Below are 144,179 nucleotides of genomic sequence, written 5' to 3'. Positions count from 1 at the left end.
TCAAACATTCCAGGGATATGAGTATTTCCAGCACTTTCTGTTTGTTATCAGCATCCGCAGCATTTTGCTTTTATTCCCCGCAGATTAATAAAGTACAAGCTGACAGGCACAGAAATCTGGATGACATTCTTGGCCTCCCTTAAGGGATCAGGTGAGATATAAAAATTGAAAAGAAACTCAATCCAAAGCTCATTCAGCCTCTAAACTGCACAGGTTTGGTATTAGCTTATCTATTACAATGTAAAATTACTGCATGGTTAAAATTATGCAAGGATTTATCCCCATGCCAACATTTGGCTTAATTGCTGTTGTTGAGTTATTTGCCTGGTAAATCCTTGCTATAAAACATGAACTGATATTATTACCACCCAACAGCAAATCACATGTCATCCACATGGAATTTAGGCCAAATGAAAATAATTTCCTGGTGAATTATCAACCTTTTCTTTTCAAACCCTGCAACCTGTTATTCTGAAGTGACCTTGTGTCCTCCATTTTGTAATTCCTGCAGTATTCTGCAAATGCGTTTCAACTGTAGCTCTTAAATCCCGAGTTCCATAATGTAGGTTATCTGGAAAGTGACCTGTTTTGTGCGTGCTACTCCATCAAAATAGTTGGAGAAGTGGATTGATTATTTATGCCATCTTTGTGCTATTCTCCTTAATACTGAATTCTCCAGCCATTGACGCCGGCAAGATTCTCCAGTCCCGCCAGCAATGGGAATTCCCATTGACAGCAGCGGGACCAGAGAATCTCACCGCTAGCAAGAAACATGCACCTCCCACCAGCGGGAATCACATGGCTGGGAGGCTGGAGAGTTTAGCCCGTGGTGTACAGTTCCAGCTGATCTTCAGTAGTTTTGCTCATTGAAGCTGAGGAATATGCAGTATTATCAGGGTGACTAAGTTACAGTGATTAAGTCAATTGCAATCTCATTGCTAAACATTGCATATATATGCAAATCGTGATATATTTGGGTTTAAATTTTATAATGATGTGCTTTTTTCTCCCATGGAAACCGTGCATTAGCGGACTTGGTTAATGTTTTAAGAAAACATTTTTTATTCTTTCATGGGATGTGGGCATCGCTGGCTAGGCCAACATTTAATGTCCATCCCTAATTGCCATGCTGGGGTCATTTAAGCGTCAATCTCATTGCTGTGGATCTGGAGTCACATGGAGGCCAAACCAGGTAAGGATGGCAGATTTCCTTCCCTTGAGGACATTAGTGAACCATTTAGGTTTTTACTGGGAGAAGGTTATAAGACATGGGAATACTGTGAAGGGGTTGCAGGGTGTAGTGAAACATAATGGAGATCAAAGGGGTGATGCCAAGTGGAATAGGTGAAAAGGGATGAATGCTTGGTCAGAGGGCGGAAACGGAAACAGTGAGAAGTGATAGGGAGAAGAGGAGAAAGGTTTTGGAAGGTCATGGCAGTGTGTCTAGTTATGCTGAATGGCAGTGACAAGGGAGTGATAAATATCTCAAAAGCTTATTCCTTGATTACAATTTCCACCTTAAAGAAAAATGCAGCTTGTAGCCTTAGCGTAACGTCTATGTATCTGTAAGGGAGTAGCGGTTGTATTTGAGGCTTTAATTGCCTGTCCCAGCCAGTGCAGCTGATCCCAACCTACAACAGTGTCATGGTTGTAAAGTGACACCGCATGTCACATGATTTTACTGCTGATATTAGTAAGCTTCTTTCTTATTTGCAGCCAGGACAAGGGGCCCTGGTGACTATATTGACTTGGTTATCAATCTCTTTCTCAGTAGCTTGCACCTAAGCTTTTAATGAACAATAATCTTCAGCCCCAAATAGGGTCACTCTCCTACCTCAACAGGACCTCCCACTCTTCAACATGAAACAATGCATGTTTGCTCACAAACTTCTGCTGGACTATTGTGAACAATTAGTTGACTTATCATCCTTCAGCACGGATGCACCTTTAAGAATATCACTCTGTGGAGCCTTTCCTCCATTTGTTACAGGCCAAGAAGTGAGGACAAGTTTTTCATATGGCTATATAATCCTGTCCATCCAAATGTATTCACAAGCAGGACTTAGCAAATAGAAATCAGCACAGCTGCCTTTATACTCTCCTATAAACCATTACCCATCAGTACTGCTGTCCTGGCTGAGATCAGTGAATTCAACATAGATTAGGGACTGAATGTGTGACTTTATTGGTCTGCACACCTTGATAATATAATTTACTAATTGAAAGAAACCTCCATTTTACTCTCAATTTATCAAGCTTTCTGATGTGGAAGATGGGTTTTTATTGGGCGGCATGGTAGCACATAGGTTAGCACTGCTGCCTCACAGCACCAAGGACTTAGGTTCAATTCCGGCCTTGGGTGACTGTCTGTGTGGCGTTTGCACATTCTCCCAGTGTCTGTGTGGGTTTCCTCTGGGTGCTCCGGTTTCTTCCCACAGTCCAAAGATGTGTACGCCATGCTAAATTGCCTCCTAAGTGTCAGAGGAATTTGCAGGGTAAATACATGGGGTTACGGAGATAGGGCCTGAGTGGGACTGATGTCGGTGCTGGCTTGATGGGTCAAATGGCCTCCTTCTGTACTGTAGGGATTGTATGATTCTATTATCATACTTGACCTCCGAATGGTGCTAACATTTGCCATGATATGTTAAAGCTCTCTGGTGGCTGGGACTTCATTCCCATGTGGGAGTGGCCATTTTGTATTGTTTATTGCATTGTTTTGCAGTTGCATTAAAGCTTGACGTTTTCACCTAAGCACTGTTGCTATTGTAATTCCGCTTATGTGCCAACCTGGAACACAATCTACTGTCGTGGTGGCAGTATCAGAATGTTTTCATACTCTCATCAAAGGAAATTGTTGAGTTAATGCAGCACATATGCACAGGTATTAATCCCTCTTTAATCTACAGTGTAAAGTAACAGAGGAAATATGGTAGCCACATATCTGGACTGAAGCAGTGTTGTTTAGGGAAGAATGAGACAATCAATTCAGAATCAAAGCTACACTTTGACGCTTGATCTTAACTTTTCCCCATTTCTTGTTGATCATTGGCTTGGGAGATGAGAAGACTAACACTTAATGGATTCACTTGTTGGTTAATGCAAGAAGGGAATTTGATGTTGTCCGTTGTCTCTTGATTTGAAGATGATGTCTACTCAGGGTCGTAAGTTTCTGCCATGGGTTTTCATGTGACTGAACGGGCTGCTTCCCCACCCACAGGCCTTTGGGTACATGGAGCAGGGTGTCCCATCAGGTAGTGGGATTCAGAATGCAGGATTTGCTTCTCCTCCAGCTCTGCCTCATTTTTAAGGCCTTTTGGACTCAAAGCATGATGCAACTTGATGGACAAGTTGTGGCCATTTTGACCAGTTGGTAGCAAGCTGCTCCCAGTCATTAATGTCAATGCTGCTGCGCTTCAAGGAGCGCTTCAGAGAGTCTTTGAAGCATTTTCTTTGTCCTCTCCAGGAACGCTGATCATTCAAGAGTTGAGAGGACAAGACTTGGCGGAGAAATGCTTTTCTGCCAGCTGGACACAGTGTCCAGTCCACTGTAGTAATTTGTTTCAGGAGTTTTGCCTGAATGCTTGTGGAACTGGCTTCAAGAAGGACACAAGTGTTTGCTTGTTCTCCCATTGAGTTCAGAGCATGATGCAGAGGCACTGCTGATGGAATTTCACTGGCATTCTTATCTGTCGCCGCTACATAATCCAGGTCTCATAGCAGTACAGGAGTGTGGTTTTAAGTTTTAATTATTAGTGTCACAAGTAGGCTTACATTAACACTGTAATGAAGTTGCTGTGAAAATCCTCTAGTTGCCATTCTCCGGCGCCTGTTCGGGTACATTGAGGGAGAATTTAGCATGGCCAATCCACCGAACAACTGATGATGACAACTGTTCTGTACACTCGGAATTTATTGATTTGCAGAAATCTTTGTTGTCAAACACTCGCTGCTGTAGTTTTTAAAAGGCTGAGCTGGCACAGCTGATCCAGTGTTGGAGCTCCCCTGTCAATAGCGGCCTTTTTGAAAGAAGTGGCTGCCAAGGAATGAGAAGTGCTCAATAGAATCAACAATTATGGGAGGTGGAATATTTGGCTGACCAGGTGTGTAGATAAGTTTTGTTTAGACAACTTTCAAGGACAGACTGAGGGGGGATGGTCGACAGTTGCTCGATGGGCAGGGCGAGCTGGTAAGATCACGAGAGAGGCAGAAAATCGGGTTTGCGCCCAATGTCTCTCTTCTCACGATCTTACCGGCACCAGATATCCAGTGAGATCAGCCTCCCCGAAAAGGGTGCAAGGCTGATCTCAATATGGGGGGCAGCACAGTGATTAGCAGTGCTGCCTCACAGAGCCAGGAACCCAGGTTTGATTCCTGGCTTGGGTCACTGTTTGTATGGAGTTTGCACATTCTCCCCGTGTCTGCGTGTGTTTCCTCCGAGTGCACCGGTCTCCTCCCACAGTCCAAAGATGTGCAGGTTAGGTGTATTGGCCGTGCTAAATTCTCCCTCAGTGTACCCAAACAGACGCCGGAGTGTGGCGACTATGGGATTTTCACAGTAACTTCACTGCAGTGTTAATGTAAGCCTACTTGTGACTAATAAATAAACTTTTTAAATTCTATGTGTGCAGTATGCCAATTACTGCCAATGCAGTAATCATCACAGTCTATATGTGCATTGGTGCTCTTCTGCATGTCGCCTCATTGCAGTCCCCTGCAAAAGAAACTGTCTGCAACCTCATACTCCAATGAACTGGCACATGCACTATCCTTCTCCCTGGTCTGGTTATAGCTCTCTTATGCCTACTGACTCACCATGTGCTGGTCTCAACTCTATATTACCCTCTAAAGTCTGTTCAGTGCCAATATCTGAGCTCGTGGCTGCAAGTGTTCAGATCAAGGTGCCTTATCATGACACTATTCTCACCCGCCCTCCCAGTGCTGCCACTCTGACGCCTGTCTTTGCTGTTGCCAGCCAGTCCAGTACGCTGCCCCCCATGTTGAAGTGGGACAAGCCTCATGTTGCGCCTGCAAAACCCAGAGCTGCTCAAGGTCATCCTGCAAGACCATTTTCAGCCTCTATCAGCATAAACTAGCAGCTTTCCACCAGCCTTGCTGCAGCTATTTAGTCGCATTGTGAGGAGGGCAAGGATAGGAAAAGGAACCGATAAGACAGGCCCTAAGAGAATGTGCAAGGATGATCAGTTTTGTATGTATTACTGGATACATTGCTCGATAAACATGTTATGGAATGGTTTTTTGATGGTGATTTTTGGATAACTCTGTAGTAATCTATAGCAGATGGATTGTAAAATGAGAATTGTAAAGCAAAGCTGATATGGGGTTAATATCACAAGAGAAGCACAGTCCAAGTATCTGTTCACAGAGAGCTCAACTGGAGCAAAGGCGGTTCCAGATGCCTCCTCCTCTTCCTCAGCTGGTCTACAAATGATTGGTGGCAGGGGCAGCTCCTTCATAATAATCACTTTGTCGAGGATGCAGCATTCCACCATGAATTTCACGACACAATGCAGTGAGTACGGTCGTGCTCCCCGTAAGCTGTCCAGGCAGCTGGAATATTGTGTGAAAATGTCAGTGGTCTGCTCCAAAACAGTCTTGGCTGCTGCACTGTTCTCATTGTAAGTGCACTGTCCTTGCTTGCTTGGCAGAGGGGAATCATTAGCAAGGTGTAAAACAGGCACCCTTTGTCCCCCAGCTGTCAGCCTCTGGTTGTTCATGATTTGCCAAAGACTTTGATTTCATAGAAATCATAGAAATCATAGATTTGATTTATTATTGTCACATGTATTGATATACAATGAAAAATATCATAGATCACTGGAATCAAATCATAGATTTGATTTATTATTGTCACATGTATTGATATACAATGAAAAATATTGTTTCTTGTGCGCTATATAGACAAAGCACAACATTCAGAAAGTACATAGCGTATCTTTTTCTCGATCGAAGAAGGTGGAAGAGAGTATGTCCAGGGTGTATGGGGTCCTTGATAATGCTGGCTGCTTTTCCAAGGCAGCGGGAAATATAGACAGAGTCAACGGATGGGAGGCTGGTTTGCGTGATGGAATGGGCTACGTTCACAACCCTGTGTAGTTTCATGTGGTCTTGGTCAGAGCAGGAACCATACTAAGCTGTGACACATCCAGAAAGGATGCTTTCTATGGTGCATCTGGTGAGAGTCATAGCGGACATGTCGAATTTCCTTCGTTTTCTGAGAAAGTAAAGGCATTGGTGGGCTTTCTTAACTATAGGTTCAGCGTGGAGGGACCAGGACAGGTTGTTGGTGAGCTGGACACTTAGAAACCTGAAGTTCTCAACCATTTCTACTTCATCTCCGTTGATGTAGACAGGGGCTTGTCCTCCACTATGCCTCCTGAAGTCGATAACAATCTCTTTCATTTCACTGACATTGAGGGAGAGATTATTGTCATTGCACCAGTTCACCAGATTCTCTATCTCATTCCTGTACTCCATCTCGTCATGGTTTGAGATCTGACCCACTACAGTAGTGTCATCAGCAAACTTGAAAATCAAGTTGGAGGGGAATTTGGCCACACAATCATGGATGTATAAGGAGTATAGTATGGGGCTGAGGACACAGCATTGTGGGACACCGGTGTTGAGGATAATTGTGGAGGAGGTGGTGTTGTCGGTCCTTAGTGGTTGCAGTCTGTGGGTTATGAAGTCTAGGATCCAGTCGCAGAGGGAGGAGCTGAGCCCTAGGCCACGGAATTTGGAGATGAGTTTTGTAGAAATCATGGTGTTGAAGGCTGAGCTGTAATCAATAAATAGGAGTCTGACAAAAATGTCTTTGCTATCTAGGTGTTCCAGGGCTGAGACGGTGGGTAAAGCTGACTGCTATGGGCTGCTGCCAAGATAGTGGGCAGTCACCGAGAGGACCCTCTGTGAATGGTTCCACACCAACTGGATGTAAATGGAGTGGATGTCTTTGCAGTTCTAGTGCGTCTCCCCAGTAACAGATGAGTTTCTTAGAGTCATGTGCATGAAATCAATGGGACATTGCACTATTGGGAATCTTGCTAGCCTGGCAAAGCTCCATGCTCTCTCCTCCTGCCTCTCTCTGGTCAAAGCTTTTGAGATGGTAGTGTGGATAACCACAGTATTAGTGTTACAGCTTTGCATTTTATTTAACATTATATTTTTCTATTTATTGAAGCAAAGTCTACTAAGCCATATCCATGGTCTTTTCTACATCCACATCAATCTTGCAAAGCCGCTGATTGGACTCTTCACTATGGTACCTACTCATAGACCCCTACAGTATAGAAGGAGGTCATTAGGACCATCGTGCCTGCACCTTAATGCGTGCTTTAATGATACTAGTCCGGTGTCTTTGACATCCATCATTATGAAGTGCTTCGAAAGGATATTCATGGCACAAATCAATTCCGGCCTCCCAGATTGCCTGGATGCACTACAGTTCGCCTACCGCCACAACAAGTCCACAGCAGGAGCCATCTCCCTGGCCCTACACTCAACTCTGGAACACCTGGATAACAAAGACACCTATGTCAGACTCCTATTTATTGACTACAGCTCAGCCTTAAACACCATTATTCCTACAAAACTCATCTCCAAACTCCATGGCCTGGGGCTCGGCTCCTCCCGCGCGACTGGATCCTAGACTTCCTAACCCACAGACCACAATCAGTAAGGATAGGCAATAACACACCACCTCCACAAGGCTGTGTCCTCAGCCCCTTACTATACTTCTTATACACCTATGACTGTGTGGTGTTGCGAAGTTGGTGTTTGTAAAATTGTCTGTTAAAAAGGTAGTGTTTTTTCTGTACTTAGAGTTTAAAAAAATACCAGTACACAGAGAGTCCAAAGTGAAACATTGTATCAAAGGCCATTCAGTAGTGTTGCCAAGACAACAGGGTGTTTTTGAATTTTGCTAATCAATTTAAATTAGGCACTTAGCTAACAGCAGCCTATTAGATTTAAATTTGATGTTTTGGTAACCTGGGAATCAATCCTATTTTGGGGATGTTGGTGTGTCATCAGGGGTATGAAAGACAGTTGTCAGCTCCAGAGACACACAGCAACTGCTCTGTGCTACAGCTAATAGCTTTTAGCTCAAAGCCTCATCTGAATAGCAAAGGTATTAAAAGAAGACAGATTCCAGACAAAAGAAAGAAGACAAAGTTCCGGAAGATAAAACCTGGTTGTAATTTAGAGAGCGACTAAAAAAATTATATTTTTTTGTTAATAAGTGGGAATTGTATTTATCTAAACAGCGTTCCATTAGAATAATGTTTTATTTGGTTTGTTAATAGTTTAGTTAACCTGTTCATTGTTAGTTAAATAAATAAAGTGTTACTTGTTGATTTTAAAAAGAAAATCTCAGGTAGTTATTTTGATTTAACCACTAAAAGTTGTTGAAGAGCAGAACGTACTATTTCTCACACACTTTTAACAGATTATGAGGTGAAGTACTCCTCTTTGAGTGGTTAGGTGTTAGTTCGAAGAGAGGAGATCAACCTTCCCTTTATAACAGTGGCCAAATTCCCCTCCAACTCAATTTTCAAGTTTGTTGATGACACCATCGTAGTGGGTCAGATCTCAAACAATGACGCAACAGAGTACAGGAAAAAGATAAGAATCTGGTGAACTGGTGCGATAATAATCTCTCCCTCAATGTCAACTAAATGAATGAGATAGTCACCGACTTCAGGAAGCATAGTGGAGGACATGCCCCTGTCTACATCAATGGAGACAAAATAGAAATGGTTAAGAGCTTTAAGTTTCTCGGTGTCCAGATCACCAACAACGTGACCTGGTCCCTTCATGCCAATGCTGTAGTTAAGAAAGCCCACCAATGCCTTTACTTTCTCAGAAGGAAATTTGGCATGTCAGCTCTGACTCTCACCAACTTTTACAGATGCACCACAGAAAGCATTCTTCCTGGTTGTATCACAGCTTGGTATTGCTCCTGCTCTGCCCAAGACCGCAAGAAACTACAAATGGTCATGAATGAAGCCCAGTCCATCACGTAAACCAGCCTCCCATCCATTGATCTGTCTAGACTTCCTGCTGCCTTGGAGAAGCAGCCAGCATAATCAAGGACCCCACACACCCTGGACATACTCTCTTCCTCCTTTTCCCGTTGGGAAAAAGATATAAAAGCCTGAGGGCACATACCAACTGACTCAAGAACAGCTTCTTCCCTGCTGCCATCAGACTTTTGAATGGCTTGTCCCCTTTCTCTGGACAGTGTTAGACCATGCAGAAGGATGATGTCTAGTGTGTCTGCAAAAGGGCAGTTGTATCAATCAAATGATGCAGGAAACGTTCTGTGGCATCAATATGGCAGGGTTAATTAGTTTGGTCATTGGGGTTGTATATGGTAGAAAAAAATCAATTCTCAATGTATCGACTGGCATTAACTTAAATCATGAACTGAGTACACCAACCAAAATCCAAACAAATCTACTTTGTTACAATGTGAAAATTACTACATGGTTAAAATTACACAAGGATTTATCTCCATGCCAACCACTGGCTTAATTGCTGTCCCTTGAGTTATTTGTCTGGTAAACTCTTGCTATAAAAGAAGAACTTGCATTTTTACCACCTGACAGCAAATCACATGTCATCCACATGGAATTGGGGGCCAATTAAAATTATTTCCAGGTAAATCATCAACCTTCTATTTTCAAATTGTGTAACCTATATTTCAGAAGTCACCTTGTATCCCCTATTTACAACTCTTGCAGTATTCTGTAGGATTTCTGTAGTTTCAATCATGGCGCTTAAATTCTGAGTTACAATACGTGAAATGAACTGTTTTGTGCCAACTAATACTTGAAGAAGTGGATTGTCCAGTAGGACATGCTTGCAACATCCTCCTGTATTCTACAACAGCAGCAGATGAATATATTGTATCGGATGCAAGTTGATCTTCAGTGTACTATATAGCACTTAGGCCGGGATTCTCCCAAAAATATTCTAAGTCCCCAATTCACGTGAGAATGGGAGTAACTTACACTAATTTTTTTAGCGTGATTTTCAAACTGAATCTCCGACACTCTGTGCATTGCAGAGTGCCCTAGTGTGATTCTGTGGGCGGGGCCTATTCCTGCCTGAGAAGCCAGCAGCATAACACTGAGTGGGCCTCTGCACATGTGCCAATCTGCCAAAGCGGAGATCGGCACATGCGCAGTGGCCTTTCCGCCCCCAACGATCGCCCCACAATAGGCCCCATTCTGGCTCTGCCCTCTTGGTATTACCCAATGCCTGGTGGACAGTGCCAAAGTGCCCTTGGGCATTGTTAGAGAGGCCAGGTTGGTACTGCCCAGCTGGCAATGCCCAAGGGGCACCCCCTTTTACTCCCGATCTCCTGGGGGGGCGGGGGGGGGTCCTTAATGGCCTCTCTTCCCTGCAGAGGGTTGGCCACCTGTTCTCCACTAGTAGGGAGCACTTGTAAATCCCGTTGGAGTGAAGCACCCCTTGCGGGGGGTGAAGATGCTAGCAGACCTGGAGACTTCAGTCCTGGGCCCGCTAATGACATTTAAATCCGGATTAGCATATTGAAATCAGCTCCGCACTGATTTCTGGTGCAGAGCTGATTACTCTGAAAATCTTCGGGTGGGAGACATGCGGGAAGCCCACGAAATGGCCTCCACTAATGTCTCCTGGCCCACTGCAGTGCTCGAGCAGCACAGCGGACTGGGAGAATTTCCCCCTTTGTATTCTCAGAGTCTCTGATTTGCAGTGATTCATTCAAATGCATTTTTGTATTAAGGATATTTTTCAGTTCAAATTCTATAATTCTGTGCATTTTTCCATGGAAATCCTACATTTGTGGGCTTGATTACTATTAAATTTCATCTAATAAATCTGACCTTTTTTAAAGCTGAGGATACAAATGAAAATAGTAAAGAAGACATCCATGTTTAAGGTTGTAGGGTATATGGGAATTCTGGAAGAGCCGTGGAGTGCATAGTGTTAGGGTTTTCTAAGAGGTGGGCGTATGGGTGGAAAAAGATGAATGTGGGATGGGAGCAGAGAAGGTGGTAGAAGGAAGTGAAAGTTTTGGGAGGCTATGATGGCAAGGGGTCTTAGAGGTGGGTGAAGGAGGGTAGGTAGGTGGGTAGGGTCAGGTGGGGGGAGACGGGAATTGGAGGAGCAGTCGGGTGGTAGTGGGCTAATGGGGTCTGGTTTGGGGCACAGTCAGAGGCTACAGAGTAGTTGAGTTGTAGTGGCTTGACCGTTCGGGTTAGGGGGGTCAGTGGAGAGAGTTGGAGGGTTGGGGGAGGAGCTGGGTGCATCTGTGGGGCGTTAGGAAATCACAGGGATTGGTCAGAGGATCGCGGGTAGTTGGGTGGTTTGGGGGTATTCGGGGGTTTGGGGGAAGTTGGTGGGGAGAATGGGAGTCAGTGTGGGTGACTGGGGGCAGGTCATTTCTGTGGTTGTCCTGGTGTTGGACTTGGTTTTAATCTGCCCAACACTTCCTGGGTAACTACAAAGTATGCACGTCGGAACTGTCCATGGTCTCCAACTCAAACTCAGAGTTGAAGACTTTTCAGAGGGTTCTGGGGAGCAGAGGAGTTGCCCATCGGAAGTTCAAACAATTCCTATGGACTGCGGCTATCTGGAGAATGGACGATGTGGGCCTTTATAGACTCGAATATCATGCTTTTTCTGTGCAGCTCCACCTTATACTGAACAGTAGTCTTCATAGGTGTAGAAGTGTGTCCCTTGAAGGAGGGGGCATGTACCAAGGGCCACGTGATTGTTGAGGACTTTATGGAATTCCCCAGTGGGAAACTGAGCAAGGAGGGCTCAGACCACAGGTTGAGGAGAGACTCGCAGTTGGAGCCAGGGAGTTCATAAGAGAAATTGCATTTGTAATTTAGTCCTTTAAAATTAAAGCAGAGAGTGGCCCTCAATCTATTACAATAGGGCCACCCTCTTTTAACCAACCTACTGCAAAAGGATTTCCAACATGAAAGTCATTCAATTTTATTTAATTTTTTACTGTTCTCTACCTTTTATTTCTCTATTGTCTTTCTTCATTTTTCTTTCCCCCCCCCACTCTTTCCCCCTATTTTATCCCGCTTCCCTTACCTTTTCTCCCCCTTTGCTTCCCCTTTTCTAAATTTTACCTCTGTCCCAGCTCCCCCCCGCCCCCCAACATCTTCATCTGTCACATCTCACAGCTTCTCTGCTGTTTTGCCATTTACACCCTTTATTCTCTCTGTGGACATCCATTAGCAGTCTTTTCCCCTGGTTCCTGTGGCTATGACTCATCTATCATTCCCTCACCCTGCAGTATAAATATCTCCCACTTTCTATGCCTTTTAGCTTTGACAAAGAGTTATCTGGACTCGAAACGTCAGCTCTTTTCTCTCCTTACAGATGCTGCCAGATCTGCTGAGATTTTCCAGCATTTTCTCTTTTGGCTTAAAGGTTCTGAGCTCCATTTGAAGTGTGTCCTATTGGCAATACATTTAAGCAATAAAGAAGCTGTGGGAAATAGCTGGGTTGGGTTGATTCAATGAGTTATCCAGATATTTTGGTCACTTTCATCACATGAAGAAGAAAAAAAATTGCAACCTTATGTATTACATTGTACATTTATTTTACTATTTCACTTGTACTGTTTGCAACTAATTGTACAAAGTGATATAAGATTATTTGGTTTATTTAACAGTGGAAAAATGATTTTACAGTCAGGCATTGAGTCAACAGGAAAATACTTGTTCCATGGTCAGAGCAGACTGGTGGCAATCTTGCAGCAGACAGAATAATCCCACCCTTATGCATCACTATGGAAAATTAAACTCTATATCGATATAGACTAATGCCTGCCCAAAAGGATTATTTCAGTCATTCAGCTGTGTTGTTTTAGTAGCTTTCTTTGATGTTAAAGCTGGTCAAAATCTTGTCATTATTTTTTGGTCTTGACTAAAATTACCACCAACATCAGTAAATGTGTTATTTCCATTGTCAGAGATATAAAAGAAAACGTCAATCCTCGCCCATTCCATGAAGAGATGGAAATAATATTTGCGGGGGGTTGGCATCTACCATGACTCCTGTCAAAAAAGTTCTCACCGCACTGCCTCACCTCACAACCCCATCACCGCACTTCCATCAACCCCTAAAATTCACTTTTAAGAAGTGCTCCCCACGACCTCAAAGAATGCTCAGTTCTCCTTTTACTGGACTACTGCCACCAACCCCCGATCACTACCCAGATCCTTTCTCCATATCCCATGACTGACACACTACCAACTCGGCTGTCCATTTGGCAAGCTGCTGCTTGGGAGCTACTGGAACAAGGCCCTGTCTTTATGATCGGCAGGGTCTCTGAGTCCCAAGCATGTCTGATTCCTTGGCCAATGAAGTGCTAGCCTGCATTCTCCCCGACTCCCCATGACATGTCAGGACCACATTTTCATGGTGGGGCGCCCTATCCCCAGAAACTGATGAAGAATCCTGATTGGAGCTGCTGTTCTCTGAGAATTAATCAATTCAATATGCATTAAATCCCCTATATTAGCAAGGGGTCTGACTGCTGTTGGTGACCATTTGAAAGCTGCCTCACCCAAATTTTCCCCAGACATTGGTACCTGTTTGGTCTGTAAAAAAGATCTCGTGAGGAACAATTTATCTCACATTAAGTCAACTCAAAGACACAGATGCAACAATTCACACCATGGGTGGGATTTTCCGGCCACGCTCGCCCCAAAACTGGAAAACCCGCCCGAGGTCAATGGACCTTTCCATGGTCCGCCGCTCACCCTTGGCTATCATTCCCGTGGTGGGTGCAATGGCAAAATTTGCTATCATGTCTCAGTTTTACATTATTTATATGCTAATATTTTAATTTAATCAAAATGAGAGATCAGCGCAGTTGGTAGCATCCCTGCTTCTGAACCAGACATTCTGGGTTCGAGTCCCACCCTAGGAATTGATGGCCATGGAAGATGCATTCATAACACAGCCAATAGATTGAGCGTCAACCTGCAAATCCTTCCAACACATCAACGGCTGATGACAAGAGCAGGAGAGACTCCTGGTCAGCCACGCTTGATGCGGAGTGGTACTCCTCAAACTTTAAGCCTCTGGCATCGGACTGGTGACCTGTTCTAGGAATAACTAGCTTTGGAAACAGGAAGTCTACCTTAATACACCACTACGTCCAAGAAGAGAATTTGAATTGAAACTGTGAGTAAGGCCAGTCCATCACGCAAACCAGCTTCCCATCCATTGACTCTGTCTACACTTCTCACTGCCTCGGCAAAGCAACCAGCATAATCAAGGATCCCATGCATCCCGGACATGTTCTCTTCCACCTTCTTCCTTCGGGAAAAAGATACAAATGTCTGAGGTCACGTACCAACCAACTCAAGAACAGCTTCTTCCCTGTTGCCATCAGACTTTTGAGTGGACCTACCTTGCACTAAGTTGATCTTTCTCTACACCCTAGCTATGACTGTAACACTACATTCTGCACTCTCTCCTTTCCTTCTCTATGAACAGTATACTTTGTCTGTTCAGAGTGCAAGAAACAATACTTTTCACTGTATACTAATACATGTGACAATAATAAATCAAATCAAAGATAATTTTTGCTCACAATTTGTTCAGGTGTTGAATCCTGTGTTCTCAGGAGAGGTGTTAAACAATGATGCTTGGCACCTTGCACAGACATAGAGATAAAGTGCAAGGTGGAATCACTGCAGCACTAGCTTCACTGAGATGGCAATTATCGTAGATCCATCCCATTAGATCCATTGAGGAGATAGTGACATCATGGTCACGTCACTGGATTAGTAATCCAGAGGCCGAGGCTAATGCTCTTGGTGCTTGGGTTTAAATTCCACCATGGCAGCTGGTGGAATTTAAATTCAATGATTACATTAGTAAATGGTGACCAAGACCGTTATCATCAATTGTTGTAAAAAACCATCTGGTTCACTAATGCCCTTTAGGACCCACCTCAATCCACTGGGGGAGGTATGGTCCAAGGTGGCGCCTATCCCAATTGGCCTGAAGGAAGCATTTCTCCGGCACGTCCACTCCTTTTGGCGCCAGGCTTTTGTCAAAAAGAAAAAAAGAAACGCCCTTTCGGGTAAGAGATCTGCCATCCTTATCTGGTCTTTTGTCATTTATTTTGACTGCATATCGTGTTTCTTATTAAACATAAATATTAAATAATTAATTAACCCAGGGAAGAAAAATGTCATCAGAAAATGATGGAAAATCTCAGCAGGTCTGACAGAATCTGTGGAGAGAGAATAAAGCTAATGTTTCAAATCTGGATGACCCTTCATCAGAGGTGAGCTAGCTTTTCAAGCGAAGTGTCATCCACACTTGAAAGGTTAGCTCTATTCTCTCCACAGATGCTGTCAGATCATGTGACTTCAGACCCAAAGCAATGTGGTTGACTCTTAACTGCCATCTAAAATGGCCGAACAAGCCACTCCGTTCAAGGGCAATTAGGGATGGGCAACAAATGCTGGCTTTGCCAGTGACACCCACATCATATTAAAGAATGAAAAAAAATAGCAATTACAATTTTTCTGAATTCAGGCTGGTTTTTATGTCTGAACATTTCCACTTAAAAATAATGGGTTAAGTGGCCAAGCTGCGGTGGAATTTGTATCATCTGGGATTGAAATGGAGAGCCAAAATCAAACAGATCTGAATTAAAAAAATAATTGGAACTGTCAGCTAAGATGCAGCTGTGGCAATTATCATCAAAGCACAATCCCAGGTCTGATGATTCTTGCATATCGTGTTTCTTGGCAAACAAATGATGCCTTTATTAGGATGATCCATATGTTGATCCATAATGGATAATGTAGTTCCGTAGTCACACCTATCTAGTACTTAAATTCATCCATAGTCATACAATCATATTCTGAATGCGTTACTCATGCACATACAGCCTTTCTTGAAATGTTCACACTAATTTTGCCAATTGTGCTTAAATTGCAGGACATTTATCTTAAATAAAAGAAAAATACTGCGGATGCTGGAATTTGACACAAGAATAGAAAATATTGGAAAATCTCAACAAACCTGACAGTATCTGTGGAGAGAATGGAGTCAACGTTTCGAGTCTGGATGACCCTTCGCTTGAAAAGCTAGCTCAGCTCTGATGAAGTGTCATCCAGATTTGAAACATTAGCTTTATTCCCTCTCCACAGATTCTGTCAGACCTGCTGAGATTTTCCAGCATTTTCTGATGACATTTATCTTCACTGGTTGATTAATTATTTAATATCATGTTTAATAAGAAACACGATATGCAGTCAAAATAAATTAATAGTTGCTCGCAGAGGGTGAAAAATAAGAAATTTATATTTTGAATGGGAGAATCTAATTGTCAGCGTCAATTGGTCAAGTATTTTGGTCAATAACTAACCTCCATCAGCAATGTGCATGTGCTGCGATTATGTTATGTAAAGGAACTAATTTGCCCAGAATTGTGTTTGCCTCCCAATTAGCAGCAGCGGATGAGAGAAGGTGGCTGGGTTTAGGCAGTGGCAGGCCTAAAGGACGAGCAGCAGACATTGCGGAGGTTGCCACCTGCACGGTGACACAGTGGTTAGTGTTGTTGCCTCACAGCGCGAGGGACCCGTGTTCAATTCTGGTCTTGCGTGGCTGTGTGGAGTTTGCACATTCTCCCCATGTCTGAGTGGGTTTTCTCAGGTTGCTCTGGTTTCCTCCCACAGTCCAAATGTTGTTAGGTGGATTGACCTTGCTAAATTTCCCCTTACTGTCAGGGGGATTAGCAGGATAAATACGTGGGTTTACGGGGATAGGGCCTGGGTGGGCTGTTGTCAGTGCAGGAACGATAGACTGAATGATCTCCTGCATTGTAGGGATTCTATGATTTGCCCAAAGAGATGGAGGAAGATGCAGCGCAAATGGCAGTAAAAAATAGGTCCCTCCCCTCATTTATTGGATTCCTCACGGAAGGTGCTGATTGGAGGCAGTGACGAAGAGAAGAATCACCCTCTTCCCTGCCAGCTGAAAGCCTGCAAGGCTCATCAAAGGGCATATGTGGAGGGACACACAAGGTCAGCAGCACAGAAACAGGAAGGAGAAACTGGGTGCAGTTCAGGAATTGCTTCAATTTCCTATTGAGGTCTAGAAAGGTGAGCCCACAGAAATGGCCTCCTGGTCACCAGTTACCAGAGTGCAAATGAGAGGGCCACCTTGAGGGCACGTAGAGTTCTCCTGACCATGGAAGCAATTTGTGCTCGGCAACATTGAGGTCTCCCTCAACAAACCTCAGCTGCTAGGCAGAAGGCTGGAGAGCAGACTGCAGCAGTTTAACACCAGAGAGAATGAGAGGGCATGCTAGGACAATAGGCTGCCGCAGTCAGTGTTGCTGATGCTCTTTGAGAAGCTGGCATTGACCTGACTGGACTGTCAAGCCATAGGGACATCGAATACAGAGAAATGCAAGTCTGCCTCAGACAGCATAAATCATCTCAACATCGCCATGTTCAGGGGATGCACAGCACTGTGCGGCACGGTGGCGCAGTGGTTAGCACTGCTGCTTCACAGCTCCAGGGTCCCGGGTTCGATGCTCGGGTCACTGTCTGCGTGGAGTTTGCACATTCTCCTCGTGTCTGCGTGGGTTTCCTCCGGGTGCTCCGGTTTCCTCCCACAGTCCAAAGATGTGTGGGCTAGGTTGATTGGCCAGGTTAAAAATTACCCCTTAGAGTCCCAAGATGCGTAGGTTAGAGGGATTAGCGGGTAAAATATGTGGGGGTAGGGCCTGGGTGGGATTGTGGTCGGTGCAGACTCGATGGGCCGAATGGCCTCCTTCTACACTGTAGGGATTCTATGGTTCACTGCTCTCTGCACAATCAGCTATCAATTCATAAATGGCCATCTCATTACTTTTAGCAGCTTGCGCCATCCTTTGCCTTTTCCGATCTCTCATCACTTTCTTCATTCTCTTTCATCTCTCAGAGGACCAGCAGCAGAGGGGAAGAAGCCCACATTACACCAATAAGTTCCTGAAGTGTCAAAGGAGGAAGACACCTGGGAGTCTGCACTATCAGATCATCCTTGCACACCCTCCTACAGCACAGATACTCACACCTCACAGGGTCCTCATACATTATTCGAGAGAATGGTTGTAAAGATGCACTTTACAGACTTCATTTGAAACACAATAGGTATGTATTAATAAGAAAACAACAGCCTGGTGGATGTGACTAGCTCCCAAAATGACTTTTTGCCTAAGAGAACTCCACCCACTTGGGTGATTCCACACTTTGAGACCTGATTTGTCACGCAGGCCATGTGACATCTACTGAGCTGTGTTGCCATCAAAGAGACAATCACCACAATGGTACAGGGTGAAGTACACATCACCATAGAGCAGGAGGATACAGAATCAGATGTGGTCAATGACTTTCAGAGGATGGAGGACAGGTACAATCCTGCTGAGCAGGGAGGAGGTGCAGTGCCTCAGAAGTTACAAAACAGCTGGCCAGAGGTCAGAGTCAGCTAAATGCTACGGAGTATTGGGATTAGAACAAAGGAGTCCATTTATCTCACGTGCTCCTCAGTGACCCAATAGTACTTCACTTACACAAGCTTCTCCATTTAGAGAGTGATCAGCCTCACAGACAACCATGTGCAGCATGACTCATACTGGATATAGGAACAGTGCACGGATACCATGATTTGGAGCGTGGACTCATCAGTGGCCCAAATAGCATAATGAAGCAAGGAGTGGGTGGCAGACTGCATCCCAGCTGTTGGTTCCCTCCATGTCACAAGTTTATGAGAGGATAGTGACTGTTATATGCTGCTTTGAACAGAGGACAGAGGAATTTCAGAGATGCTGCCAATCAAACATAGGCTGGAATTCTCTGGCCATTCACGCCAGTGGGATTCTCTGGTCCTGCCGGTGGTTCACTCCCTACCGTGGGTTTCCCGGCAGCGTGGGGTGGCCTCAATGGGAATGCCCATTGACAGTGGCGGGACCAGAGGATCTCACCACCAGCGAACGGCACACCACCCACACTGCCCCCCACCAGCGTAGTGGGGCAGGAAAATCGTGCCCTTTGAGGTGTTGGAACATATTTGATTTAATACAACATTAATTTTCATATATATAAGCATTTTTAACATGGCAACACGAACCAAGGCATTTCAGAGAGGAAAAAAACAACAAATTCCAAACCATTGCGGAGAACTTCGGAGAGATAACCCGGAGGCTCACAAATGCTGTTTAACCTCTGTGGTAATGAGACAGTAAGTTCACACTGCTAGTTCCAGGCAAAGTGAAGACTAAGACCAACAGCTATCAAACTCTGAATAAACAGACTCAGAACGTGCACCTTGAGCTCAACAGCATTTGATTCTTGTGGCAAGTAATAACTTGCTAAATACCTGCATGCATAGATTTCCCTACTTGGAACTAAAACTGCCAATTTTGGACCCATTAGAAAGTTCTTGGAAAGAGAATTGATTGGAGGCTGACTGCCATTTAACAGATTAATTTAAGAGCATCCGTGATTCTGCAGTGCCTTTGTTCTGTAAAGTAAATATGCCATTGTTACTTACTGAGGTGAGGCTTGATCTGAAGCCTTGACCCCAGTGCCAAATCTTCAAAGCTAAGTTAAAGAGGTGCAACAAAGTGCATATTACTGCAAACACAATAATGCAACACCCATGACATTTGAAAAGTGTGAGTAATTTGACTGAACAGGGTTTACACATGCTTCAGTGCAACATACATGTGGGATCATCGGTAATACAAGGCCTCTTGTCAATATTGTAAAACAGTTTGTGTGTTGTACCATCTTTGATGTAATACATTTGACACTGAAACATCTCTAACACTGCCTGTGTGGAGTATGCACATTCTCCCCGTGTCTGTGTGGGTTTCCTCCGGATGCTCCGGTTTCCTCCCACAATCCAAAGATGTGCCGGTTAGGTGGATTGGCCATGCTAAATTGCCCCATAGTGTCAGGGGGACTAGTTAGGGTAAATGCATGGGTTATGGGGATAGGGCCTGGGTGGGATTGTGGGGAGTGCAGAATCAATGGGCAAATGTTCATAATTCATAATTGAAATGTCCTGATTATTTTGATGTGCGGTGTGAGAATTTGTTGACAGATGTAATACTGTACAGAAAGAAAGGACTGGATAATGCAGCCCCCAATGCTATATTTGAAGGTGGGGGGGTGGGGAGCTGGGGCTCCCAAGAAACAATGTGTGGTCTTCCCATTGCCTTCCCACCTACCTCTGGCCCGTCTCCCATTTTATGGTACGTAGGGGAGGCGTCAGGCAGCTCACCCATCCTTCGGCATAATGAGGCCTGTAAGTGGCCAAAAAATGGCCACTTAAAGGCATCATTTCACTTATGCCACCATTTAACCCACAGCAGGGGAGGACCAGGCCATCTGGGTAGCCTGGCAGCTTTTACTGTGGGGCCAAATAGAAGTGGGTGGGACCTCCTTTTTTGGGGTTCCCTATTCTCTGAGCCCATCAGGAGGGCTCCCCCACCACCCTACCCAACCAAAGGACATACCCCCATTAATCCTCCAACATTGGCCTCTCAAACTCACCCCGCCACCCCCCTTACCTTCGCTGGGACCTGCCACCTCGGTCTTGCTGGTACTTCAGACTGAGTGACGTAAACTCTTCTTCTTCAGGACTGACTGTAGTCCTGGTGGTGGCCACCACTTGAAACTTGCAGTGCGGCACATTCAGATCAACTGGCAGCTCTCTAAGGTGGGGCTTCTTTCCCAGATAGAGTGGAAATCTTGACCTTTAACAATTAACGCTCTGGCATAAAATGGTTACAGGTGCTCTTGAACAGGACATGGCTCTGTTTAATGTCATGATTTTGTTTCGAAATGAGTCTAAGCAGGCTTGTCCACCTCACATAAATCCTGTTTCACTGGCTCATTGTTAATGTTAATCGATTAATATTTGTAGAGGTGGAACTAGGTAGTCAGAAGCAATAGGACAAAGATAAACCTGTTGAAATGACAGCCTCGGAAGTAGCAGACTTCTATTCTTCCTGCCAATGTGGACATTCAGAATTCCCACAGGATACTCCACGAAATGCAATAGTGACCACACGATTTTCCACCAGCCATACGGACCTCACCTACTGGATGAAATTTGCAGGTGTAATTGGCAGCACAAACAATGTTTCAGTCAAAAGGCAATAAATAAATGGATCTGTTGGGTAGAGTGTTATACTTTTGACTGTATCAGTGCCCTTGTTGACACCCAATGCATTTTGGCACACGACAGCACTAAATAAGACACTTTAGTCCAAGCAAGGCTGTTATGACAATGTTTTATTTTTGTTGGCACTATTCAAGCTGTTTAATGCCTGAAATGTTATTTATTAGTTGTCAACAAGTGGAATTATATTCTCTATGGGGAAAATCCAAGTCATATGGTACCACATATTCAAGAATTATGTTTATAAAAAAAACCTCTGCAAACAGTGACATAGGACTTAGAAGAAGGAGTAGGCCATTCAGCCCCTCAAGCTTGCTTCATCATTTGATAAGATCATGGCTGATAGTGGCTTCAACTCTACTTTCTTGTCCATCCCCTATAACCCTTGACTCTCTTGTTAGTCAAGGTTCTATCTAACTCAGCCTTAAAACTATTTCAATGACACAGTCTCCACTGCTTTCTGAGGAAAATAATCTCACAACTAATGATTCTTTGAGAGAAAAAAATCTCCTCATCTCCATCTTAAGCTGTGTCCTCGAGTTCCAATCTCTCCCCCAAAGAGGAGACATCTTTCTGGTATCCACCCTATCAAGTCCCTTCAGTATCTTATATATTTCAATAAGATCACCTTCCATTCCTCTAAACTCCAATGGACACAGGCCCAACCTGTTCAACCATTTTTCAAAAGATAGGCCCTCCATCCCTGGAATGAGTCAAGTGAACCTTCTCTGTTTCTAACACAATTGTATCCTTTTCAAATAAGGAGCCCTTGTGGAGTATCATGTGGGAAATGTGGAACTTGTCCACTTTGAGAGAAAGAATAGAAAATCAGCATATTATTGAAATAAAGAAAGAAGTTGCAAAACTCTGAGGTACAGAGGGATCTGGATGTCTTGGTACATGAATCAAAAAGTTAGTATGCAGAAACAGCAAGTGATTAAAAAAGCATATGGAATTTTGTCACTTATTGAAAGAGTTGTTTATCCCAATTTTAAGAATCTCCCTGATACTTGATCCTTAGATGCCTTTTAATGTATAGGGTGAAATGTGTTCTGCATTTACAGTGACTATTTGACTATTTCAAGTTGGCTATTTCAAATGCTTCAGGAAAGTGTAATCCTTAAGATGACATATGCAAGCTTCCTGTAAGCTGATGTGAATAATCTCTCTGATAGGCATTGCAGAATCCAGGGCAGATTGAAAATCTGGAGTCATGTTCCACCAGCGCTGGTACATCATGCGGGGGGGAAAGGGGGGTGGGGGGGGTGGAAGGAAGATTGAGCCAGGATTTACTCCAGTTTTTACACAAATTCAACACCTAGAATTTTTTGGGGGACAATCGCTCCCCAAGCTTTTCATTTGGCTTCTTAAAATCACTGAAGTTCTTTTGCAGCTTCGACATAGATGCAGAGATCATGAGAGAAGAATCAGGCTACATATAAAATGTACAATTAATATTATGTCCAAACCCTCCCCTCTCCCCACCTCCCTTCCCTCCCCCCTCCCTCCTCCCCTCTCCCTCCCCCTTCCTTTCCCCTCTTTCCCTCCCCTCCTTTCCCCTCCCCTCCAATGCCCTCCAGTTCCTTTACCTCCCCTCAACTCCTTATATACCTCCTTCCCACCCTTAACTCCTTGATTACTGAAAGACAACAGAACCGTTGCGTTAAACTGAAAACAAACATTTTATCGCAAAAAACTTGCAAAAGATTAAGTAATTAAACAAAATGTCGTACTGTGGCTGCTGAAGTAAAATGTTTAGTTAAGTATTAACATGGAATGAAATTTTTGAATTTATAACCTTATTTTTGTTAATAAATGTTTTCCATTAAACTTTACAAAATTCTACAAATGCTTCATTGAAACACCAAAACACAACATTTAAATATGAGAAAATTATAAATGAATAACATAATTGAAATAAACAAAGCAAAAGAATGCTAATGATAAACACATGATGCTTTAGATTTTCCACGGCCCCAAAATGTGACCTCCCCTTTGCTCAACCTCATGCAATAAGATATCCAAATCATCGTCTGAGAAATTCTGACCTCTCTTCTTCCCAACTTCATTTTCAGTTTCCATATTCTAAATTAAAACAAACACAATTAAGCATGCCACATGTAATGTTATATAATGATATAATGCAGATTAAACTAGTAGTTTCACAGACTTAAAACAAATAACAAAACCTATGTTCACTTATACATGTTAAATAATATTCAGCTTCAATCACAAAATGAAATTTAAAATTATACTTTAAATGAGCCAATAACTGCTTAAAAGATATAGCAAAAAGAACTTCAACATAGCTTTATAACAGCAGGGGATCCTTTTGATCTCTCTGCCTTCACTTTAAAACTGCAGCTCCAAAGCATGACCTCATTGCACATTGCCAATCTGGCCCCGTCATAAGGGACTGTGTCCAGAGTCCTCCTGCGCCACGCTGGGGCCTGAGGAGATTGTCCCGACACAGGCTGAAGGTTGCTGCTTCCATCAGGAATTAGATCGGGATTTTTGAATGCAGGTAGCTTCGCAAGGAGTTCTCCTATTTCTGACGGCCCATGGCTTTCAGTCACTAGGAGGAAGTTAGGGGCTAGTACATTTTCAGCTCCTCACTGAGCATTGTTTTCATAGAATCATAGAAACCCTACAGTGCAGAAGGAGGCCATTTGGCCCATCGAGTCTGCACCGACCACAATCCCACCCTGGCCCTACCCCCATATCCCTACATATTTACCCGCTAATCCCTCTAACCTACGCATCTCAGGACTCTAAGGGGCAATTTTTAGCATGGCCAATCAACCTAACCTAACCCGCACATCTTTGGATTGTGGGAGGAAACCGGAGCACCCGGAGGAAACCCACACAGACACGAGGAAAATGTGCGAGCTCCACAGAGACAGTGACCCAAGCCGGGAATCGAACCCAGGTCCCTGGAGCTGTGAAGCAGCAGTGGTAACCACTGTGCTACTGTGCCGCCCTTGTCATCGGAGAAAGTGTCTCGTGCATCCAAATTGGTCCTCTTGTATCTATCAACCAAACACACTTCTTACTCTTGGAAGTGAAAAGTAAATGTTGCTGTGATGTAACTTGATTTGAATCTATTCTCTCTTGGTGGGTAGTAGAAAAAAATTAGCCAGAATCTTGAATCAATTGCAACTGTCGCAAATTGTTGTTTTACAAAACTCCAGCTATGTTTATCTATTTAATGTTCATGTTCTTTTTTGTAATCACTGAATAATAAAGTGTGTTCATAAAAAAGTTTTGACAAATGTTGTTTGTTTGCAGACATGATAGGATGGCATCAGGAGGATAATCCTCCTTGACCATCCTGTCCAAAATCAAATCGGGGCCTTGTTAAGGATTTTGAAAAATCGAGAGTCCTCAGGCCTATTGCCACCTCACCAACTGGTCAGCATTTCTTCAACTATCTCCACTGCTAGTGCTGCTCGGAAGTGGAAGCAGGGTTGGTGGTGATGGTGGTGGGAAGGTTGTTGGGGGAAGAGGCTGCAATCTCTATGGATTTTCCTGCTTTCTGAGTGAGTTACAATCATGTGAATGTGCCAGTTAGCCCTGGCAAGCAATTATAAACGCACAAATGGAGTGACATTGTCAGCATTGGCAGGCACTGGTAGGTTCTTTCTTGATGGGAGGAATCCTGTCAAGAGAATACCATTCCTCGCAATGTGCATTCACCAGGAAAACGGGGAACTGGGGAGACACAGAAATTGGATGGAAATACTGCACTGCTTTAACTTAACCCCAATGAGGGAAATCCTGACCTATGTATCTTAAAGGAGTTCTAGCTGGTTTCCACCTCCTCAAGAACAAAGGGTCTTCTAATTACCTTTTTAAATAAAGACAATGCCCCTTTAAGCATAAAAATATGTTCATTTTAATTTTGTCCTGCTAGTGTCCTATGTCGTAGACCAGTCACACTTAGAATTTCTGATAACCTTTTGTTTGGTTCTGTTTAAATCAAATACCTGAACTATTGGAGAATTGAAAGTCTTTTCCCACTCCGCCTCCTCTCCACGACCCCTCCACCCCTGGCGAGCTGGAAGAGGGACAGAAAGGGGTAAATCAACATGCTTTGAAATTTAACATTGGGCTCCCCAAACCCTACAGCTAAATGGAGATGGGAGTAGACCATTCCATCCAGGAAGTGCTTTTAATAGCGCTCCCTCCCAGTTGCAGGTTTAACTTCCACCCAACACGATCTTTCCTGATTACAATCAGTCAGTCTGGCCGGCTGGCTGTCACGAGAGGAAACAAAGCGAAAGATAAAGAGGCTCTGCTGTTAAATTTGGAAGCAATTCCACATCCCTGGTGTTTCAGGGTGTTCCCATTGCTCCCTGCGCAAACACCCGCCCCTGCTCCCTCCTCCCCTCCCCTCAGGACCACAGTACCAAAACAGTAACTCATACACTGTGACACATTCCTCCCCTTGCAGACATTTTATGTCCCTTCTCTGAACCTTAGGAAATGTATGATCGCTGTGACACTTCGACGCTGTGTAAATGTAAACAGTTAATCAGTGATAAGCGAGGATCATGTACTTAGAATGAATTACTGTGTGTTTAATCCCAAATAGCATGATAGAAAGTTTGGCAGGTAGTTGACGACAGAAATTCAATCAAGAAGCTTAGTCATAAGCCACAAGGCTAAAGCTTGAGAGTTTTATCAAGCTCAGCAGAATTCAGGATTGAATTATTGCTTTAAACTCTCTCCTACTGTTTGTTACTTTTTATAATATATAAAGTTTACAAAATACTTTATAATGTAGCACGCCAGGTGTGTTGAATGCAGTTGAGGCAGGATCTCAGTTTTTATATCACATTAGTATTACTTCTTTTGTTTTGGCAGCAGATTAGCAAGAAATCTGCTAAACAGTGAGGCATATATTCAGAATTAAGTGTTTAAAGGCACATTTTGATAGTACTGAATGACAGCCATGTTCAATTAGTACCAAACACAAATGCAGCATTCGGATCCACAAACTTTTACCTTTCACTGAATCGAAGTTAAGCCTTCCGATATGAAGCCACCTCAGCCTTTCTCCCTTGGTCCATCGCTAAGGACTTTGAACATGTAAGGAGTGATTTAAAATTGCTGGCTGTGCATTCATTGTACACCTGAAAAATAGCATCCAGCCATTGAAAATCAGAGAAGAGGGTGCCCTTTGCTGTGACGTTCAAGGTCTGCTTGTAAGTTTCAGAGAGGCCTGCAAATGGATGTGAAGCATGTCATGCAGGAGGCTGCTGAAATAGACATCATGCCACACTCAGCCCATTTGTACCAGTTTGTGCATGGCCATACCAACATTCCTTGAAGCGATCGCTGATGGCCCCATAAGAGAAAAGACCCAGAAATTTTAAGAGAAAACTTTTGTAGAGCCAGGAGGAGTATCCGCAATGAGCATTACTGCTCGCCCATGCTCAATCTCCTCCAGGAATCATCATCTCCCCAAAGCTTGAACCGCTGGCCACTTCAGAATAGAAGCCAAACCAATGACTCACCCTCCTACAGCCAGGAACCTGCAATGTGGTGCCCAGAATAGAGGCTAAGTCACGGTGCTGGACTTTGAGGCAGGCCTCATTCTTGCTGGTTGGGAATGTACTTACTGGCCTATGGATCTCCAAGCTGTAACTCAGGAGACTCCCAGCTTATAGATGTCCCTTATTTGTGTCCCAGCCCCTCTAATATGGGTGACTTTAGTTACAGATAGAAGTTTCAGTCAAATAAGATCCTGTGGTAACTGGTGGAGAAGACCAGGGTCAGGTGTACTCAGCGATGTTGGTTTCCCTTCATTATCAACGATGCTCGTTCCTTGCATGTGTAGAGTGTTTTAACGTGGCTGTGGAGGCTGACTGCAGCCTTGCAGGTCGTTCCACAGTACAGGTGAATAGGAATTGTCTGATTTTGGTGGAACTGTCCGGTCTTTCTAGTTTGCCTTTTGTCCTTTGCTGCCTGTATTCTTTGCTGTTTGAAGGAAACAACGCCACTCCTTAAGATCGTTCCCCAGGTAAGTCGGGCAGCATGGTCGGTGCAGGCTTGGAGGGCTGAAGGGCCTGTTCCTGTGCTGTAATATTCTTTGTTCTTTGTAGTTCTTTCTTGTGTATTTTGCTCCCACTCAGTGGTGGACATGCCACATTTCCTGAAGTTTGCCTTCAAAGAGTCCCTTAACCTTATCATCAGCCTGCCTCGCAAGCGGTGTCTAAGTTTAATTTGTGAATACATAGGGATTTTATCATCAGTCATGTCCAGTCTATCTGACCTAGGCTCTGATGATCAGTGGTTTAATTCCTGACTCTTGTCAAACTTACAGTCAGAACAGGCAGGAAAACATTGGTTTTTCAGCCCCACAATTATATCAATTCAAGGTGGATGGGTGTCTATTGTAACTGTGTGACTAGATTTTATTCACTATTGATTTTTTTTAAATTCATTTTTAGAATGTGGCTGCCTGGGTCATCATTTGTTGTCCATCCCTAATTGAACTGAGTAACTTGCGAGGCCATTTCAGAGGGCATTTGAGAGTCAATCACATTGCTCTGAGTCACATGTAGGCCAGACCAGGTGAGGATACAGATTTCCTTTCCTGAGGGACATGAGCAAACCAGGTGAGTTTTTCAACAATCAACAATTATTTCATTGTCATCATGAGACTTCTAGATTTCAAATTTCACCATCTGCCATGATCCCCAAAGCATTACCCTGGGTCTCTCGATTACTCGACCAGTGATAATACCACTACACTACCACGAAAATGTGTTTGATGCTTTAGACTTAAAATGAGGTCTGGAATTATGCTTTATTACTTTTGAAGAGGAAATTGGGATTTGTTGGAGGTGGAGGTATGAACAATTACCTAGTAATTACCAGGTAAAAACCAGGTAACATTCTTTCTGGTTGTATCACAGGTTGGCATGACTCCTGCTCTGCCCAAGACTGCAAGAAACTACAAAAGGTCGTGAATGTAGCCCAATCCACCACGCAAACCAGCCTCCCATCCATTGACTCTGTCTATTCTTCCCACTGTCTTGGAAAAGAGGCCAGCATAATTAAGGATTCCACGCACCCCAGACATACTCTCTTCCACCTTCATTTGCCAGGAAAAAGATACAAAAATCTGAGGTCACGTACCAACCGACTCAAGAACAGCTTCTTCCCTGCTGCCATCAGATTTTTGAATAGATCTACCTCGCATTAAGTTGATCTTCCTCTACACCCTAGCTATGACTGTAATGCTACATTCTGCACTCTCTTGTTTCCTTCTCTATGAACGGTATGCTTTGTATAGCACGCAAGAAACAAAACTTTTCACTGTATATTAATACATGTGACAATAATAAATCAAATCAAATCAAAGATAGGCAAAAGCAAAATACCATGGATGCTAGAAATCTGAAATAACAACAGAAAATGCTGTCAGTACTCGGCAGGCCAGGCAGTATTTGTGGAGAAAGAAATAACTTGTTGACACTGGTAGAGGTTGTTATTAATTTCCTGCACACATTAATGAAAGATCTCTGGAGGCAATGAGATAGGTGCAGGGCTGGTGAACTCAGAGTGGACATCATGGAGAAAGCAATGAGGCTAGCACACCCAGTATCAATATTGACAAAATAACTTGCAATAAAACAACACATTTTAACAAGCACATAGAATTCCACATTAACGAGGGTCACACAGAAGACATTAAATTTGTGAAGAGCTTGTATAAGCCACTTGTGACTCCCTGTTTTATGGGTTTGCCCATTCCTAGATTATCCTTTATGTAATATCTAGGGCCTAGATTCAGAGAGTTGCCACAATTATTATCACTCCACATTGTAAGGTATAGGTTTAGTCACCAGCTTAATCTGTTCAATAACAAAATATGAGTTTGCTTTTCAATATTTTCACCAAGCATCTTTCAGCTTTGCTCTAAATGGACAAACTAAGTGGATTGCTCTGTGAAAGAGCAGCCCCCAGACTTGATAGGTCAAATAGCTTCCTTTTTGTGCTGTGCAGTTCTGGGATTCTACTTAACCAATTTTTGAAGACAATTCCAGTTCAGGCATATTATTTTCAGCAGCAGTAAATGTGAAGGGTGATGTTAATGTCAGAGAATTGTCTACGGTCAGCATTGTTTATATATTTAAAACAAGCCTCTGGGAGTGTAGCCTGCATTTAGGAGTTCATCACCGTGGGGACAGGAAATGGATGAGCTTCAAGATTCCCTTAACTGAAGCTGCTTAACAGGCCAGACTGCATTCTTAAGGTTTCTCATTGAATGCCTCTACTGGAAAAGGAAGTATTACTAATAAAGAATATTAGACAGGGTGTGCCTCTAGTCATTCGAGTTCTTGGTGTGACCTACAAACCTTTCTTCTCATTTCCAGTCAATTAGATGGCAATGTGTCAGTTAAATGTTGGCATTGAGTCATGCCATGTTTCTCAAACTTTTAAAAACATTTGTGCACTGAAAGGGATCTAGGTATGGATTATTTTTAAATGTGCTTTTAAATTAAAGTTTGCTTTAAATCAGTTTGATCTACAGGACAACAAGGATGAGAACGATGTGAATGATTGCTCTGACATGACATGATTGGATTGCACTGTGGCAAAGTCACTCTTCTCCCTGTACTATGCACAGGATGATGTCATTTGGCACCGAATATATTGTCACATGTTTGCCCAAAATCAAGACGAGTTTGTCAGCTGCATGGCTGATGCTAACAGAGACACTATCACCTCCGCTTAACTCGAGATGTCTGCTGTAAGTGTTATTGTGTAGCAGTTAACTCGTCAGCTTTCTCATCAATATGCCCGGGAATAAATATCTTGCTCTCAGTTTGCTCAGGACGTGGAACAAGACTAAAGAGGCAATCACCAAGATGAACAAGGCTTGTGCATGACCACATATTCATTTTAAGATTACATATGAAACTGCACCATTGTCTTTTTGTTGCATTTTGAATTGTTCAGAACAACCACTAAGAACACTGTGCACAAAGGAATTTTTTCACGTACAGCTCCCAGTTTTTGTTTTGTGTTGAGGTCCCTCTGCACATCATAACCTTCTAAAAATCATTTAAGCAGTAAAATCAATTTCAGTTGTTGCGGTCCTAACTGACAAAGGTTAGCGGAAGGAGCTTCCCCCCTCTTTACCACCGATACGCCATCCATTCCAGGTGTTAGCAGGCATCATTACGTTCAAGCCAGCCCTATTTTAATCTAAAATGTATGTACATTAAAAGATATACAAATTCAAATACACAGACACACAATCAGCAGCTATCGGTGGGAAGTGAGTGAGGACAGGAACTCTTGCTGACTTTTCCTCTAGACAAAGGGCATTAAGGCCAGCTAGGGCACCCTTATTGTTATCCTTAGCAACATATATTAACATACTACTAATCATGGACCGAACTGTGTGAAAGTATATTACCTAGTTATCTTGTTAAGTCACTCGTGATTTCCTGTTTTATGGGTTTAACATTCTTAGATTATCCTTTATGTAATATCTAGGCCTTAGATTCAGAGTGTTAGGACCAATGCAGGCTGCTCCTTCACTATTCTATTTTCAGATGACCTTTGCTGGCTTCAGGGCCTTTTAAGTCTTCCTTTGGTATATTTTTTTGTTGCAGTGGTAATCCTGCTCTGGTATTGCCCATGTCTTCCTTTGGGACCACTGGTAGGCACCTGTTTGCTGATGCGTGTTCCACTGAGAGTCAGGCATAAGAGATAATGAATACTCCTTGGCTGCAACCAAGGAAACTGGCTAGGGTCATGATGGGGTGGTGTCGATGGGTGGAAGAATCAGTCAAACCCTACCAAGGCAGGAACAGGAATATGCAGACCTCATTGTCTTAACTTACACATGATCCAGGCTACCTGAATCAAGTACCAGAAGGTGCTGGTGCCTGCAAAATTGCACCTTAGCTGTGAAACACCAACTTCAGGACAGAAAAACAAGGAAAATATTGGAGGAATTATTGAAGGAAATGAAAAAAAAGATTTTAATGCATATACTTACAGTACAGGTTGTACAGAAACAAAATTTTGGACCTTAAAGATGACCTCTTGGCAAGTTCCCATTTTCCAGGAGGAAAGATTAGGAATAAGGAATAGAGACCCATGATGCCAGGTCTCCATCTTCTTTATGTTAGCCGAGGATTTCTGGGGGTTTTTAGGGAGCACAAGATCATTTCGCCGGGCAGGTATTTCAATTTCTTTTCTATTAGTTGCCTAATTAGAGGGACAACTGAGCAAACCAGGTATTGGAGCTAGTTTTGGACCTATGTGGAGGTGGCTGAAGATATCTGTCGTTAAGTATTATAAATTAATTTGACATCAGATTTGACAGAAGCTTTTTCCCAGGGTGGAAGAGTCAATTACTAGGGGGCACAGGGTTAATGTGCGAGGGGCAAGGTTTAAAGGAGATGTACGAGGCAGATTTTTTACACAGAGAGTAGTGGATGCCTGGAACTCGTTGCCGGGGGAGGTAGTGGAAGCGGATACGGTAGTGGCTTTTAAGGGGCATCTTGACAAATACATGAATAGGATGGGAATAGAGGGATATGGTCCCCAGAAGGGTAAGGGGTTTTAGTTCAGTCGGGCAGCATGGTCGGTGCAGGCTTGGAGGGCCGAAGGGCCTGTTCCTGTGCTGTAATTTTCTTTGTTATTTGCTCTTTATCACCTCCAGAATAAACTGAGATGCAGGAGGCCTCAAAGCCATCAGAAGCATGTAGTTGCTCTCACACGTCTTCCCCTTTTGCTGGCACTAGGCCTGTTATGATTAGCTTATCCACATCACATCTCCACATCTCCACATCATGATTAGCTTATGCCAGAAATGTTTTAATGACAGGAAATTTAGGCACACCTACGCCAATGCAGAAGACAGCAGGAAGACTAGCTGGCATTTAATTTTTATTCTACTTAATCATATCTGTGAAATATAACCTAGTCATGTAGGTTTGAAAATAAAAATGAAATAATACAGTAGTGTAATGATTATACAATGATAGCGGTTTCTCTGCATTTGTATGAACTGTTAAAGATTATTATGGATTTCTTTATTAAAATTAGCTAAATTATTTTGGAAAAGAAATGAATGACGCAATTGAATTTCTGTAGGAGTCCTGCCAATTGTTCACCTCAACTTTGGTGGAAGATTCACAGAATCTCAAGGCTTTCTGCAAAACCTCCATTGACGTTATAGTGGATGTTCGAGAGGAAATTCAACATGAGATTCTCTCATATTTCAGTAACACTAATCTTAGGCCAACCAGGTTATCTCATACATATTACTCAGTCTAATCGTAATATAACATATGTGAGGCAAGAGCAATGGTGGAAGGGATGGAAATTAAGCATGGAAAGATGGTTTAGCTTGCAATGTGAGATGCCTTCATTTGTGAATATGTTGCGAGTAGTTATGCTCAGCTTCATGTTGAGACAGTGGCCGGAATTCTCCAGCCGTTCACGCCAGCAGGATTCTCTGGTCCCACCGGCAGTGCATCCTTGCCTTCAATGGGAAATCCCATTAACAGCAGTGGGACCAGAGAATCCCGCCGCTGGCAAACAACACGTCAACTTCCACCGTTGAGAAACATGTGGCTCAGAAACCAGAGAATCTCACCCACTATTTATCATGTTATTGCTATCAAAAACACATTTTGATTATTCCATTTTAAATTACTTCTAAATTCTTTAAAATTTAAATATTTCATATTCTATTAATATTAATGAGAAATATTAAGAATTTGGGAACCACTCGATCCTTGCCTTTTTGTTACATCTTTCATCTTCATCCTAAAGATTCTCCTGATCAAGTCTTCAGACCAAACTCAACATTAAAATCCATTGCTGCAAAGCTGATTTAAATGTAATCCATTAAATTATGAAAAGCTGAGACAAAGAGAATTTTTTTTTTGGTAAAACTGATGCAGCTTGTGTGAAATGTTGGGAACAGCAAAGGGTCAGTAGGCCTAATACAATTGTCCCATTCAGTTCAGGTAGTTTTTTGCTTGTGAGTCTATGTGGCAACTGTTCAACATATGGCGCTGCATGGACTGGTAGGGGTTTTATCAGCAAGATTATAATCACACAAGCTTCAGTTTTACAGAATATTTTTAGAGCACCGGCTGCCATAAATCAGGCACGTTTAAAGATCCAGCCAGGGAGAAGGAACGTTTGTCAGTTAAGTGTTTAGTTTGGGGGGGTAGGGGGTGGTGTCAGGCGTTTGAGGGGTTGTGGAGAGTGGGGAAGGACAGCCGGGGATAGGAGTCAGGAGTGGACAGCTGGGGAGGGGGTCAGATGGTTTGAGGGAGTGGGGAGGGGAGGGGAGGGGTGTGTCTGACTGTCTGGGAGGGCGGGAGTAGGGAAGAGGTCAGACACTTGGTGGGGGGGGAATGGAAGGTAGGACAGTTGGGGGCTGGGGGGGTGCCTGCTAGAGGAGGAGGGCAGATGTTTGGCAGTGGGGGGGGTGCGGGCAAACAGTTTGGGTAGAACAGATGGTTGTGGCAGGCTCACATCAGGGAGAGGGGGGCAGACGGTCAGGTGGTGCAAGGGGGGGTTGTTGGGGGGGGGGGGTAGTTGAGATGGAAGGGGGCGTTGGGGGTAGGTCTGTACAATAGTTACCCAGATGCTCAAAGTAGTTTTAATTCTTCTAACATTTTCTGGGTAAATATTGCTGTAAGACATTCGGAGCCATCCAAAGTTTGTGATTTAAAATTTTGGATGGTTCCCAGTGCAGGATAATTGCCTGGGAAGTGCAGACTTCCAGTGGGCAATTGGGGAGGCAATGGCCTAGTGGCAATATGGCTAGACTATTAATCCAGAAACTGAGCTAATATTCTGGGGACCCATGTTCGAATCCCGCCACGGCAGATGGTGGAATTTGAATTCAATAAAAAATACCTGGAATTAAGGATCGACTGATAACCATGAAACAATTGTCGATTGTTGGAAAACCCATCTGGTTCACTAATGTTCTTTAGGGGAGGAAATCTGCCGTCCTTACCCGGTCTGGCCTACATGCCACTCTAGAGCCACAGCAACGTAGTTGACTCTCAACTGCCCTCCAAGGGCAACTAAGGATGGGCAATAAATGCTGGCCAGCCAGCAACACCCATGTCCCACAGAAGACTAATAAACAAAAATGTCCAATCCTTACCTGGGAAACTTGGGGAGGGAGTTGGGAGTTCCCCAGTGAATCATTAGGGTATTCCGGTTACACTGCCCTCGAGCTCAAATGTGAGATCCCATCTCACCTGTTATGCGTTTCCTACATTTTCTGTTTTTATTCCAGATTTCCAGTGTTAATAACCTTTTTTGTTAAGGAGGTAGCAGGTGGAGAGAGCATCCCAAGAACCCAGGACATTTCCAGAATTTCTGAAATATCTCCACCCAAGTTATGGTGGACAAAAGGGAGAAACCTCTCGTGGAAATTCAGTCCCAAAAAGCCAAACCCATGGAATCGGCGCAGGCGGGGTGGAAAAGTTGACAGACTATTTAAAGGTCCATTGACCTCAGTAGGTCTCAGTGGGAGACCTCCTCCTGTCTCGGGGAGGGTGCGACCGTAAGATCCCACCCCATATTACCCAACCAATTAACCAACCACTGTTTCCTGAGTTTCCTCATCAGTTAGATGTTAATCCTAGCACAGGAGTAGATACACTTGTCTCTGAGTCAGAGAATTGTGAGTTCAAACCCTGTTCTATGACTAGAGCACACAACCTTGGTTGACACTTCAGCGCAGTAATGAGGGATTGCTGTCCTGTTGGAATTTCTATCCTTTGGATGAACTATTAGTCTCATCTGCCCTTATATGTAAAATAATCACATGGTACTCTGTGTAGAAGAGGAGGGAAGTTTTCCCAGAGGCCTGGCAATTAATCCTCAGACAACAGTACGTTTTATCATCTATTTTGTGGGACCTTGCTGTGTGCAAATCAGCTGCAACCATTCTCTGCATTACAAGAGTAACCGCATTTCAAAAAGTACTTCATTGATTATGAAGTATTTTGATAGGTTTTGAGATTGTGAAAGCTGCTTTATAAATGCGATTTCTTTTTTTCTTTTCTGTACTCAATAGCGTTGATGATTATTGCACACTGTACTTCTGGCCCCACAGCCAAGTTTCTCAATTTAAACAAAAACGCTTTTGAATCATTTATTTACGCTCCATATTTTCATAACCATGGTGTCAAAACCATTGAGTATCACAACATATTATAAGATATCAAATTAATAAATGCTATTACAAAACTGGAAAAATTATCTTTCCGCTAAGCGGCGCTGAGGCAACAACTTGCATTTCTATAGAGATTTTAATACAGTAATGGGTTCCAAGATGTTTCACAAAAACTTTATCAAGAAAGACCTGACACCAAACCACATTAAGGAGATGTTAGTAACTAAGAGCTTTGTCAAAGGTCTGAAGGAGCATCTTAAAGAACACAAGTATTGAGGCAGAGAGGATTAAGGGCCATCAGTCTGCTACAGGGAATGTGTTTGAAACTAACAGATGCAGTCCAGTTACACAGAAACACACCATCAACACATGCTCAACCAATGCAGCTGCCATTGCACTCAGGATTATTTTACTGTAGCTATGTTTGAACTGCTGGGCATATAATGAAGCAAAGCAGGTTGGATAAGGAGACACAGAGGTGTAATGGTTCTGCTGGTTAACTTCTGCAGGGGTAAAATAACTCGGAAGACTAGACTTTAATATATTCAACAGAATCAGGGACAAAAATGGCCAGTATGCAGTAATTTTATACAGGATGCAATATACTACACTTAACCTCTTTTGCTGCATGTTATTTTATTTTTGTAATTGCGCTGGGTGAATTTAGATTTATTCAGACTCTACAATAGACGCCCATATTTTTAATCGTAATTTAAATCCAAAGGTAAAATGTACATAAATAATACTTTTTTTATAATAAAGCTATGCAGATACATGGGGAAATGCAGACAATAACAGGCTAATATTGTTGCTACAGATAAATTGTAACTCTAAAATTGAACATGCATGACTGTCATGCTGAAATTCTGTTGGACCAGAGCTGTTTCTGATGGGAGCATATATTTTCTGATTAATGTTGGATGATTAATGTTGGATGCCTTCATAAGTTTGAATTAGAAATCTGTATTAAAAAAGCAAGAGCACCTTGAATTTAGATAGCAACATTCACATCAGGATGTCCCAAAGCGTTTTTTCAGCCATTGAAATGCTTTTGAAGTGTAGTCATTGTTGTAATGTTGGAAAATTGATTTAATTCCTATTATTCACATTTTCCAAAGCACCCGTCACATCTGCTGTCCCAGATATCTTGTCTCAGTGGGCATGACAAAAGCAATTCAATTGCTCAGTTGATCTTCCAATGTACCGCTGTGGCATGCTTATGAATTAGTGTCCTTAACTTCTTTAAGATAGGATTAGCCTTGATCATTTTTGCCATTATGAGACCTATCTGAGGTCACGTTATCCACTGGAAAGGTCTGTACTCTTAAACTTTGATCACTTTCTGCTGTGCAGGTGTTATTGTTGAGTGGTGCTGGTAAATTAGGCCGCAGCAGCCCATGCGCTGAGGCTCCACCAGCTGGTTGAGCGAACTGTTGTGCTTCAAGTCCACTCAGCCGCGCTTCTTTCTCTTTCAAAGTCTTTTCCAGAAGGAATATTTTTTCTTGTTGTTGTGACAATTGACTTGACAGTTCAAGGACAAGACGTACTCGACTTTCATCTCCAACGCTAAGCTCATGATGTTCAATGTCATCGCTGCTGCCATCTTCTTTGAAATGCTTATTGTTCAATCCTTGTTCTGCACAATGAAAGATAACAAAGATAACAATCCGATTGTTCACATTTTCGATATGCTAAATGTTTTATGATTCTATATTGTTAGTTAGGACCCTTGCCCGCTAGCAGCATGGGCTTGTAAATGATCCATTACACACTCCCAGTCACTTTTATACTGTTAGGCTTCAAGCCCTGGAAATCTGCACGGGTATGATCTACACAGTTATGGCAGGATTGCACATACTGAGAAGTTATACTGCTGACTCCACTGGATGTTGTAGAGTTGAGGGACTGGCCTCCTTCTGTGAGTCTTTGTTGCTGTGGGGCCAAATATGTGGAACCCCCCGTTAAAGACCTTTGAAACACAGGCGGTTGACCTTGGAAGGGAAGGGGCTCGGCAAATTTTGTCAATGATGCTGCTTCAAAAATATTTAACTAAAAATGACAGACCTTGGCAGCCCAGATCCCAACCAATAACTGAACTGACAAGTTGCCACCAATTGTGGTAAGATGTACCTAAGTGGTACCAAATGTACCTGTGAGGATGCTGCTGCTGATTTATATTACAGGGCAAAGACCAGGGAACCCAGACATAAGGAGCCCCAGATTCTGCCCCCAAGAGGTGATTCAAAAAGATGCAAGTTAAGATTGAAAGCCAGTCTGCTTTGTTCTTCATGATTTCTACCAAACCTATGACAGGAATCCACCAAAATGGCTAGGTATTTATATTTGATTTGATTTATTTTTGTCACATGTATTAGTATACAGTGAAAAGTATTGTTTCTTGCACGCTACACAGACAAAGCATACCGTACATAGAGAAGGAAAGGAGAGGGTGCAGAATGTAGTGTTACAGTCATATGTAGGGTATAGAGCAAGATCAACTTAATATGAGGTAGGTCCATTCAAAAGTCTGATGGCCAGAGGGACGAAAAGGAAGTAGAGTTTAAAAGCATAGAACGAGAGTAAAAGGTAGAATTACAGGGTATGCTGGACACAGCTTGCAAGAAGTCGCCATGCTCCAGCTCCACCTTGGGACATCTGGATATACATCTGCTTCTCTCCTTCTCCTCTTTTGATCACTCCAACCCTGAAAGCTATTTATACTGGGGTACAAGTGCCATGGTTTCTGACAATATTCCAGTAGCAGTCTCAGGTGGTCAATCTTTCTGTTTGGGTCAACATAGCAAACATTGCGAAGTTATTTCATCTTGGGAGGCAACACAGCTGATGCTGATCCAATATTCACAACATCTATACTTAACAACTGGTACTACTGGATAGCAAGCAGCAGAAGGAAGCCTAACTGATATTGTGTTCTCTGCCTGGCTAGGGCATTGAAGCCCATTGTAATATGCTGCTTGCGATTAGCTTTCTCAGAAACTGTCAACAGGGCTCATCAGATAGTGCAATAACCCACCAAGCCATTGAGAGGGCTTGTAGTTCAGGCATTAAATTTAAGATGCTCCATGGGTATTATTATCCACACACCCTGCCTCACGGTTTGCTGATGCAATGTTCCAGCTCCCTGTCCCTGGAACCACATTACGTCATGTGTCCACAAATCAAAGACAAACTACAAATTAAATGTGTGATTGCATATGGAGGAAAACAAAATAACTAAATGCAATAGGCGTGACAGGGTCGAGCAGTTAATTAGAATGAGGTAAAGCCAATTCTTGGCAATGATACAAGGCTTTAATTGTAAGGGAGTGTTATAGATAATCAAAACAATTCTGAGTAAAAGTTCCGTGGGACATTCTTATTCAAGCCATGTCCTAAATATAGCTAGCTTTCAGGTTATTTTTCCCCAAAAGTTATACAGCTGTTCAGTTGAGTTTCTGGTTGATGTGATTGTATTTGAAGATGATGTTGTACTTATATTATCTGTTGGACATTTATCTTTTTGTGTTTTAAGTGTGTTTTGTAGAAGTTTTAAACAGAAATAACCTTGCCCACTGAAGTGCCTTTCACAACTTCACAAAAGTGTTTTTTAGCTACTAAAGTACATTTTTGGTCAATGCTGTTATGTAGGAATTTTGAAACCCAAATTGTACTTAACAAGATTCACAAACAGAAAGAATCAGAAGCTGGAGGTGAAATTGGGTTTTTGGGTGCTACGAATCTCCTTAAAGTTCCAAAATGGCATTTGCAGCACATGCACACACTTCTGAGGCAAAGTATGCCAGACACCATATTGGTAAAGGGGTTAGTGACACTTACCTGTTGTTCCCGGATCTATGTACAGTAGGCACATCATGTGTTCAACTGCAAAAAGGACATCCCACCTTGCCCCCGCCTCCAGCACTATTTAAAGGTATCAACAACGACTTACAGGTTAGTTACTGTGTTATTTTTTTCTGGCTGTTGCTGCAATTCAACTGGTTTTAGTTGCTTTCAGGCATGTTTCTAAATGTTTATTTGCTGACTTGAAAGCTTCTGCATAGGAGAGTTGTTCCTGCACTAGACTAGGAACCTTTTCTTATGGTACTGAGCATGAATGGGTGAATGAATAGAACAGATCAAGCTGCTAGAATAGAACAACTTGACCAGATTGGAGGTGGGGAGATGGGGAAACAAGACTCTTAGAAGGAAGCCTTATCTGCAGAGGATCTTAAAGAAGCAGATCTGTTAGACAACCACATGCAGATCCTACCCCTGTCCTTTCCTGGAGATCAGTGGTGGGCAACCTGCAGCCTAGGGGCCACATGCGGCCCATCTCGGTTCTGAAAGTGGCCCATGAGACATTGATGGGTGGGGCGAACAAGTAAAATTCTGCCCATTGTGTGTCACCTTCTCCTGAAAATAGGGAGTTTGCTTGAGTGCTGTGCAATCTGTGTTGGTGATGTGGCCGTCATGTTTGAGCAGCTGGTAGTGTGTGCAAGCTGTGAGACAAGGGAATGATGCTTGCAATGGTGCTAAAGTTTTGAGGGTGAGATGAAGCATACAAATTAGTTTGTTATGAATCTTGACTGCTAGATAATTGGTAAGGGAGTGACAGAGGTGTGGGGAATTGAGTAGTGACTGAGGCCAGTGATGCAGTAGGCTGGATGTCACATTTAAAGATGCAATTGCTGACCTTGAGCATTTGTGTGCTATCATTAAACTTCTTCCTGCACTGCATCCATGTTCTTGGAGTTAATGTCATGGTATTGACCTCCTTCACCATCTTTCCAAGTATGTGTCTGGATACAGGACATCTCTCTTCCATTTGACCTCCTTCACCAAGACTTCCAGTGCACCATCTGAAAGCTTTGGTGCCAGCCTCTGCCATGGTCAGCCATTGTCGATTGTTGCACAGCAGACAATTCCCAATGATCTTTCGTAACATGAATGTGGGAGGTATGATCAGTAAGTCCGCAGATGACACAAAAATTGGTGGTGTGGTAAGTAGCAAGGAGGAAAGCCTTAGGTTACAGTGTGATATAGACAGGGTGCTCAGATGGGCAGAACAGTGGAAAGAGGAATTTAACCCTGAAAAGTGTGACGTGATGTATTTTGGAAGGACTAACAAGGCAAGGTAATACACAATGAATGGTAGGATGCTAGGAAATAGAGAGGACCAGAGAGACCTTGGGGTGCATGTCCATAGGTCCCTGAAGGCAGCAGAACAGGTAGAGAAGGTGGTAAAGCAGGCATATGAGTATATTTGCCTTTTTTAGCTGAGGCATAGGATATAAGAGCTGGGATGTTATGATGAAACTATATAAATGCTTGTTAGGCCACAGCTAGAGTAATGCGTGCGGTTCTGGTCGCCACACTATAGGAAGGATGTGATTGTGCACTAGAAAGGGCGTAGAGGAGTTTCACCAGGATGTTGCCTGGGCTGGAGTATTTCAGCTATGAAAAGAGGCTGGTTAGGCTGGGGTTGTTTTCCTTGGAGCAGAGGAGACTGAGGGGGGATCTGATTGAGGTGTACAAAAGGGCGGCACGGTAGCACAGTGGTTAGCACTGCTGCTTCACAGCTCCAGGGACCTGGGTTCGATTCCCGGCTTGGGTCACTGTCTGTGTGGAGTTTGCACATTCTCCTCATGTCTGCGTGGGTTTCCTCCGGGTGCTCCGGTTTCCTCCCACAGTCCAAAGATGTGCGGGTTAGGTTGATTGGCCATGCTAAAATTGCCCCTTAGTGTCCTGGGATGCATAGATTAGAGGGATTAGTGGGTAAAATATGTAGGAATATGGGGGTAGGGCCTGGGTGGGATTGTGGTCGGTGCAGACTCGATGGGCCGAATGGCCTCTTTCTGTACTGTAGGGTTTCTATGATTCTATGAAAATTATGAAGGACATAGATAGAGTAGATAGAAAGAAACTTTTCCCCTGAGTAGATTTAAGGTAAGGGGCATGAGATTTAGAGGAGATTTGAGGAAAAACTTGTTCACCCAGAGAGTGGTGGGAATTTGGAACTCACTGTCTGAAAGGGTGGTAGAGGCAAGAACCCTCACGACATTCAAGAGGCATTTAGATCAGCACTTGAAACACCACAAGGCTATGGAACAAGTGCTGGAAAATGGGATTAGAATGGATAGGCACTTGATGGCCAGCACAGACATAATGGGCCAAAAGGCTAGCTTTAAGTAGCACTAGGAAGTAATGATATCAGAGCCCCTGCTGATGGATGAAGCAAATGAACAGCGCAGACAGCACTGACTGCATACAGAAATGGTTAGAATGTCCAGCTGCCTCAAAGTTGGCACGCTGCCTATGTTCCACTGAACGAGCGTAAGTTAGTTGTACATCATGGTCCCCTCACCTGCTTTCCTGGATTAACCCATCTATCTCCCAATCTACTTCTGTACCATTACTTGAAAGGTAAATGTTGGCCAAGACAACAGAAACCCCTTGCCTTTCTTTTAATGGTGCCATGAGATACTTTACATTCAACTAAAACATTGAATGTGGCCTCACTTTTAACAATGCATCCAAAACTACTGCTCTGATGTGGTTGGCTCAGAACCTCGAAACTGTGACCATCCGGTTCAGATGAGGAATGCTGCCATTGCTCCAAAGGATGGCAACTTTACATTATTTATTTGGCGATAAGTTTAAAGAACTTTAAATTGCATATTTTTAATGCTTGGCATTTACTTTTCATGAGTAGTGCATTTTGAAGTTTTATTAATTAATAGCTGTTTTCCAATTTAAAATCAGAATTAATTGAGACCAAGATGCCTTGTAACTAATCTCTCACCAACCTCCTCTCCCCTATCCAAACTTGCTCCACTGAAATCATTGAGAGGTGAGATCTAGGGGTACATGTTCATAGCTCCTTGAAAGTGGAGTCACAGGTGGACAAAGTGGTGAAGAAGGCATTCGGCATGCTTGGTTTCATCGGTCAGAACATTGAATACAGGAGTTGGAATGTCTTGTTGAAGTTGTACGAGACATTGGTAAGGCCACACTTGGAATACTGTGTGCAATTCTGGTCACCCTATTATAGAAAGGATATTATTAAACTAGAAAGAGTGCAGAAAAGATTTACTAGGATGCTACCGGGACTTGATGGATTGAGTTATAAGGAGAGGTTGGATAGACTGGGACATTTTTCTCTGGGGCATAGAAGGCTGAGAGGTGATCTTATAGAGGTCTATAAAATAATGAGGGGCACAGATCAGCTAGTCAATATCTTTTCCCAAAGGTAGGGAGTCTAAAACTAGAGGGCATAGGTTTAAGGTGAGAGGGGTAAGATACAAAAGTGTCCAGAGGGGCAATTTTTTCACACAGAGGGTGGTGAGTATCTGGAACAAGCTGCCAGAGGTAGTAGTAGAGGCGGGTACAATTTTGTCTTTTAAATAGCATTTAGATAGTTACATGGGTACGATGGGTATAGAGGGATGTGGGCAATTGGGATTAGCTTAGGGTTTTTTTTTTAAAAAGGGCGGCATCGACAAGTTGGGCCGAAGGGCCTGTTTCCATGCTGTAAACCTCTATGACTCTATGTTGAGAGAAATGTTAATGTGCAATAACATTCAGTTCAAAGATCACACTATGACACAGGTTTTTAGAACCAAGTCAAAAAGAGCTATGTTGGAGCTGAGGAGATTCTATGAAGAGTTCAAAATGACGGGCTGGACCCATATCCTGTTCCCATTCTCAGCATTTCTGATAGTGGCAGCTATGTGAATAGGGATGGGGCATAAATTGTACATAGAGTATTTAGCAATCAGCCTGGCTATTTAAAGAGACAGGAGAAAACAGGAAGTGGTGATTTTCACTGTGAGAAAGTTGAATAATTGCTGTGTGTTCCAGGATTTGGTACTGGAAACACAAACAGCTTTAAAGACCTGAGGTAAAGAATTCTCAGCCTTTTAATGAGCTGTGTGAGGTTTCAGATTTATGCTGAATTTGCCTCTGAGTTGGAGACTGCTGAAGGTCCTCAGGGAAGAGAGGGGTGAACTGGCTGGAAAAAAATCAAGGGCCCATCCCCATGCCATCTCTTCATTATTCCCACTCACCTGATGAAGGAGAAGCGCTCTGAAAGCTCGTGATTCCCAATAACATGTTGGACTTCAACCTGGTGTTGTGAGACTTCTTACTGTACCCACCCCAGTTCAAACTGGCATCTCCATACCTTCATTATTCCTTGCTTCGTAGGCTAAGAGGGCAATATTTCAGACTGCCAGTCTCGCTGGGTGTGCAGAGTGTTGTCCATGAAGGTTGAAGAAATAGGTGCAGGACCCTCACACGAGGCATGTAGAGAAAGGTGGTGACAGAAGTGTGCAGCTTAAACCATGGTAATAGGGCATGAGATGGTTGAACGTTCCATCAGAACAGCAAGAAGGTGAGTTATTACCCTGAGCAAAGAGTATACTGGAATAGGTATGGCTTTTCTGAAATAACTGAAAGGCAGTGCAACACTTAGAATATCTTGGGAAATGGTCAGAGAAATCTGCACCATGTTAGAGGCAGACCTCATATCTCGAACAGTCGGTGCCTGAGCTCTGCCAATTGCAGTGAAAGTAACCATGGCCCTCAACTTTTATGCAGTTGGATCCCTCCAGGGTTCTGCTGCAGACCTCTGTGGCATCTCACCATCAATCAGGTGCCTAACACCAGTGAACAATGCCTTTTTTGATAGAGTGGGGGAGATGTTACTTTTCCAACAGATGAGTCTCAGACTCCTTATAGCAACAGGGTTTGTGTCAATAGCTGCCTTTCTCAAGTGCAAGATGTGATAGATAGCACACACATCTCCATCAAAACACCATCATAGGAGTTGTAAAGATATAAGAATAGAAATTCCTTTCATTCCATCAACATGCTGTTTGTGTGTGACTACAATAAGTGTTTCCTCCAGGTCTGCACACAATTTCCTGGAAGCTGCTATGACTCTTTCATCCTGAGGGAACTAAATCTGCCACACCTTTTTTGCCAGACCCAATGTCTGTGGCTGGCTACTGGATGTCAAAGGTTACCCTTTGAGGACTAAAATAGGAAAAAGAAAATACTGGGCTTGCTGACAATTTGAAATAAAAACAGAAAGTGCTGGGAAAACTCAGCAGATTTGGTAGCATGGAAAGAAAAACAGGATTAATGTTACGAGTTCAATATAACTCTTCTTCAACATCATAATAACAGTCACCGTCAGACCAGAGCACTCATCGGGCTTTTTAAAAATGCATTTCCAATGCTCAGAACACTCAGGAGGCGCACTGCAATACTTTCCTGTGAGGGTTTCATGGATAATGGTGACCTACTGCTTTGCTGCATAATATGGAGTATAACAGCTTTGAGATCCAGAACCCAGTGAAGTAGAGCGCTTATCAGAGGAAGAGGTAAAGGAGGAGGTGGAGCCATCCGCCTCAGGTAAGATGTAACCAAGAACGGAGAGCAGGTGGATGAGAGGGACGAAGGGGAAAATGATGCCAGGCATCCCCAGGTACCTAGAGACTGCTCAGCACATTCTGCTGAGTCATAGTCAACAGGGGGACCTAATTCAGAGGTGCTTCTCCGAAACAACATTGAGAATATCGATACACCCTTGGAAGCAAATGGCTGTTCAGCCATTAGTAGATTTGATAACCCTGCCACCTCACAACTTACAGGAGAAGCCCATTCCACCAGGAGAGAGAAAATATAAAAGCATTGTTGAAACCCTCTGGCAACACAATGGGTGAAATCTTCACCTTCATGAGGCAGCATTCAACTATCTTGAGGGACAGACCATGAGATGCTCTCTGACAGAAAAACCCTGTGACAGAGGGACACTGTGACAGAAGGACCCTGTGACAGTGGGATCCACAGAAAGAGGGAGTTGCATTGAGCACTCCTTTCATAGCTGTAACCATCTTTATACCAGCTGATGGGGTGGTTACATGCGGCAGAAGGATTTTACTGGCTCCCATTACCCAAATGTTGAGGGAAGTTACACACACCCATTAGGTAATGGTATCCTGTTGGACATCAACACAAAATCCAGAGCCAGTCAGCAATCATGGAGTCAGTGCCAGATTTAGACTTATATAGCCCTAAGCTATATAAAGCTTGGAGGCCCCTTGTTAAAAAGTTACACCAAAAGGTCTCACAAAGGTGCGTCCCAAAACAGGACCTTGGGTCGCCACAAAAAAATTGAAAACATAATTATGCCTTTTAATTATTAATAGCAAGGTATTTAAAGTGAAAAATACAAATTATTTTCAAATGAATGCATTTACTGATTACATATTTATCATTTGGCTGGCTTGATCTCTCTCATAGATTTTGGTAATTTTGGTAATTTTTTGAGTTGCTCTTCAAGCTGGTGCTTTCTTTTTCTTTTCTGGTATCCGCTCTTAAATGTTCTCTTCATTGTAAACCTTCTGAAATTTTGTGAGGCCCCTGTGGATTGTGAGGCCCTAAGCTGTAGCTTGTTTAGCTTATGCCTAAATCCGGCACTGCATGGAGTCCATCTGGAATGGGATTTGAAACCCGCACCATTTGATTCAGTGGCAAGTCAGGTAAGTAGGTAAGTCAAAGGTATACTCCTTTCTGTGTGATATTGTGTAAATGTTATGTATGAATGTAAAGCTGTTTGAATGTGCCAGCTACACAACATGCAAATGTATATTTGCTAGAAATTCAACGTAAATGAAAAAAAGTGCAATTTAAGGAACAACATTGAAACTCGGAGGTTGGGAGAGGGGACAGGGGAAGTTGACATTAAGAATTACTCATTAAAGTCTTAACTTGATAGAGTATTGTTTTGACATTCTGTGAATTGTCTCAGGGACTTGCTTGCATTGAAGGCAGTTCAGAGAAGATTCACTGGGCTGATTTCTGTGATGAAGGGGTTGTCTTATGAGAAAAGGTTAAGCAGGGTGGGCCCATACTCATTGGAATTTAGAAGAATGAGAGGTGATTTTATTAAAACATACAAGATTCTTAGGCGGCTTGATAGTGTAGATGCTGAGAAGATGTTTCCCCTCCTGGGAGAATCAGAAGGCACAGTTTCAAAATAAACGGTTACGTATTTACCGAGGAGAACAGGAACTTTGTCTCTCAAAGGGTCATCAGTGTTTGGAAGTCTCTCTCCCAGCGAGCAGTGGAGTCACTGAATATATTCAAGGCAGTGTTAGAAAAGGGAGTCAAGAGTTATGGGGGCAGGCAGAAAAGTGGAGTTAAGACCACATCAGATCAGGCATGGTCATACTGACCAGTAAGAAGTTTAACAACACCAGGTTAAAGTCCAACAGGTTTATTTGGTAGCAAAAGCCACACAAGCTTTTGCTACCAAATAAACCTGTTGGACTTTAACCTGGTGTTGTTAAACTTCTTACTGTGTTTACCCCAGTCCAACGCCGGCATCTCCACATCATGACTACCATACTGACCAGTGCAGGAGGCTTAGGGGCTGAATGGCACCACTCCTGATCATTGTTCTTATGTTTACCATCCTTCGTTATCTTGAATTTAAAATATAATCGTCTCTCCCTTCATTCATACGGCTGTTGTTGAAAAACATTGTGACCAATAATGCCCCGTAATCAAATCAGAGTTCACAACCTGGCAGAAAGCCATTTATAGTAGTGGTTTCCATGACCGAAGCCAGTGTTGGTTTTAAATTAGAAACAAAGGAAAGAATCAACAGACCACAAAACATCATATACAGAGACAGTTAATCACGGGATGCATTTACCAGCGCAGTCATGCATAAAGCTGTGGAACTGGCTCAGACACTCGGCAAGGCATTGCATCCCCACTTTTAAATCATGTTGACTGCACTTAGTCCTTGTATGAATAAGCCCTCCTGTGGACAGGTGCAGACCAAACAGAAGCACTATGGATACAAACTCCCTCCAGAAGGCATCTTGTTACTGCTCGTTTGGAAATTCCTAATCACAATGGGTACTCTGTGAAATACACTGTCATTTCTGGAAGGTTCAATCAAATATAGCTTAAATGAACACTGCTTTTGATATTCAAAGAGGATGTGAACACAACCTGCTGCTTTAATGTGTTAATGAGTATTTTCGCTGTGTGAGTGGTTGTGCAGAGGTCTGGCTGCAGTTTAGTTGGTGATTTTTTTTTCAGAATTAATTTCATGCTTTTTCCACAGTTTGTAATTGTTTACATTTTTTATTTGTTTCATTTACTCGTGAAGTTTTGATTTTTAAAAAAAATTAGGCTTTCAATCTTTGGTTAGACTGAGAAATTTACCAATCCCATATTCCCATTGGAAATCCAGGTCAAAGGGGACCATCAGTGGTGGACTACAAGTTGGAAAATCAACATGGCAGTGTTGTGGCTTTTTCTCCAAACCATAGAAACCCTACAAAAGTGCAAAAGGAGGCCATTCGGCCCATCGAGTCTGCACCGACAACAATCCCACACAGGCCCTATCCTATCCCTGTAACCCTACATATTTACCCTGCTAATCCCTGTAACCTACGCATCCCAGGACACTAAGCGGCAATTTAGCATGGCTAATGCACCTAACCTGCCCATCTTTGGACTGTGGGAGAAAACCCGAGCACCCAGAGGAAACCCAGGCAGACATGGGGAGAACGTGCAAACTCCGCACAGACAACAAGACCCAAACTCCTCACAGACCCAAGCCAGGAATCAAACCTAGGTCCCTGGAGCTGTGAGGCAGCAGTGCTAAACACTGTGCCATCGTGCCACCCCACCATGTTCCCTTTAAGTCCAGTTCTCCACTGAGAATATAGAATCAATGAATTTAGTCTTTACATTCTTTTCCCCTAAATTTAAGTTTAAATAAAACACATGAAATTTATTGCACACAATCCGTGCATTTTTGCGTCCAAATAAAACGAAAATTTGCAATCAAATTTTGGATTCAATGAAGAAAAGCAATTTTAAAAGGAATTAATTCAAATCCTTAGTAAATGTTAACAACTATCTGTTGAGAATATAATGCTAGAAAGAATTCACATAGAACGTTGCGTCCTCAATATCTACATCCTGTGGAATTTCATTCAGCTATCAACGCAATACAGGTGGATGAAGTTGAACTTTAAATGCATCTTCACTTACCGAATAGTATCGAGAAAACATGAGTTCCCTGTGCCAAACGGGGAAAGCAGCTGTGTGTGTGCTGCACCTGAACTGCCATAATGCTCATGTTGATGTTTCCGTGTTTTATCAGGCTCAAAGCTAATTTTGGAATTTGTTTTTTATTTCTGGGAATGATTGCAAAATGTAATCGTAAAAAGCAGAATGCTTAACTGACTGTATCCTATTCAAATTTGGGGAGCTGATTTCCATCTAAATTGGCAGTGAGGTGAAAATCCGGGAAATAAATGCTGACTTACTGTTGGAAGCCTGCCCCAATTTTTGGGCAGATCTGGATTTAGGCAACCGGCACTGCCGTCAGTAACAGGCAGAGTCTGAATTAAAACTGGATTCAACCAACGTTGTCCAAAACCTCCACTGTCAGTAAGTATTGCCACTATTACTTGCTCACTCTTCTCACAAATCATGGTGGTATAGGCCATCAAGCAACCATTATATTCATCTGCACTAATTTTAAAAGTTGCAATTATCTTGGAGGTGCTTTGCTGACAATGTTTGGTTTCCTGAATGAGTTTAAAGTGTTTGTTGCACCTGTACAACTTCCTGAAATCTTAAGGGACTTCTGGCAGCATGAGGATCCTTCTGACATTTCCCCTCTGGCCAGAGGAATAGAAACAGAAGCTATATCTGGAGCTGGAGCAGGAGCTGGCAACTGCAGGGAGGCCGGGTGAATGAGGTATGCTTTCAAAAATTATTACCATTCTAACAGAGCGTGTAGGCTCAGGACAACTTACTTTCACTTACTGAGACTGATTGAAGAAGGCTGACTGGGATTTTCTAGTCAGTCCGGACCCCAGTGGTGGCAGAGGACAAATTCAATGCCAGGAGGCTTAGAGGCACTCCTTTGCCTGTATGGCGGCATGGTGGCACAGTGGTTAGCACTGCTGCCTCACAGTGCCAGGGACCCAGGTTCAATTCCGGCCTTGGGTGACTGTCTGTGTGGAGTTTGCACGTTCTCCCCGTGTCTGCGTGGGTTTCTTCCACGTGCTCCGGTTTCCTCCCACAGTTCAAAGATGTGCAGGTTAGGTGGATTAGCCATGGTAAATACACAGTTATGGGGATAGGGTGGAGGGGAGGGCCTGGATGAGATGTGCTTTCTGGGAGTCAGTGGGTCAATTAGCCTCCTTCTGACTGTCGGAATTCTATGGTTCTACGGTATGAGTTCAACAACAGCCGCAGATCCTGTGAAATGGTGCCCACCCCTCCCCCAACATTGCTTGACTGGCTGCAAAGGCCGTTTTATACTTCACATTTTGAAAGGTTGGAGAGGGCACCTCCATTTTAGGGTGCTCTCTCTCATTTACCTGCCATGGTATCCAACTATTGCTTTCAAGAGGCCTTCTATTGGCATCTCACCTGCCATCTTTAACTGGACAGCGATTCCACCTTTTGCCTACTAATTGGCCAATTTGTGTAAAATCACAGTGAGTGACTGTTTTCCATTTGGGCCTGGCAGCAGGGCTCAGAGGCCTGCAGGGCAATTCTGCCCATAGTTGTGTTATTGTTCACATGGGGCCGGTAGCTCTGCCACAGACATCATTACATTGACTGTTCCAGTAAAAGTGACTGCAGCTCTGAACTTTGTCTTCAGCTCCTTCTTGGGAAATAATTACATCCATCAGATCGGATTAAAGCAGGTGACAGATGCTGAAGCAAACACATTCATCTCTTTCCCTGAGGAGAACTGAAAATAGCAGGAGAGGGCTCTGGGGTTTGCATAGACTGTAGGCATTCCTCTACTGTAGGGTATTACTTTGAGATCCTTCACTTGTTTCCATTCTATTAATGTGAAGCTGGTATATGATGACCCACAGCACATAAAGCAAGTCAATGTCCACTTTCCATATAGCTACCATGATGTTTTTATCTTGCATCTGTCTTTGATCCACCCATTCTTTACCTCGACACAAAGAGTGAAAGCCTGGCTGGTCAGGACACCCATTCTCCTTTATCAGCACTACCTGAGGTCTTGGGACTGTAAGAAGTCTCACAACACCAGGTTAAAGTCCAACAGGTTTATTTGGGAGCAAAAGCCACTAGCTTTCAGAGCGTTGCCCCTTCGTCAGGTGAGTGGGAGTTCTGTTCACAAACAGGGCATATAAAGACACAAACTCAATTTACAAAATAATGGTTGGAATGCGAGTCTTTACAGGTAATCAAGTCTTAAAGATACAGACAATGTGAGTGGAGAGAGCGTTAAGCACAGGTTAAAGAGATGTGTATTGTCTCCAGCCAGGACAGTTAGTGAGATTTTGCAAGCCCAGGCAAGTCGTGGGAATTACAGATAGTGTGACATGAACCCAAGATCCCGGGTTCATGTCACACTATCTGTAATTCCCACGACTTGCCTGGGCTTGCAAAATCTCACTAACTGTCCTGTCTGAAGACAATACACATCTCTTTAACCTGTGCTTAACGCTCTCTCCACTCACATTGTCTGTATCTTTAAGACTTGATTACCTGTAAAGACTCGCATTCCAACCATTATTTTGTAAATTGAGTTTGTGTCTTTATATGCCCTGTTTGTGAATAGAACTCCCACTCACCTGACGAAGGGGCAGCGCTCTGAAAGCTAGTGGCTTTTGCTACCAAATAAACCTGTTGGATTTTAACCTGGTGTGGTGAGACTTCTTACTGTGTTTACCCCAGTCCAACACCGGCATCTCCACATCTTGGGACTACAGCAGGACTGCCACTAACAGTTTTTTGTTCCCTCACATCCACAGCTGTCTCCTGGCAGTTGGAATCCCGCTGGGAGTCTGCTTTGTGCGTAAGAAAACCCTCATCCAAGAAATGGCAACAGAATTCTGTTCACGTTGGAGAAGTGAGCAGAAGTCCCATCCCCCCTAAGTAGTACATCGAGAAGGAAAGTAGCGGTCATAAACTCTACGTCCAGAATTATTATGGAAATAACATATATAAATAAGCAATTCTGCAATTTCACAATGGGGCCACTAATAATATCTCTTTCTATATTATCTTTTCCCCTCAAATTGCTCAGAAGGCATTCTGAAAAAATCTCCATTGCTGACATTCCTCATGTCCAAAAGAAGAAGGTAAGATAGGTAGAGCAAATGAAACAAAATCACAGATCACAGCTCTATCAATAGTGTGCTGCGTGGTAGTAGCAGATATCCTTGTAGCATCTCTGTATCCACCTCTTCATTAACTTGGGGCCTATGAAGACAGTTCCTTGGGTAAGCTCATCAATGCCTGCAGATATGGTTGTTATCACCTTGGCAAATGCAGCCAAGCACAAGAGACTTGCTCTCAAATCATACCGATCCACTTTTTTTCATGCAGTGTCGCTGAAAACACAGCATGGTGTGATTTGTGTGCTTCCAAGCTGTTAGGCATTTTCATATCTATGCAATCAGGTTTATTTTCACCCATCTTGGGAATAGAAACCTTTGCCTGCTTTAGTCCTTTTCAAAGGTATGAGCATCTTTATCAGGAGTCCGGAAACCAACAAGTGGATCCAGAACACCTCTGGTGTGGCATAACTTGTTCAGCATTTCTCTCTTGGGCCTCTGTTCTTCCCTTCATAAAATTTGGAGAAATTTGTGGTAGCACTAATCGTGGTTATTGGGTAACAAAGGAGCCTCAAAGTAAGGTTTATGAGAACCTCACAGCAGCAGAGAAAACAAAGGAAATGCAGAGAAACAGAAATGGTTTTGAGATTATCCTCTGAATCATTTTATTAGGCCTCCCCTTCTCTATACAGCTCATTGCCTCTTGGCCCTGTGTCCTGTTTAAGGCATGAAAACTCTTTGAACATAATATTGGTAAATTAGTCACTTGAACGCTATAGATCCGAGTTCGGGACACATGAACCACAAACTCAGCAGTGGCCTGGTGAACTTATTTCTGTCAAAGGTCCACCCATTTGTGCCCCACTAGCTTCAATGTCTGGAAACTAAAATCAGCTTTGCTTTTTCTCTGTAGTCTTAATTATAAAGAGATACATATCCTTGCTAATGATCATGGAAAAATCAATGTTAGTATAAAGCAGGAGTAACCCACTACTGGGGTGGCATGGTAGCACAGTGGTTAGCACTGCTGCCTCAATTCCCGGTTTGGGTCACTGTCTGTGTGGAGTTTGCACATTCTCCCCGTGTCTGTGTGGGTTTTCTCCGGGTGCTCTGGTTTCCTCCCACATTCTGAAAGATGTGCTGGTTATGTGCATTGACCCGAACAGGCGCCGGACTGTGGTGACGAGGGGAGTTTCACAGTAACTTCATTGCAGTGTTAATGTAAGCCTTACTTGGGACTAATAAATAAACTTTAACTTTACTTTTTGTGAGCACTAATAGAGGAAAATAAACGTCAAGATTTCGGAACTGAAAGATCGAGTGAGGATGCAGTGCCACTCAGTACAGTGCTGCCATCTCCTGGCTATACCCAAAGACACACAAAACGCCTGCAGAATTGCCACGTGGGGCCAGATATCTGCAGTTCTTCCGACACACTCTTGTCATATGTTCAGACAACAGCGTGGAACATTACTGTTACCAATGGATGTTAAATAATACAGTTACTATCAAGCTGAATTACAGGACTCCACACTGGGCAGGGAGCTCTGTGCTTATGCATTTCAGTGAACAGTGTAATAGCCATATATGCTTCAGCATCAATGTGATACCTACCCCTGACAAATTGAATTTCTTTTTCCAATGTCTGAATTCTCTCTCTTTCTTCCATTGTGCTGATTGCAGCATCTTGCTTGATCTGAGCTAACTGAATCTGTAGCTTCTTCACGACTCTTTTGTGCTTCTGTTTCTTGATTAAAATTAAAATTCAATGTCAAATAAAAGGGTAAATAAATGCTGTAGCACTGACTGTCCAATCCACAATTCCTATCATTATTACTCTGAAGTGACAGATGTTATGTGGGCGAACACATCGGTTGCTTTGTGCACAGTAAGGTCCCACAAATAACAATGAGAATGATCTAATCCGGTTTGGTGGTTGGGGGGGGGGGGTTGTTAGTATTCAATAAGATGCTGGAGAAACATTCTGTTCTTCTTTAAAGAGTGTCATAAGGCATTCAATGTCCAACCGAACAAGCATACAAGGTTAGCATTTTAGCTGAAGGATGGCATTCCAACATATAGTACTCTCCTGGTACTACTTTATGTATTCAAATCTCAGGGGGTAATTTTAACCTAAGCCACTGCTAGGAATCTGATCAGATTGGCATTAATTTTATTCAGCATCCAATCATATTTTCTGCTGAAGCCAATGTACAGTAAGATTTAGGTGGTGTATACAATGGGTAGCATTTGAACATGTCAGTGGTTTAGGTTAAGCCCTACTGCAGCGGGTCCTGAATCCACACTTCAGCATCGTGACTGCCACCAGCCCGGCTGGGAAGCTTGTCAGTACACTTGTCCGCAAAGTTTTCAACATACTTGCAAATATTGGAAAGAATGTTAAGCCATTCAAATCTGCTAGAAGGCACAAAGGGAAATCATTGTTCAAAGCTTAACACCGTCATGCCAAAGGAAAAAGAGAATCATTGTGAAATAATTTCCCAATGTGTGAAACACACAGGGCACCTAAATTGGTTGGTGCCAAAACCAGCTGCAATTCCGGCAGCATGTAACAATGGTGCACTGAATCAGTGACGCCCAAACTAAATTGCTATTGTCCACCAGTTCAGTGCCATCCTAGTTCCTGCATGGTTAAATGCAGCAGATGAGAAGGTGGCAGGAGTTTATCGAGTCCACAGTACAGAAACAAGCCATATGGTCCATATGGTATAGGCCATCATTTATGCTCCACATGAGCCTCCCCCCATCCTTCCTTATTTCATCCTATTAGTATATTCTCTGATTCCTGTTTCTTTCTCAAACACTTCTCCTTAAATTACATTGATGCTATTTACCTCAACTACTCCCAGTGGCAATGAGTTCCACATTCTTGGGCAAATTCCCTATTGGATTAGTGAGTATCTTATTTTTATCATAGAATCATAGAATCCCTACAGTGCAGAAGTAGGCCATTCGGCCCATTGAGTCTGCACTGACAACAATCCCACCCAGGCCCTACCCCCGCAACCCCACACATTCACCCCGCCAATCCCTCTAACCTATGCATCCTAAGGGTCACTAAGGGGCAATTTAGCATGGCCAATGCACCTAACCTGCACATCTTTGGACTTTATGACTTATAGTTTTGGATTCTCCTCCACAAGTTGAAGCATTTTTTATCTCTACTTCATCAAACCTTTTGTTATTTTAATAAACACCAGCCTTTTTTGTTCTGGAGGAAGGAGCCCCAACCTGTTTAGACTTTCCTGATAGCTATAACCGCTCAGTGTTGTTATCAGCCCTGCAAATCTATTTTTGCGACTTCTCCGATACCTCAATGTTCTTTTTATAGTCTGGAAACCAGAAATGTGCAAAATACTCCAAGTGTGGTCTAACTCAGTTCCATTTTCAGATCACAACTCACCAAGAATTGGTACGTATTTTAGGAATAAAAGAAAAACATTTGGTCTGACAATCCTGTCTTTCTTGACTGACCTGAAAAAAAAATACTTTCGCTGAATTATCCCTAAGATTTCAGAATTAATCCTGTTGTAAGTGAGCCACTAATGTGACAGCCACAGACACATGACCAACATTTCAGCAGGAGGCAAAAAGGGAAGAAATAACCCACAAGAGCACAGCATGATTTCAGCGACAAAGTATTGCTGTCTGGCGGCATTCAAGCCAATGTACAGTAACAATGGGTGGCATCTGAACATGTCAGTGGGTTAGGCTAAACTTCAAACTTCCTGATTTCTTCAGTAATCTAAAATCAGTGGCAGACAACAAATTCTGCAAGATTCACTGGGATTAATAATTTTCAAAAACATGATTTGAGTTGCAATTCATTGTGATGACTAAGGAAACATATTAATTTATATCAACACACATTTATTTGATTTGTAAACCTGCTGACTGAAGTTAAATATATTGGTAAATTAGAATGATAATAATTTAACCATACTTACTAATTGTACCAATTGTCCTTGAACACATTCATTTTCTGCTTCTAATCTCTGGATGTACTATAAAAGAGGAAAGCAAAGCAGTCTTATAGAAGATAGCCCCTTGTTAGAGAAATACAGCCTGGAAATTACAACACGCAACACCACTTGTTTGTATCAAATTACTCTGTCCAGTTCTTTAATGAAGTCAGTAACCAGTCTATTTTAGGCAGTTTAACACCTCTCTTAAAACATCATCTGAAGGAATTTGATATGAATGAATTATTTGTTTGCCAACATCATGTAGCATATTTTCCAAATTTACATGTATTTTTAATACTGTATTAGCTTGATTACATACTTTATATTTTTAACAGTGGATGATAACTTTTCAATATATATAGATTATTTTTGTGCATGTGTTTCCAGAAGCTGAAATAATGTAAATGTTATGTTAGTAGGGTCTAATGATAGCACTACATAAGATCATATGAGAAATGGGAGATGCAGGCCATGAAATTGAATAAGACCCATAAGGAGTCACAGGTTCGGATTGCATGATTAACCCGAGCCCATTGCTTCTGATGCAGGTAGTCTGCAAACTTTATACTTCTTGTTTACTTAAATGACTGTAGATTGTAGGCAGCACTAAGCATGATGTTGAGTGGCTGGGTGCCTGAACCAGACGCACAAAACTGAATGGCTAGCACCAATTAAAGCTCACCTGCATTTCTTAAAGGGGAAGCACATTCTGGCTGGAACAGGTATTAGAGCTGATTGTGAGAGAGAGTGTGAGCAAGAGGAACACTGAATTAATACAACACAGGAGAGAGTGGGCCTCAAGATTGTCTGATGCTGTACTGGAAATGCAGGGCAGGAAAGTTGTCCAAGGTCCCTCTAGGCAAACTGTTGGAAGAATTGTGAGCAGTTCTGGGCACAGCACCTTAAGAAGGATATATTGGACTTGAGCAAGTGTGCTGTAGATGAATTCGGATGATACCAGGGCTCCAAGTATAAAATTATACAAAAATAGGTGGGAAAGAGGAGATAGAAAATTTGCAAATGGATTTGACAGGCTACGGGAGTGGGCCAGAATTTTGCAGATGGAGTTTAATGTGGATAAATGCGAGGTTATCCATTTTGGCTGGATAAATAAAAGGGAAAATATATAAATGGGAAACAGATTCAAAAGGCGTCTGTGCGGAGGGATCTGGGTGTTCTCGTGCATGAGTCTCAGAAAGTGGGAATGCAGGTGCAGAATGTTATAAGGAAAGCAAATGGAATCTTGGCATTTATTGCAAAGGGTCCAGAGTATAAGATTGGCCAATTGTTACAATTGTATAAGGCATTGGTGAGACCACACTTGGAGTATTGTGTTCAGTTTTGGTCACCTTCTTTGAGGAAGGATGTGGTGGCACTGGAGGCGGTTCAGAAGAGGTTCACTGGATTGATTCCAGGTTTGAAACGGCTGTCGTATGAGGAGCAGTTCAGTAGCTTGGAGTACAGAAGAATGAGGGGGATTTGATTGAGGTATATAAAATCCTGATGAAATAGATGATAACCAAATGTTCCCATTTCTAGAACAGTCTAGGACAAGAGGTCATACTTGTGGAATAAGTGGGGAGAGATTCAAGACAGAGATAAGGAGAAGCTACTTCTCACCGAGGGTTGTGAATCTATGGAATTCACTGCCCCAGAGTGCAGTGGATGCAGAATCAATCAGTGGATTCAAGAAAGAAATAGATAAATATTTGATCAAAAGCGGGATAAAGAGTTATGGGAAAAGGTAGGGAAGTGGAGTTCGGATGAGATGGAGATCAGCGATTATATAGAATGGCAGAGTGGGCTCGAAGGGCTGAATTTCCTACTCTCGCTCCTAATTCTATGTTCCTATGTTCCTAAAATGTGAGTAGATAGATATGGCAGTCAAGGCTAGATTCTATTTCCAAGAACCTGGCTTAGTGCCACAAGATATTCAATGACTACACCTGAGTGGTTAAGTTCAATGCACCTTCAAGCGCTATATCCTCCCAACTGCCCCACTAATATCACAAAAAGCTCGATACACCATATCACAAACCTACCAACTATCTCTATGAACCATGACTCATTCCTAATATTCATATTTTTCGCATCACCCTCACACCATTAGCTGCAATCCTCACCCCTACATCTCAAAGCTCACACATACTGCAAGCTGTTCAACCAACAGTCACATCACCCAAATGCATTGTACCAGACTCAGTGAGACATTTTCCTCTCTCTTGGAGGGCAAAGTAGTGCACAACCAGAATCAGTAGGAACCAACTTGTTGGAAACAGTCACCCTGCATTTCTTGATCCCATGGTTGCCAATACTGGAGTGACCAAAACTGAAACCATTGAAGATGACAGTGTGTTCATACCTAAATCTCATCTTCTTACAACCAGTTTCCTTCTCATCCTACACTTGCTCCTGATTTACAAGTTGTAGTTGGTGTAACCATGCTCTTCTTGCACTCCACTCCCTCAACACACCCCTAGCCTTCTGAATTTCTCCTTCTAAGATACCCAAGAACTGAAAACTGGCCAGGAGAAGGTGGAAGAAACAAAGAGCAGAAAGAGAATGAAGAAGAAGAAATACAGGGCTGGATTTAGACTGGTATCTCGCCCAGCGCTAAGAGAACTGATGGGGAACCCCTATCGGCTCCATAGAGGAGGCCTGGCTCTATCAGGCCTCCCAGGGGATTCAGGATGCCAACAGTGAAACTCCCATCTGCCAGTCATTCTGAGACTGGCAGCTCCTCATTGCTGTTAGCATCAGCGAGAGCGGTGGTGGCTGTCAGTATTGCATCCACCAGAGGCCCAGGATCCAATCAGTGGCCCCAGGCCAATGGTAAGTGAGGGACTATGAGGATCACAAGGTGAGGACTGGAGGAGGGAGGATGAGGGTCAGAGGCTTACAGCAGCCCCCTCCATTCGCCAACAGGGTTTTCCAGGTGATTGTCAGGAGGCATGGGAAAGCCATGTGACTCCCATTTAATTCCAGTTCCAGCACTAATTTGTGGTAGCCTCAGAGATAATAAGTGTCAATTGGTTCATGAATGAACCTAGCTGGCATCCTGGGAGTCCCATGTCAGCTCCTTCTGCGCTCCAACTTAATTGGGGGAGATTTTGCCATCACCGGGAAACTGACACAGAGCTTCTCCTGTGATTAAGTGGGGCTGTCCATCATAGTTCCTACCACAATGTGTCTGCATTAAATTCAGGTTGCTGCCACTCAATCTCATTTTCGTAGTCATCAGCTTAGTGGCTGATGCTACTTTAGAGGGGGCATAGAGGCAGGATCTGTATGTAATGAGACAGTAGGCATGTGTGACCTCCTGGTGTCAAGTCTCTGAATGTCACAGATGAGCTCTGCTATAGAGGACTAGGAAGAGAACTTGATGAAGCAGTGTACTGGAAAAGGCTTAGTGTATTGGCAGGCCTGCCAGAAAGACTGTGGTCACTGTACAAGAGCAGGGAGAAGTGATTTGCACAGAGCTTGGAACCCAGCACGGAAGTGGACTCGTGATGCAATGCCTGATGGCTGTTGTCTCAACCGCCATTGCAGTACAAGCAGAAGCCACCCAACATCTCAGTGTTACGGTGGTGTGATAACCCGCATGACTTGCATGGGGAATCACTGATTGATTTTCTTGTAGGATTTATTGAATACGAGCTCCCTGGAGATTGGTAATTAACTAAACAGGTGGACCTTGTTGGTCCATTATTCCATTGTCCCAGTTGGGACCTGTTGTATTCACCACAGGCTTGTGGTTTTGCTTTAATTTGTGCAATAAAGCACTGTTCCTCTACAGCCAACTCCTACAGTTATTATAGGTGGAAGCTCAGATTCAAACCATACAAGCTCAGCGAGCAACTCTGTGTTCAGTGAGAACGAATTACAAATCATTCTCTCTTGCCAGAAAGAAGCAGTTGGAGTGAGCGTGTAGCTTCACGTACATTGCAGGCTTCCTCACGGTGCAGGTGCTAATGACTGCTTGCACATCGCCTTTTGGGTATTGTCAATTGCATATTAATTGTATTCAAGTGTGGTCATTTATTGACGATTCACTATTGTTCCTTTATACGAATAGAAGCAGACTGTTGGGTTTGGAGGTGCATGTTTGCAATATGTGTCTCTGTAAATAACAGCTTACAAGTTGTAAATGTAAGGCTCCAATCCTACAGATCACCACCTGACTATTAGAGATAGAAAAGGTGCAGCATGTCAATTCTGCCCTCCATCAGAACCAAAACAGATGCCACTTCCTCAACATCCAGCTAGTGTATGAGCTTAGGCAGCAAATCATGCAGCTCTGAGCTTGATATCCTCTAAGCAGTCATGATACCTTCATTTTATGGCATGTCTGCTGTGTTAGGTGCATTTGAGCCACCACTGCAGAACAAAAGGTGGCTGCTGGACGACAAGGCCTATCTGCTAATAACGTGACAGATGTCTCCAGTACACAATCCATGCACATGAGTGCAGCATGCAATGTGAGGAATTGAAACTGGCCCACAGGTGTAGAGTGGGAGGCGGGGGGACACACAATTGAGAGGGAAGGTGGAGGTGGGGTGCCCAATGCTTTCCTGATTTCCTGCAATTTGGTTTGGAAGAGGCAAGTTGAGGATAGCACACTCGCCCAGAGGCCAATTGGAGTCATTAAGTCACCAATTGGGAAACCTCCCATAAAGCCTGCTTTCCCCATCAAGGACGGCACATTAGGGCAGCACGGTAGCACAGTGGTTAGCACTGCTGCTTCACAGCTCCAGGGACCTGGGTTCGATTCCCGGCTTGGGTCTGTGTGGAGTTTGCACATTCTCCTCGTGTCTGCGTGGGTTTCCTCCGGGTGCTCGGGTTTCCTCCCACAGTCCAAAGATGTGCGGGTTAGGTTGATTGGTCATGCTAAAAAATTGCCCTTAGTGTCCTGAGATGCGTAGGTTAGAGGGATTAGTGGGTAGAGATGTGGGGATAGGGCCTGGGTGGGATTGTAGTCGGTGCAGACTCAATGGGCCGAATGGCCTCTTTCTGTACTGTAGGGTTTCTATGAAGTCTATGAAGGAACATGGCAGAGTTCAGCACTGACTTAGAATAGGGATTTGTGCAGAGTTCAGAGAACATTTTTCAAACATGCAAATAGTGGCCAACTTTATCAGTATACTGGACCAATGTTCCCTCTAATTTGTGTTTGCTGTGCACGATGATTTGTCACATTGGGTGGTTCATTTAAGACTGGTGTGTGACTGTGCATGGGTGCATCTTAAACATTGGAACATTGCCTGTGCACAACTGATTTGTTCTCGGTGTAGCATATGAATATAAACTATGCTGATTGATAGGTAGTCTCAATGATGGTGATGTGGTGAATTGAGCAATGTTTAATGTTGTGATGCAGTTGTCAGGATAGCATTGATTTTGACCACTCGTGTTAGGTCATTGAACTTCTCACTGCACTGCATCCAGGTTTTCGGGGCTTGACTCCTGGCATTGACTCTGTGACTATTTGCCTTTTGAGCATGTATGTAGAGTGTCTCCTGGTTCCCAATGGATGCAGAGCATCTCTCCTCCCTTCCATCGTCTCCACCAAGGACCCAAGTACAATGTCTAAAACCTTGGAGCCTGGACTCCTCTTTGCTGTGCAATGAATCAATGTTTCATAGGTCATGACTGTCAGAGTTATGCTCCAAACATAATGCACCTGCTCTTTAAGATAGGTGTTCCCAAATTGTTGAAATGTGGGGTCTGAAAGAGCACTCCCACTCTTTCTGCTTCTACATGCAGGTAAATATGTTTTAAAAACGTTAGATCGTTTGTCGCATGCTAACAGGTGGTCCCTTTAATTTTGACATTTATATAGATGTAGATTTATATTTTTGCAATACATTGCTCTATCAGCCTAAATCCTAAATGTTTCAATGTTTGAGACTTAACACTTTTTAAATTGATAATGCTAGTTTAATTTGTAATAAGCACACATTTAGTGGGGCGAGCTACTCATGATAATGGACCCCTGCTGAAGCATCCACCCAGTGAACAGTGGGTTAACTCTGGCTGGACACTGAATCATTTAAAAAGGCAGGCAGTGTGAAGTTGACACGTTACCTGAATTATGAGCCGGCAAGGCTATTGAATTTAGTCCCTGGAATCTGTTGTTTATTTGCCCCTTCCTTTTATTATAGAAAAATCATAGATTCCCTCTAGTGTAGAAGGAGGCCATTTAACGCATCAATCCTGCATCAACAACAATCCCAACCAGGCCCTATCCCCGTAACCCCACTTACTTACCCTGCTAGTCTCCCTGACATTGAGGGCCAATTTACCATGGCCAATCAGCCTAACCTGCACATCTCTGCAGTGTGGGAGGAAAACGGAGCACCTGGAGGAAACCCACACAGACCAATGGGGAGAACGTGCAAACTCCACACAGTCACCTGAGGCCAGAATTGCGTCCCTGGCGCTTTGAGGCAGCAGTGCTGAGGTAGCAGTGCTAACCACTGTGCTAGTGTGCCACCGTGCTGCCCTATAGCTCTCTGGGCTTTGGAATTGTTGCCTTGAACTGAATAGAGCTGATATTTCAAAAGGATATTTAATTAAGAACTGGGAAAGTACAGGCCTAGTTACTTAACTTCAATTCTAGACAAGCTAGTGGAAGGGCTCATTACAAGTACAGGACGCAATGTTAGTGCCCCCACCTGGTGAATTAGGTATCTGGCAATGGCCTGCATTCTTTGAATGTGGTAAGTGGAAATGTACTCCCACTCCTTCTGTTTCTATATACAGGTAAATATACTTTTAAAATTTAATTGTTTGCCGCATGCTAACTGATAGACCCTTTAGTATTGATATTTATACAGATGTACATTTATATTTTTCCAATACATTGCAGTGACAGCTTAAATCCTAAACATTTCAATATTTGGGGCTTAACACATTGAATTGCTAATTTAATTTGTAATTTGCTAGTTTAATTTGTAATAAGTCTATGCATTTAAGAAGTGTGATTCTTCAATGAAGTTGAACTAAAATCTTCCAAGAACTAGATTTCAGACAGAAACATATATTTCTAGACAATTTGGAAGAATTTAAAAACCACAATTGAAAATGTTGAACTGGACCTATTAACCCAGGGCATATTTGACATTTGTTAAGTTCACATGAGTTCAGTATTTGTTCAGTGGACATATTCTTGCTGTAATTTTCAAGAATCAATGTTCAACAGAGTGCTTTTATCTAGCAAACAAATACACATCATCAGATGTAAACAGGCTATAAATCATCTCAATCAACCATTTTTCTCTCATAAAAATAATTCTCTGGGAAATTAAGTATATAAACAGATATGGATTCCATCTGGAACATTTCCCACTGAGAATGGAAAATTCACCGCTTAGATGGGTGGCACAGTGGTTAGCACTGCTGCCTCACAGCACCAGAAACCCGGGTTCGATTCCGGTCTTGTTTCAATGTCTGTATGGAGTTTGCACGTTCTCCCCGTGTCTGCATGGGTTTCGTCCGGGTGCTTTGATTTCCTCCAACGATGTGTGGGTTAGGTTAATTGGCCATGCTAAATTGCCCCCTCGTGTCAGGGGGATTAGCAGGGTAAATACTAGGATTACAGGGATAGGGCCTGGGTAGGATTGTTGTCGGTGCAGGCTCGATGGGCCAAATGGCCTCCTTCTATGCTGTAGGGATTCTATGATTCTAGCTCTTAATAAAGTATATAATAGTGATCAATACATTGGGAGCTGTATTTAAGTAAAATGTTGACTACATAAAAGAGCTGAGAATGTGTTGAGTGTTGCAAAAAATACTTCTCAGCTAAAGCCTTACAGTACAAAAGAGCCCCTCTTAAAAAGGAAGAGATCAAAATAGATTAATAGATGGATTTTCCAAACATTATTTTTCCATCAGTGGCAGGGCCAGGTGACCAGTTGCCTAACAGTCTGTCTCGTAGTTGCTAGAAACTGAACGTCACTGAATTGTGCTGATTTTCCTCTCCATTTTTCCTCTTTACCTTTTGCGAATTCCTTATTTCTATAGATCTAGATTGTCTTCAATAATTTTATCATGCAAAGAATTGGAGATTCTTTGTCATTAACATTAAATACCCCAATAAACTCCATGATGCTAGAAAAGGTGCTCCAAGTGTCATGTCTAATGGAATCATAAACAGGATTACAATATCTACAGTGTACAGACAGTAATCATCACTCAATTTTATTTTATACTCTATCTGTTCTTATCCAATCATTTATATTTATGCATTGCAATAAAAGTTTCCTTTTGCAGTAGAGTTTATACTTTCAATTGGAAATTAAAAATGCAGACTTTTTAATAATACACGAACCTCAAAGCAAGGTATGGGCCAGAATTTTCCGGCCGTTCACACCTTGCTACCACTGCAAGCAAGGACAGAGAATTTGGCACTAAGCCAAATCTCCGTTCACTGCAGTGAGACCAGAAAATCCCGCCAACGTGAACGGCCGAAAAATTGCGTTCATGAAGAGAGAAAGAAGTGTCAGCACTTTGTGATGCCGTGTTCTAATGTGCCAAAACCATGGAATGATAGTGTGTTTTTGTCCATTGTGATTCTCCGCATTGCAAGTTCCCATTCTCAGTTCGATGACAGATGGATTTATTGGACTAAACTTTTGGGTTAAGTGTGGGAAATGCAAGCTTGGACAATTGCCAAGTCGCGAGCTTGCCTCCAGTAGGAAATGGAAATGATGCATAATATTCACCTCTTATGTGATGTGGAGACATGTTTGGCATCCAATTAGCAGCCACTGGGGCAAGAACAAAGGCAGGACTTTTTACGCCGCCCGATTTATACAGGCCTTGGCATTCATTACTGTGGTTGCTGTTTAATTCAATCTACGGTCATCTCCAAGATGTCCCAAGAGAGTCGGTGACCAAGAACCCTGTGCAGGGCTGGCCCCCTGTACTCTGATGCCAAGTAAGAAGTCTCACAACACCAGGTTAAAGTCCAACAGATTTATTTGGTAGCAAATACCATAAGCTTTCGGAGCACTGCTCCTTCGTCAGATGGAGTGGAAATGTGCTCTCAAACAGTGCACAGACACAGAAATCAAGTTACAGAATACTAATTAGAATGCAAATCTCTACAGCCAGCCAGGTCTTAAAGGTACAGACAATGTGGGTGGAGGGAGCATTCAACACAGGTTAAAGAGATGTGTATTGTCTCCAGACAGAACAGCTAGTGAGATTCTGCAAGACCAGGGGCAAGCTGTGGGGGTTACTGATAATGTGACATAAATCCAACATCCCGGTTTAGGCCATCCTCATGTGTGCGGAACTTGGCTATCAGTTTCTGCTCAGCGACTCTGCGCTGTCGTGTGTCATGAAGGCCGCCTTGGAGAACGCCTACCTGAAGATCCAAGGCTGAATGCCCGTGACTGCTGAAGTGCTCCCCCACAGGAAGAGCACAGTCTTGCCTGGTGATTGTCGAGCGGTGTTCATGCCAATGCAGACCTTGAGGCTAAGTTAGAGGCTGTGAGGAAGAAGAGGGAGTTCCTATTCCCAGGGTGTGACAGGAGAAGACCACCCTCACAGACTAACAGCCAGGCAGCAGATTGCTATGATTGTGAATGACAGAAGTGTCACCAGGGATCTTGGACTCTGTGCTAGAAATGGTTCAATGATCTCATATGCCCTCAAAAGATCAGTGCCATCCCTTACCCTCAGGATAAGTCCTTGGGTACTTAGCCTCCAGTAGTCATACCAGCTGAGGACTTCCAGGGTCCTGCTGCTCCTAAAGATGGGAGGAATGTGTTTTCAGATCTATCAGAAAGACTCTGAGCCAATGGACATCTCTTACTGTGCGACAGTGTGCATTTATCAATTGACCATCAGCTCATTTTGTACACATTAAGGACTCAATGACCTGTGTGGTCTACTCTTGCTCCTATTTCTTAAGTTTTTATAGTCTTATAGTGCTGATGAGGACCTGCCACCACTGTTAGGGACCAGATTAGTAACTCATAGCCTAGACCCCAGCTGCTTTTGATTTTGGCATTAGTGTGAGCATAAAGTGTTTTGCTCCGTGTAATTCTGTTGACCCACTAGAAGCTTTTATTAAAACAAACTTAACATGCCGAACATGTTACAAACGTAGCAATACAATTTAATGATAACAAAAAGAATTGGCATAACTTTTACCAATTGAAAAACTTAATAAGGTATAATTCTTAACTGCTAGCTATCTTTATTAGTTCCAATTTAAGCAATATTCCTCATAGACATAACTTCCTCTTCAGAATCAGTGAGCAAACACAGATCCTTATCTCAGTTGTTAGTCCTCAAGCCTTTTAACACCTTTGGGGGTTCTCCATCAGTTCTCTTAGCGGTAGTGAGATGCCAGTCTAAATCCTGCCCTGGTGGTAATGGTAGAGTGGAGGATATGCTGGGCCATGAGTTGACAGATTGTGATCCTGCTGCTGCTGATGGCCCACAGCACCTCATGGTTGCCCAGTGCTCAGTTGCTACATCTGTTCAAAATCTATCCCATTTAGCATGGTGGTTGCTTCACAAATTTTGTTTTGCTTCCCAAAACGATGGAGGGTATCCTCAACGTGATGACAGGACATTGTTTCCACAAGGACTGTACAGTGGTCAATCCAACTGATGCTATCATGGACAGATGCATCTGCAACAAGCACATTGATGAGAATGAGGTCAAGTATATATTTCCCTCTTGCTGGTTCCCTCACTATCTGCTGCAGACCTAGTCTAGCAGCTATGTTCTTTATGATTCAGCCAGTTTGCTCACTGGTGTTATGGATCGTTCTTGGTGATTGACATTGAAGTCCTCAAAAAGAGTACATTCTGTGCCCTTGCCACCTTCTGTGCTTCCTCCAAGTGATGTTCAACATGGATGAGCACTGATTCTACAGCTGAGGGAGGGAATAGAGTGGGTACTTGGTCATCAGCAAGAGGTTTCCTTGCCCATGTTTGACCTGATGCCATTAGATTTAATGGGATCCGGAGTCAATTTTGAGAGCACCCAAGGCACCCCTGACTCTATACCACTGTGCCACCATCTCAGTGATCGGGTTGGTGGTGTCTGGGCCATTGTCTGTAAGGCATGATTCCGTGGGAATGACTATGTCAGGTTATTGTTTGCCTAGTCTGTGAGACAACTGTCTGAATTTTGGCACAAGCCCCAAGATGTTAGTAAGGAGGACTCTGCAAGGTTGACAGGCTGAGCTTGCTTGATGTTTCCAGTGCCTAGGTTGATGCTGGGTGGTCCATCCAATTTCATTCCCTTTAGGCTGTTTAAGTGGTTTGGTAGAACTAAGTGGCTAATTAAGATAGCACTTAAGAGTCAACCACATCATTGTGGACCTGGAGTCACTTGTAGACCAAACCAGGTAAAGATGGCATATTTCCTTCCCAAAAGGGGCATGAGTGAACCAGATGGGTTTTTACAACAATCAATAATTTATGGTTATCCTTAGACTTTTAATTCCAGATTTTTATTGAATTTAAATTCCACCTTCTGCTGTGGTGGGATTGGGTCTCCAGAGCATTACGCTGGGTCTTTAGATTACAGGTCCTGTGGCAATACCATTACTCCACCCTGAAGAATAGAACTCTTATTTCTACTTTTCTGAGCTTGCGGGAAAAAAATGGCTTGAATTCAGGTCACACTTTTTTCAGACTTTTTTGCATAATACAGTAATTTAGCCCCTAGTCGTCTTTTTTGCAGTATTCTGTTTTTCAAACTGTACACCTGACCTTTACTGCAAAATGCATATTTAAAAATTTGTCAAATTCATAATGAGGAATGCTTAATATACCTTGTCTTTGGCACATAGTGTTTCCTCATATAATCCTGCAGATTTTAACTTGTTTCTCATGACCTCCAGCTGCTCCTCAAGCCACATGACCTGGTCACTTAGATATATTTTACATCCTTCCATTTCTGCCAGCTGTAATACAAATAAAAAACAGTTTTTATAATATTTATTTCAGGAAGAACAGCTTGGTTTTTCAGAATTATCTGTTTTTTATTTGCATAAACAAACAGCACAGTAAGGTTGCAATAGCCTATCATTTTCCCATCTGAATCATAAGTCTCCATGCTAAATGCAGAGGTTATTTTAGTGAATTAACAATATTTTGTGAAATCACACTGTAATATATGGTGTGCAAGTCAATACTGAAGGCAAATTTTAACAACTGTAATATATATAGTGTAATGACCCAGATTTTGTGGCCAGGAATGACAGCATCTACACTTTTGTACTGAATCCTGAGGCAATTGGAAATCCACTTCAGCCTAACACCCACTGCAGGGGATTCAGAGCCTGAGAAGGTGGAAACTCCTTAAGCAATCTGATTGAAAATTCCTTACTGAAGCACACAAAGTCTGAACCAAGAAGTATACATTTGAACAGTTAATTCAATTGTGTACAGAAAGCTAGAAGAAAAAGGCGGAAAGAAAGATGGGATTAAAAGAGATAAAAGATTCCTAAAGGAAAAGTTTATTTTTGTTTAACTTAAAACAGTAATTAAAATCTAAATGAGACTCTGAACTTGGAACCAGATTTTATTTAATGAAATGACCTTGTTGGAGCTGATCTGCATATTTGAAGATGGATCTTACATGCTTCCAGAGGATGTCCTGCTTGGCAACTCAAAAGAACAAAATTAAGATGAGGACACAGCAGGAAGGCAGTGGGAACAGAGGAGGTAAGTCGCTGGTCTCATTCTAACTGTCATACCACCCTGTTTCCACATGGAGAGGGCAGTTAAAATTGGGTGGCAACCAACTGGCCCCTTTATCTTTATTAAATACTCAATCCCATCCACCCCTCCCCCCCCCTCCCCGCCACCCCCCCGGCCACCCCCACCGCCCCCCACCAACACTGCAGCTTCTGCTCTGATCCCTAGCTTCCTCTGGATACTGTAATAATTCTAATCCCTCCAAATCTTCAAATCAGGATTTAGCTTTAATCATTTGAGAGCTGGATTTGACTTAAAGGTAATATTTTCAATATAAATTGTACCAAAATGCTTTTTATGGTAGCATTGTCAAAAGACTTCCCAAATATGACACAGGGATACTGCATGTGTGTGACAACATAATTTGAAAACTTGTTAATGGTGTCAGTTGTGGCTCAATGACTAATACTCTGACCTGAGTCAGAAGGCCATGGTTCAAGACCTACTCCAGGGATTTCTAGATTGATAGTCCAATGGAGGGGGTGCTACACTGTTGGAGTTACCATCTTGTAGATGAGATGTGAAACTGAGGACCCACTTGCCCTCCCAGCTGAACATAAAATACACTATTCAAAGATCAGGGGAGCTCTTCCTCATGTCTGGACCAATATTTATTCTTCAACCAACAATGCTAAAAAAAATTGATCTGGTAATTATACAGCTGTTTGCTCTGTACACAGTAGCTGCTGAATTTCCTATAATAAGCAGTGACTACATTTGTTAGCTGCAAAACACTTGAGTGTTTTGAACCCATGGAAGATGCAACGTAAATGCAAGCTTTTCTTTATACTAAAGCTTCAATTTTTCAGTTAAATTTGGTAGCCTTCCAAAGAAACGTTAGATAGGGATACAGAAAAATGATCATAAATTTCAGACTACAAAATGAAAACTGTAATTATTATTTGTATTTACAAATGATTTCTTTATAAAATGATAAACTTCCCAAATCTCATCTGGCGATTTTAAAAAGATAGTACAATAGCAACAAAGTCTTATTTGTATATGCAACATTTTAACTTTACATTCCTGCAGATGTAATGGGCTGGTTACCCAGGTAATGTGGTTTCTGGTGGTGGTGGGTGGGGGGAGAAAGGGAGAAGGAGGGGGGTTAGTTAATTATCATAGACAACATGGCCTCCTCTGACACATCCAAACCCCCATTGCATTTTTACCAGTGGCACAGAAACATTGGGCAGCATACATACCCAAGGGCCAATTCAGTTCTTGATGGGCCAATTAACGGCCACTTAAGGACCTCATCCCACTGCCACTGGGATTTAACCAGAGGCTAAGAGACCTGTGCTAAGTGTCCAGTGTAGCAGCTTTCACTGGGTGGACTCATGGGGGTGTCTCTTTAACAGGCCTCTAGATCATCAATGTTTCAAAGTGGCAAAATACTTGGAAAAAGAAAGCCAAATATTTCATGCTGTCTCAAAACTGGGAATTTACATCTACTTAACTTCCCTTAATTAACCTGTAACTGACCTCAGAATACCACTAATCCCATCAGACTTTGGCATCTTAATTGACAGTTCAATGAAACAAAGATACACCTTAATGCAGGAATAATACATTGGGTGCTGTATGATAAAATAATCTATTTGTTAAATAGCTGTATATCACTTCTTGACTTGCCATGAATTTCACAGCAGAAAATCTGGTTGTTTACATGAAAATAAACAGTTCAGTCAATGCTTACTGGAGCTATTCAAACACGTGCTGAATTCTTATTTGAGAATTTTAACTTAAATGTTAGTTAAAAGTCAGAAGTAGGCTTTCATTAACACTGCAATGAAGTTACTGTGAAAATACCCTAGTTGCCACACTCAGGTACCTGTTCAGGTACACAGAGGAAAAATTTAGCATGGCCAATGCACCTAACCAGCACGTCTTTCGAACTGTGGGAGGAAACCGGAGCACCTGGAGGAAATCCACGCAGACACGAGGAGAATGTGCAGACTCCACACAGACAATACCCAAGCTGGGAATTGAACCCAGGTCCCTGGTGCTGTGAGGCAGCAGTGCTAACCACTGTGCCACCTTTAGCCACTAATCATGAGTTGAAGTTGCAGTCGGAGGGGGTGGAGATATCTTCTGTGTAATGTTTGTAGTGAAATTTCCACATCTTCGTTATTTGTAACAAATAGCCAACCTAGAAATGTCCTCTCTATATTTATAAAGGTGCATGTCAAATGTTGCACTTTTTCACCCATGGAGATGTCCACATATTTCCAATTTATTTTAGTTTGATTTCAAATACTGGTGGAGATAATTTATCTGGCAGTCAAAATTATGTGGAGATGCCGGCGTTGGACTGGGGTAAACACAGTAAGAAGTTTAACAACACCAGGTTAAAGTCCAACAGGTTTATTTGGTAGCAAAAGCCACACAAGCTTTCGAGGCTCTGAGCCCCTTCTTCAGGTGAGTGGGAATTCTGTTCACAAACAGAACTTATAAAGACACAGACTCAATTTACATGAATAATGGTTGGAATGCGAATACTTACAACTAATCCAGTCTTTAAGAAACAAAACAATGGGAGTGGAGAGAGCATCAAGACAGGCTAAAAAGATGTGTATTGTCTCCAGACAAGACAGCCAGTGAAACTCTGCAGGTCCACGCAACTGTGGGAGTTACAAATAGTGTGACATAAACCCAATATCCCGGTTGAGGCCGTCCTTGTGTGTGCGGAACTTGGCTATCAGTTTCTGCTCAGCGACTCTGCGCTGTCGTGTGTCGCGAAGGCCGCCTTGGAGAACGCTTACCCGAATATCAGAGGCCGAATGCCCGTGACCGCTGAAGTGCTCCCCAACAGGAAGAGAACAGTCTTGCCTGGTGATTGTCGAGCGGTGTTCATTCATCCGTTGTCGCAGCGTCTGCATAGTTTCCCCAATGTACCATGCCTCGGGACATCCTTTCTTGCAGCGTATCAGGTAGACAACGTTGGCCGAGTTGCAAGAGTATGTACCGTGTACCTGGTGGATGGTGTTCTCACGTGAGATGATGGCATCTGTGTCGATGATCCGGCACGTCTTGCAGAGGTTGCTGTGGCAGGGTTGTGTGGTGTCTTGGTCACTGTTCTCCTGAAGGCTGGGTAGTTTGCTGCGGACAATGGTCTGTTTGAGGTTGTGCGGTTGTTTGAAGGCAAGAAGTGGGGGTGTGGGGATGGCCTTGGCGAGATGTTCGTCTTCATCAATGACATGTTGAAGGCTCCGGAGGAGATGCCGTAGCTTCTCCGCTCCGGGGAAGTACTGGACAACGAAGGGTACTCTGTCCACTGTGTCCCGTGTTTGTCTTCTGAGGAGGTCGGTGCGGTTTTTCGCTGTGGCGCGTTGGAACTGTTGATCAATGAGTCTAGCGCCATATCCTGTTCTTATGAGGGCATCTTTCAGCGTCTGGAGGTGTCTGTTGCGATCCTCCTCATCCGAGCAGATCCTGTGTATACGGAGGGCTTGTCCGTAGGGGATGGCTTCTTTAACGTGTTTAGGGTGGAAGCTGGAGAAGTGGAGCATCGTGAGGTTATCCGTGGGCTTGCGGTACAGTGAGGTGCTGAGGTGACCGTCCTTAATGGAGATGCGCGTGTCCAAGAATGCAACCGATTCCGGAGAGTAGTCTATGGTGAGCCTGATGGTGGGATGAAACTTGTTGATGTCATCATAGAGTTGTTTCAGTGATTGTTCACCATCCACCAGGTACACGGTACATACTCTTGCAACTCGGCCAACGTTGTCTACCTGATACGCTGCAAGAAAGGATGTCCCGAGGCATGGTACATTGGGGAAACTATGCAGACGCTGCGACAACGGATGAATGAACACCGCTCGACAATCACCAGGCAAGACTGTTCTCTTCCTGTTGGGGAGCACTTCAGCGGTCACGGGCATTCGGCCTCTGATATTCGGGTAAGCGTTCTCCAAGGCGGCCTTCGCGACACACGACAGCGCAGAGTCGCTGAGCAGAAACTGATAGCCAAGTTCCGCACACACAAGGACGGCCTCAACCGGGATATTGGGTTTATGTCACACTATTTGTAACTCCCACAGTTGCGTGGACCTGCAGAGTTTCACTGGCTGTCTTGTCTGGAGACAATACACATCTTTTTAGCCTGTCTTGATGCTCTCTCCACTCCCATTGTTTTGTTTCTTAAAGACTGGATTAGTTGTAAGTATTCGCATTCCAACCATTATTCATGTAAATTGAGTCTGTGTCTTTATAAGTTCTGTTTGTGAGCAGAATTCCCACTCACCTGAAGAAGGGGCTCAGAGCCTCGAAAGCTTGTGTGGCTTTTGCTACCAAATAAACCTGTTGGACTTTAACCTGGTGTTGTTAAACTTCTTACTGAGTCAAAATTATAGCATTTCAAGTGTTTTAGTTCCCTGATAAATTTGAAAGAAGATTTAAGAGAAAATGTTAATTTTCTTTTCACAATGCATTACATGTAGATAGAAATTACTGTGTAACTATTAATCATAGAGTCATGGAATGATATAGCAAAGAAATAGACCATTTGATCCATTGCACCTGTGCCGCCTCTTCAAAAGAGCTATTCAAAATGACTCACACGCACTTGATCTTTTCCCATAGCCCAGCAAATGTTTCATAATACAAAGTTAGATTGGTTTACTTTATATTTGCTTTCATATTAAGTCTGTAATGCGGAGAAAAGAGTAAATAAAAGGATATTTCCTATAAATTCTCAAATACAGATGCCAATTTTTCAAAATAATCTGTGGTAAATCACCATTTTGATCTTTAATCTTCACGTTTATTGTCATTAACATGTAGCATTGGACTTGCCACAAAATTACTGATCAACATTGAATTAATTGGCTTTGTGTGCACAGAGGTAAAGACAAAAACCCTGTTCAAAAAAGTGTAACTTTTGACATGTATTCATAGAGTCACAGAATCCCTACAATACCGAAAGTGGCCAGAGTCTAAGTGTTGCTAAACATAACACGGTAGAGAGTACTCTTCCCAGTTTGAGGATCTACAGGACATTGTTGGGCCAGTAGGTTGAGATCTTTAATATATATCCCATTTGTGGTGATTGTATAGTAGAACAAGGAACAAAGTAAATTACAGCACAGGAACAGGCCCTTCGGCCCTCCAAGCCTGCACCGACCATGTTGCCCGACTGAACTAAAACCGCCTACCCTTCCGGGGACCATATCCCTCTATTCCCATCCTATTCATGTATTTGTCAAGATGCCCCTTAAAAGTCACTACCATATCCGCTTCCACTACCTCCCCCGGCAACAAGTTCCAGGCACTCACACCCTCTGTGTAAAAAATCTGCCTCATACATCTACTTTAAACCTTGCCCCTCGCACCTTAAACCTGTGCCCCCTTGTAATTGACTCTTCTATCCTGGGAAAAAGCTTCTGACTATTCACTCTGTCCATGCCTCTCATAATCTTGTAGACTTCTATCAGGTCATCCCTCAACCTCCGTCGTTCCAGTGAGAACAAACCAAGTTTCTCCGACCTCTCCTCATAGCTAATGCCCTCCATACCAGGCAACATCCTGGTAAATCTTTTCTGTACCCTCTCCAAAGCCTCCAAATCCTTCTGGTAGTGTGGCAACCAGAATTAAACACTATATTCCAAGTGCAGCCTAACTAAGGTTCTATAAAGCTGCAATACGACTTGCCAATTTTTAAACTCATTGTCCCAGCTGATGAAGGCAAGCATGCCGTATGCCTTCTTGACTACCTTCTCCACCTACATTGCCACTTTCAGTGACCAGTGTACCTGTACACCCAGATCCCTCTGCCTATCAATACTCTTGAGGGTTCTGCCATTTACTGTATATTTCCAATCTGTATTAGATCTTCCAAAATGCATTACCTCACATTTGTCCGGATTAAACTCCATCTGCCATCTCTCCGCCCAAGTCTCCAACTGATCTGTATCCTGCTCTATTTCCTGATGGTCCTCATCGCTATCCATAAATCCACCAACCTTTCGTAAACTTACTAATCAAACCGGTTACATTATCCTCCAAATCATTTATATATATTACAAGCAGCAAAGGTCCCAGCACTGATCCCTGAGGAATGCCACGTGTCACAAACCTCCATTCAGAAACGCTTGAGTTAAATTGTAGACAAGTGGTCAGGATTAAAAGGTGATATAATTGAAACCCTATAAATAGACAGAGACTAAAATGCTAGTGGTTAGTTTAGATGTATGTTTGTAATATGCAACTCTGTAAATAAATACAAAAATGTGCAAAGACTAGTTCTAGTTCTCTCCTTCACTAACTGGCTTTCTAGAGTAAGAAAATCTGTGCCATACATGGATGTATGTCACGCTGCCCTTGGGCGCTTGAAATAAGTGTTCTGCTTTCCAGTGTTAACACCAATAATGAGCACAAGACAAATGCAATTTTGTTACAAAAATCTACTTTTCCTTCTTGACTTTCCCATATTCTACCTTTCTTTATTCTTTCATGGGGTGTGGACATCGGAGGCTAGGCCTTTTATTGCTCATCCCTAATTGCCTTGAAAAGGTGGTTTTCAATGACTGACCCAAGAATGTTGATAAAGGAGGCTTCAGCAATGGTAATGCCACTGTGTCAAGGGGAAATGGTTAGATTCTCTCTTATTAGAGATGGTCATTGACTTGTGTGGCACAAATGTCATTTGCCACTTATCAGGCCAAGCCTAAATGTTGTCCAGGTCTTGCTGCATTTGGACACAGACTATTTCCATATGTGAATGGTGCTGAATATTGTGCAACCATCAGCAAATATCCCCACTTACAACCTTATGATGGAAGGAAGGGCATTGATGAAGCAGTTAAAGCTAGCTGGGCCGAGGACACTACACTGAAGAACTCCTGCAGCGATTTCCAGGAACTGAGATGATTGACCTCCAACTGTGGTGTTTTATAATCTTAGCCTGTCGAGCAAACAAGATCAGATGATTCCCTCAATTGATTGGCTCAACTGTGGCCAGGACAGGTAATAGAATCCAGTGAATCCAATTTGTCCCCAGCCAAAGGAAAAAAATCACTCAAGAGTTTTACCCTCCTCCCGATAGTCTAAATTTAAATTATACTTTAGCTAGATTGTAATTTTCCCAAATATTTTAAGGATCAGTTTAAACTCCTCATTAAATTTTCCCCTCTATTAAGGGAAGAGGAGTTGCATTAACTGAGTGTTTGATGCAGAGGACTAGGTGAGACAATTTAAGTTTTAAGTATACACACAAATTCATTATAACAATAAAGCATGCGATTTGATGGTTGTATAATTCACAAAGCAGGTTATTGGTTAAGGGTGCAACTAGTTCTGCAGCACAAGTCTTTAGTACTGTTGCTGGAATGTTATCAGGCCCAGAGTCTTTGCAGTATTCAATGTCTTCAGCCATTTCTTGATCTCATGTGGAATCAATTGAATTGATAGAAGACTAACATCTGTGATGCTTGGAACCTCGGGAGGAAGCCTAGATCACCCTCTGGGCACCTCTGGCTGAAGATAGTAAGTTGCCAATGCTTCAGCTTTGCCTGCACTACTGATGTGCTGGCTCCATCATCATTGAGAATTGGGATATTTGTGGAGCATCCTACTCCAGTTAATTGCTTAATTGTCCACTGCCATTCAAGACTCGATGTGACAGGACTGCAGAGCTTATCTGATCTGTTGGATGTAGGATCACTTAGTTCTGTCTATAGCATGTTGCTTCCACTGTTTGGCATGAAAGTAGTCCTATGCTGCAGCTTCACCAGGTTGACATCTCATTTTTAGGTATGCCTGGTACATGCTCGTGGCGTGCAGGGGTATGTAGCTGTATTTGAATGGATTTTCACAGAATCACAGAATTGGTATGGTGCAGAAGGAGGCCATTTGGCCCATTATGGGTGGAATTTTCCTGTCCCATCCTCTATGGAAATCATAGCGGGTGGGACAGATGATGCAAAGGTCCGTTGACCTTGGGCAGGACTTCCCAGACTTTGGCGAGCGCTACTGGAAAATCCTGCCCTATGTCTGCACGGGCTCTCCAAACGAGCATTATGATTAAGTGCCATTCCCCTGCCTTTTCCCCATACCCCTGAACATTGTTTCTATTCAAGTAATCATACTTTTGAATGCCTCAATTGAACTTGCCTCCACCACAATTCCAAGCAGCACATTCTAAACCTGAACAACTCGTCATGTGAAAAAGTTTTTTCTCGCATCATATTTACTTCTTTTGTAATCACTTTAAAACTGTGCCCTCTCATTCTTGATCCCTTTGTGAGCAGGAACATCCTATTCCTATCTACTCCGTCCAGCCCCTTCATGATTTTGAACATCTCTATCAAATCTCCTCTTAGTCTTCTTCTCTTCAAAGAGAACAGTTCCAACCTCTCCAATCTATCCTCATAACTGAAGTTTCTCATCCCTGGAACCATTCTTGTAAACCTCTTCTGCACTCTCTCCAATGTATTCACAATCCTTCCTATAAAAGGCATCTCATGGGCTTGTCACCGCTATCTGTCAAATTATATAACCTACCAAAACATATTCTCATCTGAGAGAACATTAGTAGTATTAGCAGCAGAAGCTGCACACATAACAGGGTGGGAAGTCACTATTATTTTATATAACACTCCACCTGAACAACTCAAATAGCAGAAACCTTTGCATCAGCATCCCCATTGTCTGCCTTATAATCCAAGTGTCTCTTGGTAGCAGTTGTAATAGCCTGCGGGAAGAGATGTGACTGTGATATAGGCATAGGTATGTTCAGACAAGAATGCTGTCTCTGTAGCATATCGGAGTAGGAGAGCTGATACCTATAAATGTGGACAGCATTGGGATATTGAAGAGGCAAACACAGCCCAGCTCTCCTGGCGGTTGTGTTCTGGAGGTTCCTCAGAAGATGCACGAGGAAAACCCTGTCCCCATGCAATGACTTCATGGCTATCGCCCAGGCGGCTTAACCTTCCAATGGTAAATTTCCCTGCACTGGGAATCAGCTGAAATTCCAACTTAAATTGGAGACTTTGGATGGTTCCAACTCTCTTATCAGAATAGTTATCCAGGAAAGTTTGGAGGATTAAAAAGATTTCTATCTCCCGGTTAACTGTATTACTGCCCTCCTTTCTGAACAGCCACTGGACATCCCAACTATGCCCCTGACTGCCCCCAAACTCCAAGTAACCCACTGACCACCCTCCCAACTGCCAATTACTCTCCCAACATCCTACCTACCCTCAGCTACTTCTGTGAGCCCCCAACTCCAAGCTTTGAAGCCTGGATCCAATTTCTGGGAAGCCATGCAGCTGAAATGCTTGGACAGAATTCTGGGAAGCTGTGCTCCTCACCCCAAATCAGGAGGCAGTTCCCCAATTTAAATAAAAATTGACAAGCTTTGTACCAAATGCAGGTTCATCTCAGGTACCCGTGAGAAAAGAGGGGTGGTGAAAATTCTTCACAGGCTTGCTGCCCTGCTATCACTTGTGGCCCAGAAGAAGGTATGGTCCGGCAGCCACCTTCCTCCTTTATAAAGATGCTGTTTAAAAATAATGTGTTGGTTCAAAATCCTCAGAGGTATCGCCACGTTGTGTCCCTGTGTATTGTAAGCATGGAATTCTCTCCACCAAAATGATGTGGGTACAGGGACAATTGAATTTGCAAGACTGAGGCCAATATATTTTTATTGGGTACAGATGTCAAAGGATTTGGGCAAAAGCAAGTAAATGGAGTTGAGGTACAGATCATAGAATCCCTATAGTGCAGAAGAGGCCATTCAGCCCATTGAGTCTACACTGGTTCTCTGGCAGAATATCTTACCTAGGCAGTCTCCCCCACCCTATCCCTGTAACCCTAACATTTCCCATGGCTAATGGGACATTAAGGGGCAATTTAGCATAGCCAATCCACCTGACCTGCACATCTTTGGATTGTGGGAGGAAACCAGAGCACCCGGAGGAAACCCAGGCAGACATGGGGAGAACGTGCAAACTCCACACAGACAGTGACCCCAGGCCAGAATTGAACCCGGGCCCATGGAGCTGTGAGGCAGCAGTGCTAACCACTGTGCCACCCATGATCAGCAATGTTCCAACTGAATGGTGGAACAGGCTGGAGGGGATGAATGATCTACTCTTGTTCCTATGTAACAATGCACTTAAGAATTTCTCCACTGTTTGAATTTGGAGATTGGCATAGGCATGGAAACATGAAGAAGGAAGTCTACGGTTACTGTATTTCTGTAGGTACCCTTTATCTTAGCTTCAAAGACTGAATGTAATTAAATGGTGTTCAACCACTATTGTTTCGAATCTTTATAAATTATTTTAGAAGGCAGAATATTATCCCAAATATATTAAACAGCACCAAACTAGGTGTCATGGTCAAATGATCATGTGGAATAGAAAACAGATCTGGGTCAGTTGGATCAATGGACAGAAAGGTGGCAGATGAAATCAATACAGTTTAGGAATAATACTATTTGATTAGTTCCAAAAATAAGAATACAGATTATATATTAAATGGAAATGTACTTGAGGTAAACAAAGCAGGAAAATAGTGGGGGGTTTTGGTGTGTGGGTTATTAAAACCACCAGTTTTAGACATATTGGAAAACAGAATGGGATATGCAGCTCAGTGTGTGACTTCCAAATCTAAGAAGCATGAAAGTCTGTTGTCAATTACCATGGTACAAACCAATTTTCATTTCTGATGTCATTATCCTGTGCAATTTATTTCTGCAAGAATACTTACGATTTAGCTCAATCCAGTATTTAGCACTTTTTTAATTCATTCCTGGGATTTGGGCGTCGCTGGCTACCCCATCCCTAATTATCCTTGAGAAGGTGGTAGTAGCTGCCTGCTTGAGCCGCTGCAGTTCATGTAGTGTAGGATACACGCACAGTGCTGCTCGGGAGGAAGTTCCAGGATTTTGACCCAGTGACAGTGAAGGAATGGCGATATGTTTCTGAGTCAGGACAGTGTGTGGTTTGGAGGAGAACTTCCTGGTGGTGGTGTTCCTATGTGTCTGCCACTCTTGTCCTTCTAGATGGGTTTGGAAGGTGCTGTCTAAGGAGTATTGGTGAGTTCATGCAGTACATGTGTAGATGGTACACAGTAATGCCACGGTGTGTCAGGGGTAGAGGGAATGAATGTTTGTGGATCACACTGCTTTATCCTGGATGGTTGAGTGTCGTTGCAGCTGCACTCAACCAGGCAAGTGGCCAGCATTCCATCACACTCCTGACTTGTGCCTTGTAGATAGTAGACATACTTTGGGGAGACGGGGTGGGGGGGGGGATAGTTTTCCAGCCTAGCCGTGCCTGGCACAGATCTCGCTGATCCCGGAAAATTGCATGCGGATCTAAAAACTGGTTTGGCGTCCAGTGCCAAACAGTTTGCATTCGTCCGAGTCCCGTTCTACTGGCGCAAAATGGATCGTGCCCAGGAAGGGTCTGAGGCCAATTAGCATATTTAAAGTAGCATTTAAATATACTTAGCCCATTTAACATTGGATTCTCCCAATTCCTGGGATCTTCTGACCTTCAGACATGCTGCAAACTTAGAGAGAATCACTACTGGTCTCCACTAGCGGGGACAAGGCATGATGGCAAGGGGCCTTAGAGGCCATTGAAGCCCCCAGGTGGTTGGGGTATGGCTGGACAGTGCCCACCTAACATCCTGGCAATGCCAGCGGACTCTGCCAGTGTGCCAGGGAAGTGCCAAGGGGATGGGGCCTGTGTGAGGTTGGGGCCTGAGCAGGGGCTATGGCGAGGGGGCTATGACAGAGGGGGGAGAGCTATCACAGGGGTCATATAGGGGGGCATGTCAGGGGTGATGAATGGCGGGGACATGTCAGGAGTGGGGGGGGGGGTGCATTGGAAAAGCCTTCATGCCCCAATGCTGGCAATGAGGGCGGGTTGTCCCGATGTCCGTGGGTGAAAGGAGGGGGTCTCCCAATGCACTGTGAGATCGGGGCACTATTTCAAAATGGCGCCCGATGGCTTTGTAGCCATGTTTAGGCCCCGCCCCTCCCAGAACTGGAACACCACTCACCACTCTCTCAAAAAATGAATGAGTATGGGATGATTGCTCTGGTTTTCTTGCCATTATGACACAAATCGCGACTGGGAGGTGAGTTACCCACCACAGGATTCCTAGCCTCTGACCTGCTCTTGATTAGATTTGATTTGATTTATTATTGTCACATGTATTAACATACAGTGAAAAGTATTGTTTCTTGTGCACTATACAGACAAAACATACTGTTCATAGAGAAGGAAACGAGACAGTGCAGAATGTAGTGTTAGTCATAGCTAGGGTGTAGAGAAAGATCAACTTAATGCAAGGTAAGTCCATTCAAAAGTCTGACAGCAGCAGGGAAGAAGTTGTTCTTGAGTCGGTTGGTACGTGACCTCAGACTTTTGTATCTTTTTTCCCGAAGGAAGAAGGTGGAAGAGAGAATGTCCGGGGTGCGTGGGGTCCTTAATTATGCTGGCTACTTTGCTGAGGCAATGGGAAGTGTAGACAGAATCAATGAATGGGAGGCTGATTTGCGTGATGGATTGGGCTACATTCACGACCTCTTGTAGTTCCTTGCGGTCTTGGGCAGAGCAGGAGCCATACCAAGCTGTGATACAACCAGAAAGAATGCTTTCTATGGTGCATCTGTATAAGTTGGTGAGAGTCGTAGCTGACATGCCAAATTTCCTTTTAGCCACAGTAATAGTTGGAGAGTGTGAGGTTGGACTGACTACTGCAGAATGGGTCTTAAGTCTATTCTCACCTTTCCTATCACTTGTTTGAAAAAAATGATTGCTGAAGTAATGGCATTCAGCTGAATAGTCCATAACAACAGTCAATGTATGAAAAAATAACTTGTTGACACAATTAAACAACCAATTGATTTGCCTTCATTTACTGGCAGAGTTTGTAATATATATAAATACATTTTTTAGACAATTAGGGATTCTTCTCAAAGTTGTATAAAATCCACTCTGTGATTTGGAGGAAAATTGCAGAAAATATTAAATGATCCAGGCAGCTTTAAATTTCTCACGTTCATTTCAAGAGTGTGGTGACACTGAATTCCACATATTCTGTAGATCTGTGAAGTCCTAATCCAATAAGGTTCTCTTCTGATGCTGCGCTAATCAATATGTGAAACTGGGCTTTATTTATTCTCAGTTCAATCAAGGATGGATCCTGTTTCCACAGTGATGGTATACCTCCTTTCCTGCGATGTGATCCTATAGACGGGATGTCGCTTGAACTTTTTTCTGAGACACTATTTGTGACGGAAAGATAAAACTGTTAAAAATTGGACTTGGCTTGTTTTGATGCTTGCTGCATTTAAAATATTTTGGAAATATAAGTTCGAGGTCCCATGCAGCAGGGCGGGCCTCAGAAGCAGCGCAGCCAGAGCTTACAAAATCGGAAGTTCGATCTCACAAGCCCAATTCATTGCATGGTCAGTGTGACAGGGTGTAATTTGTAACCAAAAAGTAAGTCTGTACTCGTATGCACATGATGTAGAGATGCCAGCGTAGGACTGGGGTAAACACAGTAGGAAGTCTCACAACACCAGGTTAAAGTTCAACAGGTTTATTTGGTAGCAAAAGCCACTAGCTTTCGGAGCGCTGCCCCTTCATCAGGTAAGTGGGAGTTCTGTTCACAAACAGGGCATATAAAGACACAAACTCAATTTACAAAATAATGGTTGGAATGCGAGCCTTTACAGGTAATCAAGTCTTAAAGGTACAGACAATGTGAGTGGAGAGAGGCTTAAGAGATGTGTATTGTCTCCAGCCAGGACAGTTAGTGAGATTTTGCAAGCCCAGGCAAGTTGTGGGGCTACAGATAGTGTGACATGAACCCAAGATCCCGGTTGAGGATGTCCTCATGTGTGCGGAACTTGGCTATCAGTCTCTGCTCAGCGATTCTGCACTGTCGTGTATCATGAAGACCGCCTTCGAGAACGCTTACCCGAAGATCAGAGGCCGAATGCCCATGACCGCTGAAGTGTTCCCCAACAGGAAGAGAACATTCTTGCCTGGTGATTGTCGAGCGGTGTTCATTCATCCGTTGTCGTAGCGTCTGCATGGTCTCTTCAATGTACCATGCCTTGGGACATCCTTTCCTTCAGCGTATCAGGTAGACAACGTTGGCCGAGTTGCAAGAGTATGTACCGTGCACCTGGTGGATGGTGTTCTCACGTGAGATGATGGCATTCGTGTTGATGATCCGGCACGTCTTGCAGAGGTTGCTGTGGCAGGGTTGTGTGGTGTCGTGGTCACTGTTCTCCTGAAGGCTGGGTTTTTTGCTGCGGACAATGATCTGTTTGACGTTGTTTGTAGGCAAGAAATGGGAGTGTGGGGATGGCCATGGCGAGATGTTCGTCTTCATCAATGACATGTTGAAGGCTCCGGAGAAAATGTCGTAGGTTCTCCGCTCCGGCGAAGTACTGGACGACGAAGGGTATTCTGTCCGCCTTGTCCTGTGTTTGTCTTCTGAGGAGGTCGGTGCGGTTTTTCGCTGTGGCGCGTCGGAACTGTCGATCGATGGCGCTCAACTCATCGATCGACAGTTCCAATGCGCCACAGCGAAAAACCACACCGACCTCCTCAGAAGACAAACACGGGGCAAGGCAGACAGAATACCCTTCGCCATCCAGTACTTCGTCGGAGCGGAGAACCTACGACATCTTCTCCGGAGCCTTCAACATGTCATTGATGAAGACGAACATCTCGCCAAGGCCATCCCCACACCCTCACTTCTTGCCTTCAAACAACCGCACAACCTCAGACAGATCATTGTCTGCAGCAAACTACCCAGCCTTCAGGAGAACAGTGACGACGACACCACACAACCCTGCCACAGCAACCTCTGCAAGACGTGCCGGATCATCGACATGGATGCCATCATCTTACGTGAGAACACCATCCACCAGGTACACGGTATATACACTTGCAACTCGGCCAACGTTGTCTACCTGATACGCTGCAGGAAAGGATGTCCCGAGGCATGGTACATTGGGGAAACCATGCAGATGCTACGACAACGGATGAATGAACACCGCTCGACAGTCACCAGGCAAGAGTGTTCTCTTCCTGTTGGGGAACACTTCAGCGGTCACGGGCATTCGGCCTCTGATCTTTGGGTAAGGGTTCTCCAAGGCAGCCTTCACGACACATGACAGCGCAGAGTCGCTGAGCAGAGACTGATAGCCAAGTTTTGCACACATGAGGACGGCCTCAACCAGGATCTTGGGTTCATGTCATACTATCTGTAGCCCCACGACTTGCCTGGGCTTGCAAAATCTCACTAACTGTCCTGTCTGGAGACAATACACATCTCTTTAACCTGTGCTTAACCCTCTCTCACTCACATTGTCTGTACCTTTAAGACTTGATTACCTGTAAAGACTCGCAGTCCAACCATTATTTTGAAAATTGAGTTTGTGTCTTTATATGCCCTGTTTGTGAACAGAATTCCCACTCACCTGATGAAGGGGCAGCGCTCCGAAAGCTAATGGCTTGTGCTACCAAATAAACCTCTTGGACTTTAACCTGGTGTTGTGAGACTCGTCTGCACAGCCAGTTTTAAATATCAATGAAAAGGTTTGGTCTTCCAAATTTTGAGACTTTGCATGCCCACAGCATGGGTTTCACTTGTTAAGAAACAGTCAAACCTCTGGTCTTATGAACTCATCTGCTGAAACAGACGTCTTAAATTTTCTAACTGTTTCTTTCTGTGGTTTAGCATTCATTTTGTTGTATTTTTCTCCCTACGTCTACTAAGTCATCTCCATTTTTCATGTTTCGTGTCCCCTAGTCCTTATACAATCCGTACCATCAGGTAATGGGAACAATTTTTTATTGTCTACCTTATTTAAACCTGTCATAGCCTTGAAGACCTCTCTCAGATCTCTCCTCAATCTTCCTTGCTCCAAGGAGAACAAACCCAGCTTCTCCAACATAACCTCGTAGCAAAATTCTTCATCCTGGAACCATTCAAGTAAATCTCCTCTGTTCACTCTCAAAGACCCTTATATCCTTCCTAAAGTGTTGTGACCAGGACAGCGTGTAATCATTGCATTGTGGCATCAGCCGGAGAAAACAACTTATAGTAGGTGACTTCCACAAGACCATAAGATAAAGGAGCAAAATTAGACCATTCACTCCTTCGAGTCTGCTTCTCCATTCGGCCATGGCTGATATGCTTCTCAACCCCATTCTCCCACCTATTCCCTGTAACCTTTGATCCCTTTACCAATCAAGAACCTATCTAACTCTGTCTTAAATAGTTGATGAATAGGTCACACATGAGACCTATGTAGAGATCAAGGCTTGCCATAGCATTCCCATGACCTTCAAGAATTGGAATTATTCACAGCTAAGGTTCAGGTGAAGTCTTATCACAGAATTATTATGCATATGCCAAAAGACAACCAAGTATTTATTGTGCATCTTCCAGGTTTCTGACATTATTTGAAGAAGCAATGTTAAGTGGGTGATTTTTTGCTCACCAGAGCTTTCCTCTGCAACAATGACTGCTGATAAATCCCTTAACAGCAGAGTATTGGCTGTCCATATGCTTCAAATATTACCTTCCAGAGAATTGGTTAGTTCCCAAGCTAGGTTTATGTGACAGTGGTGGGTTCCATTGGAAATATGTACAAGAAAAGTGAGCAGTACATTTGTTTTTGCTTTGCTATTGATACTAACACATTTCTTTCTCAATTTGCAGCCAGGTTCAAGAGAACAAGGTGTTGATCTCTTCAGTGCAGGGAGTACATCTGCTCTTAGCTCAGACTTAAAAGAACCACTTTACTTTGACGCACCTCTCAGCAGCAGCACTTCACATCTACAGCATCTCCCCCACCCCCCGCTAGGAGTGGTTCACTTCAGCGGGGTTTAGCAACACTCCTTGTGGGGAGCTGGCGGCCAGACCCGCTGGAGTGAAGGGGAGGGCAGTCAAGGCCCCCCAGAGGGTTGGGTGCTGGCAGGATGTCCCTTGGGTATTGGCAGCTTGGCAGTGCCAGCCTGGGTCCCTGGCATTGCCCAATGGCAAAGTGCCAATGCCCAGGGTGCATCCTCTGCATTTGGGCTGACTGACAGGGAGGGAGGCCAGTGATCGGGGCTCGACATCAGGGTGGGGGGAGGGGGTTCAGCCTATTGTGGGGGTTGGGGCTGCCGATGGGGGTGGATCGGGAGATCGGAGCTGCAGTAGGGGGGTGGAGATGGGTGGGAGGAGATCGAGGCAGGCCGGGGGTGGGGGGGGTGGGGGCGGTGGTGCCAGGCTGGCCCAGCACATCGGGGAGGTCAGCGATTGGGCTGTGGGAGGGTCACATGGCTGGCGATGCGGGGTGGGGGGGTCACAGAGTTGGCCAGTGATTGAGCTAGCCTATGATCGGGAGGCCGGCAGTGCGGGCTACTGCGCATGCGCCGATCTCCACGCTGAGAGTTCGGTGCACGTGCAGTAGCCTGCTCAGCGATATGCTGCCGGCCTCTCCAGCAGGAATAGGCCCCGCCTACTGAATTTCAACGGGATTCATGCTAGTGCACTCTGCAGGGTGGTTTACTCCAGTTTCTACACAAATTTGACACTTAGAAATGTTTTGGCAGAATCGCCCCCAATGTTTTTATTTCAGATTTCCAGCATCTGCAGTATTTTGCGTTTATGTAAGGGATTTTTTTTCTCCAATTGTACAATTGGTGAGACCACATCTAGAATACAGTGTTTAGTTTTGGTCTCCTTATTTAAGAAAGGACATTAATGCATTAATTTGACTGATATCTGGGATGAGGGGTTATCTTAGGAGGAAATGTTGGACAGGCTGGACCTGCATCCAGTGGAGTTTTAAAGAATGAGAGGTGATCTTACTGAAACATATACGATCCTGAGGGGACTTGAAAGGGTGAATGCTGAAAAGATTTTTCGCCTTGTGGGGAAGACTAAAACTAGGGCATAATTTAAAAATAAGGAGTCTCCCATTTAAAACAGATGGGGAGAATTCTTTTCTCTCAGAGAGTCAACAGTCTTTGAAACTCTCTTACCCAGAGAGGGATAAAGGCAGGGTCATTGAATATTTTTAAGACAGAGGTAGATGGATTCTTGACTAATAATGGAGTCAAAGGTTATTGGGGTAGGTGGGAATGTGGACTTGAGGCCACAGCCATGGTCTTATTGAATGATGGAGCTGGCTTCAGGAGCCAAATGGCCTATTCCTGCACTCAATTCAAATGTTTGTATTTTCGTATGAACTAGTCAAGAAACCTAAAGGGAAAGGAAAATAAAGGGAGCCTTCCACCCTGCCACTGCAATTATCTACATATTGATGCAAAAAGGAATAATAATATTCTTTCAGCTATGCTATTCCAGGGGGAAACTGTTATTTTAGTTTTAATTTTAATTTGTGGCAGAGCAACTCATTAGTGGGATAAGAAATACTCAAGTAAATACTGAGGCTGGGGTCGAACTGGGGGCCAGGGCAAGGCTAGCTAAGAAGAGGAGCACTCTGGAGGAGGAGGACCTGACTGGGCCTGGAGGTCTGGAGTGCATCTGCTTCAATGCGAGGAGTGTAACGGGTAAGACAGACGAACTTAGGGCCTTAATGCTTATGCGGAATTTGGATGTGGTTGCGGTGACGGAAACTTGGTTAAAAGAAGGACAGGACTGGCAGCTGAATATTCCGGGGTATAAGTGTTTTAGGCGAGACAGAGGAGGGGCTAAAAAAGGTGGGGGAGTAGCGATATTAGTTAAGGAGCATATTACCGCGGTGCAGAGGGTAGACAACTTAGAGGGGTCATGTACTGAGTCGCTGTGGGTGGAACTCAGAAACAGGAAGGGTGCAGTCACTATGCTGGGGGTGTACTACAGGCCACCCAACAGCCCACGGGAAGTGGAGGAAAGGATATGTCAGGAGATTCTGGATAGGTGCAGAAAACATAGGGTTGTTGTAGTGGGGGACTTTAATTTCCCTGGCACAGACTGGAAAGTGCTTAGAGCTGGGGGACCGGACGGGGAGGAATTTGTAAAATGCGTACTGGAAGGTTCTTTGGAACAGTATGTAGATAGCCCGACTAGAGAGGGGGCTATACTGGACCTAGTTCTGGGAAATGAGCCCGGTCAGGTCGTCAAAGTTTCGGTAGGGGAACATGTGGCAAATAGTGACCACAACTCTGTTAACTTTAGGATAGTAATGGACAAGGATGAGTGCTGTCCTACGGGCAGGGTGCGAAATTGGGGGAAGGCTGACTATAGCCGGATTAGGCAGGAATTGGTGGATGTTGATTGGGAGAGGATGTTCGAGGGTAACTCCGCGTCTGGCATGTGGGAGTCTTTTAAGGAACTATTGATAAGGCTGCAGGATAGGCATGTGCCTGTAAAAAGGAAAGATAGGAAAGGTAGGATTCGAGAGCCGTGGATAACCAGGGAAATTGAGGATCTGATTAAAATGAAAAGGGAGGCGTACGTTAAGTCTAGGCAACTGAAAACAGATGGAGCTCTGGAGGAATGCAGAGAGAGTAGGAAAGATCTCAAACGGGGAGTTAGAAGGGCAAAAAGAGGTCACGAGATGTTCTTGGCAGGCAGGATTAAGGAGAATCCTAAGGCATTCTATTCATACGTTAGGAACAAAAGAGTTGTCAGGGAGAAAATCGGACCTCTCAGGGACAAAGGAGGGGAATTATGCTTAGAACCCAAGGGAATAGGGGAGATCCTAAATGAATACTTTGCATCGGTATTCACGAAGGAGAGGGGCATGTTAACCGGGAATGTCTCGGAGGGAGGTGTTGACCCGTTAGAGAAAATCTCCATTACAAGAGAGGAAGTGTTAGGTTTTTTAGGGAACATTAAAACTGACAAAGCCCCAGGGCCTGATGGCATCTATCCTCGACTGCTCAGGGAGACGAGAGGTGAAATTGCTGGGCCTCTGACGGAAATCTTTGTCGCTTCTTTGGACACGGGTGAGGTCCCTGAGGATTGGAGGATAGCGAATGTGGTCCCGTTGTTTAAGAAGGGTAGCAGGGATAACCCAGGAAATTATAGGCCGGTGAGCTTGACGTCCGTGGTAGGGAAGTTGTTGGAGAGGATTCTTAGAGACAGGATGTATGTGCATTTAGAACGGAACAATCTCATTAGTGACAGACAGCATGGTTTTGTAAGAGGGAGGTCGTGCCTTACAAATTTGGTGGAGTTTTTTGAGGAAGTGACAAAAACGGTTGATGAAGGAAGGGCCATGGATGTCGTCTATATGGATTTCAGTAAGGCATTTGACAAAGTCCCACATGGCAGGTTGGTTAAGAAGGTTAAGGCTCATGGGATACAAGGAGAAGTGGCTAGATGGGTGGAGAACTGGCTTGGCCATAGGAGACAGAGGGTAGTGGTCGAAGGGTCTTTTTCCGGCTGGAGGTCTGTGACCAGTGGTGTTCCGCAGGGCTCTGTACTAGGACCTCTGCTATTTGTGATATATATAAATGATTTGGAAGAAGGTGTAACTGGTGTAATCAGCAAGTTTGCGGATGACACGAAGATGGCTGGAATTGCGGATAGCGAAGAGCATTGTCGGGCAATACAGCAGGATATAGATAGGCTGGAAAATTGGGCGGAGAGGTGGCAGATGGAATTTAATCCGGATAAATGCGAAGTGATGCATTTTGGAAGAAATAATGTAGGGAGGAGTTATACAATAAATGGCAGAGTCATCAGGAGTATAGAAACACAGAGGGACCTAGGTGTGCAAGTCCACAAATCCTTGAAGGTGGCAACACGGGTGGAGAAGGTGGTGAAGAAGGCATATGGTATGCTTGCCTTTATAGGACGGGGTATAGAGTATAAAAGCTGGAGTCTGATGATGCAGCTGTATAGAACGCTGGTTAGGCCACATTTAGAGTACTGCGTCCAGTTCTGGTCGCCGCACTACCAGAAGGACGTGGAGGCATTGGAGAGAGTGCAGAGAAGGTTTACCAGGATGTTGCCTGGTATGGAGGGTCTTAGCTATGAGGAGAGATTGGGTAGACTGGGGTTGTTCTCCTTGCAAAGACGGAGAATGAGGGGAGATCTAATAGAGGTATACAAGATTATGAAGGGTATAGATAGGGTGAACAGTGGGAAGCTTTTTCCCAGGTCGGAGGTGACGATCACGAGGGGTCACGGGCTCAAGCTGAGAGGTGCGAAGTATAACTCAGACATCAGAGGGACGTTTTTTACACAGAGGGTGGTGGGGGCCTGGAATGCGCTGCCAAGTAGGGTGGTGGAGGCAGGCACGCTGACATCGTTTAAGACTTACCTGGATAGTCACATGAGCAGCCTGGGAATGGAGGGATACAAACGATTGGTCTAGTTGGACCAAGGAGCGGCACAGGCTTGGAGGGCCGAAGGGCCTGTTTCCTGTGCTGTACTGTTCTTTGTTCTTTGTAAGAGAAATTACATAAAATGTGAATTCACCAAAAATAAAACTGCTGAAGAGATATAAGGTGAGATATCTACCAAGTGAGTGTGATAGCAGGAAAAACATCTATCTGCAGATGCTGGGTAACAAGGGTTAAATTAAATGATTCCAACAATAAAGACCGTTCAGAAATTTGCAATGACAGAAACGAGTGTGAAGTGATTCATTTGGATAGACAGAAAGAGGAATGACAACATAGGCTAAAGGGTACGATTCTAAAGAGGGTGAAGGAGCAGAGGAACCTGGGGAGCACAAATCATTGAAGATGGCAGGACTGCTTGAAAAAAATTACTAACAAAGAACAAGAGATCCTGAGCTTTAAAAATAAGGGCATTGGGTACAAAGCAACAAAATTATAATAAACTTCTCTGAAACCTGGTTCCGCCTCAACTGGAGTACTGTGTCCCATTTCCGACACCACACTTCAGGAAAGATGCAAAGGCATTAGGGAAGTTGCAGAACATTGAAAGGTTCCAGGCATGAGAAACTTCAGTTATGTGGATAGATTGGAGAAGCTGGGGCTGCTTTCCTCGGAGAAGGGAAGACTAAGGGGATTTTGATAGGGGTGTTTAAAATAATGAGGTATCTGGATAGAATAGATAGGGAGATTACTGCTCCCATTGGCAGAATGATTGAGAACCAGAGACCATCAACTTAAGGTAATTGGCAATGAAACAAAGATGACATGAGGAAAATGTTTTTATGCACTGAGTGAATAGAATCTGGAATGTTCTGTCTGAGATTGTGCTGGAAGTCAATTCAAACAAGGCCTTCAAAAGAGAATTGGTTATTAGCTTAAGCAAAAGAATTTGCATGGCTACAGGGAAAAAGCTGAGGAGTGATACGGTGGTTGGCACTGCTGCCTCACAGCGCCAGGGACCTGGGTTCAATTCCGGCCTCAAGTCACTGTCTGTGTGGAGTCTGCACGTTCTCCCTGTGTCTGTGTGGATTTCCTCCCACAGTCCAAAGATGTGCGGGTTCGGTTGACTGGCCATGCTAAATTGACCCTAGTGTCAGGGGATTAGCAGGGTAAATATGTGGGGTTACGGGAAAGGGCCTGGGTGGGATTGGGGTCGCTGCAGACTTGATGGGCTGAATGGCCTCCTTCTGCACTGTAGGGATTCTATAATTCTATGAGCGCAATGGAGTGAATTGTTCTTTTAGAACATAGAACATAGAAAAGCTACAGCACAAACAGGCCCTTCGGCCCACAAGGTGTGCCGAACATGTGCCTACCTGCTAGGCTTACCTATAACCCTCTATCTTACTAACTTCCATGAACCTATCCAAAAGTCTCTTAAAAGACCCTATCGAATCCGCCTCCACCACCACTACCGGCAGCCGATTCCACGCACCCACCACCCTGTGAGTGAAAAACTTACCCCTAACATCTCCTCTGTACCTACTCCCCAGCACCCTAAACCTGTGACCTCTTGTGGCAACCATTTCAGCCCTAGGTAAAAGCCTCTGAGAATCCACTCTATCAATACCTCTCAACATCTTATACACCTCTATCAGGTCACTTCTCATCCTTCGCTTCTCCAAGGAGAAAAGACCTAGCTCTCTCAACCTAGGGAGCTGTTACGGACTCATTCAGTGCTATAACCATTCTATGATTCCATGGTACTATCATACGTGGAATGTTACATTTTGTCAACAAATTTAAAAGGGAGCTGTTTGAATATGAAAAGCAATTGGGGGGAGTGGTGTGTGATATTTTCCAGACTTTGGATGTATAATCGGCTTTCTGATCCTGAAAGTTTCATTTTCCTCCATTGCAAAACTTCTCAAAATGTATTTTTAATGGCTGGTGGGGCTGGAAGCTTCAGGAGCGTCCAAGGTTTATTGCTATGGAGGCCAGGATATAAATAAAGATTGGGTGTTTATCTAAAGTTTCTTCATTTCATACAAAGTAAAAGATTCCAAGGACTTCAAAGGAATCAGTAGGTCACTGTAATAACTATTCAAATGTAATGCATATATTTCTCTCGAGAACTGTTAGAAAGAAGTAAACTATTTCATCAGAATTTTGAGAAAAACTCACACAAGATTCTCAGAACAATTGAAAATGTTACATTCATGGGGTAAAACCTTTCTTTTATGAGAGATAATTATATTCCAAACAAATTGTCCCAGAAGCCTATTGGCTGTGCCAATGGCAACAATTCAAGAAAATGAAGGACAAACGACAATTAACATTTTTTTGAGACACAAGAAAGGAACATCAGAAAGGAAAACATAAAGCAGGTGGAAGACATCAGAAACCTCAGGGGAAACATAAAAGCTTTAATGTACAAGGATCAAAGCAAAGCAGAAGGGATCAGGGGGATAAGTCAAATATATATCATTGTGCACATGGCTGCCAACCTCAGTCAATGATTGAAAAGGTGAAAGCAACTTACTGTCATCTGCAAGCCTAACAAAAGTACTGGCGTTAGGTTTGATGTGGCAAAAGGAACAGCCAAAGATGGTGATATTTGGTTACGTATAGTACAAGGCCAGAATTTTACACTCCATCAACCTCCCCCTCCACCCCTGGGTTTCAAGGTGGGGAGAGAGCGTAAAATAGCATGGAGAGGATTCTCTCTGGGATCCCACCTGCACTGACCCTGACACTATTTTACTGCATAGCGGACAGGTAGCCTGCCCATGCCCCAGTTAAGGTCCTTATGTGGCCACTTAATGATCACATAAGGAGGTTTTCCCAGCCACCTTCAAATTTGGGGCTGGTGGGCATCTGATGACTGGGGGTGGGAAACAGAAATCCCAGGCAGGAAGTGGTGTGGGCACCTCAATCGGAACCCTGGGGACAGAAGACCTCCAGTCCTTCCTCCCCATGCAGCTTCTCCCCATGCAGCTTCTCCCCATGCAGCTCCCCGCCCCCCCCCCCCCCCCACACCCCTCCCAACCACCTTGCATCTCTAACCCTCCCCTCCTTGGGACCCTGGTACTTACCAGAACTGTAACTATGGTCCCGGAACTTCCAGCCACCGGTGTTGTGCCTGGATGGCTTGGAGAGCTGCTGGCCAATCTGATTTGTGTCATGGGGATTCCTTTCTTTGAAAAGGTTACCAGTCTCTACTGGGATTGTACCACATGTTATATACCAGAAAGCAAGGTGGTGAAGGATGGGACAAGTACAAATCTTTACCGAATGCATTTGTAGATGGAAAACATTATAGATACCACTTGCTGGTTGTGGAAGAATGAATGTTTAACTGGTGAAAGGGTTGCCAGTCAAGCTGGCAATTTTGTTCTCGATAGTTCTGAGAGTTTTGAGTATCATTGGTGCTGCACTCATCCAGGCAACTGGAGAGTTTTCCATTACACACTTGATTTGTGACTTGAAGGTGGTGGAAAGACTTTGGGAGGTCAAGAGGTGAATTAGTCACCACAGAACATCCAGATCTGACTTGATCTTGTTGCCACAGTATTTATGTAACTGGTCCAGTTAAATTTCTCTTCAACAGTGACGCTCAAGGATGTTGATGGTGGGGAATTCAGTGATGTTAATGCCATTGAATGTTAAGGAAAGGTGGTTAGTTTCTATCTTGTTAGAGATGGTCATTGCCTGGCACTTGAATGGCACCACGTTACTTACCATTTATCAACCCAAGCCTGAATGTTGCCCAGGTCTTGTTACATACAAGCAGGGGCTGCTTCATTATCGAAGGAGTTCCAAGTGCACCTGAATACTGTGTAAACCATCAGTGCATATCCCCACTCCTGACTTCCTGACAGAGGGATGGACATTGATCAAGTGGCTGAAGGTGGTTGGGCCTAGAACACTACCCTGAGGAACTCCTGCTGTGAATTCCTGAGGCTGAGACGAGTGGCCTCCAACTGCAACCATCTTCCTCTGTGGTAGGTATGACTTCAGCTAAACTTGATTCCCATTGACTTCAATTTTACCCAGGGTTTTTAATGCCATACTTGGTCAAACGCTGCCTTAATGTAAAGGACAGGCACTTTCACCTCATCTCTCAAATTAAGATCTCTTGCCATTGCTGTGGCCAAATGAGAAGGTGTGAACTGGATCACCTCTATTCAATCTACTCAGTTGGTCACAACAAAGGTTTAAGTTTCGTTTTCATGAGGACATACCTTTTCCAAATTACAATGTATTTAACTATTTATGTAGTGAGCTATAAGGAGCCAATCAAACAAGGTTTTCTTGTGTTAAAGAGCACATTTATTTACCACTAAACTCAAGAAAGATAAATTTAAAAATACATCCTACACATACAGGTATCAGAAATAAGGGAAGTTAGAGTCCAATAAAAGAAAAGAATATGTGATTAGGTACTCTTTGCTTGCCCTTGAGGGATAGATTATTAAATGTTGTGGCCAATTTAGGTTAGCCGGTTTCTTGGATGTGGTCAGATGTAGAAGTTGTTGCACTTATTACGAGATTTCGACTCACTGATAGTTGACTTCTCAAACTGGGTGACACACACTTTTCCAAAAGAGGTAGAGGGAGAGAGCACAACGTTTTAGTCTGTTTCCTATGCTTAAAAACTTTCTTGGCAGTGCCTGTGTCACTTTCAATCTTTCCTCATTGCCTGCAGCCTGGCCTGTTATACTTCACCCATTGTGTATTTCCAAGGAGATTTTGATGATTCTGCCTGTGGCAGCCATTGTTTCAATACCCAGCACTTAGACAGCGGTGAGTTTCAACAAGAGAAAACACTGGAAAATCTCAGCAGGTCTGACATCAACTGTGAAGAGAGGACAGAGCTAATGTTTCGAGTCTGGATGACTCTTCATCAGTGATGAGTTTCATTAGATCTTTGAATTATAGGAGGAGTCCCTCCAGTTACACTCCCCTGAGGGTGTTTTGTTTGCTTTTTCACCTTCACCTTGGAAGGTGGCCTTGCATTTTTAAGTAGTTTGTTCTGCCTCATTTCAAACTGCAAAATTTCCAGTCAGCTGGAAGTTGGAAAATATTTTTTTCCACATTGAAGGGCTAATGTGACACCATGATTGGATCAAGATTGCAATGAGTACAGATGCTGAGTGATCCTGGTGGAACGCAAACTGAAAATCAGTGAGCAGGCTAGTGGTGAGTTTGTGATGCTTGATAATATTGTTGGCAACATCTTCCATCACTTTACTGATGACTGACAATAGACTGACAATAGACTGATGGGGTGATAAATTGGATTTCTTCTGTTTTTGTGAACAGGACACACCTCGGCAACTTTTCACTTTGTTGGGTAGATATCAATGTTACAACTGTGCTGAAACATCTTGGTTCAAACACGCAGCCTATTTTGGAGCACAAGTTTTTGGCACTACAGCTGTGCTGTTGTCAAGGCCATAGGCTTTGACGTATCCAGTAAGCTCAGCCATTTCTTAACACTACAAGCAGAAAATTGAATTGGCTGAAAACTGGCATCTCTGATGCTGGGGATCTTGGGAGGAGGCCAAGACCGATCACCCAGTCAGCACATCTGGGTGAAGATGGTTTCAAATGCTTTAGCCTTTTCTTTCGCATTGACGTGTTGGACTCCTCCATCATTGAGGATGGGGATATTCAAAGAGCCTCCACCTCATGTTAGATGTTTAATTGTCCACCACCATTCACAATTGGGTGTGGCAGAACTGCAAGGCTTTGATCCAATCTGTTGGTTGTGCAATCACTTACCTACATCAGAGGTTCCAAACCTTTTCAGTAACGCGGCATACTTCAATGAGACAAACAATTCCATGGCATGTCCACTTTTTTCAGCTGAATTGATTGTTCGTAAACACCACATTTAATTACATTTACTATGGTTACGGCCTTATTGGAGGGGTTTGCAACATGGTGCATACAACGAGATAAATAAGGATCAAGTCCACCACAGAATACACCAGCATGATTCTTGTACAGTTTAGCAAGCAGGGAGTCCAGTATTAGAACATAGAACATTATAGCGCAGTACAGGCCCTTCGGCCCTCAATGTTGCGCCGACCTGTGAAACCAATCTAAAGCCCATCTAACCTACACTATTCCAATATCATCCATATGTTTATCCAATGACCATTTAAATGCCCTGAATGTTGGCGAGTCCACTACTGCTGTAGGCAGGGCATTCCACGCCCTTACTACTCTCTGAGTAAAGAACCTACCTCTGACATCTGTCCTATATCTATCACCCCTCAATTTAAAACTATGTCCCCTCATGCTAGCCATCACCATCCGAGGAAAAAGGCTCTCACTGTCCACCCTATCTAATCCTCTGATCATCTTGTCTGCCTCTATTAAGTCACCTCTTAACCTTCTTCTCTCTAACGAAAACAGCCTCAAGTCCCTCAGCCTTTCCTTATAAGACCTTCCCACCATACCAGGCAGCATCCTGGTAAATCTCCTCTGCACCCTTTCCAATGCTTCCACATCCTTCCTATAATGCGGCAACCAGAACTGTACGCAATACTCCAAGTGCGGCCGCACCAAAGTTTTGTACAGCTTATCTATGTCCCTCTGTAACCTGCAACATCCTTCCGCACTGTCCACAACTCCACCGACTTTAGTGTCATCCGCAAATTTACTAACCCACCCTTCTGCGCCCTCATCCAGGTCATTTATAAAAATGACAAACAGCAGTGGCCCCAAAACAGATCCTTGCGGTACTCCACTAGTAACTGAACTCCAGGATGAACATTTCCCATCAACCACCACCCTCTGTCTTCTTACAGCTAGCCAATTTCTGATCCAAACCACTAAATCACCCTCAACCCCATGCCTCTGTATTTTTTGCAATAGCCTACCGTGGGTAACCTTATCAAACGCTTTACTGAAATCCATATACACCACATCAACTGCTTTACCCTCATCCACCTCTTTGGTCACCTTCTCAAAGAACTCAATAAGGTTTGTGAGGCACGACCTACCCTTTACAAAACCGTATTGACTATCCCTAATCAAATTATTCCTTTCTAGATGATTATGAATCCTATCTCTTATAATCCTTTCCAAAACTTTGCCCACAACAGAAGTAAGGCTCACTGGTCTATAATTACCAGGGTTGTCTCTACTCCCCTTCTTGAACAAGGGGGCAACATTTGCTATCATCCAGTCTTCTGGCACTATTCCTGTAGACAATGACGACATAAAGATCAAAGCCAAAAGCCCTGCAATCTCCTCCCTAGCCTCCCAGAGAATCCTAGGATAAATCCCATCCGGCTCAGGGGACTTATCTATTTTCACACTTTCCAGAATTGCTAACACCTCCTCCTTATGAACCTCAATCCCGTCTAGTCTAATAGCCTGTATCTCAGTATTCTCCTCAACAACATTGTCTTTTTCTGTGTGAATACTGACGAAAAATATTCATTTAGCGTCTCTCCTATCTCTTCGGACTCCACGCACAACTTCCCACTAATGTCCTTGACTAGCCCTAATCTTACCCTAGCCATTCTTTTATTCCTGACATACCTATAAAAAGCTTTAGGGTTTTCCTTGATCCTACCTGCCAAAGACTTCTCATGTCCCCTCCTGGCTCTTCTTAGCTCTCTCTTTAGGTCCTTCCTGACTAACTTGTAACTCTCAAGCGCCCTAACTGAGCCTTCACGTCTCATCTTTACATAAGTCTCCTTCTTTCTCTTCACAAGAGATTCAACTTGTTTAGTAAACCACGGTTCCCTCGCTCGACTACTTCCTCCCTGCCTGACAGGTACATACTTATCAAGGACACGCAGTAGCTGCTCCTTGAACAAGCTCCACATTTCAATTGTGCCCATCCCCTGCAGTTCCCTTCCACATCCTATGCATCCTAAATCTCGCCTAATTGCATCAAAATTTCCTTTCCCCCAGCTATAACTCTTGCCCTGCGGTACATACCTATCCCTTTCCATCGCTAAAGTAAAGGTAACCGATTTGTGGTCACTATCAACAAAGTGCTCACCGACCTCCAAATCTAACACCTGGCCTGGTTCATTACCCAGTACCAAATCCAATGTGGCCTCGCCTCTTGTTGGCCTATCTACATACTGTATCAGGAAACCCCCCTGCACACATTGGACAAAAACTGACCCATCTAAAGTACTCGAACTATAGCTTTGCCAGTCAATATTTGTAAAGTCCCCCATAACAAATACCTTGTTACTTTCGCTCCTATCCAAAATCATCTTTGCAATCCTTTCCTCTACATCTCTGGAACTTTTCAGAGGCCTATAGAAAACTCCCAACAGGGTGACCTCTCTTTTCCTGTTTCTAACCTCAGCATTGTGCCTTCAAAACATTGATAGCTCATTTTTAGCTATGCTTGGTGCTGCTTCTTGCATGCTCTCCTCCATTCATTGAACCAAAGTTGGGCCCCTGGTTTGCTAATAATGGTAGTGAGGAATGTTTCAGACCACGAGGTTCCAGATTGTGATGGGATAGAAACGTTGATGCATTTGTTTCTGCTGATGGTCCACAGTTCTTCGTAGATGCCCAGTTTTGAACTGCTACACCTGTTCTGAATATATCTCATTTAGCACAGTAGTAGTGCCATACAAAACAATGATAGATGTCCTTGATCTCTGCAAGGACTGTGCAGTGATAACTCCCACCAATATTGTCACAGATAGATACATCTGCAATGAATAGATTGATGAGGATAAAGTCAAGTAGGTTTTCCTTCATGTTGATTCTCCCACCACTGCTGCATGCCCAATTTCCTGAGCCACTCCAGGTGATGGACATTGAGATCCTCCATCCAGAAAACAATCTGTGCCCTTGGTATCCTCAGTGGTTCTTCCAAGTGTTGCTCAGCACAGGAAAGTACTGATTTATCAGCTGAGGGAGGGCAGTACATAGACCATTGAACATATAATCCTTACAATGAAGAAGAAGGCCATTCGGCCCATTGAGTCTGCATTGACTCTACAAAAGAGCGTGTTATCCAGGTCCACACCCCCACCCTATCCCTGTAACCCTGCAAATTTAACATGGCTACTCCGCCTTATCTACACATCTTTGGACATTAAGGGGCAATTTAGTATGGACCATCCATTTATCCTGCACATTTTTGGATACAGTAAGAAGTCTAACAACACCAGGTTAAAGTCCAACTGGTTTATTTGGTAGCAAACGCCACGAGCTTTCGGAGCGTGCTGCTCCTTCATCAGATCTCCCACTCCACCTGACGAAGGAGCAGCGCTCCGAAAGCTAGTGGCGTTTGCTACCAAATAAACCTGTTGGACTTTAACCTGGTGTTGTTAGACTTCTTACTGTGTTTACCTCAGTCCAACGCTGGCAAATCCACATCATTTTTGGATAATCAGATAGTTAGATAATCGGATAGTTGATAATCAGCAAGTAGTTTCTCTGCCTGAGACTTCATGTGATTGGGAGTAAATGTTGAGGACTCCTAGGTCCAGTTATTCCTGAATATCACCACTGCTGCTAGCTCTAATGAGCCTGTCCTGATGGGACAGGTGCTACCCAGGGATGATATTAGAGAAGTCTGGGATATTGGTTGTAAGGAATGATTTGATGTGTACGACTATGTCAGGTTTTTGCTTGACCAGCAATGGGACAGCTCTCTCATTTTGGCAAGGGTCTCCTGATGTTAGTGAAGTGGACTTTACAGAGTTGTTTGGCAGCATGAGCCCCTATCATGTCCAGTATGAGGTGATCTGGCTGGTTATATTCCTGCTTTCACTTTCATAATCATTTTATACAACTGATTTACTAGCCCATTTCAGACAGTAGTTAAGAGTCAACCACGTTGTTGTTGGTCTGAAGTCACATGCAGGCCAGAAGGATAAGGATAGCAGATTTCTTTCCCTAAATGGGACTGGTGAAGCAGATGGGTTTTTAATGACAATCTGATGGTTTCATAGCCATCATTACTGATACAAGCTCTGTATCCCAGATTTAAATAATTAATTGACTTTAAATTCCTCAGTTACAATGGAGGGATTTGTACTCGTGTATCCGGAGAATTAGTACAGGTCTTTGGATTACGAATCATAATCGTTATCCTACCGCCCAAATATGTAAAATGAAGAGATGTTGCTCATCACAGTGATGCTCAGGACAATATGTTCAAATTGTAAATTTGACATTGAAAAGGAATTTTGATCTCTTGCTTCCTTTCTGGATTAGTATTGCTGTATAATGTAAATTTGCCCAGCATCACTGTATAAACTGAAGCCACAATCAATGTGAAGTAAAGTTTATTTTGCTTTTACACCTTTTAGGCTAATTGCTGCTTTTCTTTGACTAACTTGTAATTTTTATTGATATTCATCACGGCTTTAGCCTATTTCACTTTCTTCTGTCTCAGTTCAATATTAAGTGCAGTAGAATTTAAATTAAGCAAGTAATAAGCATACGAGACCAAAAAACAAAGTGCTTGAATATGTGCTTCTGTGCTTCGTTTACTAACATTCGTAGAAATAGAACTTGTGATGCACATTTTACACACAATAAATGTTGAGAATTAAATTTGTGTTTGTAAAATTCACTTTAACATATTCCAAAATAAGTTACCTCCTTCATTAGCGTTCTTGCTGTTTCCTTTGCCTTTTGAAGTTCACTTTCTAGTTCCGATGAATCTGGGATAGAACCAATCTGCGTGAAGTTTAAACCTTGTATCTGAAAAAGTAAATAAATCAAGATTTCTACGTCACAAAGCATGGCACTGATTAAAATTATGCCATCACCAAGAAGGTGACTTTTTTTCATTTAATGTGTCTTAACACCAGTTGTATATCTTTCAACATACCAACATGCAAGTCTCAGGAATCAACTGTTCCACATAATGAATCGTTTGGTCGCATCTTGTAAATGTTTTGAAGGAGAGACAAATCATGGCTTTAGAATGAGTTAAAGAACCAAGGCTGTGCTGGTGAATTAAATTATGTTATCGCAATTTTACACCAATATAAAGGAAATCGCATGGACTGCAAAACATAATAAGATACAAAAAGGGGTGCAGGGATTGTGATGCACCATTAACCCCCACCATTGTTTTCAATGCAGCCAGCATACAAGCTTTGTGTAACCTGCTCATTTAAATGATTGTGTTGTGCAACCATAACAAACCATGCTGTTCAGCAGATGCAGGTCTCAGCAGGGGGGCCCAAAGATGTGAAAGGTTAGTATTAATTAAAGTTAACCTCAGCTAATTAAAGCCAGTCTGTATCCCTTATTGGGAAGGTAGATTGTGACTGGAGGTGGGGCTGTAACTGAGAATGTGAGCAAGAAGATAACAGGATTAGAACAACATAGCAGAGAATGGGATTCCAAGAATTCCCAGTGCTGCATTGAATGCCTTAGTTCAGGAGGTGCAGAGGAGGAGGTCAGATAGCATCTGTCCACAGGGGCCAGGAGATCCTCCAAACAAGTCCGTAGAAAGCAGTAGATGCAGATACTAGTGGCTGTCAATACCAGGAGTCTAGCCGTGAGGACCTGGATGTAGTGCTACAAGAAATTCAATGAGAGTAGACAAGTAGCCAAAGTCATCAAATTCCATGTCTGACCAACAGTCAACCAGCCTCACACTGCTGAATCCACCGCCAAAAAAATAGAGGGAAAGAGGAAGGGATAAGGGAGAGAGAAAATTAAAAGAGCAAAAAAAAGCTTTTTAAAAATTCCCTACATTGTTAAAAGTAAATTTTTAATGCCAGCAAGGTATAATTTGGAAATAATTAAAACTTAATATCCTGTTAAAAGTTCATCGGCGTTTGAATGGAAAGGCCCTGACATTTTCTGATGTGTTTAATAGGTACCTAGAGGGCAAATTTAAACGCCTTCTGTAAATTGGATAAGGAGGCCGGAACTTTCCAGCTCACACGTGGTGGGACTTCCCGCAGCAGAGGCAGATCGCCATTGGCAGCATCTTCCAGTCCCATGAAAGTTAATTTGTATGGCTCGCCCATCCTGCTACCGGGGTATCTGTGATGGGGGTCAACTTTGGCAGGATGAGAGGACCCGCCGCCAGTGGGAAGGGTCAGAAAATCCCACCCTGAGTCTCTCAGTGAGATACAGGTAAGGTTTCTGGACAAAGAGGGCAAATTAAACAACAACTTCCTGATTTTGTCAGTTAACACAAGCAGAAGTCCGATTTACTCTTTAATAAAAATGAACACTGTTTGCCTCACTATTGTATTTATCACTAAAGATGTGCCAATACTACTTTAAATAGCTTTATTCAGAATGTGTTAATTATAAGGAAACTTTAGACATATTTGAAATATACATACCACAAAATAATTTATTTATTGAAGTATTCATAATTATAAAGGATTCAGATAGAGAAGATAGGGGAACCACATTTTTACTGACAGGAAGATTGATAACCTGAGGACAGAATTTTTAGATAATTGGCAAAATAATCAGGAGGAAGATTTTTAAATGCAGAAAAGTTGTTATATTTGGAATGCAGATGCAATAGTAACCTTAAAAAGAGAATCATAGAAAATAGGAGCAGGATTGGGCCATTTTGCCCTTTGAGCCTGCTCCACCATTCACTCTGATCATGGCAGATCCTCCAACTCAATAATCTGTTCACACTTTCCTCCTATATCCTTTGATCCCTTTCGCCCAAGAGCTGTATCTAACTCCTTCCTGGAAACATACAGGGTGGGATTTTATGGCCTCACTCGACCCAAGACCAGAAAGTCCCGCCTGAGGTCAATGGACATTTCCATTGTCCTCCCCTTGCCTGCTCCGATTCTGTGGTGGGCGGGATGGTAGAATTCCGGAGACAATGTTTTGGCCTCAACTGCTTTCTGTGGTAAAGAATTCTGAGTGAAAAGATTTCTCCTCGTCTCAGTCCCAAATGGTTTACTCCATATCTTTAGACTGTGACCACTGGTTCTGGACTGCTTGCCATTGGGAAGATCCCAATGCATCTACGCATCTAGTCCTGTTAGAGTTTTATAGGTTTCTGTGAGGTCCCCTTCATTCTTCTAAACTCCAGTGAATATAATCCTAACCAACTCAATCTCTCCTCATACATCATCCCAGGAATCAGTCTGCTAAACCTTCATTGCACTCTTTCCATAGCAAGAACATCCTTCTTTGGATAAGGAGACTAAAACTGCCCATAAAATTCTAGATGTGGTCTAACCAATCAGGTGGAAGATGAGGATTTTTAAAATGTAAAATGTAGTTATGTTTGGAGTGTAGACCGAAATTCTCCTGTCTTGTCCGCTGCCAGAATTGTAGCGAGCAAGACAGAAAATTCGGCGAATGATTCAAAGGTCCGTTGAGCTCAGATGAGAGTTTCCAATCTTCAGGCATGTGCGGCTGGAGAATCCCACCCGTAGATTCAATAGTAACCTTCAAAAGGAAATCCATCCTTGGTTCTGTTTCATTTCTCATCTACATGCTACCCCTTTGTGACATAATCTGAAAACATATCATGATTCACATATACACTGATGCTACTCATGCCTTTTTCTTCACCATCTATTTTAATCCTTCCACTATCTGATCTGTCTCACTACTTGGGCAACATCTAGCATCAGACGAGTAGACATTTCCTCCAGCTAAATATCAGGAAGACTGAACCTACTTTCTTTGCTTCCCACCACAAACTCTGGTTCCCTGGCTTTCGATCAAAGCTGAACCAGGCCAGTTGCAGCCTTGGTGTTTTGTTTGACCCTGAGAAGAATTTCAGCTCACATTATCTGTTCCATTGTCAACACTGCCTCCTTCTACTTCTATCACATTGCCTGACCCTGACCCTGTCTCGCCTCATCTGCTGTTAAAACCCTCATCCATGCTTTTGTTACATCTACACTTGACTGCTCCAATGGTTTCCTGGTTAGCCTCCCATTTTCCATGCTACATTATCTTATGCTCATCTGAAATTCAGCTGTTTTTTAAGCATATTTTCGCACACACGTACATTTTTCCCTTTGGGTAATAATAGGTAAGAGGTGGAAGGATTCCTGAGCTGATTATCAGCCCATTGAACCATGTTGTGTCCTTGGCCAACACACCTGAGGTGAGGGGCAAAGTTGAGAAGGTAGGGAGGGCCTTCATGAATAACCTCAGCCAGTATTGGAATTGAACCCACACTGTTGGCATAGCTGAGCATCACAAACCAGCTGTCCAACCAACTGAGCTAAAACGAAATTTGACAAGGACCCACATGGCAAACTGAACAGAAAAGTAAAAGCTCGTGGGATACAGGGGAATGTGGCACTTTGGATCCAAATTTGGCTCAGTGACAGGAAACAAAGGGTCGATGGATGTTTTTACGAAATTAAAGTGGTTTCCAGTGGTGTTCCACAGAACTAGGATTTGTTGTACATATTAATTATTTGGGCTTAAATGTGGGAGATATGATTGAGAAATTTGGAAATGGAAATTGGCTGTGTAGTAGAGAGAATAGTTGTGGACTCCAGAATGATATCAATGGCTTGATTAAATGAGTGGAAAAGTAGCAAGTGGAATTCAATCAAATGTGAGGAAATGCATTTTGGGAGGGCAAACAAAGTCAGGGAATGCTCAATAAACAGGAGGATATTAAGAGGGATAGAGGAAGTGAGAGGTCTTGGAGTGAATGTCCACAGGTCCCTGAACGTGGCAGGATAGGTGATTTGATTGAGGTGTACAAAATTATGAGGGACCTAGATAAAGTAGACAGGGCAGACTTGTTTCCTCTGGAGGAAAGATCAATTAACAGGAGGCACAGATTTAAGGTGATTGCGAGTAGGATTAGGGTAATATTAGGAAAACCAGAGAGTGTCAGATGTCTGGAATTCACTGTCCTTTTGGTGGTTGAGGAAGAAAACCACAGCTCATTTAAAAAGTGCTTGGATTTCCAACTGAAGTGCTGAGGGCAGCATGGTTTCACAGTGGTTAGCACTGCTGCCTCACAGCGATAGGGATCTAGGTTCAATTCCCAGCTTGGGTCACTGTCTGTGTGGAGTCTGCATGTTCTCCCCGTATCTGTGTGGGTTTCCTCCGGATGCTCCAGTTTCCTCCCACAGTCTGAAAGACATGCTGGTTAGGTGCATTGGCCATGCTGTATTCTTTCTGTGTATCCGAACAGGCGCCGTAGTGTGGCGATTAGGGGATCTTCACAGTAACTTCATTGCAGTTTTAATGTAAGCCTCTTGTGACAAAAATAAATAAACTTTAAACCTGCAAGGCTACCGACCAGGTGCTGGTGGATGGGATTTGAATGGAGAGTAAGTTTTTTTCCCCAGCTAGCGTAGATAAAATGAGCTGAAGGGCCTCTTTCTGCAATGTAAATTTTCTATGGTTCTAAGCTTTTGGTCATCTGTCCTGGAATTTGCTCTATGTCTCAGTTTTTTTTATTGATAATGTTAAGCGCTTTGGGATGTTTTGCCACATGAAAGATGGTGCAGGGGCCCTGGCAGACATATTTAAAATGTCAGTATTCACAGGGGAGGTGCCGGATGATTGGAGGGTGGCTCATGTTGTTCCGTTGTTTAAAAAAGGTTCCAAAAGAAATCCGGGAAATTATCGGCCAGTAAGTTTGACGTCGGTGGTGGGCAAGTTATTGGAAGGTGTGATAAAGGATAGGATCTACAAATATTTGGATAGACAGGGACTTATTAGGGAGAGTCAACATGGCTTTGTGCGTGGTAGGTCATGTTTGACCAATCTATTCGAGTTTTTCGAGGAGGTTACCAGGAAAGTGGATGAAGGGAAGGCGGTGGATGTTGTCTACCTGGATTTCAGCAAGGCCTTTGACAAGGTCCCTCATGGGAGGTTAGTTAGGAAGGTTCAGTCGCTAGGTATACATGGGGAGGTAGTAAATTGGATAAGACACTGGCTCAATGGAAGAAGCCAGAGAGTGGTTGTGGAGGATTGCTTCTCTGAGTGGAGGCCTGTGACTAGTGGTGTGCCGCAGGGATCGGTGTTGGGTCCATTGTTGTTTGTCATCTATATCAATGATCTGGATGATAATGTGGTAAATTGGATCAGCAAGTTTGCTGATGATACAAAGATTGGAGGTGTAGTGGACAGTGAGGAAGGTTTTCAAAGCTTGCAGAGGGATTTGGACCAACTAGAAAAATGGGCTCAAAAATGGCAAATGGAATTTAACGCAGACAAGTGTGAGATATTGCACTTTGGAAGGACAAACCAAAGAAGAACGTACAGGGTAAATGGTAGGACTCTGAAGAGTGCAGTTGAACAGAGGGATCTGGGAATACAGGTACAGAATTCCCTAAAAGTGACGTCACAGGTGGATAGGGTCGTAAAGAGTGCCTTTGGTACATTGGCCTTTATAAATCGGAGTATCGAGTATAAAAGTTGGAGTGTTATGGTAAGGTTATATAAGGCATTGGTGAGGCCGAATTTGGAGTATTGTGTACAGTTTTGGTCACCTAGTTACAGGAAGGATGTAAATAAGATTGAAAGAGTGCAGAGAAGGTTCACAAGGATGTTGCCGGGACTTGAGAAGCTGAGTTATAGAGAGAGATTGAATAGGTTGGGACTTTATTCCCTGGAGCGTAGAAGATTGAGGGGAGATTTGATAGAGGTGTATAAGATTTTGATGGGTATAGATAGAGTGAATGCAAGCAGGCTTTTTCCGCTGAGGCTGGGGGAGAAAAAAACCAGAGGGCATGGGTTAAGGGTGAAAGGAGAAAAGTTTAAAGGGAATATTAGGGGGGGGCTTCTTCACGCAGAGAGTGGTGGGAGTGTGGAATGAGCTGCCGGATAAAGTGGTAAATGCGGGGTCACTTTTAACATTTAAGAAAAACTTGGACGGGTTCATGGATGAGAGGGGTGTGGAGGGATATGGTCCAAGTGCAGGTCAGTGGGACTAGGCGTAAAATGGTTCGGCACAGACAAGAAGGGCCAAAAGGCCTGTTTCTGAGCTGTAATTTTCTATGGTTCTATGGTTTTCTATGGTTCTAAATGCAGAGTGCTGCTTATTCTTGCCTCAACATTAAGAGAAACTGCAATTTGTTCAAAAAAAGTGTTCTGCAACAGACTGACGTGGAACAACTAACAAAAATGTTGATAATTATATCCTCACCAAGTCGTCAATGTAATTCGGAGTTTCCTTTACACAGCTGTGAGCTTGTGCTATTCTGAAAATAAGTAAAATAAATTACCAGCGGTTATTGTTTAGTTACACAGAAGAATTTTACGAAGTGCATTGCGATGCCAATTCAGGGCAGAATTTTCTTTCTTAACCCATCAAAAGAGCGTTCAAAGATGTTAGCATGCGAGCTGAGTGAGGGTGAAAATAGGAGTGGGAACGCGGTACCTGCGCGCTTTTCGCAAGGTGGCAGCGTTCGACACTCGCTTGTTCGCTTCAGGTTTGACCGAGATCATTTTAACATTAGTGCTCGCTGCATGCCCCATTTCCTCAGCAGGGTCTTGGTGCTGAGCGGCTCACACTGGGAAAGGGAGACATCAGTGCAGCGCTCCAGCATCTTGCTCCTTTGTTTATTGATACAATGGCGTCTCCTAGCAACGCCACTGTAACAGCCCCGGCGCCTTGGAGCTGCGGTGACCTCACCCCACACCGAGCGCATGCGCCGATTAGACTGCCCTCCCCGCCCCCTACCGAACCATTTGAGAACTGCCCCTCGAGCTGCTGTTTTGTCCCAGGACAGGAGTCCAGAGCTGATGGAAATAAGGCTTGGGAGAGGTGGCAGATGCGCCATAGAAAGCATCCTTTCCATATGTGTCCCAACTTGGTATGGCTCCTACTCTGACCTGTGGGGCGGCATGGTGGTACAGTGGTTAGCATTGCTGCCTCACAGTGCCAGGGACTCGGGTTCAATTCGCGGCTTGGGTCACTGTGTGTGGAGTCTGCACATTTTCCCCATGTCTGCGTCGGTTGATGGAGGAGAACCGGTGGATGCGGTATTTTTGGATTTCCAAAAGGCGTTTGATAAGGTGCCCCATAAAAGGCTGCTGAAGAAGATTAGGGCACACGGAGTTGGGGGTAGTGTGTTAAAGTGGATTGGGGACTGGCTATCCGACAGGAAGCAAAGAGTCGGAATAAATGGGTGTTTTTCCGGTTGGAGGAAGGTAACTAGTGGCGTGCCGCAGGGATCGGTACTCGGGCCGCAACTATTTACCATTTATATAGATGATCTGGAGGAGGGGACGGAGTGTAGGGTAACGAAGTTTGCAGACGACACAAAGATAAGTGGAAAAGTGAATCGTGTGGAGGACGGAGAAGATCTGCAGAGAGATTTGGACAGGCTGAGTGAGTGGGCGAGGATATGGCAAATGGAGTATAACGTTGAGAAATGCGAGGTTATACACTTTGGAGGAAATAATAACAAATGGGATTACTATCTCAATGGAAACAAATTAAAACATGCTACCGTGCAAAGGGACCTAGGGGTCCTTGTGCATGAGACGCAAAAGCCCAGTCTGCAGGTACAACAGGCGATCAAGAAGGCAAATGGGATGTTGGCCTATATTGCGAGGGGGATAGAATATAAAAGCAGGGATGTCTTGATGCACCTGTACAGGGCATTGGTGAGGCCGCAGCTGGAATACTGTGTGCAGTATTGGTCCCCTTATATGAGGAAGGATATATTGGCATTGGAGGGAGTGCAGAGAAGGTTCACCAGGTTGATACCGGAGATGAGGGGTTTGGATTATGAGGAGAGGCTGAGGAGATTGGGTTTGTACTCGTTGGAGTTTAGAAGGATGAGGGGGGATCTTATGGAGACTTATAAGATAATGCGGGGGCTGGATAGGGTGGAGGCGGAGAGATTCTTTCCACTTAGTAAGGAAGTTAAAACTAGAGGACACAGCCTCAAAATAAAGGGGGGTCAGTTTAAGACAGAGTTGAGGAGGAACTTCTTCTCCCAGAGGGTGGTGAATCTCTGGAATTCTCTGCCCACTGAGGTGGTGGAGGCTACCTCGCTGAATATGTTTAAAGCGCGGATGGATGGATTCCTGATCGGTAAGGGAATTAAGGGTTATGGGGATCAGGCGGGTAAGTGGTACTGATCCACGTCAGATCAGCCATGATCTTATTGAATGGCGGGGCAGGCTCGAGGGGCTAGATGGCCTACTCCTGCTCCTATTTCTTATGTTCAGTCCGGGTGCTCCAGTTTCCTCCCACAATCGGAAAGACGTGCCGATTAGGTGCATCGGCCATGCTAAATTCTCCCTCAGTGTATCCAAACAGGTGCCAGAGTGTGGCGAATAGGGATTTTTCACAGTAACTCCATTTTAGTGATATTGTGACACTAATAAGTAAACCAAGACTGCAAGAAACTACAAAGGGTTGTGAACAAAACCCAGTCCATCACGCAAACCAGCCTCCCATCCATTGCCCCCATCTACACTTCCCACTGCCTCGGAAAAGCATCCAGCATAATCAAGGACCCCACGCAGTCTGGACATATTCTCTTCCACCTCCTTCCATCGGTAAAGAGATACAAAAGTCTGAGATCACATGCCAACTGACTCAAGGACTTCTTCCCTGCTGCCATCAGACTTTTGGATGGACCTACCTTTTATTAAGCTGATGTTTCTCTACACCCTAGCTATGATTGTAACACTATATTTTGCACCCTCTTCTTTCCTTCTCCCCTATGTACTCTATGAACAGTATGCTTTGTATAGCGCGCAAGAAACAATACTTTTCACTGTATCCCAATACATGTGACAATAATAAATCAATCTGGAGAATGTTTTCTTGCTGGATACAGACTGCGATGGAACTCAGCACACTTGCAAAGATTGCGTACAGTCACAGTTGTGCATCAGATCCATTTGTTTCCACACTGCCTTTAAAATTGTACTATTTCCTTCATATTGCCTCTCCTCATCTTTCATAACAAAATTTCACCCTGTCTGTCTTGGTTCTCCCGAAGTCTGTTACCTTCTCCCTCATTCTACATTTTCAAGTTTTAAGTCATCTGCAAACTGTGAAATTATGTCTTCTATACCTGATTCCAGGTTATCAAAATATGTCAAAAGAGCCACAGTCCTCATATTGACCCATGGGGAACACCTCTACCACCTTCCTCCAGGTGGAAAAACAACTGTTCACCACTACTCTTTGCTCTCTATACTTTAGCCAAATGTGTATTCATATTGGCACTATACCTTTAAACCCGGAGGCTTTAATTTTACTGACAAGTATTATGGAGTACTTGTTAAACACCTGTTGGAAGCTCATATGCACATCAACCACAGTACCCTTATCCACCTTCTATTATTTCATCAAAGAACAAATCAAGTTAGTCAAACTTTACCGATTCCATGCCGGTTTTCATTTATACGCCAGACGTATACAAATACCAATTAATTTTGTACCAGATTATCGTTTCTGAAAATTTCCCCATCACAATGTTAGGCTGGCTGGTCTGTAGTTGCTGGGTGTAACCCACTTGCTGTTTTTTTAAATTAAGTGTAATATTTGAAATTCTCCAGTCCTCTGGCACCACCTCCATATCCAAAGAGGGTTGGAATATTGGCCAGAGTCTTTACAATTTCCACTCTTATTCAATAACCTCAGGTGCATTTCATCCACAATGGATGAATCATCTACTTTTAAATGCAGTTGGCCTTTTCAGTGTCTCCTGTTTATCAATTTTTAAACCTTCAAGTATCTCACCTGCCTCCTCTTTTATTTTGACTTGGGCAGCATCTTCTTACTTGATGAAACAGCTTAAAGTGCTCACTTCAAATTTCAATTATGCCATAAATGTATTTCCCTTTTTTGCCTGATCATTGAAAAGTTATTTGGTCAATCAAACATTAAAGCCATTTTTAACACAGATATACAAAATTCTTCGCAAGGCCAGATTTGGGCTGCATGCTGATACTGTCAAGACTTACAAGACTTAATGATTAGTACTGTAACTACTTCTGAATTAAAATCAAATGCAGTTTAGGACAATGTGGGTGAAAAGTAAGTCTCAGCACACTGTCCATTGTCACAAAGTTGAAAACAAGCCTGAATCTGTAATACTTCATGAATTACAAACAGTTAGCATCAGCTGCTGGCTGCCCACTCACATTTCAATAGTAAGGTAATAGGAATGGATGTTGTAAATGGCACAATCACTACTACCTTATTCCAGAGTGATTCACATATTGTATATGACCCAAGATGCCCTTTTTATTTATGAATAATTTAAGCCACAGGGAACTGAGAATAAACGGAGAACTCCACTCATTAAAACTCAGGTGAAGTGTTATTTGAAGTCTACTCTATTCCTTGTTTTAAAATTGGCTGTACTGAGAAACATAAAGAAGGACAGTGAAATGTTTTAATCATTGTAAAAAATAAAATTCAAATTGCACTGCATTTAATATTGCAATGTTCCATTAAAACAGTTATAACATTGATTTAACACATACTCATGAAATCAAATCCAAGTGGTTCCTTGATTCTATCTATTCTATTCAACAGTATGTTGAAATTGAAAATAAGTTTAACAATCAACAACAACTTATATTTACATAGCATCTTTAAATCTAATGAAACATCCCAAGATGCTTTGCAGAAGCATTATAAAACAAGCTATGACACCGAGCCACATAAGGAGATATTGCAACTCTTACTATCTGTTTTTATATTACTGGCTAACTTTCTCTCCTACTCTAATTTCTCCCTCCTTATTAAGCTTTTAGTCATTCTTTGCTGTTCCTTATATTCTGTCCAATCTTCTGACCTGCCACTCATCCTTGCAAAATTATATGCTTTTTCTTTCAATTTGATACTATTTTTAACTTAGTTAGCCACAGATGGCGTATCTTTCCCTCAAAGATTTTCTTTCTCACTGGAGTGTATTTTGTTTTGTAATCTGAAATATCTTCTTAAATGTCTGCCACTGTATTCCCACTGACCTACCCCTTAACGCAATTTCCCAGTGCACTTTATCCGGCTCTGTCTTCGTGTCCTCATAAATGCCCTTATTTAAGTTTAAGACACTAGTCTTAGATCGACTCCTTTCTCCCTCAAACTCAATGTGAAATTCAACATATTATGATCACTGCTACCTCGGGGCACCTTCACTATGAGGACAGTAATTAATCCTGTTTTGTTGCACATTACCAGTTCTAATATAGTCTGCTTTACCAAATAAAACGTGCTGCTCGAAGAAACTGTCCGTGATATTAGGTCAGATGACCAAAAGCTTGGTCAAAGATGTAGGCTTTATGGAGTATATTAAAAGAGGAAAGAGAGGTAGAGAGGCAGAGAGTTGTAAGGATGGAATTTCAGAACATGGGGCCTAACCAACTGATGACACGGCTACCAGTAGTGGAGCATTTCATAATTGGGGATAAAATAGAGGTCAGAATTAAAGCAGATATCTCAGAGGGTTGTGGGCCTGGAGGAGAGTACAGAGATAGGGAGGGGGCAAGGCCATGGAGGGATTTAAGAACAAGAATTTTAAAATCAAGACCTTGCTTGACCAGATGCCAATGTAGCTCAGCGAACACAGGGCTAATGGGGAAATGGGAATTAAGACACAGGCAGCAGGGTTTTGGGTGACCACATGTTTATGGAGAGCGGAAGGTTGGAGACCAGCCAGGATTGCATTGAGATAGGGAGCGGGTTGGAGTTGGTAGGTAGAGAATTGTCATTGGTCACCTTTATTTTTCATGAGATTATAGATTCTGCAGAAAATGTCACGTGGACATTATCTGTATTTGATGTTAACCAGTGTTAAATAATCTATAAATAGTGCCTATACCACTTAAATTTCTGCTTTTGTTGCACTATAAGCAAGTACATATGAATTATAAAACATTCTGAAATAGTGAATTCATCACTTTATCCTGTCCATAATTCCCACCACTATAATTGATATAATCAACAATGACATCTAGTTGTCACAGACCTTCTTTTATCCTAAACCACCAATTTTTGGATTAAAATCAAATACAGTTTAGGACAATGTGGGTGAATAGGAAGTCTTAGCACACTGTCCATTGTCATGAAGATGAAAACAAGCCTGGATTTGTAATGCTTTGTGAATTATAAACAGTTGTCATCAGTTTCTGGCTGCAGGCTCACATTTCAATGGTAATGTTACAGAAATGGATGTCGTAAGTGGTACCATCTCTACTTCCCTGTTCCAGGATGTTTCAAATATTGCATATGACCCAAGATAACCACCGGATGTGTGGTGACAAAAATCTTTCTCATCCTGACATGAGCATTTATGTGGATGCTTAGAACAGCTTAATTGTTGCTAATTGTAGCAGCAGGCAAAACTTCCTGTTTTTTTTCAGTAAACAATGGGGTCTGGAGTTTCCTCCACATTTGATCTTACAAACAGCAATGATTGTAGCCCAAATCTTCCGATTGAATTAGTGGAGAACATTCAGATGTTTGTCGCTGTTGAGCACTGGGGTCCTTGGTGAGGCCCAACGTGTGCACGATACTTAGCTGGGAATTTCAAATTTCCAATGGGTAGAGATATTCTGCTTGCACCCTTCCATGTTACGTAGACTTCAGGATACTCACACTGTTAAACACAGGTGTGGAATCTGAGCTCAAAGTGATTAACAGCAGAAGTTGGATTGAGAAGGACTCAAAGGATGGGATTTTACGGCCTCGCTCGAGCGAGATTGTAAAATCCCGCCCGACGCCAATGGAGATTTCCGTTTTGGGAACCAGTTTCGGCCAAAGTGTGTTTAACTGTGAACTTGCTGAACAGCTAACTTTCCTTGGGTCTTATACTGCAAAGGTCTGTTCACTTGCAGACTTTCCACAACATATTTGCCCCTTTTCTCCTTCCTGTTCTTTTCCCGACTGCACTAAGCTGGCATGGTTTACACAGCCTTCTGAACTCTGCCTAACCTTGTCAAAATTCATAGTTGCTGGAACAGCATTCCAGTCAACGGCGTTTTACATCTCCCACTGTGCGTGCAGGCTCCCAACCCACAACCCTTTCCTGTGCCAATCAAGAGGGCCAGTGCCAGAAATGGGAGTCAGAATTTTGGATCCAGGCCCAGGCCTCCCTTTGTTCCAACACTTGGCATCCTGCAGTCCCACATCAGGACTGCAAAATCTGGCCCAGGCCTCTGATGAGAAAACATTATCACTTGATCTGACACTAACAGCCACCTGCTCAGATACTGACCATGCACTTACCGTAAAGGGTGGCATAGAGTCAGGATCAACACATGGGGTGGAATTTTACGAGATTTTTTCTAAGTGTCCAGCTAACGTGAAAATGGGAGACTCCCTGATCCATTTTTCGGGCGGGTTTTCACACCCAATCTTATGCACCCAAAATAGATGAAACCTCAATTTGCATGTCCACCAGCCCACACTACATGTACTGGATTTGATGCCTCCATACCAGTCAGTTTGAAGGTGGGGGAGCACATGAAATCGTGAGGTTGCTTGCACCATCTGCCAGCCTGACCCTGCCCCTTCTGTAATTTTACCAGTGGAGTGGTGGGTGGTTGGGAGCAGAAGGATTGTCTGGCAGCCTGCCTAAGTGCCAACTGAGTTGGCTATTAGGCAGCAGCATGTGTTGCTTCACAGCGCCAGGGACCCAGATTCGATTCCGGCCTTGGGTGACTGTCTGTGTGGAGTTTGCATGTTCTCCCCGTGTCTGCGTGGATTTCCTCTGGATGCTCCCGTTTCCTTCCACAGTCCAAAGATGTGCAGGTTAGGTGAATTGGCCATGCTAAATTGCCCCTTAGTGTCCAGAGATGTATGGGTAAGGTGGATTAGCCATGATAAATGCATGGGGTTACGGGGAGGGCCTGGGTGGGATGCTCTTTCGGAGAGTAGGTGTAGACTCGATGGGCCAAATGGTCTCTTTCTACACTACAGAAATTCTATGGTTCTATGAATAGTGGACCCTCTCTCCAAAGTCTATCACCCCCAGGTTCCCATCTTTTCTAGCCATTCTCTCACCCTCTCCCAGACGCCCCCACCACACCCACACATACCACCCCTCCTCACCTCACCCCCACCCTTGCTGGGCTCCTGCCAGCCAGGCTCCAGCCTTCCGCAGACTTCGCTGCAGGACCAGCAATTGCTACTATTCTCAGTGACACTCCTGATACTGGAGAGCTGCTGGTTTCTGATTGAACGATTGAGGTTAATTTGACGCCAGTCATGCAGTTAATCATCATTTCTTTTAACCAAAGAATATGCTCTGTGGAATTAATTTAAATGTACAAGAAAAGTTTTTAAATGTTTAAATTAAAGCAGATTTTAAAGAAACAGCATTCGCTGACACAAATTAAAGACAGAAAGGTTTGCATTTAAACAGCATCTTTCTTGGAATGTGTCAAAGCAATTGGCAGCCCATGGAGTAGTTCTGAAGTGTTGTCATTTCTATAAAATAGGAAGCACAACAAGCTCCCACAATTTCCAATGTGATAATGGTCAGATTCTCTGTTTTAGGTTTTAGATAAACGTTGGCCCAAACAACAGGAAGAACTTTTCACTTTTTCTTTGAATAATGCTGGGGGGCATTAATACATCTATCTGCGAGATCTTGATCTTGCCTGAAAGGCAGCCCCTCTGACAATGTAGCACTTGCTTAGTGGAACATTAGCTCAGATGATATGCTTGAAGTGAAGCTTAAACCTACAACCTCTGACTCAAACTGACACTTAGCTAAATTTTGTTGTTCTGAAATATTGCATTATAAGATCCGCAGTAAATTTAAGCAAGGGAATTAGGTTAGGATTAAAATTATTAAATTATTTATAACTCAAAGCTAGATTTATGTGGAAACTCTTTTTCTTCTGTTCTGTAATGAATTTCTTGCTGCAGTTAAAAACATGTGTTGGTAGCTGACTAAGTCTGTCTGAACCATTATCAAATAATTTGGGGCAGGACTCATTAGACCAGACACCAATTGATACATATTGAGACAATAACTGAGCAAAATCTACAAATTTAGGTTGGGAATTGAATCTCATCTCAACTGTCTATGTAATTAGTGCAGCATTAATAGATAATATTACACCTTTCTGGAATGGAACCTCTGGAGTGTGACACACGCTTGGCCCCCAACCTGCCTTATCTGGCAAAGCACATAGACTGAGGGCTGGGACTGTGTGAAATCCGCAGCAAATGAGGGCAGAATGTCCCACTTTTAGCACAAGCGAGAGAACAGGAATATTTGAATACATTCAGTAGGGTGAATGTTCTCATTCGAAAACCACTGCTGCCATCTATTGCTTACTTCTTGCTTCAGCTGGTAGGTTTGGATGACCTCAGTCATGCATTTTATGAGTGCTATCTATCCTGCTCCATAAACAGTAATTATTATGTTTTTCACATGATGAGGGCAATACTTTATTCCCAAATTGTAATATAACCATTCCAGTATTAGGGACAGTTTTAGTATTGGTGCGGGGAGGTGCCGGGGTGGGTTGGGGGGGGGGGGGGGGTGGTCATAGCTATACTATATGTTTACACTATTGTCTGATCTCTCCAAGAATCTGTCCTATATACTCTGCAATCTGTTTGGCATTGATGTCGCTCCTGGACCTGCACCCCTTCATTCAGTACCTCAACGCTGAGTTGACTGTCTTGCCTGGAACAGGGAATATTTGCAAATGGTTTGTAACTGCACTTGTACTTCAAGCCGGCATTGATGAGCAGGATGACAGTGGGTTCTACTGCTATCCCATTCATTTTGCCACTCAGCTTGGGAAGACCACACATAAAATCATATATGTTGAATGCTCTCCTAACATCCTTCTCTTCATGAGGGGGTCTGTAGTAATCACTGTCCCCATGGCTCTACTGTGTGTATGCTTCAAATTTTGCTAAACTACATTCTCTGGCTTTCTGTCTTTTTCTGTCTTCAGATAAACTGACATGTTTTAGATGATTTGGATATGGAGCATGGAATATGGAGCTTTGGAATACCTGAGTTTAGATGTGACGAAATCAAGCATGATGATTCAAAAATCTGTAAAATCCAGTCTGCATAAATCAGGAAATCTAGAGTCTGGAAACTTCTAGATTCGAGATTTGATGCCATCAATCTGGTGAAGGAGGACCTTACAGCTAACCTGATCAGAAATCCCACTGGAAATAATATGAACGGGACAAGCAGAAGGAGAAAGACCGACGAGAGAGCACAGCAGCAGAGGTGCAAATTTGGGAATGGGCAGACAAAGGTGCAACTTTATTTTATTGGGCTGCACGTAGTTAGTGGGCCATTAGAAAGTGCCTTGCTTTGTCCTTTTTACATCTAGAGTGAATGACTTCTCATCTGCCTACATCAAAATCCAATTTCCCATTCACTTAAACACAGAGGTCAGAATTTTCCAGCCGTTCACACTGGCGGGACCTTCCAGTTGTGTGGATTTCCTGTCAGCGAGGGGTGTATTCAACAGGAAACCCCTGTTGACAATGGTGGAACCAGAAGATCCCACAGCCAACCAAAGACAGGCCACCTCTGCTGTCGCAAAATGAGCCGTGGGTTGCGTGGAAAGACTCGCCCAGAATCACAGAGTTATTACAGCACAGAAGGAGGCCATTCATCCCATAGTATCTGAGCTAGCTCTCTGAATAAGCAATTTACTTAGTGCCATTCCCCTACATTCTCCCCATAACCCTGCAAACTCCTTCTTTCCAGATAACAATCTAATTTCTTTCTGAATGCGTCAATTGAATCTGAATCTCTGGCAGCGTATTCCTGATCTTAACTACCTGTTGCATGAGAAAGTTTCTCCTTGTGTCTCCATTGCTTCTTGTGCCAATTACTTTAAATCTGTGCCGTCTCATTCTCAATTCTTCCATGCTGACAACATCCATCTCCAACTCATTATCCCTCTCGACGCTTCCATCGCCTCCGATTTGTATTGTTGTTTGTTCCACATTTGCCAATTACATTCTTGATCCTTCCATCAATGGAAACAGTTTTTCCTTGTCCACTCTGTCCAGACCCCTCATGATTTTGAATCTCTCTCTCAAATCTCCTCTCACCCCTCTCTTCAAGGAAGAGAGTTTACCTTGGAGGTTCAGACTCATTGTTCCACAGGAGCAGGCTGAGGGTAACAGTGTTTGTTTCTGCATTTGATTTATTTATTTATTTTTCGGTGATTTTTGTGTTAAAAATCGGAGGTTTTTTCCAAACCCGGAAGTAGGCCCAAGAGAAGCCTAGGAACGTTTTTGGAGGGTTTAAAAGCAGGCCGCACTTTTAAGCGGGCAGCGTCGTTAGCGGGCAGCGTTGGGAGCGGGCAGCGGAGTGAGCAGGGAGCAGAGTGTGAGCTGTAAGGGCTTTGGCTCACAGGGCTTCGGCGGAGGCGAGAAAGGTTGTTTGTTTTTCTTCTGTTCCCCCCCTTTTCGTTTGATCTTCCAAAAACTAAAAAGGAAATGGCAGGTATAAGTGGGAGGCCAGTATACTGCATTCGGTGTGAGATGTGGGAGTTCCTGGAGACGACTTGCTTCCCGGAAGTCCATACCTGTGCCAGATGCGTGGAACTGCAACTCCTGAGGGATCGTGTAAGGGAGCTGGAGCTGCGGCTCGATGACCTCAGTTTAGTTAGGGAAGATGAGAGATTAATAGATAGAAGTTCTAGTCAGGTAGTGACACCAGGGTCTCGGAAGGAAGACACGTGGGTCACAGTTAGGACGGGTAATAGTCAGAAGGGTGATGTGCCAGAAAGTACCCCAGTGGCAGTCTCCCATAAAAGAAAGGGATGGGCAACAGATGGGATAAGGGAAGGGAGTGAGCAGTCTGTGGAGGGATCCCCTGTGGTTGTCCCCCTCCAAAGTAGGTATATTGTTTTGGATTCTGTGGAGGGGGATGACCCTCCAGGGGTAAGCCACGAGGACCAGATCACCTGCACGGAGACAGGCTCAGGGGTCCAGAAGGGAAAGAAGGGGTTTAGAAGAGCGATAGTGGTCAGGGATGCAATGGTTAGAGGCACGGACAGGCGGTTCTGTGGGAGCGAATGAGAATCCAGGATGGTAGTCTGCCTCCCTGGTGCCAGGGTATTGGATGTCTCCGAGAGGGTAGGAAGCATATTAAAAAAGGAAGGTAGTCAAACGGACGTAATTATACACATTGGTGAAAATTATGTAGGTAGGAAGAGCAGGGGGGTCATACAAGAGCAATTCAGGGAGAAAGGTGCGAGGCTAAAAAGTGAGGCCTCCAGGGTAGCAATCTCTGGACTGCTCCCGGTGTCTAGTGCAAGTGAGGCTAGAAACAGGGAGATTCTACAGTTGAACGCATGGCTAAAGGACTGGTGCAAGAGGGAGGGTTTCAAATTCATAGATAACTGGGAAGTCTTCAAGTCAGGATGGCAACTGTACAGAAAGGATGGGTTACACCTTAACTGGAAGGGAGCAAATATCCTGGCTGGGAGTTTTGCTAGAGTGTTTCGGCAGGATTTAAACTAGTGTGGCAGGGGGGTGGGGAACAAAACAGTAGGTCAGTAAGTACTGAGGCTGGGGTTAAGCTGGGGGCCAGGGAAGGCTAGCTAAGAAGAGGAGCACTCTGGAGGAGGATGACCTGAGTGAGCCTGGAGGTCTGGAGTGCATCTGCTTCAATGCGAGGAGCATAACGGGTAAGACAGACGAACTTAGGGCCTTAATGCTTATGCGGAATTTGGATGTGGTTGCGGTGACGGAGACTTGGTTAAAGAAGGACAGGACTGGCAGCTGAATATTCCGGGGTATAAGTGTTTTAGGCGAGACAGAGGAGGGGCTAAAAAAGGTGGGGGAGCAGCAATATTAGTTAGGGAGCATATTACCGCGGTGCAGAGGGTAGACAACTTAGAGGGGTCATGTACTGAGTCACTGTGGGTGGAACTCAGAAACAGGAAGGGTGCAGTCACTATGCTGGGGGTGTACTACAGACCACCCAACAGCCCACGGGAAGTGGAGGAAAGGATATGTCAGGAGATTCTGGATAGGTGCAGAAAAAATAGGGTTGTTGTAGTGGGGGACTTTAATTTCCCTGGTATAGACTGGAAAGTGCTTAGAGCTGGGGTTCCGGACGGGGAGGAATTTGTGAAATGTATACTGGAAGGTTCTTTGGAACAGTATGTAGATAGCCCGACTAGAGAGGGGGCTATACGGGACCTGATTCTGGGAAATGAGCCCGGTCAGGTCGTCAAAGTTTCGGTAGGGGGACATGTGGCAAATAGTGACCACAACTCTGTTAATTTTAGGATAGTAATGGACAAGGATGAGTGCTGTCCTACGGGCAGGGTGCGAAATTGGGGGAAGGCTAACTATAGCCGGATTAGGTAGTAATTGGTGGACGCTGATTGGGAGAGGATGTTCGAAGGTAAGGCCACGTCTGGCATGTGGGAGTCTTTTAAGGAACAATTGATAAGGCTGCAGGATAGGCATGTGCCTGTAAAAAGGAAAGATAGGAAAGGTAGGATTCGAGAGCCGTGGATAACCAGGGAAATTGAGGATCTGATTAAAATGAAAAGGGAGGCGTACGTTAAGTCCAGGCAACTGAAAACAGATGGAGCTCTGGAGGAATACAGAGAGAGTAGAAAAGAACTCAAATGGGGAGTTACAAGGGCAAAAAGAGGTCACGAGATGTTCTTGGCAGGCAGGATTAAGGAGAATCCTAAGGCATTCTATTCATACGTTAGGAACAAAAGAGTTGTCAGGGAGAAAATCGTTCCTCTCAGGAACAAAGGAGGGGAATTATGCTTCGAGCCCAAGGGAATAGGGGAGATCCTAAATTAATACTTTGCATTGGTATTCACGAAGGAGAGGGACGTGTTAACCAAGAGTGTCTCGGAGGGAGGTGTTGACCCGTTAGAGAAAATCTCCATTACAAGGGAGGAAGTGTTAGGTTTTTTAGGGAACATTAAAACTGACAAAGCCCCAGGGCCTGATGGCATCTATCCTAGACTGCTCAGGGAGACGAGAGATGAAATTGCTGGGCCTCTGATGGAAATCTTTGTCGCTTCTTTGGACACAGGTGAGGTCCCTGAGGATTGGAGGATAGCGAATGTGGTCCCATTGTTTAAGAAGGGTCGCAGGGATAACCCGTGAAATTATAGGCCGGTGAGCTTGACGTCCGTGGTAGGGAAGTTGTTGGAGAGGATTCTTAGAGACAGGATGTATGTGCATTTAGAATGGAACAATCTCATTAGTGACAGACAGCATGGTTTTGTAAGAGGGAGGTCATGCCTTACAAATTTGGTGGAGTTTTTTGAGGAAGTGACAAAAACGGTTGACGAAGGAAGGGCCATGGATGTCGTCTATATGGATTTCAGTAAGGCATTTGACAAAGTCCCTCATGGCAGGTTGGTTAAGAAGGTTAAGGCTCATGGGATACAAGGAGAAGTGGCTAGATGGGTGGAGAACTGGCTTGGCCATAGGACACAGTGGGTCTTTTTCCGGCTGGAGGTCTGTGACCAGTGGTGTTCCACAAGGCTCTGTACTGGGACCTCTGCTATTTGTGATATATATAAATGATTTGGAAGAAGGTGTAACTGGTGTTATCAGCAAGTTTGCGGATGACACAAAGATGGCTGGACTTACGGATAGCAATGAGCATTGTCGGGCAATACAGCAGGATATAGATAGGCTAGAAAACTGGGTGGAGAGGTGGCAGATGGAATTTAATCCAGATAAATGCGAAGTAATGCATTTTGGAAGAAATAATGTAGGGAGGAGTTATACAATAAATGGCAGAGCCATCAAGAGTATAGAAACACAGAGGGACCTAGGTGTGCAAGTCCACAAATCCTTGAAGGTGGCAACACAGGTGGAGAAGGTGGTGAAGAAGGCATATGGTATGCTTGCTTTTATAGGATGGGGTATAGAGTATAAAAGCTGGAGTCTGATGATGCAGCTGTATAGAACGCTGGTTAGGCCACATTTGGAGTACTGCGTCCAGTTCTGGTCACCGCACTACCAGAAGGACGTGGAGGCGTTAGAGAGAGTGCAGAGAAGGTTTACCAGGATGTTGGGTATGGAGGGTCTTAGCTATGAGGAGAGATTGGGTAAACTGGGGTTGGGGGGTCCCTGGAAAGACAGAGAATGAGGGGAGATCTAATAGAGGTGCACAAGATTATGAAGGGGAAAGATAGGGTGAACGGTGGGAAGCTTTTTCCCAGATCAGAAGTGACGATCACGCGGGGTCATGGGCTCAAGGTGAGAGGGGCGAAGTATAACTCAGATATTAGAGAGATGTTTTTTACACAGAGGGTGGTGGGGGCCTGGAATGCGCTGCCAAGTAGGGTGGTGGAGGCAGACACGCTGACATCGTTTAAGACTTACCTGGATAGTTACATGAGCAGCCTGGGAATGGAGGGATACAAACGATTGGTCTAGTTGGACCAAGGAGTGGCACAGGCTTGGAGGGTCGAAGGGCCTGTTTCCTGTGCTGTACTGTTCTTTGTTCTTTGAAAACAGCTCCAATTTCTCTCGTCTATCTACATGTGGTATTTAAGTGGTTACATGACTGCTTTAAGAGCTGGTCACTTGATTTAATGGTGATGTAACTGAGCCGTTTCACGGACTCCTGCCTTAGTTTAATTTTCTACTCTGTACAGGCAATGGCTCCTACGATAAACCTGTTACTGTTATTTTGAATCTACATGTGCAAACCACGCCTTTTTCTCTTTGTTTAAATCCCACAACCCCTAATATAGTTAGGACGTACACTATCTAACAGGAGTTCCTCATCCGTGGAAACATTCTAATATCTTTGTATCTTTTCTGAAGTGTAACACCAAGAATTGGATGCAATGCTCCAGTTTAGGACAAACCAGTGTTTGAACATAACGTCCTTATTTTTATATTCTATGTCCCAATTGATAAAGCTTCGGGTTTTGTATGCATTATTATCTGTGCTTTCAGCCTGTCCTATCACTTTCAAATACTCATGCACATATACTCCCAGATTCCTCTGCTCCTGTACACCATTTAGAATCATACTGTTCATTTAAATTGTCTCTCTGCATTCTTCCTACCGAAATGAATCACTTCACACTTCTTTAATTGAATTTCATCTGTCACGTTTGTCCATTTCACCAACCCGTTTATGTCCCTTTGAAGTTCTGTCCATCCTCCTTGCAGTTCACAATACTTCCAACTTTCATATCATCTGCAAATTTTGCAATTAATCTTGTACACCAATGTCTTGGTGATTAATATATCAGGAAGATCAAGGACCTTAACACCAGTTTCTGGGAAACTTCGTGACAAACCTTCCACCAGTCAGAAAGACATCCATTAACCATTCTTTTCTGTTTCCTTATTAATAAATTTGGCAAATAGTCAAAGCCCCAACACAGGACACCACCAGTCAGCTTCTGCCAATTAGAGTACTTGTCCTTCATCCTTATTCTCTGTCTCCTCCCTCTCAGCAATTTCCCATCAGGTTCATAATGTGCTTTGAATTTCATAAGTTTCAACATTAGCTAGCAGTATGAAGGACTTTCTCTAATAGCTTATGGAGGTTTATGGGCCCAATTTTCCTGTTTTGAGACTAAGTTCTTCTGCCGGCGGGAAAGCGGGAGTGATTTGCGCTTCCGCTGGCAGCGGTGACCACAAACCACCTGCCTATTCCAACGGGCTAGCCTGGCCCCCGCGTTAAAAACGCAGATTCTCCGCCTCCAGTGGTGGCTGGAGTCGGGAATCACCTGAATGAGCAACAAGTGGGAGCAGCTTACAAATGTTCCCTGCATCCCCCACAGTCAGATCACCAGGAAACGTGGCCAGAAGGAGACCAACCGCACGGTTCCCGGATACGGATGTTGAACACCATCAAGGAGAGGAGAGCAGGTAGTCTCCTGCCTGTTCCCCAGGGCAGGCAGGAGACTACCTGCTAACGTGGTGGCAGAAGCCTGGAAGGTGGCGGCTGAGGCCCTCAGCAGCAGCTTGACCAGAGGACAGCCATCGATGCAGGAAGAAAATTAACCACCTCAGAGCTGCAAGCGTGAGTACCCACTTGTCTTCCCAGTCATCTTCCTGACCCTAACACAGCTATGTTACAATAAACACTTCTAGCCTTCAGCCAGCCAGCCTACCAGCACCTCCTTCAGAACCCCCTATTCCAGCTCCCCCCCCCCCTCCCCGCAATGATTCCCATCAGTCTCATTCCCTGCCCTCTTGACACCCATCAAGATCCCTCAGGCTTGCCCCAGATCCCATACATGGCATTGACATTCAGCCCTCAAATCCACCTGGCCATCGTTTCAAAATCTCCTTTCTCTTTCCCTAAAGGATAAGGTTGCACATAACAGGAGGGATGATGGGTGGGAGCATACCTATGCTGAGGGTCCTTACCCCCTTTGAAGAAAGGGCCCTGGAAATTGCAGGGGAGGGCCAGGAGCAGTCAGAAGCTAACTGAGGTAGGGATTGCCTGAACGAGAGCCAAAGCACATTCATCCATATCTCAAGTGAGTTTAATGTTCTCCACACCGTTGAGGATCCCAAAAACTAACTCATGTCCTCTCTCTCTTCCAGGATCACCATCTGATAAGGCTGGGCCATCTGATGTCACTCCCCAACCCCCCCCCCCCCCCCCCCCCCCCGACCCCCTGTCCAAACCCTCAGTGCACCCTGAATGACACTGAATTTTTGGCACTGCCTTCAATTGCACTATCCACCAGTGCAGATACACTCACCTCAGTGGGAGATGTATGCGAACAAGCTTTTTGGGCACATTTTGGTGAGCATCACACAGCTGCTGCTGCACATCAGGTGGAGGTAGGAACTTCCAGGTGAGCTGGCATTCAGAAGACTGCGGACTCCCAGGAGCCAGCTGCTCTGAAGGCAAATGTCGATCCTCTGGGAATGCTCATCCCAGCACAGCTACAGATGCAGAAGCAAAGTCATGCTTATCAAGAAGGTGGTGTCCGGAACCTTCCTGCAACTGAAAGACCATCTGGAGAAGTCCACCTGGCTTCTGTCATAGGAGATGACCACAGTGGAGTGCCTAGGGTAAGTGGTCACAGAAATGACCGATGATGGGTGGTGACACAGCTCAGTGGTAGAGCGTGTGCTTTGGCAGCATGAGGACCCAGGTTCAAATCCCAGTAAGGGCGGCACGGTAGCACAGTGGTTAGCACTGCTGCTTCACAGCTCCAGGGACCTGGGTTCGATTCCTGGCTTGGGTCACTGTCTGTGTGGAGTTTGCACATTCTCCTCGTGTCTGCGTGGGTTTCCTCCGGGTGCTCCGGTTTCCTCCCACAGTCCAAAGATGTGCGGGTTAGGTTGATTGGCCATGCTAAAATTGCCCCTTAGTGTCTTGAGATGCATAGATTAGAGGGATTAGCGGTAAATATGTAGGGATATGGGGGTAGGGCCTGGGTGGGATTGTGGTCGGCGCAGACTCGATGGGTCAAATGGCCTCTTTCTGCACTGTATGGTATCTATGATTCTATGTCCAAGGCCTCACTTTGTGCTGTCCAATGCTGAGGGCCAAGACAGTATGTCCAGCATTCTCACAGGCATGCTAGGTGGACATTGCAGATGTGCTCAAGAGCTTGGCTGAGGGCATTGCCCACATTGCTCAGACTATGGAGGGCCTCCTGGACTAGCATCACCACAGACAGTGAAGCAGCTGGATCTCACTCCAGCTGCCCCTCTGTCCCATGGAGTGACCCTGAGAAAGGAAGAAGCAAAGCCCAGGGCTTTCCACAAGGGAGCTCCTAGTTTCCAGCCCTTCTGAATCCCACTCCTCACCCACCCCACCCCCTGACACTCTGTTTCCAGTGCAACACTCGGTCTCACAGGCCCAACAGACTTACCCTCTGGTAGGAGGCCATGTGAGCCAAAGTTAGACCTGTCTGTTCACATCTGTACCACTCTCTGTATAGGAATCCCTCAGCCAAACACATCCCCTCTGCCCATCTGGACTAATTATCAGACAGACAAAAGTGCCCCCATCACACACTCAGGGATGGAAAAGGAAGTTGTGGTAGACAGGGATCAGATTTCTCATTGCCATGAGGAGCTCCACAGTTTTCCTCACAGCGAGTTGTCAGCACCATTCCTACCTTGCGATAGACACACTGGCACTGCCAACCCAGGCCCAAAACCCTGCTGTGACATTACGTTGACTTTTTAGAGGTGGGGGTAGGGGGAGAATACAAGGAGTGGACAAGGGTTGGTGGGGAAAGTGTGGGTGTCCCGAAGGAAGGGAGTGGGGGAAGAGTGTAAAATCCATGACATGTCTGAGGATATGGGGGTGGTCGGGATTGAACTACTGAACATTGCCTCCAGATTTGTCACTTGAAGAGAGCCATGAGAGACTCCCTGGTCCGGTGGCCCTGTAGCACCCTGTCTACCCACCGCCTGTCCAGTGTCCTCCTCCTCCGCATCTGCCTTCTTCAGGACTGCTTGTTCCTCCCCCTCCCCCACCATGTCACCCTGCTGCTGTACAAGATTGTACAAGATTGTGGAACACACAATCAACCACAGTCTTTGAGACCATTTCCTGGCCATACTGCAGAGCCCTGCCAGACTGGTCCAGACATCTGAATTGCATGCTTAAAAGGCCTATGCAACACTTGAAACATTCCTGGTGGCAGAGTGCACCTCATTGTAATGGTCCACCGCCTCGGTCTGTGGCCTCCACAAAGGCGTCATTAGTCAAGACCTTGTCCCTCACTAGCAAATTCTAGCCTCAGGTCACTGTCTGCGTGAAGTTTGCATATCCTCTCCGTGTCTGCGTGGGTTTACTCCGGGTGCTCTGGTTTTCCCCCACAGTCCAAAGATGTGTGGGTTAGGTTGATTGGCCATGCTAAATTAACCCTAGTGTCAGGAGGATTAACAGGATAAATATGAGGGTTTACTGGAATAGGGCCTGGGTGGGATTCTAGTTTGTGCAGACTTGATGGGCTGAATGGCCTCCTTCTGCACTGTAGGGATGCCATGATATCAGGTATATGTTGCTATCTTCCATTATAAATTCACTACTGGTTAGCATATAAAAATTCCATTAGGACCAGCTCTGATTTCTCTTCAGAAGATGCATCATATTAGATATGTAGGCATTTTTCATCATATGAACTACAAACTAGATTCGCTTACCTTAGGTGAAAATTTAAACGATACAGCAGTAGGAACCTGGAGGCAAATTCCAAAGAATCGAGTGAACAAATCAGCCTGACAACTCTCTTTAAATTCTTCTGACTGAACTGGAAATCAAATCCCTTTTCGAAAGAAATATGCCCTTTTGTTACTCAGTGCAATATGTAAGAAAATAAAATAACATCATGATTAAAAAGATGGTGGTAATTTAGGAAAATAATTAGCGGTGAATGCTTATTTTTGGTTGGAAAGAAGAATGTTGTTTTCCTTGTTAAATATGAATGACCTGGATCTAACTAAAGGGAACACAATTTTGAAGTTTACTGATGATCCAAAACTAGGCAAAACGCTAAGTAATGAAAGAGATAGAAGTAAAATTCAAAAGGACACAGGCAGACTGGTGAAATAAATGGACACATGACAGATACAATTTAATCCAGATAAGTGTGAAGTGTGGCACTTTGGGAAGAGCAACATGGAGAGTCTGTATAATCTGACACTCTGTGAAGGGAAGTGCAAGAGTACAGGGACCAGGAGCAATATTCACAAATCTCTGAAGATGGCAAGACAAGTTGATAAATCAGTTAAGCGCTTAATTCACTGCCATTTCTCTTTCAGGAACGCAGAAGTACTGCTCTTCTCTCCAACGAGAATTCCATCTGACACGCTTATCTTGTTCACCTTCATTGATTTCCATTTCCCTCCTGGTGTTTGACAAGGTGTTTACCAAAACTAGCTTTCACAGCCACATTTTCTTCCTCAGCAACTGTCTCCCCCTCCAAATCCTCTCACGTTGATTCCAACTGAAGTTCCATCCCTCATGTTCTGAATCTGCACAGGATTACAGGTATTTCCGTGATATACACTATTCCTCGGACTGCTGCTCTCGCTGCGTTCTGAGATCCACACTGCCATGTGCTACCATATATACACGCTCGACTTCTCTCTCCAGCAGCACCAAGGCATCCTCTCTCAAAGCTGTCCTTGTCCCCAGCTCCATTTTATTCTTCGTCTCATTCAATGCTTTAACAAGAAATGTTTTCTCTTCCTTTTAGGTGTTAAGGAACGCAAGCTCCAACAACTTTCTGATACCAATGCCCATCCTGGACCCTCCACACCTTGCCTCTGACCCCATTCCTTCATCTAATCCCATACCTTGCTGTGTATTCGCTATACCCTCTGACCTGCTCCTCTCTGATACTGAATGTTCTATACTCAGCAAATGACTTAGTTTCATCCTCTTATTTCCTTCTCAATTAATTTCAGGCTTGGCACAATGCTGAACACTTCTGTTGTCTTTGTCTCCATGCTCACTTCTTTGGGCAGGAGTCCTCCTCCCATTCAATGGATCCTTTTACCCACCTCCGATATTCTCTCTCTAACTGAGCCCCATCCTCTAACCTCTCACCTGCTCTTCACCTTTTGAGAGCTGTCGTTGTGACATCGGCCATCTTGATTTCATTCCCCCTTTCACCCACTCCAACCTGTCTCCCTCTGAACTTACTGCTTTCCAAAATCCACAAACAGGGAGGACCCATCATATCAGCCTATTCCTGCTCCACTCCCTATCTTGACTCCACCTTTCTCCCCTTGTCCATTCTCTTTCCACCTACATTCATAATTCTGCTGATTCCTTACATCATATCAACAATTTCCAATTCCCTGGCCCTAACCATCTCCCCTTCACTATGGATATCCAATCCCTCTACACCTGCATCCCCCATCAGGAGAGTCTGAAGGCTCTCCACTTCCTTCTTCCACTCTCCTCCACCTGACTGAACTTGTTCTGTCACCAAATAATTTCTCCTTTAACTTGTCTCATTCCCTGTAAATTAAAGGTGTGGCTTGGCTACCCACATGGGCCCCAGTTATGCCTGTCTTTTGTGGGTTATGTGGAACATTCTGTGTTTAGTCCTACTCAGACCCGCTCCCGTGATGAATGTATTGGTGCCGCTTCAAGCTCTCATCTGGACCTGGATAATTTATTGATTTGCTTCCAATTTCCATCCCTTTCTCTCCTTCTCAAGGTCCATCTCTGACACTTTCCCTTCCTCGACCACTCTGTCTCCATTTTCAGTAATAGATTGACTGCTAATATTCATTCCAAGCCTACCAACTCCCACAACTACCTTGACTACAGTTCCTCACACCTTGCTTCTTGTAAGAATTCCACCCCATTTTCCCAGTTTCTCGGTCTCCATCGCACTTGTTCCAATGATCTCACCTTCAAAAATGCTACTTTAACATGTCTGCCTTTTTCCTCAATTGAGAGTGCCTCCATTTGCTTGACAGGGCATTCATCCAGTTCGATCCATATCTCGCACCTCTGCCCTCTCCCCTTCCCCTCCCTCTCAGAACAAATAGGGTTCCCCTTGTCCTCACTTTCCACTCCCCTAGCCTCTGCGTTCAAAGGATCATCCTGCCCTATTCCTGCTAACTCCAGCATGATGCAATCATGAAACATTTTTCCCCTCAATCCCCCTGCCAATATTCTGCAGGGACTGCACCCTCCATGACGCCCTGGTCCACTCCTCCATCACAACCAACTCCTCATCCCTATCCCACATCACCTTCCCTTGCAATCGCAGAAGGTGCAACACCTGTCCCTTTACTTCCTCCCTCCTCACTGTCTAGCCTTCCTGTTGCTTGCCATTTTAACTCCGCTTGCTCTCATGCCCACTGCTGCAGTGCTCCAGTGGAGCCCAATGCAAACTCAAGAAGGAACAGCTCATCTTCTGATTAGGCATATTACATTGAGTTCAGCAACTTTAAGGTGTGACCTTCCTCCTCCATCTTAACCTTTTTCTCATATCCCAATCATTTTATCTCAGTGCCTAAACCCTCTATCTCTCTCCCCCACTGGGCCATCTCTCGCTTGTTCCTTAGTCTTGCTACATCTTTGTTGTAATCTCTCCTAACTCTGACCAACCATTGAGTTTCTGCCCTGTCCCAGCTAGTGCACCCCTCTTGTACAGTATGTAATCCAACATATTTCTTCCACTCTTCAGCTCTGAAGAGTCATACGGACTTGAAATGTTAACTTTGTTTTCTCTCTCTACAGATGATGCCAGACCTATTGAGTTTTTCCAGCATTCTTTGTTCTTGTTTCAGATTCCAGCATTCACTGTATTTTATTTTTAATCTTTTAAGAAAGTGTGGGCTATTTGGTTTTATAAATAGGGGCGTTGAGTACAAAACAAGGAAGTCATGCTAAACCCATACCACTGGCTAGATCTCAGTTGGAGTATTGTGTACAATTCTGGCCACAACAATTTAGGAAGGATGTCAAGACTTTGGACAGGGTACAGAGGATGTATACCAGGAATGAGGGACTTTACTAACCTGGAGCAATTTGCGAAGATTCAAGGGAGAGCTATTACAGCTATTCAAAAATATGAAAGGTTTTGACCAAGGAAACAGGGAAAACGTTAAGGAGATTTGCTTATGGAAATTATCTTTTATAGGAGTGTTCTATGATCATTATCATTCTATGACAAGTGGGTCAATAAGTTGAGGATACAAATTTTAAAATTTAAAATTGAGTAGAGGGAAAATGAGCTGATTTTTCTTTTCCACACAGAAGGCTGGAATGCACCACTGGAAAAGATGGTGGAAGCAGATTCAACAGGAACTTTCAAATGGCAATTTGACATGTATTAAAGAGAAGAAATTTGCAGGATTATGAGGAAACATCTGGATTGTGGGACTAAAATGAATAGCTCCTTCAAACAGCCAGCACGGCACGATGAGCTGAATGGTCTCCTGTGTTGTCATGTTCAATGATTCCATGCAGACTTAGAATCAGACTTGTGCTCCACAGCAAGGCAAACTGAATGGCTAACATACAAGATTTGTGTGTTACTGTTTACATATTCATAATTTCTGGTAGGATTGACATAATAAATATACATTTTTAAAATTCATTTTTGGTATGTGGCAATCAACAACAAGGTCAGCAGTTATTGTTCATTTCCAGTTATCCTTAAAAGGTGGGCTTTCTTTTCGAATCACTGCAACGTATTTTCTTTTGTAAATTGAATAGCTTGCTAGGGCATTTCAGAGAATGGCTACTAGAGGCCAGGAATTTTTTTTAAAATCCTTTCCTACTCGACATTAATGGACCAACTAAATTTTACAACAGATCAATTGTTGTAAAAAATCTTTGTAGCCATTTTTTGGCATCCCCACTTATTTAATTCTAGATTCTCAAACCGGCACAGAGGGATTTAAACTCAAATTCTCTAGATTAGTATTCAAGTAATATAACCACTGCAATACATACCCTCCAGACAGAGTGTGGGGTTGGACAGATAATCACAATTTCAACTCAGAACAGATGTTAGATACACTACTTTCACATCTGTCTCAAAGCATTTTTAACTTAATTGATTTTTTTGATAGAGGTTTTCTTTCCTCAACCCATCCTGCTGATATTACAGTATGCAGTCTCGTGGTACATGATCTCTTAACAACTTTACAATTTAGATGTCACCATGTCAAAATACTTCCGCCACTTCAAAAATATATGATGAAAATAAACCAGGCTTCTGATTTTTTTGGCCTATATTATAAACAAAATACGAACACCTGATAAAAAGAGATAGTATCATGTCCTCTTGAATCACACAAGTGTGACCACCTGGAGCACTGTGCACAGCTTTGATCTCCATACCTATCTATTTAGATTGAGGGCAATACAATGAAGGTTCATGAGATTGATTGCTGGGATGAGAGGGTTCCCCTATGATGAGAGGTTGAGTAAATTAAGCCTATATTTTCAGGAATTTAGAAGAATGAGAGGCAATCTCAGGGAGACATACAAGATTATGAAGGAACTTGACAAAGTAGACACTGAGAGGTTTTCCCCAAATTAAAAAATCTAAAACAAAAGGGCACAGTCTAAGGATAAGATTTAGAACTGAAATTAGGACAAATTTCATCATTCAGAGGGCTGTAAATCTTTGTCCACCCCAGAGAGTTGTAGATGCTCCATTGTTGATAATGTTTAAGGCTGAGATAGACCAATCTTTGATCTCTCGGTGAATTAAGGGATATGGAGAGAAGACAGAAAAGTGGAATTGAGGCAGAAGATCAGTTATGATAGTATTGCGGACCAGACTAGAGAGGCAATATGGTCTACTCCTGCTCCTATTTCTCATCTTATTTTCTATGTATAAGTAAGTTATTAAAAGTGGGTGGCACAGTGGTTAGCACTGCTGCCTCATAGTGTCATGGACCCAGTTTCAATTCCAGCCTTGGGCGACTGACTGTGTAGTACAGTGGAGCCCCGTTATAACACGATGGTTGGGGTCCATAAAAGCGGGGTTGCGCTAAATCGGAGTCGCGCTAAATTTGCCAATTATTAGCGGGGAAAAAAGGGTCCAATGACACCATCGCGTTATATGCGAATTCATGCTAAATCGGGGCTCCACTGTATTTGCATGAACCCCCCGTGTCTGTATGGGTTTCCTCTGAGTGCTCTGGTTTCCTCCCAGAGTCCAAAGATGTGCAGGTTCGGTTGATTGGCCTTGCTAAATTGTCTCTTAGTGTTGCAGGATGTATAGGTTAGGGGAATTAAAGAACAAAGAACAATACAACACAGGAACAGGCCCTTCAGCCAACCAAGCCTGTGTCAATTCCAAATCCTTATTTAGACCCATTATTTATTGCCCATATGTGGTTACTATCCCTCTGTTCGCCTCCCATTCATGTATCTATCAACGCCTTGAACGTTGCTAATTTGCCTGGCAGTTTATTCCAGACACCCACCACCCTCTATATGCAAACTTTTCCCCGCATGTCACCCCTAAACATTTCCCCTCTCACCTTAAACCTGTGCCCTCTTGTAGTTGACCTTTCCACCCTGGGAAAGAGCCTCTGGCTATCCATCTTATCTATGTCTTTCATGATTTTGTAGACTTCTATCAGGTCCCCACCCCCCCACCCGCCACTCCCTCCCAGCCTTCTTCTTTCCAGTGAAAATAATCCGAGTTTATCCAACCTCTCCTCATACCTAAAAATCTCAAGACCAGGCATCATCCTGGTAAACCTTCTTTGCACCCTTTCCAAAGCATCCACGGCCTTCTGGTAGTGTGGTGACCAGAACTGCACACAATATTCCAAATGTGGCCGAACTAAAGTTTTATTCAGCTGTAACATAACTTGCTAACTTTTATACTCAATACTTCTGCCAATGAAGGCAAGCATACTGTATGCCTTCTTGACCACTTTTTCCTCCTTTGTTGCCACTTTCAGGGATCTGTGGACCTGCTAGCCCAGATACCTCTCTGTCAATACTCTGAAGGGTTCTGTCATTTACTGTATAATTCGCACCTGAATTTTATCTTCCAAAATGTATCACCTTGAATTTATCTTGATTAAACTCCATCTGCCATTTTTCTGCCCAAGTCCGCAATCTATCTGTATCCTTAGACAATCCTCTTCACTATCTGCAATTCTGCCATTTTTTGTATCATCTACAAACTGACTAAACAGACCACCTACATTTTCCTTCAGATCATTTATATATATTACAAACAACAAAGGTTCCAGCACTAATCCCTGTGGAACACCACTAGTTACTGATCTCCATTCTGAAAAGCACCCTTTGACCACGACTCTCTGTCTTCTATGGCCAAGCCAGTTCTGTATCCATCCAGACAGCACACCCCGGATCCCATGAGACTTTGCTTTTGTACCAGCCTGCCATGAGCGACCTTGTCAAATGCCTTACTGAAGCCCATGTAGACAACATCCACTGCCTTTCCCCCATCAATCATTCTTGTCACCTCTTCAAAAAACTCAATCAAGTTGGTGAGACATGACATGACCTTCCCCACAAAACCATGCTGCCTATCACTAACAAGTTAGTTTGCTTCCAAATGTGAAGAAATTCTGTCTCTCAGTATCTTCTCCAACAGCTTCCCCACTACTGACATCAGGCTAACTGGCCTGTAATTACCTGGATTATCTCTGATCCCTTCTAAACAAAGGAACAACATTGGCCATTCTCTAGTCTTCTGGAACCTTGCCTGTGGCCAAAGAGGATGCAAAGATATCTGTTAAAGCCCCAGCTATTTCCTCCCTTGCCTCCCACAGTATCCTGGGATAGATCCCATCCAGCCCTGAGGACTTGTCTATCTTAATATTTCAAGACACCCAAAACTTCCTCCTCCATCATACTGACCTGCCAGAGAGTATTCTCACGCCCTTCCCTAACCTCAACATCCCTCATGTCCCTCTCTTTGGTGAATACCGATGCAAAGTACCCATTAAAGATCTCACCCCTTCCTCTGGCTCCATGCATAACCTCCCTCCTTTATCCTTGAGTGGGCCTATTCTTTCCCTAGCTACCCTCTTACTCCTAATATATGTATAAAATGCTTAGGAGTCTCCTTAACCCTGGTAGCCAAGGACATTTCATGGCCTTTTTTTGTCCTCCTAACTCCCTCTTTCAGCTCCTTCTTACTTTCTCTGCATTCAGTTTTTAATTGCCTATATCTTATGTATGCATCCTTGTTTTCTTTGCCTAAGCTGATAGTTTCCCCTGTCATCCAAGGTTCCCAAATCCTGCCATTTCAGTCCTTAATTTTCACGGGAACATGCCTGTCCTGCACTCTAATCAGCTGGTCTTTAAAAGACTCCCACAAATCAGATGTGGATTTTCCCACAAACAACCACTTCCAAAGCATATTCTCCAATTCTTGCCTCATTTGATTATAGTTGGGCTTCTCCCAATTTAACACCTTCACCCAAGGACCACTCTTGTCCTTATTCATAACTATCCAAAAACTTGCACAACTATGGTCACGATTCCAAAATGCCCCCACTGAAACTTTGATCATCTGGCCGGGCTCAATTAGCAGGGTAAATATGTGGGGTTACGGGGATAGGACCTGGGTAACATGTTCTGTTGGAGAGTTGATGCAGACATGATGGGCTAAATGACTCCCTTCTGTGTCGGGATTCTATGATGATTTCTATGAACAAATTGTTTGTGGCCATGACAGAATTATCAGCAAAGTCAGAAGTTTGAAATGCCATTATGATAATTACATCATACTATATATGCTGCATCAGAAAGAGCTAATATATAGGCAAAATACTGGAATCTGAAACAAAAACAGAAAATGCTGGAAAATCTCAGCAGGTCTGTGGGGAGAGAATAGAGCCAACATTTTGAGTCTGAATGACTCTTCATCAGAGCTAATGGTCATCTCCTTCTCTGATGGCATCAGAATAACACTGACTCTATAAATTCCAGAGGATCTCTGGAGGTAACTTTTCATCTGTCCTTGATAATTTTATGCAATTTAAAAGTTGCAGAACAAAAGAAATTTGCTCAATATATTCACCCCTTTCATAGTCCATTCACATTTATCCTAATGTGGACCGTTTACCTGGTTTGAATGAAAGGACAGAAAATCAAACATCATGGGCCTAGCATTTCCTGACCAGTGCCCTATGCAAGTACCACTGCTCACTAATTAAGTCGGTCTCGTATCAGGAAGCAAGTCATCTGTGGAAATTGTTCATATCATCTGGGTAGATATTCTCTTTTCTAACATTTATTATGCAACACATTTAGTTTGGTCCTTAGCAATCAAAGACAGGGAACTGATCTTTTGTTCCATCAACTATTTATAACTTGAATTGCTATAGCTCGAAGGACTGCAGAGTGTTCGAGATTTCCCTCAGCCTGGAGCAAATTCGTAAAAACAATTTGACAGTTTAATCACTTAGCTGTTGTGGTGTATATTCATCCATTAACAGAAAAACAGCAACAAACTCTTTTCACCTAGCTGTTTACAGAAACCAATTACAATTTGTGCTAGCTAATATTTTAGATAAAAAAAGATACATTTTCTCATGAATTGAAACTGAAAAGATCCTGGGCCCAACACCAAAACTTCTCCACCAGATGAAATTGCTTGTATGGGTGAGTGCATGTTCTTCATCACAGCAGGGGCACACGCTGTACCCTATTATTTTCTAGTATTGCTATTCACTATGCCACATGAGAGAAGCTCCCACATCACAAGACCTGCTCTCTGTCCTGCAAAGGCTCAAATCTGCTTTGCTGTTTATCGAGTATCTAGCTGGCAACCATCCTTCTTCAGAGGAGTGGCCAGACAGCCTCTCCATGGGTTCAAAGTGACTCCAATGTGATGATAAAAATTCAGAACTAAGTCAACTGAATGTGGTAGATTTAGTAATCAGTACCTAAGTCAAGTGTACTCACAGGACTCAGTGACATTATTGGTGTTTGACCAGCCAGACCAATGAAGCTTGTAGGTATAGCCCTACCACTGAGAATAGCAGTCACCCAATTTGGCATTAGATAACCTGAAAGCCAACATCTTCATTGACGGAGGCAAAATACTGCGGATGTTGAAATCTGAAACAGAAAATGCTGGAAAATCTCAGCAGGTCTGACAGCATCTGTGGACAGAGAATAGAATCAACGTTTTGAATCTGGATGACCCTTTGTCAGAGCACATCTTCATTGATAGGATGGTATTAGCTTGACAAGCTTTCTGGGTTTGGCTGGCTAAGCTCCATCACTACCGCTTCATAAACTGCATGGTACAGAAACAATGGCTCTGCCAATCTGAACTAAACTGTTTGGATTTAGTTCATGAGATGTGTGTGTAATTCTCAGCATGATTTGGAGCCCTTCTTAACTGAGGGTGGGTTTCTACCGCTACCAGATGCAAACGTGACCAAAAGAGAGCCAAAAGTTGATTCATTAAGGATTGAAATTCAAGATTTGAAGGTCAGAATCAAGACACACAATCTCAATGCTATGGACGATCGATTGGGGTTTTTATTTTATATCTATTGATTCATAGAAAGACACAAGGCTGCCACGGTGAAATAGCATTCTCCATCCTCTCCATTAAGTGCTGCATAAACACGAGATCAATTTGAAAGCTGGATCACAGCATGTCAAACTCAAGTCCAATCTCACGATTGCTGAAGAAGCCTAACACGCTTTCTAAAGGAGAAATACATTAAACGGTGCTGATTACGTTTTTGTGCAAACCCCACCCAACAAATGTTTATCTATAACGCGCAGGAATCTTTAGTAAGGAGGCCATAGAATGTAATCCCTGCGATTGTCTTACATTTGCTAGTTACGGACACTTATTCAGTTCTGTTATACCAAGCGGCATTAGACAGATGTTACAATTGCAGGACAACCTTTTTTTTTACAACTCAAACACTGCGGGTTGACAATGTAATCCATTTTGACAATGTATCCATCTCATGTCAGTAAATTACAGACACGTTGGATTTGTTCAGTTCTGAAGACGTCCCCTTTCAGGCCAGAACATAGTCGAACTGTCCTTTCTCCAATCCGTCCAGCCCGTCTGCCCAGGTGGAGGTAGGCATGCTTCTGTACGGATCCAGAAGGATCCTGAAACACCTGACGATGAGGATTCCCAAGAAGATAAATAGGAAGATAACAAAGGCGAAAGTGGTTTTCTGTTCCAGAGTCATCCCCTCGTGAACTGCACCGCCTGCCGGCAGCAGAGTGGAAGTAAATGTTTCACCGTCCATTCTCCAGGGAAGTCGAAGGGAACAATCCCAGAATGTTCTCTTTCTCATGGTCGGTTCTTTGAGCCCATTGTGGAAATAACTGGGTCGGAGCCCTTGTTCTGCAAAGAATAATTGGTTAATGTATGGAAGTTAGGTACCATTCAACCTGTCCGCCAAAAAAGCAGGTCCCGCGTCCCCTTTGTACATGAAAAATAAATCACTGCTACATAACTGGGTTATACCCTTTGCCAACCAGAGCAATGTGCCAGAATGTCTCCAACTGTCTCCAGACAGCCCCAGCAATCTAGCAAATGTGACTTATTGGACAGATATGGCCAAATACACAACAATGTTTTATTTTAGATATAACACATTAATAACAGAATAAAGATATACAATGAGACATGATGGTATTTACTTTCAAGACTAATGTGCCATGCATCAAAATAAAGTGGTTGTCAGTATTTTGCAAAATCATATTTCGTTCCGCTTATTACCGTTGAGAAGTAGTCCTCTCTTGTAGCGTATTGTTTGTATCACTCTCCTGTTGATATGTCCCCCGGTAGCTCTGGCAACCCGATTCCAGACCCTCAGAAAGACCCCACAGACGATTCTCACTCAAGGCTAAATACTCTCTCAGGCAATGCAATTTGCATTTCAATCGGAAACGTCATTAAATCCTTGATCCTTCTCAAACGGGGGAGATTTGGGAGTGTGACGGAACATGCAGACGTTTTAAGGCACAGATTCTGCCGCTTCGCCCGGCCGCTAGACTGAGTGAGCTCAGAGACAACATTGCAATAGTTTTCTTCAGCGTCTTGACTGAATCTTCCCTGGGCACCAGCCAATAATAACACGCGGATGCACAAAGCACGTACCCACGATTGTCAAAGTGTGCAGTTTCCAAATCGCGCTTTCCTCCAGACCCTGACAACCAGGCATTCCCATTTTGAAATAAGTAAAATTTGGCTAGAACTCCATTTCCACCGTGCGCCAATAAAACACTCCTCAAAGGTGCGCTCAGAAATGTCTGTCAGACAGAATGGAACACGGCCCCTGATTGCGAAGGATCGCTGAATATTTAGCAACAGATGTTCACGGTGCTTCTGAATTGCCAAAGGTGCGGAATCATTCCAGTGAATTGAAGCCTGAGCGTTCAGTAACGATTCTGGACTGTCCCTGTCACTCCTGGTGTGGCACTTTCTGCAAGTGGCAATACAATTCCCAGCAAAGCTGCCGACTGTAAGTGATGAGTGCGACCCACGGAATCCACAAACTAAGAACCGATTGCAATAACCGAGTTAGAAAGCAGGGTGGGTCGCCCATGCTCTGGGGAAAGTCAACAGCGCAGTGTTCCTGAGCAGAACGCTACAGATGCCACACATTCCTGCCGGCGAGATGTCTTTTAAATGCTTCTGCATGGGGTCCAGATTACTGCAGGTACAGGTTGAGGAGGGGGGGGGGTGGGGAGATATCTAATCCCGCTTTACAATTTTTTTAATGAATAAATCCAACTTCGTACTTTATTAGCAGAGAGGATATTCTTCAACAGATTGCAGGTGCTGTGTGAGGTTCACCGCCCCCTCGTCTCCCCCTTTACCTCGGTCTGCCCAAGAGAAAGGCGATGCATTCTCTCCCAGCTATGCTGACAGCTCCAATGAATTGCAGCAAAAGCAAAAGGCGACAGTCACCTTGTCTCATGTCTAAATGCCTGTGGGTTTTTTATTGAAAGGTGTGGCAGACACGGCCGATCCTGAAACCACACGGGGAAGCTCTTTTCTCCTGGATGTTTGCAGTGAGAATCTCGATGAGACACCCACACAGGCTCATTGTTATTCGCTACAAGCGATTTCTGATTAGAAAACACAGACAGCAAAGGGGGACGATCTGAAAATAATTCTTCCGGATAAAGCTACCGAAAAACAAAACGTTAAAACAATAATTATTATTCCAAACCCGCCCGTCACTGACACACCGGCGTGAACTGGAGGCGACGCCTGGCTTTCAATACCACTGATTTCTTTGGTCCAGGTTTTTGCAGTCACTATGCTGCGTGTTGTCATCTAACCATTCAGTTCCAAACACCTTTCCTGTTGATTTCACTCCGGCAACTTGGAACAAATAGGTCCGGCGCGGGCCGTCAATCGGCAGAATCAAAGCTTGCAAACTCAAAACGTGCTCAGCTAAAAGCTCCAGCAGCAACTTTTATTCCAATGTCCCAAAGACGCCTGACAGGAGTGTTACCAATCTTACACCAAGCCACATAAAGAGAGATCAGGACAGGCGTCCCACAGAGAGAAAAAAAACAAGTACGTTTTAAAGAGTGGCTTGGGGAGAGGGGCAAAGAGATTTGGGAGAGGGATTCTAGAGTTTAGCTCCTACACAACTGAAGGCCGGCCACCAAGAGTCATGGAATTTTTAAAATACTTTTTCAATTCAATCAAATCAAGTCCAAATCACAGTCTCAACAAGTTGAGACATTTCCGATCCAGGCTGACAAGACAGGGCATGCAATCCTCTACCCTGTCTTGGACCTGATCTGCATGAGTCAAGCTGATTGGAGTAGGCGGAGAATTCCTCCTCCAAGGCTTGAACTCATTTGCATCTTCATGGAATCCTACAGTACAGAAGGAGGCCATTGGACAACAGACAACAATCCCACCCAAACCCTACCCCTATAACTCCATCTATTTACCCTGCTAATCTCCCTGAAACTAAGTGGTAATTTAGCATTGCCAATCAACTTAACCCGCACATCTTTGGACTGTGGGAGGAAACAAGAGCACCCGGAGGAAACCCAACAGACACGGGGAGAATGTGCAAACTCCACATAGTCACCCGAGGCTGGAATTGAACCCGGTTTCCTGGCGCTGTGAGGAGGCACTGCTGACTGCGCCGCCCATAGTGGGATGATAGAAAACACACATGGACAGGAGGCCAGAATTGGAGGAGTGAAGAGATCAAGGAGGATGGTGGAGCTGGAGGAGGTCACAGGGAATGCAAGGGGAGGATCATGGAGGGATTTACAAACAAGAAGAGTATTTAAAAATCAATGACCAAATGAGAAAATGCTGGAAAATCTCAGCAGGTCTAGCAGCATCTGTAAGGAGAGAAAAGAGCTGATGTTTCGAGTCCAGATGACCCTTTGTCGAAGCTAAAAGGCATAGAAAGTGGGAGATATTTATACTGTAGGCGGAGGGACAGAAAGATGAGTCATAGCCACAAAAACAAGGGAAAAGGCTAAGAGATGCTAATGGCACTCCATAGAGAGAATAGAAGGTGTCAATGGCCAAACGCAGAGAAGCTGAAATCAGAGGGTGAGCTGAGACAGATGAAGATGTGGGGGGAGGGGGGAGATGGGTGGGAGAGAGGTAAAACTGAAAAAGGGGGAAAAGAAGAAGCAAAGGGGATTTAAAAATCAATGTTCTGCTGGACTAGGAGCCAATGTAGGGCAGCAAGCAGAGGACGGGATAATGACTAAATGGGACTTGATGCCAGTCAGGATATGGGCAGCAGAGGAAAAGGTGAGCTCGAGGTTAGGGAGGGTGGAAGATGGAACAGTGGCCAGGAAAGCACAGGACTGGTCGAGGTTAGATGTCACAAAAACATCAATGAGGTTTTAGCAGTGGATAGACTGATGCAAGGCCAGATACAGGAGCTGGAGACAGATGGTCTTGGTGATGGAGTGGATATGGTGTTGGAAATTCATCTCAATAGTAACAAGGGAGCAAATCTAAACAGTTGTGTGATTCTCCCATCCCACGGCGCTACTTTTTTAGCTCAGCGGGCCGGGAGATTCTCACGTCGGCTGATTCATGTGATGCCTGAGCATTCGTGCCCTGCTTGCGTCTCCCAGCGCTGGATTTCCAGCGGCATCTGCTTCGTGCCAGAAATCAGCGGGGAGGCACAAAGACCATTTGCATGGTTATTGTAATATAATTTAAATATCATTAGCGGGCTCGGGACTGAAGTTTCCGGGCCCGCTAGCATCTCTGCCATTGCCAGAGTGGTTCACTCCAGTTGGGATTACAGTAGCTCCCCACTTTCAAGGAGCTAGTGGCCCGACCCCACCAGAGTGAAGGCGGGGGGCAATCGGGGCTCCACAGAGGGTCGGATGGTGCGGGGGGTGTCCCCTGAGCATTGGCATCCTGGTAGTGCCAGCCTGTGCCCTGACCTTGCCCAAGAGGCAATGTGCCAATGCCCAGGGGGTAGGTACCTTGGCACTGCCCATCAAGCATGGGGCAGTGCCGAGAGGGTGGGGCATATAGGGAGCGGAATCTAGGGGCGGGTCCTAGGGGGTGATCGGTGGAGGTGAGGGGGGGGGTCCCGCTGCCACCCTGCATAGGGATCGGTGGGGGAAGCAGGGAGGCCAACGAGCAGGGCGGCCTGAGGGAATCAGCAAAGGGAGCGGTCAGCCTGCTGCAGGGAGGGTCGGCACTGTGAGGGGGTTACTGTTGGGGGTGGAGGAATCGGCGGAGGGGGCTGGAGATTGTGGCGGGCAGGGAGAAGGGGGGGGGCTGGGGCTGGGTCCGGGAATGGTCAGGGTGCCAGCGATCAGGCCATGGGGGTGCAGAGAGCTGGCACTGCAGGGACCCCGGGGCTGGCCAGCGATCGAGCTCGGCAGTAATTGGGAGGCCATCACTAGGGGGGTCATTGCGCATGGCACTGACAGATCGGCGCATGTGCAGTGGCCCACTCAGCGCGCTGATTTCAGCCTCTCCAGCGAGGATAGGCCCCGTCCCTTGAAATTTAATGATATTTACGCTGGTGCCCCCTGCCATGCGCAGAGTGTGGAAGATTCGTCTCTGAACTCCCACTGAAAAAAAAGCATGAATTACTCCAGTTTTCACGCAAATTCAACACTTTGAATTTTTTGGGAGAATTCCGCCCTTTGATTCTGCCTGAGGTAGTAGCGAGGGAGTGGAATGGGCTTGGTGGCTAGGGAGAGGAGGTTGTGGCACAGAATAAAGATAAGGATACCGGTCTCCCATTATTTAGTTCAAGGAATTTGTTGTCAACTCAATGATGAGTGAGGGACAAACATCAAATCCGAGGATGGAATATTGTCAGGGCCCATTGCCTTTATAGTATCCAATGTCTTCAGCCATTCTTTGATACCACATTGATTGAATCAAATTAGTATCTGTGATGCTTGACGACCTCCGGCGGAAGCCAAGATGGATCATCCACTCGGCACTTCCAGCTGAAGATTGTTGTAAATGCTTCAGCCTTATCTATTGCACCGATGTGCTGGTCTCCCCCATCATTGAGGATGGGGATATTTGTGGAGCCCCCTCTTCCAGTGAGTTGTTTAATTGTCCACTGCCATTCACAACTTGATGTGGCAGGACTGCAGAGCTTAGATCTGAACCGTTGGTTGTGGAAATGCTTAGCTCTGTCTGTCGTTTGCTGTTTGACACCCAAGTAGTTCCATGCTGTAGCTTTACCAGGTTGACACCTCACCTTTAGAATGCCTGATGCTGCTCCTGGTATGCCTTCCTCACTCTTCATTGAACCAGGGCTGATCCCCTGGATTGGTGGTATTAGGGTAAATGAATAGTTTTAGTAAAAGGGGGGAAAGAGCTAACACCTTGCATTAGAATAAAGAGCACATGCTAGTCAATGTTCATACCACAATGACCTAAGATCAGCAAAACTTGGCAGCAAGGCTGTTTGCTTGTTAAAAGAACTCCAGCTAGGAGGAGATGACAGCCAAACTTCTAGGTGAAGGTATGTAGACAAGATCAAAGTTTTAAACAATGTTCTGTGTACTGACTAACTATAAACAGTGTGTATCTGTGACTTAAAGGTGAATGCTGTATTAGAATATTCTCCCTGTGAGAGCTATATTCGAGCTGAGAGCTGTAGCAGAATGTGGAAGATGGGATTAGAAAGGGCACCTGGACAAGATGGGTTGAATGGCCTCCTTCTGTGCTGTAACTTTTCTCTGGTTCTATGGTTCTTCCTGGGAGAGTACTATATTAGAGTTGGGAGTTGTATTAAAAGAGCATTCTGTATGAGGAGAGTGCTACTTCAGAGGTCTCCCTGGGATTGTAGGGCTTTCCATGTTTGAATCCACAAATAAACGACTGTAACCTGCACCTGAGTCTCCTGTAATTAGTTGGAAGGTGTCCATCACAATACTGGTAATGGTAAATGGAGGATACGTCGAGCCATGAGGTTATAGATTGTGGTTGAGTATGATTCTGCTGCTGCTGATTGTCCACAGTGCCTCACAGTTGCCCATTCTTGAGTTGCTATAAAAATAACTATTTAGCATGGTAGTGGCGTCATACACACTATGTAGGGTACCCTCGATGTAAAGACAGAACTTTGCCTCCACAAGGACATTACCCCTATTGATACTGTCATGGGCAGATGCATCTGCAGCAGGTAGATTGGTGAGGATGAGGTCAGGTATGTTTTTTCCTCTTGTGAGTTCCCTCACCAACTGCCACAGACCCAGTCTAGCAGTTATGTCCTTCAGGACTTGGCCAGCTCAGTCAGTAGTGGTGATACTGAGTCACTCTTGGTGATGGACATTGAAGACCACCCACAGTACATTCTGCACTCTTGCAATCTTTAGTGCTTCCTCCACGTGGTGTTCAAAATTGAGAGGTGCTGATATATCAGCTGAGGAGGAGGGAGGGTGCAGTGCTTGGTAATCAGAAGGAGATTTCTTTGCCCATGCTTGATCTGAAGCCATGAGACTTCATGGGGTCTGGAATAAATGTTGAGGTCTCCCAGGACTACTCCCTCCTGATGGTATACATCTGTTGCCACCACCTCTGCTGGTGAAACAGGATATACCCATGGGTGATGATGGTGGTGTTGGGACATTATCTATATGGTATGCTTCTGTGAGTATGATCATGTCAGGTTGTTGCTTGTCTAGCCTGTGTGGCAGCTTTTCCAGTGCTGGCACAAGGTCCCAGATGTTAGCAAGGAGGACTTTTCAGGGTTGACAGGGCTGATTTTGCCATAGTTGATCTGGTTGATGCCGGTTGATCTGTCTCGTTTAATTCCTTATTGACTTTCTAGTGGTTTGATGTAACTGAATGACTTGCT

The 144,179-nt window shown here is 43.8% G+C and overlaps 2 protein-coding genes across 2 annotated transcripts; both read right to left on the bottom strand.

The window, feature by feature from the left end:
- Window positions 1-35,397: 35,397 nt before the first annotated feature.
- LOC144494660 (coiled-coil domain-containing protein 192-like) lies at window positions 35,398-106,987 on the bottom strand. Its single transcript, XM_078213864.1, has 7 exons — window positions 106,890-106,987; window positions 106,656-106,710; window positions 100,175-100,279; window positions 67,367-67,498; window positions 55,548-55,604; window positions 53,194-53,326; window positions 35,398-37,061 (listed from the first exon to the last, which is right to left on the bottom strand). The coding sequence occupies exons 1-7, from the start codon at window positions 106,985-106,987 to the stop codon at window positions 36,679-36,681; spliced, it is 963 nt and encodes a 320-aa protein (XP_078069990.1). The 3' UTR covers window positions 35,398-36,678.
- Window positions 106,988-136,892: 29,905 nt separating this feature from the next.
- On the bottom strand, window positions 136,893-137,167 carry ctxn3 (cortexin 3). The gene has a single exon (XM_078215384.1). It carries the CDS (start codon window positions 137,130-137,132, stop codon window positions 136,893-136,895), a length of 240 nt encoding a protein of 79 aa, XP_078071510.1. The 5' UTR covers window positions 137,133-137,167.
- Window positions 137,168-144,179: the final 7,012 nt, after the last annotated feature.

Source organism: Mustelus asterias, chromosome 6, assembly GCF_964213995.1.
Source record: "Mustelus asterias chromosome 6, sMusAst1.hap1.1, whole genome shotgun sequence".
Classification (NCBI taxonomy): domain Eukaryota; kingdom Metazoa; phylum Chordata; class Chondrichthyes; order Carcharhiniformes; family Triakidae; genus Mustelus; species Mustelus asterias.
The sequence above is the reverse complement of the archived record's forward strand: the minus strand, read 5'-3'. Positions and strand labels throughout refer to the sequence as shown.

Coding starts and splice junctions, on each gene's coding strand:
- LOC144494660 (XM_078213864.1), bottom strand. CDS start 106,987: ATGGGGCATGCAGCGAGCACTAATGTTAAAATGATCTCGGTCAAACCT. Junction 55,605..67,366: donor CACTATGTGCCAAAGACAAG/GTATATTAAGCA, acceptor CCTCTTTTATAG/TACATCCAGAGATTAGAAGC. Junction 53,327..55,547: donor AAGGACAATTGGTACAATTA/GTAAGTATGGTT, acceptor ATTTTAATCAAG/AAACAGAAGCACAAAAGAGT.
- ctxn3 (XM_078215384.1), bottom strand. CDS start 137,132: ATGGACGGTGAAACATTTACTTCCACTCTGCTGCCGGCAGGCGGTGCA.